We start from the raw sequence: 105,087 nt of genomic DNA, 5'->3' as shown, positions 1-105,087 counted from the left end.
TCCTGCCTCAGCCTCCAGAGTTGCTAGGATTATAGAAGCGTGCCACTGTACCCAGCTGGTCAACTGATTTGGGAGGGTACTGGGGACAAACTAACCAGGTTAGCCGTTGAGCCTCACTCCAGTTTGTTTGTTTTGTCTTTTATTTAGAGACAGGGTCTGGCTGAGCTGCTTAGGTCCTCATCAAGTTGCTGAGGCTGGCTTTGAACCTGTGATCCTCCTGCCTCAGCCTCTAGAGCTGCTGGGATTAGAGGAGAGTGCCACCATGCCCAAATGGTCAGTCACAGTCACAAGCTAGGAGAAACAAAGTCTTCCCCACAGACTTTTCAAGAACAACTGGAGAGGGGCTTGGATTGTAGCTCAGTTAACGAGTATTTGCCTCACATGTGTGAGGCACTGGGTTCAATCCTCAGGACTACAGAAAAAATAGATAAAATGAAGTTATTGTGTCCATCTACACACACACACACACACACACACACACACACACCACAAATGGACAGCCCTATAGACATCAACCTCAACCCTAAACTCACACCACAAATATTACTCAGGGATGGGGACGGGGCTCAGCGGCAGAGCGCCAGCCTAGCATGCAGAGCCCTGGATTCCGGCGCCAGCACTGCAAACAAAAACTGAAACATAACGTGAACTCAAAGTAAATCATAGGCCAATCTAAGCCACAAGGGGTTGTGATGTCTTGAATGTCCCCCACAGTGCAATGTTGGGAAGAATCCCCAAGTTCCTACATTGATGCATGGGGCCCTTTGGGGAGTAATTAGGATTAGATGGGGTCATGATGGGGCCCCTGCCTTGGCTTTGTTAGAAAGAGACCAGAGTTGGCATGTCTGCTGCCTCATCATGCAATGTCCAGCGCCAGTTACCAGACAAGGGGCCCTTGCCAGATGCCAGCAGCATGCTTTTGGACTCCCCAGCCTCCAGAACTGAGAGCTAAACCTCCCTGCTTTATAAAGGTTCTTGTCTCAGGTATGCAGTTTTAGCAACAGCAAATGGACTGAGACTGATATTTAGAAAACAAATCTAAGGGCTGGGGTGTGGCTAGAGATAGAACACTTGCCTAGCATGTGCAAGGCCCGCAGTTACACACACACACACACACACACACTCACACACACCCCAAAGGAAAAAAAACAAATGTGGAAAATCTTGCAAACTTGGGCTCAGCAAACACTGCCTGCACAGGAAGCACAAGAAAAACCAAACTGAAAAACTGAACTTCATTGTAATTTTAAACATCTGCTTTTTGGGAGATATAATTTAAAAGTGAGCCACGAGTGATGAAAGAAGTCACAATCCCTTCTGTGACAAAGGACTTGTCCCCAGAATATACAAAAGTGGTCAAAGAACAGGGAGCCGAGTACTGAGGCTTCTCCAGCACACGGTCAGCACTTGGGAATGACAGCAGTGACGGTCACATACGACCAGCTGGAAGGTCACCCAACCATCTAGGATCAGCTGCCCAGCCAGTGCCTGAGAGCTGGGCATTGGCCAGGTCAGTGAGAATGAGAAAGGCAGGGCGTTCCGATTGAGGGAACTGCAGCCACGCCTCCAGGGAAGGCCCCTTCCAGGGGACAGAGACACCAAAGGGGACTGACACTAGAAAGGAGGCACAGGCTCAAGCCACCTGTGGCTTTCTACCCCCGATAGCCATTCCGATGGCAGAAACGGCCTGGAAATAAGGCACAGATTCAGATCCTGTGGGGACAGGTGTACATGATACCTGTGGAGGTCTACTTTTGGGGACTTCCTCATTCCTGGAGGCAGGATGGAGCAGCAGGAAGAGCCAATGAGCTGTGATGCCCGATGCTGGCTCTTCCCATGCAGGCTATCATGATGGGCAACTCACAGGAGGCATTTCCAGTCCCAGGTGGTGGGGAGAGTCCAGTGGGATTGGAGGTAGCTCCTGCCCAGGGCCCTGCACAGTCCGGCATTGCTGGCTAGTCACCCTCACCAATCTCCCAACACGCTGGCCTGATCCTGCCCCAGGGCCTTTGCACCCATTGTGCTGCCACATGGTCAGGGTTGTTGGCTAGCTGCACAAGCACACCCCTGTGGCCACTGAGGTCTCAGTGCACAGCACTACCTGGGAGAGGCCTTCCTGGATCCCCAGCCACACCCCTGGACCCCCACTCAGGTGTTCACACCCTTCTCCTGGGTCCCATCTTTTTTTTCCGTACTGGGAATGAAATCCAGGGCAAGTACTCTCACACCCCAGCTGCTCATCCAGCTCCTCGGAGGCCAGGAACCTGGTGCCTGTGACACATCACTGAAGCAAGGGGTGATCCTCCAGGCTCGCGTCAGGGCCTGCTGGGGTCCCTGACCCTCAATGAGAACAAAGGTTCATGAGGCCGGGTGACAGGTAGAGCTGGGCAGGCGGTTCCCCTGCTACGTCGCCCCACTTCTCCAGGCTGTTCTTCCCTCTGTAAAGCAGGTCTTTGGCCCTAAGGGGAGGCCCCAACTCTAGCCTGCCCCGCTAGCCCACAGTGCTGCGTGACCCTGGAGGAACCCCAGCCCAAGTGGCAATGAAAGAGGCTCTGGAGGCCGCAGCGCGGGTGGAGGCTTTATTTCACTGTGGGGGAGCCTGGACAGAGGGCGGCAGGCAGGGCAGGAAGGGCTGGCGGTCAGGTGGGAACTGGGCGGGGTGGGCTGCCCCAGGCCTACTGAGGAGGGGAAACCGAGGCCGGCCACGGGGGACCGAACCCCACGGACAGGGGTGGGGAAGCGGAGCTGGGTCTGCAGGGACAAGGCCCTCCCTCTGGGCTGCCCCTCACTGCCTCCTGTGGGGTCTCAGTCCCTCTTGCTCTCTGGGCTTTGCGACCCCCGATCCTTGCTTCCCCGACCCAGAGGAGGGGGCCAGGCCACAGAGGACAGAGGACAGGGAGCCAGGGAGTGAGGAGTGCAGGGTGGGTCCACGGTGTGCAGAGGGGTGGCAGCCACCTGGGCCATCAGTTCCTGGCAGCGATGACCACAGAGAGCGCCACGCCCCCCAGAGCCACGGCAGTCGCCCCAAACAGCCACTTCCACGGGATGGACTGTGAATAAAGGGGAGAAGGTGACCAAGATGGCAGAGGGCAGCCACGACTGGCTTCCTGGGCCTCTGCTCCCACCGTGCTTCAAACAGGCCTCCTGGCAAATCCCTGCTGGCCAAGCCTTTCCTCACTCACAGAAACCCAAACTCTAAGCTCCCTCCCCAGGTCACCACCTTGTTCCCAAAGAGCCCCACCCCCACCCAGGTCCCTCAGCGCCAATCCAGGGACTCAGCGCTGGTCTGCGTAGGGCTGGGCCTCTGCGTCCCCAGCTTCCCCGGCACAGCCGGTGACAGAGGACTCCGGCAGGTGCGGGATGAGAAGCGTCCCACTCTCTACCTGCGGGCCCTGGACCTCAGGGTCCTGTGCCCACGGCACTGCTCACCCAGGCGCCCTTGCCGGGACACTTGGCCGGCAGCCGACTGGGGTTGCCCAACATCTTCCGGTAGAGGGCCGTCTCCGTGCTGCGCTGCGCCGCGTGCTTCTTCACCAGCTTGGACAGCTCCGCGTGGATCGTCTGTGGGAGGGGGCCGTGGGCAGGGCGGGCACAGGCCGCGGCGGCCACCCCGTCAAGTTGGCTGCTCTGCCGGCTGCTGTGGGCCAGGACCACTGGGACCTGGGGCTTCGGTCTGCCCACTCTGTGCTTCACCAAAGAGGGGACTGCTGTCCCCGTTGCCCAAAGGAATGGGGTAGACGGTGCAGAGCACAAGACAGCCAGGGAGGGGAAGGTCCCAGAGGGAAGGCCAAGGACACAGGCCCTGGCCAGGAAGGTGGTGCCCTCAGCCCCGGGAGGGCTGGCAGCGTGAGTCCAGCCTGTCCATGTGGGGTCACGGGGACTTAGCAAGCTGGCCAGGGGCCTTTAGCTGCCCGTCCCCTGCCCACTGGGAACACCAGAGAGCCACACGAAGAAAAACTTACGGCAGACTGCAGGCAAGACTTCCCAGATAGCCCCACAAAGCAAGTCCTTGGGACACCCCTGTCCTACTCACCTTGTTGGACGGTTCCAGCTTCAGGGCTGCCCTCAGGATGGGGATGGCCTCACTGTACTCGCCTTGCTGAGCCAGCACCTGTGGGGAAAGGGCGCCATCCTGGGGACCACGGCAGGCTTGCTCTCCTTCAAGAGGCCCAGCCCTGTGCTCCTGGCCCCCTGACCAGTCCCCACCGTCTCCAGCAGGAGCCCAGGTTCCAGGCCCCTCTGTATGCGCCCATGCCCTTGGCTTCCGAGTGCTACAGCTGGCACAGCACTGTCCCCTCTCCCTGTGTGTCTGGCTTAGCCTGAGCTGGACGCCTGGGTGCCCCCTTCCTTGCCTCCTTCCCTTATGGCCTCGAGGAACTTCCCATGAGGGAAGTTCAGGCCACAGTGAATGACTTGAGGCCAGGCATGTGACCCAAGGAGGTCAGTGAGATCCAGCCTGAAAGGGGCAGTACCACTGGGAAGCCGGTGGCTAAGGAAAAGAATAAAATTCTGGAGCTTTGGGGAGCTTTTTGGAGCTGGGGTGAAGGTGAGGGGTGAGGGTTAAGGAGCCTGAGGGAAGTCCACGGCACAAAGGCACAGCATCCCCACGTCACTGGGAATGCCTGGATCTCACCGTGCCTGAAGCTAGCTACCCTGGACAGGAGAGTTTCATGAACCAACAATCTCTCCTTTTTGCTTGAACCTGTTCAAGTGGGTTTCTTTCACTTTCAAACAGTAGATGCTACTGCCACCCCAAATTAGAAACCAGCTGACAACAGCCAGACATGGTGGCACATGCCTATAATCCCAGCGACTCAGAAGGCTGAGGTAAGAAAATTGCAAGTTCGAGGCCAGCGTCAGCAACTTAGTGAGGCCCTAAGCAATTCAGCAAGTGCCCTGGATCCACTGCCTGGAGTGCAGATAGACAGCAAGACACCTCCATGTGCTATCTATCAGAAGGTGACATAGCAAAAATGAAGAGATGACAGGGCAGGGGAGGAGGCAGGTGGGGAGGGCCTCCTGAAGTGGTGACATCAGAGCAAAATCCTGAATAGGAGCTGGCGGTGCAGCTCAGGGTAGAGTGCTTGCCCGGCACATGTGAGGCCCTGGGTTCTGCCCCCAGCACCACGCACAGCAAAAAGGAAAAGCAAAACCTGAACCAGATCTAAGAGACCCAGGCAGGTCCTGGGGTACAGCGACCTGAGGCACAGGGCACAGCCTGACCAAGGTCCTGGGGCAGGAGGTGAGAGAGCAGAGGAACTGGAGGAAGGGGACAACCAGATGACTCAGGGCCCCAAGGGCCCAGACCAGGACTCGGCTTGTGCTCTGAAGGAGAAGGAGACAGAGTCACAGAGGATGAAACACAAGGGAGAGCGGCCCTGGGACAGAAGCAAGGGGCCGGAGAAGCGGGGATTTAGGTCTAGCCTCAGCCAACCAGTCAGCGGGACCCAGGCTACACCCCTGTACCTCTGTAGGCCTGTTTCCCACCTGCACCCCAGAAAGCTCAGCTGGCTGACGCCTGTCTTTCCCGGTCACGGGGCTGGGGACTCGGCTGGGCGGCCCACCTTGCCCTTGCGGAAGAGCGCCTTGATGTTGTCGGGCTGGTGCTCGAGCACCAGGCTGCAGGAGCGCAGGGCGGCGCGGTAGTGGTCCAGCTTCAGCTGCGAGGCGGCCAGGTTGTTCAGACACTTCACCTTCAACTGCAGGAGCTGCTCCTCCTCCTCAAAAGTCATGTCCACTGTGGAGGACAGTGGTCACTGCACCACCAGCCCCCAGGACGGCGCCTGTGAGGCGCGCCGGCTGCCATCCACCAGGGTCGGGGAGCTCGGTCCTCCCGTCTCTACGAGGCCAGGCCACACCTTCCCCAGGCTCCAGCGTCTGATTCTTGGCACCTCACGGAGGGAGTGTTGGAGGGGCACAGGGACTGATGCCACCTGCCATGGCCCATCGTTCACCCGCCTTCCGCGACATTCCCACTGGCCTCGGGTACATCAAGGCTGGAGGGGCCCCGTCTGGAGGGTTTAGTGTTCCGAGCCCAGGACCCTGGGGCTGGGGGCTTCTAAGCTGAGCTGGAGGAACACCTCTGTGGGGTGGTGGTGGGGATCTGACCCAGAGCCAGTCGGTCACCTTTGGCGCTGGACGTGATGGCCTTAATGGCAAGGTCGTAGGAGTTGGCGGCCAGCACGAAGTCCGCTCGCTGGTAGTGGGCGTTGCCACACTCCCGCTTCCGGTTGGCCAGGGCCACCCTCTCCTGCCCTGTCAGCATCTCCAGGTCAGGCCCATCCACGGCCGTCTTCAGGGTGACCTCCAGGCACAGGGCCGCGTGCGGGGGGATGTAGGGGCTCCTGCTGGGGAGGTGGGGCAGGCGGGCGCACTCAGACCCGGCGGCACTGGCCCTCGCCCAGGCTCGCTGGGTTGACTCTGGGGCAGGAGGGAAGGGCCTCAAGTTCCAGCTGTGCCCATCGCCACCCCTCCTCGGTGAAACAGGGAAGTCACCTTGCCACCCCTGAGCTGCGTGACTTGGCTAGCAGGTGTTCTTCCCTAAGTCTCAGTCGCCTCTTCTATAAAGTGAGCAGGCAGACAGGGAGGGCCAGGGGACACCCCACCAGCGTCCCCCACTTGGCTGGGACCATGTGGTGGCGCTCACCTGCCCTGGGGGCCGTAGCAGTACTTGGAGTCAGCAGTAACCATGGCCGTCTCACCCACGTCCATGAGGGGGACACTAAGGTCCAGGGCCTGGGGTGGACAGGGCCAGAGGGACTCAGGTACGGCCCAACCTGGCAAGGTGCCCATCCTGCCCCCACCCACCTCCTCCCTCTCCAACCTGGATGACGTCGCAGTCGCCCAAGGTGAACACCAGCTCTGGCTCCTCCTGTACCCGTGTGCCATTCTCCAGCGACATCTGCAGCTGCACGGTGACCACTTGCCCCTTAGCAGGTCGGCTTGAGCCAGGTGGGCCCGGAACCAGTGTCTTCTTTCTCAACAGCCCATTCCCTGCCAGGAAGCAGGGACACGAACCTGTCATTGGGTGGCCCTATGTCCCCAAGCTCCCGCCAAGCTCTGCTGGCTGCAGAGGGTGCAAGCTAAACACATGATGACCACCCTGCCACTGCCAGGCCAGCTGACCCAAGGAGGCTGGACAGTGGGCATGGCAGATCTGTTTTCTGCTGCTGGGGATGGAACCCTGGGCCTTGCTGGGCAAGTGCACTGCCACTGAGGCACTTCCCCAGCTCCAACAGGACAGATTTAGGGGTGAAGATGCTGGTGCTAGGAACTGGCTCAGTGACCAACAGCTGTTCCAGACAGAGAGGTCCAGAAGAGACACTGGAGTAGACCCCTCCTCCGGCTTCAAATCCCAGCCCTGGGATGTCTGGGCCTCAGTTTACCCAGCCATGAAATGGATCAGTCACAGGGCCTCCCAGGGGCACCCAGCAAGCCCTTGCTTGGTTTGTAACCACTGCTGTGCTGCGAGTACGTCTCTACGGAAGTACGACGTGCACCGAGTTTAAATATTAAACAGAGTCAAAGGGCTTGTGAGCAAAAGTAGCTCCTGATGCCGCCGGGATTTCAGAGGAGACCACTGTCCACACTCGCAGCCACTCCAGCTGCTGTCTCTCCCATGCCCCAGGCCATCCCAGGAACCACCAAACAGCCAACGCCAATGCCAGCTGAGCAGGAACAAGGCTCAGCACCCCTGCAAAGGCACTCAGGAGCCTGCCACCCACGGCAGCTGCTGGGATGACTGCTTCCAGCACCCACGTTAGACGGCAGACAACAGAGTAGAGAGAGGGCAGGTGACCTGAGCTGGGCCTTCCTCAGAGCTCCCCCAGGTTTCCTCCAAACAGAGCCCCAGGGCAGCGAGGGCAAAGACTGCTGTGCAAGAGGGCAGCCATGGTCTGTGGCCAGGCGCTCAGTTCCCACGCTGGCCTACACCCTGCCACTTTCTGATGCTCTAGAATACTTTGCAAGTCTGAGTGGATTCTAATCTAAAGATTAGAGACACTGATGAAGCCACCCTTATTCTGAAATATTCTAGAAAATTCTAAATGTCTGTGCTACACCCCTACTTGTACACACCTAGCATTCAGTCTGAGACCCAGTGATCTGACAGACCCCTGGGTCATAAGGTTTGTGGGCTCTGATGACGGACAGGCTGGAAGTCACAGTCACGGCCAGGCCCTGCCTCCTCCCCTAGGGTGGACTCCGGGCAAACCACATCCCCTCAAGGGCTGATTCTCTGTCTGGAAAATGAAAACCCCAAATCTTTTTTTTTTTTTTTTTCCGGTTTTCTGAGATGCTGGGAGTGAAACCCAGGGCTTCCCACATGCTAGGCAAGTGCTCTCCCAAGGTGCTACACAGTCCCTGCCTGGAGGCCCCAACTCTGACCTCAGAAAGAGGCTGCACAAATACAGTGTCACATTAGTGCTCCAAGGGGGAGCTCGCAGCTCTCACACTTAACACCCTTGGGAAACAACTTGCCCAACTCTACTACACCTAGGGAGGCTGGGTGACCTTGGGCAAGTGTCTTGGCCTCATGGAGCCCATTCTCCATTAACGGGGATGGAATCGGAAAGGGCTGCTGGAAGGATCCAGTGACATGCCAGCCAGGACTCAGGAACACCAGCCAGAACACCAGGACCTGGTGTTGGGGAGGGAGTAAATTCTTTCCCCCTGTACTGGGGATTGAACCCAGAGTGCTTTACCACTCACCCACACCCGTAGCCCACTGGTATTATCAACAGTGGTGATGATGGATCATTTATCATAAGAGCAATAATCATTTAGTATGTCGGATATCAGGATTAGTGGCAACTTATTTTCTACAGAATATTAACATTTGTCTTGTTTTCAGAATTCTGAAATAGCACAAGGAAGAGGAGGAAATGTGAGTGTCTTTCTTTGCAGGACTTCTTTGAACATTTAGAATGATAATGAGGCCCCCTCCCCCAGGCCCCAAGCTCAGGAGGGGCTGGGCAGGAGCTCAGTGGTAGAGCACTTGCACATTCAAGGCCTTGGGTTCCATCCCCAGAACTGCAGCAAAAAATAAAAATAAAAAAATCCTCCCCCAAATATAACAATAATTGCTAATGGTACTTTACAGATATAAAGCATTTAAGAACAGTAAGGAAGTCAGACAGGGTGGGACACTCCAAAGCCAGCCTTAGGCAACAGCCTTAGGCTCTTTTATTTTGTTTTGTCTCAAAACAAAATAAAAGGGCTATGGGTGCAATTCAGTGGTACAGAGCTTGCCTAGCAGGTGTGAGGCCCTGGGTTCAATCCCCGGCACCAGGGGGAGAAAAAGAATAGTAATGAGTACTGTAAACCAGCCAGAGGGATGAACAGGACATTCTTCAGATCTATTTGACCTCAGGGTGCATTTTTCAGGGATTGGCACGTGTCAGACAATTGCCCAGAAAAGATGCAGTAGGGGTTAGGAGTCGCTGGCAATCAGCACACTAGCTGTGTGGCTCTGGGCAGGTGACTCAGCCTCTCTGGGCCGCTGCTAACAGTTCTGGGAAAAAGAGACACAGCACATGGGGTGTGTGTGTGTGTGTGTGTGTGTGAGAGAGAGAGAGAGAGAGAGAGAGACAGACAGACAGAGAATGAATGGAGTTCATGAACATGAAGCATCTCAAGCAGTTGTCACTGGCTGACAATCACCATAGTTACCAGGTTACTTTCAACCCTCACAGCAGAGATGAGAAACAAGGCTCAGGGGATGAGAAGGCCTGGTCCAAGGTCACTCTGCACCCTGAGCTGTCTGGGCTGTGGCTCAACCCAAACCACCCCTGCTCCTTACCCAGGATGTCCAGCCACTCTTCTGGAGCCGGGGCTGGGGCAGGCTCTGGCTCCATGGCGGCCAGGAACTCTCGGGCCAGGGCCCCAGGCTGCTCAGCCTCCTCCAGAGTGGACTGTCCCATGTCCTCCAGAGGTGGCAGCTCACTCAGGTCATCATCATCCTCTTCCTCCTCTTCCTCCTCACCCTCTGCATCCTCAACCCCATCCAGCACCTCGAAGTCTTCAAGTGGTGGGACAGAAGGCGGTGGGGCAGTGGGCTCTGAGGGCTCCGCACAGGATGCCATACTGCTGGGGGGACGGGAACTGGCCCTGAGAAGGGTTACAGATGGGAGTAAGAATCCCACCTAGCCTCTCAAATTATCCGCACCACCCATTCCCTGCAAGCTGATCGCCTGCTGTGTGACTCAGGGATTGTGGCCCTCAGTTTCCTCATCTATATAGTGGGTATAACAACAAACCCAGGCTTGTTGAAAAAAATTAACAACCCACACATCAAGCCCTGAGCATCAGTGTTAATTATTATTAGAACGAATTATTATTTAATCTTTATAAACACCTCAGGAAGTAGGGAACTCCACCCCCAACTGCAGAAAAGGAAATTGAGGCCCAGTGGGGCATAGCCATTTGCCCGAAGTCCCAGAGCAAGCCAAGTGCAGGGGCAGAATTGAAACATGGGGTTCCAATCCCTGGGGCTTTATCTGATTAAATGCCAATAAAGAGTCACTGGGTTTTTTTCATTTGTTTGTTTTTTTGGTTGGGAACAGCCCCTGAGGCCTTGGGGAAGCCATTTTTATAGCCTCTGAGCCACTTGTGAAGTTGAATCATTACCAGGGCTTTCTACTCCCAATTGTCCCATCTCCCAAAGAGATCCCCCTCCCCACCAGCACTAGCCCAAATCACCTAGAACCCCCATGCTCCCACACCCTGAAGCTAATGACCCCAGCCTCAATCTCCCCCTACCCGCCCTCCCGCCAAGGGAGACCTTTCTCTAGCCATCCAGCCTCCTACCCAACCTCTCAAAGCAGCCTTCAGAGTAGGAGAGACACCCCCCCACCCCCAAGGCATTCCACAGCTTTTTCCTTGCCCCAGGCCTGTCTCCCTTGCCCAAGGCCTATAGGAGCCCCCACCCCTGGCTGTCCTATCACCAATCCGAGCTAGGCCCCCTCCCCCAGGCCCCAAGCTCAGGAGACCAGCCATCACTCACCCACAGCATCCCCTCCTCTATAATCCTCACCTGCCAGGCTCCTTCCGGGATCGGAGCCCCATTCTGAGACCCTCCCAGCGCCCACCCCCACAATCCCCTGCGCCCACACAAATGGGCCTCCCCCACCACCACCCCCAGTCAGGGCCAGCCCCCCCACAGCCGCGCTGTCGCCCCGTAAACACCCGGGTGTCCCCAGACGTCTCGCTCCCAATCCCATAACGCCCTACGCTCTCCGGACGCCCCCTACCTGGGTCTGGCCCTCCGTCAACCACCCACCCCAGCCCCCAACGCCCCAGGCCGGTCTGACGCCACTAATCTGGGGCCCCGACCCCGCACCCCTTGGGCGCCCCCAGCCCAGCACGTCCGCGTCTACAGCCGCCAGACCGGCTCTCCTCCGCGCCCCGCGGCCCCTACCCCCTGCCGCCAGCGCCTGGCTGCGCCCCCTAGGACACTGCCGACCCCCGCGCCCCCAGCTCGCCTCCCCCACGGCCCCTTCGCCCCGCCCATCGGCTACGGCCCCCGCCGCGCCGGCCTCCGGACCAGCCCAGGCCAGGGCAGCGCCCAGGGCCGGCGCAACCCCGCCAGCGCCCCGGGACACGTGCCTCCGGCTCCGGGACCCCCACCTGGGGTCCTGCGCCCCCCTCCCCGCCCCCAGCCGCGGCCGCCGCGCCTCGGGAACCAGGTTCGGGCGCCCGGCCCCGCCTCCGCCGCGACCATTGGCCGCCACCGCCGCGACTGCCGCGTCCACTGGTTCTCACACACGTCCGTCCCGGGCGCAGGCTCCGCCTCCTTCCTGCTTTGCTCCGCGGGACGTTCTTAAAGGGACAGAAGCTTCTGGGCCATTTGGGGCGGGGGCGAGTGGGCCAAGGGTTAGAATCTTAACGCCCGTGATTACCGCGCAGCCCAGTGCTGTGCCTGGCTCCCATCAGAATTTCACGCTGCGCATCTGTAAAATGGGGATAAACACCCTTCTCCATGCACTCTCACCTTGGCGGCTGTTGGGAAAACAGTACTAAATGTTTCCTGAAGTAGAGGGCTTGGGGGTCCGGGCACCTATGAGACTGCTGGATGACCACCCCGAAGCCCTAGTTACAGAAGTAGACCTAAGGCCCGAAAGGGGAAGCACGTGCCCAAGGGCACGCAGAACACCCCCCACCTATCACGTTCTGCTTCCCGAAGGTTTCCTGGTGCATACAGGAGGCGCTCAATAACAGCCAGGTGGGCGACAGAGTGGGCAAGACCACTACAAGTTCTTCCTCCATGCACCTCTGCCAGAGGGTGATAAGGTGCCCAGGGAGAAGGTTTCTGTGGATCTTATTTTGAAACAGGGCACTATACCTTACCAGCTCTTGTTTAATTTGCTCCCAGCAGGTAATCCTGCTAGAATGGTGTCCTCCTTTGGCTTTGCTCTCCACCCCACCCACCCACCTCACTTTCCCATATCCCGACAGGAATTTTCACCAGTTTTGTGCCCAGCACCTCCTTGAACAATGCCTGACTACCCATGGGACCTCAATAAATGAATAAATAAATGGATGGGGTCAGAGGCTGGGTTTTGGAGGTAGCCCTCACTGGAGGCAGTAACTGATTTTTGAAGATCAGAGCTCTGAGGTTGCCGCCTGCAGGAAGTCCTCCCTGACCTCCTCAAGGCAAAGCCTGGTAAACCCCCCCCCCGCCCCCTCCCCAGCTGTCCTCCAGGCTTTATGAAGCTCTACTTCATAACTGGCTTACTTGTGTGAGTGTCATTTGATTCACCTCTGCCATGCCCAAAACACTGGAGGACACCACCGCCAGCAGCCAGGGAAGCTCTGTTGTTTCTCATTGTTGTAGTCCTGACACCTGCTCAGTGTTTGGCAGAAAAGCCAGAGTGGGGCCAGTGGTTGCTCAGAAATCACAGCACAAGGCAGCCAGGATATGAGAAGTCCCCAGTAAGGGGTCAGGCTTAGTTCTGAGGAACTTGGATTATTTACCATCATATATAAACTTCAGTGTTGTTGTTTTTGATTAAAAAAAATTTTTTTTTTTTAGTTGTCAATGAACCTTCATTTTATTTATTTATATGCAGTGCTGAGAATTGAATCCAGGGCCTCACACATGCTAGGCAAGTGCTCTACCACTGAGCTGTGAGCCACAACCCCAACCCCTAATCCTTTCTTTCTTTTTTCTTTCTTTCTTTTTCTTTTTTTTCTTGGTGCTGGGGATTGAACACGGGGCCTTGTGCATGTGAGGCAAGCACTCTACCAACTGAACTACACCCTAGCCCCCCAATCCTTTTTTTCAGTTTTTTTTTTAAATATTTTTTAGTTACAGGTGGACTATATATATATATATATATATATATATATATATATATATATATATATATATATATTAATATGGTGCTGAGGATCGAGCCCAGTGCCTCATGCATGCTAGGCGAACACTCTCTCTCTGAGCCATAACCTCAGCCCCCCTGATCCTTTCTTATGAGATGAATATTCTGATATTTGGAAGTCACAGGACTAACTGCATACAGAGTTGCAATGGTCATGTCCTCCCAATGAACTTTCATTTCCATGACATTCCCCTCTTTATCTCTGTTTCTGGCCTTAGAGTGGACTTTGACTAATAGGATTGCACTCATTCTCCTTTGATCATGTATTCAATGTTCCATGCTCTTCACCATGTTGCCTTCCATTTTTCTGTATTCTTATACATATGTCTCTTGGAAGCAATATAGACTTGAGTTTCGATTTTTTATTTATTTATTTATTTTGCTACGGGGGATTGAATCTAGAGGCACTTTAACTTTACCACTGAGATACATCCTCAGTCCTTCTTATTTTATTATTATTTTTTAAATTTTGAGACAGGGTTTCTCTGTGTTGACCAGAATGGTCTCAAACTTGTCTTCTGCCTCAGCCTCCCAAATAGCTGGAATTATAAGTGTGCACCACCATGTCCAGCTGAATTTTGCTTTTTGATCTATTCTTCCCATCTTTGTCTTTTAGCTGGGTTATTTGGCCTATTTATATTTAATATAATTATTAACATTTTGGGACATAAATATGCCTTGTTATGTTTTTATTTCTGTCCCACCTGCTGTATGTTCCTTTTTTCTTCCATTTTTACCTTCCTTAAGATTGGATGGGTATATTTGGTAAGACCCTTGTCATTCTTTTTTTTTTTAAATTTTTTTAATTTTTTGAGACAAGGTCCCACTATATTGCTCAGGCTTGTCTTGAACCTGTGGGCTCAAGTGATCTACCCACCTCAGCCACTTGAACAACCAAGCCTGTGCCACATCACCTTATACATGAGGAAATGTTCATCTTACAGATAAGGAAACTGAAGCCCAGAGAGGTTGACTACTTTGTTCAAGGTCACAGTGGTGAAAGGCAAGATGGAGCAGGTCCCTTCCCCCACTGGGTTTCTCTTCCAGCAGGGGATCTGGATATTGCATAAACAATGATGCAGATAAGCATTTAATTGCAGCTGTGATCACTTCTATGTAGGAAATGAAACTGAAAAAAATTGCAAAGAAAAATTTCTAATCCTGAAATGCAGGCCTCCTCTGGCCCCAAAGTCCATGTCACTGGACCGGCTGAGCGTCCCTATCACTTCCTATTTTTTCCTTTGAACACAACATTTTCTTGTCTCTAGTCCACTGTGTAAAAAACATTTTGGGCTAATCAACTCCCCTTTGGTCTTGATGTGCAGCCCCCCACTTCTTCCACTTCAGCACCCAGCAGCACCCAAGGGACCCACTGAAAAGCTTGGTTTCTTCAGTCTGGGCCTTGTCTCCTGCAAGGGACAAGGTGCATCAGGATTCTGCTTTTTCCAGCACCCCCCACCCAGGCTTCCCTCTCTCAGCACTGGCTGCTGCCCAGCTCACTGACATCCCGGAGTCTTCTGAGGATCACGTCCACAATGTGCACTTTCCCATCAATTTGCCCTTTCTCCTGTGATTCTCTGTCCTAAATGATTATCTGCACCCAGCAAACTCCTAACCTTCCCTCAAAACCCCAGTGCAGATGTACTGCTTCCTGGCAACCTTCTCCGCCTCCAGAATGAGCCCTCTCACCCTACCTCTCAGATTCCTCCAGGTTGGACATCCTTCCCACCTTCCAATCACCAGTGCCCAGAGACTGGGAGAGTCTGTTCCTAAATTCACCTCTATTCCTACTCCAAGGCCAGGGACAGGGTACTCTGGATCCCCAGAATCTGAGCAACACCCAGAATGGAGGGGAACAAATTGAAGCCAGGGGTGCCTTACCACTAAGCTCTCCAGCTCCCCCACTTTTTGAGACAGGGTCTCACTACTTTGCGGAGGCTGGCCTCAAACTTCTGATCCTTGTGCCTCAGTCTCCCAGTCGCTGGGATTTCAGGCCCATACCACTGTACCTGAATAGAGTAAAAAAATGTTTAATTGTCAAACATAAGAATCCCCGTTGGCATTGTTCATTTTTCTTCTTCCTCCTCTTCATCTTTTGGTACAGGGCATTATACCCAGGGGCCCTCTACTACTGAGTTACACCCAGTCTTTTTTATTTTGTGGCAGGGTCTCCCTGAGTCTCCCAGGCTGATCTGGACCTTGTGATCCTCCTGTTTCAGCCTCCTGAGTCACCGGGATTAGAGGCCTGTGCCACCATGACTGGCCAATCATTGACTTTTCAATGAATGAATGTGGCAAAACGTGGGAACATTACCTGCAGTTTACTGAGGGCTCATCTCGTGGCTTAACCTTGTTGTAAGGATTTCACTGCATGATTTATAAGGTAAAGCCACTTGCTAAAGGCCATGCAGCTAGGATGTGATAGACCTGGAATTAGAATGCAGATAAGTTTAATTCCAGGACTTTTAAACAGTCTTTCGTGTGCCTGAGAACATTTTTTTTTTTTTCAGTACTGTTCAGTACTGGGAATTCAACTGAGGAGCACTATGCCACTGAGCTACATCTCCAGGCCTTCTAATATTTTTTAGTCCTTGATGGACCTTTTATTCACTTATATATGGTGGTGCTATGAATCGAATTCAGTGCCTCATGCATGCTAGGCAAGCACTCCACCACTGAGCCACAACCCCAGCCCAGGCCTTTTTATTTTCGAGACAAGCTCTCACTAAATTGCCCAAGGTATCCTTGAACTTGGGATCCTCCTGCCTCAGTCTTCCAAAAACCTGGGGTTACAGGTGTGCACCACCATGTCCAGCTGCAGTAGTTTTTATTCTACACAGTTGGCCCTCCACATCTGGTGGTTCTGTATCCTCGGATTCAAGCAACCTTGGAATAAAAATATTCTTTCTTTGCAGAGGGCAGGGGTACTTCTGGGGATCCAGCCCAGTTGCACTCTACCACTGAGCTACATTCCCAGTCCTATTTATTTATTAATTTATTTTTGAGACAAGGTCTTGCTAAATTGTCCAGGCTGACCTTGAATTTAGGATACTCCTACCACAGCCTTCTGAGTCACTGAGATTACAGGCATGATCAGGAGGCTGAAACAGGAGGATCTACAAGGTCTGGACCAGCCTGGGAGACTTAGGGAGACCCTGCCACTGTGCCCAGCTGGAACAAAAATATTCTAGAAGAAACTGCATCTGTACTAAACATGTGCAGACTCTTTTGTTATTAGTCCCTAAATCACAACAACTATATGTACACAGCACTTACAGTGTATTAGGATTCTAAATCACCTAGATATTATATAAACTCTGCAGGAGGATGTGCAAGGTTCTATGCAAAACTCTCCCATTTTCTATAAAGGACTTGAGGATCCTAGAATTTTGGTATTCATGGTTCTAAAACCAATCCCTCACAGATACTGAGGGATGACTGTACACATTCAGATACAAAAGTAAATATGTGTGTATTGGTTAGTAGATATTCAAGTACATTTTCTAGCTCTGCCTGCTAGTAGGGTCTAGAGGTATTGACAATACAATACAATTGCAATGAGCACACCAAGCACCTAGATCTTTGTTTCTAAATACCCCCTTCAGGCAAAGAAACCAAGCTCCTTGGAGAAAGGGTTGATTCTAGGGTTGTTTTCACTGCATGGAATATTTTGTGGTACCCATAGTAAAGAAGCACTCATAAACGATACAGACTTGGGCTGGGGATGTGGCTCACGCGGTAGCGTGCTTGCCAGGCATGCGTGCGGCCCGGGTTCGATCCTCAGCACCACATACAAAGATGTTGTGTCTGCCAAAAACTAAAAAATAAAAAAAATATTAAAATTCTGTCTCTCTAAAAAAAAAAAGTAAAGGTATTGTGCCCATCTACAACTTAAAAAGTCTGTATCTATCTATTTATTTATTTATTTTTGTACTAGGGATTGAACCCAGGGGGGCTTAACCACTGAGCCACATCCCCAGCCATTTTTTAAAAAATATATATTTTATTTAGAGACAGGGTCTCCTTAAGTTGCTGAGTCTGGCTTTGAACTCATGATCCTCCTATCTCTGCCTCCTGAGCTGCTGGGATTACAGGAATGTGTCACAACCCCCAGCTGATGGGGATGTATTAAAAGAACACAGGAAAGAACTTAAAGGGGCAGCAAAATAAACAATACTTGATTGATGGTAATCCACAAAATAAAGTACCCGTGAGTTCAGTCATATTAATACTTGAATAAATACATAATCAGAGAAAAATAGACAGCTTCGCTTACGGAATTCCAATTCGTAATCAAGTTAATAAATAGAAAACCACTATGAGGCAAACACCACTACAAGTAAATGTTGCCAGCAAGAACCACAGATGGATGTTAAAATTAGTAGATAGGAAAAAAAAAAAAGACAAAAAGCCTTCCAAAACAACAAAAATAAAACCCACAGGGCATTTTGCATGGTCTCTATTTTCCTTTCCTTTCCTTTCCCCCCCCCCTCCCCTCCCTCTCCTCCCTCTCCTCCTGGCATGGTCTCTTAAGATACTAATTGCAAAGGAGAAATCAGCAACTTTACAGAAGAGAAAGTGGCAGACACTGTCTCAAGCAAATAATCAAGTTCAATATCACCAGCAATGAAACACATCCACATCCTGCGCCTCCAAAATACAGTCTGTCCAATCACGAGGAAATATCGGACAAACACAGAGATGGACGTTCTGGAAACCAGTACTCTTCAGAAATAATACGGTGAGGAAAGACAAGGAAAGACTGAGAACTGTCACACATTAAGGGAGACTAAGAAGACGTGACTGGATTCAACGCAGAATCCTGGATGGAACTCCGGACCAGTCACCAAAAGCGGAGCAGAGATTTATGAACCCGGATGAGGCCGATTTCCAGCCTTGGGAAGCAGAACACCTGGGTCTGATTCGGCTACAGCTCACTTAAGACCTTGGGGGTACTTTCTACAGTTCTTGGGCCTCAGCCTTGCCATCTATATAATGGGACGTCTCTCAGGTTTCCCCTTTTGGGGCTGCTTTCGATCTCAGACTTTGAACAACTGAGCAGGCGCGACAGGAACTGTTTGATTGGCTATTTACTGTGACGCACCAGCGAACAGAAATTACGTATCAGCCCCACCACTTCCTGCCGCGCCTCCACGCACGCATGTCGGTCCCAGAATACGGCGCCGCCACGCGCGCTCGCACGCACGGTGCGTGGTGACGTCGAGGCGGCGAGGGCGCCATCCCGGAAGCGCGAGCAAGGCTGCCAGATGTGCAGGTGCCGCCGCCACCGACGCCGGGGCTGAGTCTGGGGTGGGGGCTGGGGACACCGGGGCCGCGGGGGAGCCGGGCCGGGTCGGGCGCAGCATCCAGGCTGCCGTGGGGTGGGGCGCGCCGCTGGCCACATCTGGGCACTCCTGCTGCGCACAGGCCTCAGTTTCCCCAGCTGCGCAGTGGATGCGCGGGGCAGTGCCACGGGCCGGAGCTGGATTCGGAACCCGGGCGCGGGATTTAGGGCCTGCGCCCACATTGTGCGGTGTCATCTGGAGCCGCTCGTTGCTCTGCTCCTACCTCCACTGTCCCCAGTTTGCCGGGGGCGGGGAGTGAGTGCAGAGTGGAGCCCCGCCCCACTTGGGGTAATTTTGTGAGCTTGGGAGGCGAGTTAAAAGTTTGGGTTGGAACCGCGGCGTGTCTCTGCTGAGCTTGTGACCTTGGGCCACTGAGTCCGCCCCTGTGAGCGTAAGCTTCTCTCCGAGAGGATAGTATCTGCCTCATAGTGGTGATTTAGAAAAATTCATTGAAGTGTTTTATCATATGAAGAATCAAATATAAGTGATCGTTCCTGTGGAAGCTCCTGGGAGGCTCTTGTTAAACTGATGATTCCCGGGACTTCACATTCCAGCTGGAGGAAATAGCCTGCTCAGAGATTTGTTTTTTCCCCCTTGCTTTTTGTTTTGTTTTGTTTAAAGAAATGGGATCTCCTTGTTGCCCAGGCTGGCCCCGGAACTCCTGCGCTCAAGCAGTCCTCCAGTCTCGGCCTCTGGAGTAGCAGCCACTACAGGTGTACGCATTGGCGACCTGCTGGAGCTCTCTTTTTATCACACTGAGAGATCTTGAGTCTATTCTCATTTTCTGAGACTCAGGTGGAACAACACAGCCTCCTTCTGTTCGTGGCGGCTCCATCATCCCATAATGTATTTGGAGCAGAGCAGATCCCTTGCTGGATCCATCCTGCTTTGTAGTAGCGGTCGGGGAAGGCTTCCTGAGGCAGCTGTGGGTGAGGGGGAGGTTGCCGCAAACCCCTCACTCTCACTTCTGGGAGCCAGAAAGACAGGGGGGATAAAAACGCTGCATTTCTTTCTTTGTGGTACTGGGGATTGAACCACCGGGGCCGTTCTACCCTTGAACTACATCCCCAGCGCTCTTTATTTTGAGAGTGGTTTAAGTTACCCAGGCTGGCCTGGAACTTGCTATCCTTCTGCCTCAGCCTCCCAAGTATGTGGGATCGCAGGCATGTGCTGTGGCGCCCAGTTAGAGCCCCGCTTTGAAGCAGAACCATCTCTCTGGAGGTCTAAATCCTGTGCTCGACAGGGGCTAGATGTGGTTCTCTCCCCTACGAGTGCTCTTTTAAATCTGTTCTTTATATATGATCATGTTTCTGGAAATGTGGCAGCTGTGGTGACCTTGCCTGACACATAATAAAAGCCCAGTGAACAGTTGGGAGGAAGCTTACACCTGATGTGGCAGCTTATTATTATTATTTTAAAAATTTATTTATTTTGCAGTATTGAGGAATGGAGCCCAGGTCCTTGGACATATTAGGCAAGCATCCTACCACTGAGCTGTATCTCCAGCCCCAGCAGCTTATTTCTAGAAGAAAAGCAGGGGCTACAAACTGCTAGCCAGAATCAAAGCACAAATAAATATTCTTGGCCTCCATGATGGTTTTTTTTTTTTTTTTTTTAAGTATTTGTTGGTAACATTTGGAATTGAGGAAATTTCACAGAGGAAAAAAGAAGACCCTATTAACATTTTTTCCCATAAAAATATCTGAAGTCAGGCCAAAATCAGCTGCTGCTTTAAGAGGCAGCCCCAGAACCACATAAAAACAAAGTAATTTCTTTTTCTTTTTTCTTTCTTTGTTTTTTTTTTTTTTTTAAGAGGCAGCCTTTTTGTAGCAGGTAGATACTGACCTCCTGTTCAGATTCCCACCTTTGTGGAACCTGCAGACTGTGCATTTGAGTTAGGACTCAGGTTCACTGGCTGTGTGACCATGGCCCAGTTCCTTAGTCTCTCTGAGCCTCAGTTTTCTCATCTGTAAATAAAGATGATAATAGTTCCAAGTATTTGAGCTTGGTGCCTTAGGATATAGTAACTGCTCAGTAAAATGGAAGGTAGCCAGAAATGGTGGCTTAGCCTGTGATCCCAGTGACTCTGGAGGCTGAGACGGGAGGATCACAAGTTTGAGGTCAACCTGGGCAATTTAGTGAGATCCTGTTTCAAAATAAAAAGCTGAGCTGTAGCTCAGTGGTAGAGGATTTCCCTACCATGTATAAGGACCTGTTTTCAGTCTCCAGCACCACAAATAAATAATGAAATGGGAAGGTAGATTAAATGGATTCAAACATTTTGCTGATCCTGTGTAAATTTTTTCCCCCTTTTTTGAGATTCTGGGGATAGAGCCTAGAGCCTTCTGTGTGCTAGGCAAGCACTCTATCATTGAGCCAAATCCACAGCTCCTATGTGTGACAATTAACCAATCAGAAGTAAGCCTTCTGTTGTTCTTTATTATTATTATTATTATTTTTTATTTATTGGTACTGAGGATTGAACCCAGGGGCACTACAACTGAGCTACATCCATAGAACATAGAACTCCCAGACTGAGGGTGGTCAGAAGCAGATACTGGCCCTTCTGGCCCCATGGAGTCAGGGACAGAGGAACTTTTTTTTTTTTTTCCCAGTGGACACAACATCTTTATTTTTATGTGGTGCTGAGGATCGAACCCAGCGCCCCACGCATGCCAGGCGAGCGGGCTACCACATCCCCAGCCCAGGAACATATTTTTTGAGAAAGGGTTTCACCAAGTTCCCAAAACTTGTCTTGCCTCAGCCTCCACAGTAATGGCTGTTACAGGCATGCACCACCACGCCTGGCTGTGTTGGTCTTCAAATGTGTGGTCCAAAAAGCCAAGCTATCTCAAGGTTCTAGATTTTTCCCAAGTCTCTCAGAAGGGTCAGTTCCGTGTCCCCCTCCTACGTGGCCTGGAAAGCCCCCTCCCTCTGGGTAGGGAAGGTCCGCGCATGTCAGGCGATCTGGGAGCTGCAGAGCCATCTGGGTTGCTGTGGCCACTGCCGGGCTGTGAATGCCTGAAATTCTTGGCTTTCATTTGCTCATAAAAGTCTAGTGTCAGAGCTGAGTTTCCAAAATTCTGTTTGCCTGTCCAAAACAAAGCTCTGACAATCCCTTGCCAGGTTCTGGGCCTGGGTGACACAGACAGCTCTCTCTTGGAGCTAACATTGGTATAGAGGGAGCCGTAGGCAAATGGGTCAGCTGGGAACTCGGGTAATTTCAGGAAGGGTAATTCCACTGAAGCAGTGAAATATAAGAGTGACCCCAGCTGGGTGTGGTAGCACAACTAATGCCAGTGACCTGGGAGGCTGAGGCAGGAGGATTGCAAAATTGAGGACGGGCTGGGCAACTTAGTAAGGACTGTTTCAAAATCAAAACAGGGATGTAGCTCAGTGGCAGAGCACTTGCCTGGCATGTGCAAGGCGCTGGGTTCCATCTCTAATACGGCAAGAAAAGAAAGAAAAGAGTGACCCAAGTGGGGTTGTCAGCAAAGACCTCGGAAAAGAGACACTGGAGGTGGTGATGTGACGAGGCAGCCATGGTGTTCTGCCAGTGGGGACAGGAAGGAGTCTGGCAGATCCAAAAGGGGCTGGGCCTTGGACAAATGAACAGCAGGTGCCCTGAAAGTTGGGGAGTGGGGGATTCCAAGGTGCTTGTGTGCTATTCACAAATAGGACCCCTTTTGATTCCTAACACTCCAAGTTCTGGGATAATAACCCTGAGGCTCAGTTGGCATGGCTGAGTCACAACGCTCATCCCGACTCGGGGGCAATGGTTGAGTCAGAACCCAACCCATGAGGTTCCCAGTCCCACCTTAGGGCCCACGCCCCTGGTGCCTGGCATAGACCGCAGATTGTGGTTTCCTACCTGTGCCAGGCCGTGGAGGAGGAGGAAGAGATGGACCCCCCGGACTCGGCCTCGAGGGTCTTCTGCAGCAGAATCCTGAGCATGGTGAACACGGATGACGTCAATGCCATCATCCTGGCCCAGAAGAACATGTGAGTGTTGGCCACAGGGCCCCAGGTGGGGAAGGAATCCACTCCTGGCCAGTCCCCACTCCAGGCCCACACTGGTGATAAAATGAAGGAAATGAGCAAATCTGCCTGCTGGCTCCAGAGTCTGTCCCTCTGTGGCCTGGAGGCGAGGCCTTGGCACAGGAAGCAGGACGTTCAGAAGGTCTTGCAGCTGTGACTGGCTTGGCAGGGGTTGGAGAACTGGAGGGATTTTTTTTTCCTTTTAGTAACTGGGGATTGAACCCAGGGACACTCTACCACTGAGCTACATCCCCAACCCTTTTATTTTTATTTTTTTTAAGATAGGGTTTAATTAAATTGGTTAGAGCCTTGCTAAGTTGCTGAGGCTGGCCTTGAACTTGCGATCCTCCTACCTAGGCATGGTATTTCAGGCATGTACCACTGAACTGGCTGTGGCTTCTTTTGCTCCTTAACCCAAAGGCTTTCCCACACTGCATTGATGACCCAGCACAGACCTCATTTCCTGCCATTTCTCACTCTGTACCTGGGCTCCTGGGTGAAGAATCTCAGCAATACCCATCTCAACTTCTAGTTCTTGAGGGCAAATTCACACCTGACCTTTGGGAACTCCTGGACTGAGGGTGGTCAGAAGCAGATATGGAGTCAGGGCCAGAGGAACAACTTGGGGCTGCGGGAGTCTAAGGGGAGTGGGGAGTCTGCTTAAGGGAGAGATGAGAAAGTCTTAGCTTTCCGTCACTGTGACAAAATACCTGAGATGAACAACTCAGAGGAGGAAGGTTTATTTTTGATCACATGTTTTAGTGCATGGGTCCCTGGCCTATGGCAGCACAGTATATCATTGTGGAAAAGCACAGGAGAGTAGGCCTGTTGACTTCATTGTGGCCAAGTAGCAGGAAGGTGCCAGGGTCCTGAAAGCCCTTTGAGGGCATTCCCCCGGTGACCTGACTTCCTTCATGAGGCTCTGCCTTCTAAACATTCCATCACTTCCAGCAGCACCACAGTCTGGTGATCAGGCCTTTAGCACATGCCCTTTCAGGGACATTTAGGATCCAAACCCTAACAGAAGGGTACACTTCAGTAGGCTTTTAAAGGTTGAACAGCAGTTTTAACTGGGCAGGCCAAAGAAACAGCACATGCCCTGGTCGTGAAGCAAGTAAGGCCTTGGCGTGGTCAGGCAGCAAGGGCCCTGGAGGCGGGGCATAGAGCTTGTGCCCTTTCTCTGCATCAGGCTGGACCGTTTTGAGAAGACCAATGAGATGCTGCTGAATTTCAACAACCTGTCCAGCGCCCGCCTGCAGCAGATGAGCGAGCGCTTCCTGCACCACACAAGGACGCTGGTGGAAATGAAGCGGGACCTGGACAGCATCTTCCGCAGGATCAGGTGTGTGCTTGACCCCTCTGTGGAATGGTCCTTTCGAACCCAGGAACTGGGAGGTTCTGCTGTTTTAATTGTTGTTGCTGTTTGGTGCTGGAGACTGAACCTGGGTGCTCTCCTACTGCGCTCTACACCCAGCCCTTTTTGAGACAGGGCTTCACTAAGTTGCTGAGGTTGGCCTCAGCCTCCTGAGTCACTGGGATTACAGGCATGAGCCACTGGGCCCAGCCCCAGCTCTTTTTGTTTTGTTTGGGTTCCAAGGATTGAACCCAGAGGCGCTCAACCACTGAGCCACATCCCAGCCCTTTTTTATTTAGAGACAGGGTCTCACTGAGTTGCTTAGTGCCTTGCTTTTTTTGAGGTTGATCTTTGAACTCACAATCCTTCTGCCTCAGGTTCCTGAGCCGCTGGGATTACTGGTGTGCACCGCCAGCCCCAGCCCTTTTTAATCTTGTTTTGACACTGTGTCTTGTAAACTGCCCTGGCTGGCCTCTAATTTGCCACCCTCTGGCTCCAGTTTCCCAGGTAGATGGGATTACAGGCGGGTGTCTTCCTGCTAGTGCTAGTTCATTTCAAGAGGCTTTGTTGTACTCTTTTTTTTTTAAAGGAATTTTTTTTTTTTTAAAGAGACAGAGAGAGAGAGTGAATTTTAATATTTATTTTTTAGTTTTTGGCGGACACAACATCTTTGTTTGTATGTGGTGCTGAGGATCAAACCCAGGGTCTCACACATGCCAGGCAAGTGCTGTACCACTGAGCTGTAACTCCAGCCCCACATTTCTTTTAATTTTCTTTTCTTTTTTTCTTTTTAGTTGTTGATGGACTTTATTGTCTTTATTTTTATGTGGTGCTGAAGATCGAACCCAGTGCCTCATGCATGCTAGGCGAGCACACTACCACTGAGCCACAAACCCAGCCCCTCTACATGTTTTTTAAATATTTATTTTTTTTTTTATGTTGTGCTGAGGATCGAACCCAGGGCCTGGCACATGCTAGGCAAACACTCTATTGCTGAGCCACAACCCCGGCCCTGGAAAAACATTTTTTTTTAATATTTATTTTTTAGTTATAGGTAGACACAGTATCTTAATTCTTTATTTTTATGTGGTGCTGAGGATTGAACCCAGTGTCTCATGCATGATAGGCCAGTGCTCTACCTCTGAGCTCCAGCCCCAGCCCCTGGAAAACACATTTTATTGAGCAGACTCTAGGTCAAAATCATGAGGTAGGCTGGTTAAGTCCCCCTCCTTTTTTTCTGAGTCGGGGTCTCACTATGTTGCCCAGGCTGACCTTGAACTCCTGGACACAAGTGATCCTCCTGCTTTGGCTTCCTGAGTAGCTGGGACTATCAGTGCCTAAGATGGCGCCTGACTCCTTATAATTTATAACAGCACATGTTTTCTGAGGCTTCATATCAGGTTTACTGCCCAGATGGTTTGGGGTGGGGGGAGCAGGGATCTTGAGGGTTGATAACCACAGCTACGTGTCCCCGTCACCCAAGAAGGAGAAGAGGGGTTGCCACCTGGCCTGGAACCATCAACAGTAGTGGTACTTATAAGGCCACAAAGATAACCACCTGCTTTGAGAACCTCCTTTCCATTCTCTGCAAACACAGCTGGAGTACTTTAGGAAAAAGAAGAACCAGCTAGGGGCTGGGGATATAGCTCAGTTGGTAGAGGGCTTGCCTCACGTGCACTAAGGCCCTGGGTTCAATCCCCAACCCCCAAACAAACCAACCCACCCACCAAACCAGCAGTTAAAAAAAGAAGAAAATTCTCTAAGCTTCATTTTGTCTAAAGGTAGAGGAGGCTAACATAAGGGGGCACTGCAGGGAGAGGGCCCCTCTGCCTGGGCTCAGGGACTACACCCCAGGGTGCACGTCTGCCCAGGTGTTCCCAGGCTTGTTGGGCTGAGTGTGGGGCAGAGAGAGGGAGGCTTGGTGAATGGTGAGGGCCAGGTTCCTGCTGCCCACCCAGCAGGGGCTCCCTAGCCAGTGCCAGGCCCAGCCCATCTGATCAGCAGGTTCAGCCCCTGTGCCTTCCCTTCCCTGCAGGACCCTGAAGGGGAAACTGGCCAGGCAGCACCCGGAGGCCTTCAGCCGTAAGTGTTACCCAGGCTAGTGAGCCCGAGCATGCCAGCTTCCTCCACTCAGAGCTGGCTTCCCGAAGGTCGCCTTGGGCTGACATGCAGCCCAGGCCCTGGTGGGTGGAGGGTCCAGAGAGATGGGGGTGGGGGGCAAGGGCAGGGTGCTGGTGGGATGCAGTCTCCTTGTCCTGGGGTGTACCCATGTAGTACCATGAGCCAAACTCCGCCCACAACCACCTGTGACGGGGGACTATGAATATCCCGATTTCAGAGGGGGAAACTGTCGCCCAGAGAAGCACGATTGTGGGAGGAAGTGCAGCTGAAAAGGGAGGGGGAAGGAATCAAGTTCACATCTGTCTAGTGACAGCCCTAGTGGCTCTGGGCCACCATTCTGTGTCGCCAGCACCTCAGAGGGTTCCCTGTTGCTGAGCCTTGGTTTACTCCATCTGCTTAATGGGCCAATAGCTAGCTCTTCATCCCAAAGCTGCCGACTACCATGGGCATAAATTCCGAGTTTACAGAGCAGGCGGACAGGAGGGGTGCCTGGGCCAGGTGACGTAGTGGGGGTGAGGAAGGACAGAGCCAGCTCACCCAGCCTAACCTAGGAGGCTGAGGCAGCATCCCAACATCGCTTCGTGTGGAAGGGATTCCTCTTACCTGCTGGGCCTTGGTTTCTTCCTCTTCCTCAGTAAAATGGGCTAAGTCATGTACCCACGGGGCAGGGAACCTGTCAGGTCACACACACAAAGTCCCCCATCTGAGTGTTTGAGAAGGCAGCAGAGCAACTCCTGGGCCTCCTTCCCCAGACATCCCAGAGGCCTCCCTCCTGGAGGATGAAGACGAGGACCCCATCCCGCCCAGTGTCACCACCACCATTGCCACCTCGGAGCAGAGCACAGGCTCATGCGACACCAGCCCTGATACTGTCTCGCCCTCCCTCAGCCCTGGCTTCGAAGACCTGTCCCACATGCGGCCTGGCTCTCCCACTATCAACGGCCACAGCCAGACGGATGACGAGGGGAGGCCAGGAGAGTAGTCCTGCTCCAGGCACCCAGAGGTCTTGGGCACCAGTAGCCATCCCCAGGTGTCTGAGGTGGCAGTGGGTAACCCCGCCTCACCATCTTCACCTTTGCCACCCTGTTCTGTCATCCAGGGCTCCCTCCTGGGGCTGTGGAATTCCTGGGGTCTCCAATTTCCTGCTCCTTCTCCTGGGAACATAACCTCATGCCAGGGCACAGCCATCCCAGCTGGAGTGGTGAGGCTGGGCACAGGGATGTTTTCAGAGCCAGGCCTCAGGTGTGCTCTGAACAACTGTTAAGAGGTGACCAGAGCCAGATGCCCCCTATCCCCTGGCTAGGACCTCCTGGAGGTGGACAAGATCGTCACATCATCCTCTCACCCTGCACCCATTAATTCTGGTTTCCCTGCCCCTTCCTCAGACTGAAGTACTGAGTACTTTCTCCAGTTAGTGTCTCCAGGATGTTTCTGACACAGAGAAGGAAGTTAGAGATGGAGGCTGGATGGCCACTCAGCCCTGGGCCTGTGAGGCCTGTGTTTGAACAGAGGTGTGGACCTCAGAGGCCCTATAGGCATCTCCTGGGTTTCCTGGAGCAAGCCACGCCACCTTGGAAAACAGAGTTTAGTGGAATATTTTTGTACCCGATGTTTACAGATGCTGTTGGGAAGTTATCAATAAAAAGACTCTGTTGCTAAAAAGGGAAGAGCACATCTCCCTGGCTTCTTTCCATCCTTGGGTCTAGCAGCTGAGAAAGTGGACACGTGCTGGATGGAGGACATGGAGTCCTTTTGTCAGGGCCTGCAGACAAGCACACACCACTGACCTGGAAAGAGATGGGACTGACCACCAGGCTGCGTGGCTGTGCCTGCAATTCCAGCAACTTGGAAGGCTGAGGCAAGAGGATCGCAGGTTCCAGGCCAGCCTCAGCAACTTAGTAGGATTTGTCTTAAAAAGGGGGGGGGGGAGCTGTAGCTGGCGGCAGAGCTCTCCCCGGTTAAATCCCTAGTACCATACACACACACACACACACACACACACAAGAAAGATGGGGCTGTTCTTCGTGGAAGACCCTGTGGTGGCAGTCCTAACAACCCAGGTTCGCACTTCCCAGGTCCTCACACCTTCTGTTGGCACTGCTACCAACACTTCCCTTTCCCCCTTGAATGACACCTTTAGGTTGCAGTGTGTGTGCGTGAGGGTGGGGTGCTCAGGCAGCCATACGGGACCCCATTTCCCGTTAGACTCTCCCAAAGTCGCCTCACCTTCGGAGCTCTTAGAATTTATGTTAAAGGAATCTGCTGGGTGCGGTAGAGGCTGAGGCAGGAGGATGGCTTGAGCCCACGAGTTTGAGATCAATCTGGGCAGCAAACAACAACACATTGTCCCCAAGAAGAGGCACTTTCCCAGGCATGAAAGCTTCTCTGCCTCTGCGTGACACGCAGTAGACACTAGAAATGTTCCCAGGAATAACGAAGCACGTTGACAAACTCACACGTAACTTCTCAGTCCTCCCTTTTCCCTGGTCCGGTGCCATCCACAAGTTTCGGTCCCAGTCCAGAACACGCAGGGTCCCACCGGACACTTTTCGCCAGACCCTACTACCTTTTCCTGGAGAAGGCACTAGTCTCACCGGCTTTCCCTGCTCCCATAGACTCTGCCCTCAAGTCCGTCGGTGCACAGCGGCCAAAGCTTTCCAGCAACAGGTTCCGGGTGTAGAGTGTCCACGGTGGCTTCCATGGGTCTCCTGTGACTTCTACATTTTCCATTTCAACCCCTGCACCCTGCACCCTCTCTGCGTGACGCCTTTGCTTTAGCAGAAAAGTCTCTCCTCTGCTCTATTCAACAAGCATTCCCGAAGCATCAGCCAAGTGCCAGGTAACGTCGGGGACCCATAGACCATGCGCTAAAACACCTGGAGGGGCGCGACCATCGTCACGTGACTCGACGGGCGCCGCCCACACTCGGAAGAGGGTGAGCGACGCTGGCCCACGTGCGCCGCGGCTTCGTTCGCCAGTACTCGACATGGTGCCGGGGCGGGGCCTGGGGCGGCACCCGATGCAAGACGCGGATTGTGACGCAGACGCGCGGCGTGCTCGGTGCGCAGGCGCTCTCGGCGGCGAATCGGCGGTTTCCGGTTCCGCCGCCCTCTTTTTCTTCAACGAGGCTCCAGAGCGGGTCGGTGGCCGAGGTCGTGCTGGTTGGCGCGGGGCGGCTTGCGGGCGGTGGGCGAGGTCTCGGGAGGCGAAGAGGGAGACCCCGAGCTCGCTCGGGCGGGGCAGCCTCGGGGGTGGCGAACGGGCGCGTGAGCCCAGGCACCCAGCTGGGACGGGGCTCCCCGAGGCGGACGCGGCTCCGGGGAGGAGCCCTAGCGATCCCTCGAGGCGGGAATGGAGCCTCCTGGACGGCCGCGGGTGGATAGGGAAGGGGCAGTAGGCGGTGGTGCTGCCGTGTTGTGCGCCGGGCCTTTGGAAAGGATTGGATTTCTCAGGTTGGGTGCTCGTACCTCACTCTACGTCAATAGACGTTAATTTTCTAGACTGTTTTCTAAATCTCCTTTTAAAGTGAAGGATTATCTAAACATATCTGGCACGTGTTTGGCAGATAATAAGTGGTAGCTTTTGTTGTGTTTTTGGTGCTACTGGGGATGGAACCCAGGGCCTCGCACTTGTTAGGCAAGCCATGTGCTGCTGAACTCCATCCGCAGTCCTCCTCATTATTGCTTATGGGTTGGAGCAAAGGCAGTAAGTGGGATCTGGGGAATTTAGGTCTGAGAAGGAAGCCAAGAGTGTTGGACATCTCATCTTTATGTTAAGAAAAAGAAGAAGTGGTGTGTGGCATGTTGGAGAGATGGCTACTGGGATGGCATTCCCGTGTAGGTAGTAAGGGAAACCTGTAGGACAGTCCAGGAACTTGTCGAAACAGGGGTTGATGGCACCATCCTCAGGGAAGATATGCCTGGCAAAGAGAATGCCTCGGGGTACTTGTCATGCATATCAGCAAACACTGAAGGGGATACCTCCTCTGCCCAACTTGAAGGACACTCCTGGCAGGCTTGTGGTTATAGCTTAGTGATAGAGCACTTTCCCAGCATGTGCAAAGCCTGGATAACATCCCCAGTACCTGGGGTTGTGGGGGAGGGCATGGCATCCAGGAGTAGGGCAGAGGAATTGGTCCCTTGGTACAGGACAGGTTTAGGCTAAAAACCAGAGTGTGTGAGAAGACAAGCCCAGAAAGGCCAGGGTAGATGGAAGACAAGTGCAAGGCACAGGCCTGAAATTGTGGTCAGTGCAGGTACAGGAGGGCTGTCAGGCCTGCTTTGCTCACCACTCCATCCTGCCTTCCAGCAGACGCAGAGATGCAGATCTTTGTGAAGACCCTGACGGGCAAGACCATCACCCTCGAGGTCGAGCCCAGTGACACCATTGAGAATGTCAAAGCCAAAATTCAAGACAAGGAGGGTGAGTTGGGCTGGGTCAGTGGGGGCTCTGTCCTGTGAGCTAGGTGCTGGATTTGGACAGACCCCAAGTAAAGTGTTGGATAATTTAAGTAATTGAGCTTCCTTCTTTTTCCAGGTATCCCACCTGATCAGCAGCGTCTGATATTTGCAGGCAAACAGCTGGAGGATGGCCGCACTCTCTCAGATTACAACATCCAGAAAGGTACTAGGGTGGGGCTGCTAGAAAACAGGCTCCATGAGCCCTCAGTCCCTGGACAGAGCATTAGTGGACTCGGTGGCACTACAGAGGGAGGCAGTTCTTAAGACGAGGGGTCAGTACAGTGCCAGGTACTCCAGAGGCTGAGGCAGAAGTGTTGATGCTCTAAGTTAGCCTGGGCAAGTAAAAGCCCTATCTCAAAATTATTATGTTAGAAAAGGGTGGAGGGTTAGGGTTGTAGCTCAGTGGTAGAGTGCTCCTGGATTTCATCACTAAAAATGAAAAAGGGGGGGAAAAAAGAAAAATTGAGCACCGGAACTGGGATTGTGTGGTAGATAGCATACAGGAGTGCAGGAGGCCCTGGATTCTGTCCCCAGCACCCCCACCCCCAAAAAAAGTAATTAAGGAAATTTTTATTACTATTATAAAGAAAATTAGTGTCTTGGGCTGGGATTGTGGCTCAGTGGTAGAGCACTTGTCTAGCATGTGTGAGGCCCTGGGTTCCATCCTCAGCACCACATAAAAAATAACTAAACATAGGTATTGTGTCCAACTTCTTCTAAAAAAATAAATATTAAAAAAAAAAGAAGGGGCTGGGGTTGTGGCTCAGAGGTAGAGCGTTCGCCTGGCATGCACGAGGCCCTGGGTTCCATCCTCAACACCACATAAAAATATTAAAAAAAGAAGAAGAAATTTAATGCCTCTTCACTGTGGTAGTTATAATGTTTAAACATCAGAGTTGCCGGATGATTCTCCATGGAGTGTCTGTGGGCAGGTCGGGCCAGCCCTTTGTGTCCATCTGCACATAGACCACTTGGGATCCTGCTTGGAGTTCTCATTACATAGATATATGAGAAGCACCAGTCTACCGGGTGACAGAAAGCCTTGCTTAGTGACTGAGGTGCTAGGACTGGGCTGATGTCCTCTGTCTCCTGCAGAGTCCACCCTGCACTTGGTACTTCGCCTCCGAGGTGGCATCATTGAGCCTTCTCTGCGCCAGCTTGCCCAGAAGTACAACTGTGACAAGATGATCTGTCGCAAGTATGTGTGCTCAGATGCTTGGGTGGGGTGGCAGGAATAAGGGGTAGGGTGGGCCCTCATTAGCCGCTCCTATCCCTTACACAGGTGTTATGCCCGCCTGCACCCCCGTGCTGTGAACTGCCGCAAGAAGAAGTGTGGCCACACCAACAACCTTCGCCCCAAGAAGAAGGTCAAATAAAGCTCCTCCACTGGCTCCTTTCCCCAAGGAGTGGCCTCCTGCCCAAGCCCCATGTATGGCCTTGGGACCTCAATAAAATTTCCCTTACATTGACTGGAGCAGTAACTGGTGTCCATGTGACTGTTTTGTCCAGGGAGGTGGCTGAAGAGTGGCCCATCTCCTTTGACTCTCTGTTGCCTTTGGATCCTCTTATCCTTCTGGAGACTAAAAGAATTGGTGGTTCCTGTCCCGCACATACAGCAGGTTTTGTCAAAAGCACAAGCAGGTTTCAATTAGGGCTCTGCCAAACGAGTGCTTTGTCATCTAATATGGAAATTAGGACCTGGTGGGGACCAAGGTCTGCTGTGTTATTGCCTGGGATCTAGTTGACATTTGGAGGTGTCCAGGTGTGGATGAGTAGACAGGTAGGTAGACCATTTACTGACAGTAAATGCTTCTTAGTTTTGAGTGAAAATTATTAGCACATGTGAGACCAGTCATTCCTCAAGGTTGGTTTTGCTCGGGGTGGACAGGGCCTCATGTGCACTAGACAAGTGCTTTGCCACTGAGCTGCACCCACACAGCCTACCTAAATTTTGATTGGGACTCAATGTAGGTTATGTCAGACATGCCAATGACTCCCTCTCCTGCAATGCCATCTAAGGGCTACAGTATTAGTCACCCCATTCTTCAGCTAGTCCAGTTGCCACCTTGTTGACTGCCCCTCCCTGGTCTAGGTCATCACCATCTGCAATGGCCCATCCTCCAGAGTCCCAGACCTATTATTTTGAGCCAGAGTCCTCACTAAGTCGCTGAGGCTAACCTCAAATTTGTGATACTCCTGTCTGCCTCTAGAGTTAGTGGGATCCCAGGTGTGGGTTGCCACACTTGGCCCATTTCTCCTTGGAAAGTTCCAAAACCACCTCAGCACCTAAAATGCTTTGCTATCCCTGTTCTTGCCTGAGGCTCCCACCTCAGGGCCTTTGCATAGGATCCCTAATTCAGCTCACTTTTTGGACGCTTACACAGTACCTGCCAGTAAATCATCTCAGTGGGCCCGGATGTTATTGGACAAGAAAGGTGTATGCAAAAACCTGAGCTAATATCCTTACAGTATTTAGAGTACCGGATTCCAGTAAGGACAAACCAGGTGGGCGCCAGGCAGGAACTAATGAAGGATGGGATCTGCTGTCTGCGGCCTGGCCCGTCGCAGAATCGGAGTCCCTTGACCTCCGGACCTGCAGGGGGCGCCAGGCACAGTGGAGCGGCCTGTCTTGGCGTGGCCCCGACTGCGCCGTCATGATCACTACTGGGGCCGCAGCGGAGAACGCCGTTCCCGCGGTGCTTGACGTTGCGGATGCCACCGGAGATGGGGCACTCGCGGAGCCGGTGTGGCCCTGGGTGAGTCGCGGCTCGAGCGAGGACGGGCGTGGGGCGGGCGGTGCAGGTCCAGGGCGCCGGCTTCATGCCCCAAACTTGCCCCCCACGCCCCGCAGAAAGATGCCCCGATCCGGACGCTGGTGCAGCGAATCCACCAGCTGCAGGATGAGCGCGCGCAGGGCTTCCGCAAACTGGAGGAGTGAGTGCGGGCGTGGGGCCGCGCCGGGCGCGGTTCAGTCCCGGGCCCAGTTCGGGTATGGGTATGTCAGTGGCGGGAGTGTCCGGAGGCAGAGCTGGGTCCCCACGAGGCTGCCCTATTAGAAGTGGGACGGAGTCTGAAGAGGAATCAGTTCGTAACTAACTCTTAAGGACCCGGAGAGCGGTCCCCTCTTCCCTTGCTAGAGTCAGAAGCGTCTTTACAGTCGGTCGTCCAGTCTCTGGGGTGCGGGTACGCCCCCTGCGGGTTGGTGCGGGTGCCTGGCCAGGGAGCGCATCCTCACCTCAGCATCCTCACCTGCTTCAGAGGCCACCGCCAGTACCTGCGGAGCGGCCCGCACTACGACTTCCCTGGCTACCGGAAAACAGTGCACGAAGTGACCCAGGCCTTCGCTGCCGCCTCGCGGGAGGTGCTGGCGGTGGAGGCAGAGCTGGCTGGACCTCGCGCGCAGCCACTGCTCGCGGGCCACGTGCGCAGCCTGCAACAGCTGGAGCAGACGCGCCTGGCCACGGTGAGACCACGACCTCTTACCTACGCTGTGTCTGTCACTGGCCTGATGTGCTCATTACCGCCCCTTAGGGAAGGGCCTCAGTCCCTGTCCCACACTCATTTCTGGGAGTCCCAGGCCCCACCCTTCCTGCCACACCTCAAAACTCCCTAAGTCTTCACCGAGAGATTCTGATTCTCCGTTGCCTCTTACCCAACCCCAGTTTTATTCCAGGTTTTGTTCTTAGTTCAGGACGTGCTCACTTTACTCCAGCCCCGCCTAAACGCAGTTCCTAGAAGTGTGGACACTGCCTCACGACTGCTTCCGCTCTGGCTTTTTCATTGCCTGAGGTCCCACCCTCAACTACTTCCCTGGAGAGCTGGGATTCCCAGGCCACACCCATCCCAGTGTTCCTATCTCTACCTACTAATTTTCAGGCCCCGCCTACACTTCTCCTGCAGCCAATCCTGGCCGAGAGGGCTACATCCATGTGTAGCCACGCCCATATTGCACAAGAAATTTCTCCTCCGGCACCCCAGTATTTTCGACCTACTCCCACCCATGGATCATAACCCCCACCCTGCTTTTGGGACTATGATGCCCCGCCCGCCACACCCCTACCACCAATCTGGTTGAACTTCAAGGTTGTTCTCAAGCCACACCCACACATGACCACGTCCATTTCAATTGCGGACTCCAGAGAAACGCCGGACTCTTCACACACAAAGCTCCGCCCCTCATGGCCCTACCCTGAGCTTTTTTGGGGGAGGGGGTACCAGGATTGAACCCAGAGGTGCTTACCACTGAGCCCCAGCCCCCCCCCCCCCCTTTTTTTTAAATTTAGAGACAGGGTTTCCCTGAGTTGTTTAGGGCCTCGCTAATTTGCCGAGGCAGTCTTTGAACTCGTGATCCTCCTGCCTCAGCCTCCAAGGTGCTGGAATTACAGGCGTGTGCCACCGCACCCGGCTGCTGTGTCTTTAATACCTAATCTTTATTTTTAAGTAGCAGGGGAGGACAGAGTGGTTTCTGCTTTCTGTGACACCCTCCCCACTGCCCATTCTCCCTCCAGGTGGCTCTGCTGCAGCTGATGGGGACACCAGAACTGACTGGGCAGGAGGACACTGAACGGATGCAGCAGCTGAAGATGAAGTGAGCTTTGCTGCCCACTGGGCTGGCCATGCCAGTTTTGCTGGCACCCTCAGGCCCCGCCCTAGCCTGCTGTTTCCTCAGGCTGGCCCAGTCACATCTGGCCAGTTGAGCAGCCCCTCTGGACCCGTATACAACCTTTGGTATTTATACCAGTGTCCTAACCTGGTGGCCCCAGATGTACACATTCCACGGAATACATACCCCTGTGACTTCACATCAGAGGCACCCTGAGCATTGCCAAGACACAGCCGCCTGTCTCAGCACACGCCGACCTGCTCTAGAGCTTGGACTAGGCCCCCATGTCCACCGGCACATGCCTGCACGCTCCTTTTATCTTTTTTTGGTGGGGGATGGGGTGGCACTAGGGAACAACCCTAGGGAGCCTTACCACTGCTCTACACCCACTGTCCTGTCTATTTTTTTTTTTTTTTTAATGTTTTGAGATAGGCTCTCCTAAATTGCCAAGGCTGGACTTGAACTTTTGATCTTCCCGCCTTAGCTTCCCTACTTGCTGGGAATAAGGACATGTGCCACTGTGCCCTGCACGTCTGCACATTGTCCCCGACCTCCAAACACATCCTCTCATGCACACATGCTAGACATTTGCCAAGCTGTCACTCTGTAACCTCTTGACGGCACGTACGCCTCTCTCCCAAGACGGCCCACTCTGACCCAAGGAGCCATCCCTCTTCAGGCCCCCTTCCAGGCTAGTGCTGCCTGGAAGTTTGGCGGCGGGCAGGAGGGCCCAGGGCTTGCCACAGCCCCCTCCGAGCTAGTTGCGCGGTGCCGGCTAATCCGCCCCATCTGGGTCTTATTTATAGTTTCCATCCGTTCTTGTAGGGTAATTAAAACCATGGAGGCCATCAGTGAGGTTCTCCAGGACCTCAGGTTTGATGCGGAATCTGCCGAGTGACGGTGGCTCTCCAGAGATGTTCAGAGGAGATGGGAAAGGAGACCAATGGCGTCCAACCCAACCCTGACCACCTGGCTGAGGTCATGCCCCTCTGGAGCTGCGGACCCTGCTCCAGTTCAGTGTACCTCACAATAAAGAGTCCTTCCTCTGCCATCTCTGTGTCCTGCAGTACTGGGGTCCCTGTCTGGGGAAGGGGTTCCCCAGGCCAGAGAGGGCTGGGGGAAAACTCTCACCCTGCCCCAGAACTGGTGTTTTGTTTTTTGAGATGTGGTCTTGCTGGTCTTGAGCTGGTCAGTTTAAGCAATCCTCCTGCCTCAGCCTTCTGAGTAACTGGGACTCTAGTCCCCACACCCCACTTGAAACTGGTGTTTTGAATCACACCCTTGAGGAGTTCAGAACCAGAGATTGTGGATCCTAGAGAAAGTGTCTGAAATTCTGGGAGGTGGGGCTTCTAGTAGAGGAGGCTTCTAGTGACCATAGGGTCATTAGGATGCCTCACAGATCTCCCCAAAACCCACAGCCCCCACTCCCAGGCTTCAAACTCACCTTCACAATCAGAGCACCTAAATAGCTCATTTATTTTAAAATATTCTTTTGGAGGGTTACTGGGGGGCAAAGTAATGACTTCTCTTTACTCCCAGCCCTGTAGGGGTTCTGGGTAGCTCAACCAGCTCATGTCCCAACATAACACCGGAGGTGCACCCAAGGGTGGCCTGACGTGGGGGCCAGAGCTGTCGGAGCTCAGAGCACCTGCCCCAGCTCCTGCTGATGGTGCTCAGGTGCCCTAAGGTGAGAGTACAAAGGTGGCCCCAGTTTGAGTTCAGCCTCTGAGTCTCCACTTAGCCAGGAAGGTAGCCCCATCCCTAGAGTTTATCTGGCAGGACCTGCAGGCAAAAGGGAAGCCAGGTTAGACAGGCAGCTTGGGCAGGGTCAGCCTTCAGGTCCTGTCCCCTCCCACTAGCTGTGTGTCCTTGGGCAGGATATTGCACCTCTCTGTTCCTGTTTCCCCATCAGAGAAGTGAAACTGATCATCCTCTGGGCTATCCTGCCAGTAAAACCCTTGGCAGGGCCCGGCATGAAGTAGAAGCTCATTCGTGTTAACTAGGGTGAGTATGTTCATTCCTGAGGATGAGATCCACCTGCAACATTACCCGCCAGGCACACAGTAAATGCTAAGTAAATGCAGATGAGTAAGAGGAGGAGGAAGGATTCCATTTGGGCCACTCAGGTTGAGTGTGCTGGGCAAGGCTCACAGTCACCCCAAATACTCCCACCCACCAGGGCCCACCTTACCTCTCGCCGCGCCCCGTCTGCCCGAGGGCAGGATCCCCTCGTCCTGTGCTTGGAAAGAAGACAGCAGTGTCGTGGGGGGTGCTGCAGACCTGGCCCCCAGCCCGCTCCCTCTCCTTCCGCCTTCCTCTCTGGCCGGTCCTCGCAGCTCCCAGCCTCCACCCTCCGCCCTCCTCCCGCCCACCCTCCGTGTCCGCTGGTCCCTCCTTCCTACCTGGTTGCGGGTCTTGTGCGACTTCTGCATCCAGGCTCGCCACTGGTCGTAGAGGCGGAAGCTAAGGTTCGAGCAGTACGCGTGCTTCTTGAGCCAACCCAGGAACTGCTTGAGCTCGCGCCGCACCGGCCCCGAGCTCGGCTCGCCACCCCGCGGCTCGCACGCGCCGCCGCCGGGGCCCGGGCGCTCTAATGGGAACGAAGCATCAGGGCCGTGGCGCGGCCGGCAGGGGGCGTGCGCGGACCGGAGAGGGAGGGCCCGGCGCGCGGGACCGCGTGCCCCTCGAAACCCTCGGCTCCCCGGACCGCGTCCTCCCCGCCGCCCTGCACAGCAGCCCAGCTGCGCCCCTGGCCCAGCTGCACCCCTGGGGAGGCAGGGGGCAAGGAAGGGAGTCCTCCTCCACGTCTCCTCCAGGGACCCCATTCCTGTGGCCAGAGCCAGGTGTAAAGGGCCGGAGTGGGGGAGGAGAGGGGGCCCAGGAGATGCCGAGCAGGCGGCGGGGGAAAAAAGGGCGAGAAGCCGAGGAGACAGGGGGGTGGAGAGGCAGAAAGAGTGCGAGACGGGGACAGAGGCGGAGATCCAGGGAGGGCGACATTTGGACTCCGATGGAAGAAAGCACAGGATGGGGACAGACTCTAGGGACACTGCCCAGGAAAGAATTCTCAAGGCACAGCAAAAATTAAAAGAGGGAAAAAAGGAGAGAAGGAGAAAAAGAAAAGACACAGGGCAACAGCGACAAAAAGATGGAGGGAGGCAGAATGCAAGAGGATCCCAAGGGGACAGTCCCCAGGATGAGCCTGGGAGCATGAGCTAGTGCGGCAGGGAGTGGGCCAGAAGGCCAGGTGGGAGGCGCTCCTGTGGGTCCAGCCGCCGGCCGCAGCCAGCCCCAAGCAGGCCGGCGGATAAGGACATCGGCCTCACGTCATAAATAAAGCCGGGGACCCGCTGACAGGCCCTGGCACGGCCCCGGCCCAGGCCGCCCCTGCTGGCCTCCCCCGGCCTCCCCAGCCTCCCAGGCGGACTCAGCCGCCTGCTGGCTCCCGTGCAAGAATCGCAGGTGCTGGGCACGAGCAGGGGCCAAGGCTCAGCCCCTCCCAGCTGTGCTTGCTCCCTCCCATCCCAGAACCTGGAGGGGCCCCGGGCTGGGGGCTGGGGAACTAGCTGGAGCGTGGTTCTGCCCCTCCCTGAGTCGGGACGCTCTATGTGTCTGGACCTCAGTTTCCCCACCATCCCACCAATGTGGGCCTGGAACTGAGTCTAGATCCCTATGTTCTCTTTTGGGGACTCAGTGCCCTCACCTGAATAAAGGGGGCCTCCCTCGGGGTGAAATCAGGAGGGAGTGTGGGGGATGGGAGCTTCCTTACCTACTGGCAACAAATACTAAAGTGGCAACTACCACCATGTGGGCACTTGTCATGAATTATGTCACCTAAATTTTGCAACAGCTTGAGGCAGGTGTGGCTCTCAACCCCATTTTGCAGATAGGAATGCTGAGGCCAGACATTCCAAGTAACTGATTTTTATCCATTTCGAAAGGAGAGAATACAGGCTCAGAGAAACTCCCAATGACACTGGATGTCAGACCCTAATCTCTCCAACACCCTCCTCAATTATTGATTAGAAGGGGACACCGAGGTCATTGGCCTCACAAGCAGGGATCTCAAACTCACTTGCTCTCAGGGCTGAAGATGGGGCAAATGCTGAGGGGCCGTGAAGGGGTGACCACTGCTGTGGGGGCCACTCAGCAATACGGGCTGTCGGGTTGCATTTTCTACAGAATTTCTTTTTTTAGGCAATCTAGGGTATTTGCGTAAAAACTTCCTGTTGGGTCAAACTTCCAGGTGGGTCAAAGTCCCCCGCCCCCAAATGCCAGACCAAATAGGTTCAGGGGCCACCTTGGGTCCTGAGGGCCGACAGTTGGAGACCTCTGCTATCTTGGAGAAAATGAGGAAACAGAGACCCAGATGCGGGCTGGTTGGGAGCAGCCCAAGGAGCACCCGGCCCTGGGAGGGTGCTCACCGCTGCGGGGAGTGGAGGCGGCTGTGGGGTGGCTCCATTCACTCCATATCCCCGCCTTCTTGGAGCCATAGATGCCAAAGGGGTTGCAGCGCACTTGCACGAAGTACACGGTGCCTGGCTTCAGCCCCGCCAGGCGGCACGAGGTCTGATTGCTCACATCATCTACCACCTGGACAGTGAGGGTCAGGTCAGAGGGAGGGCCTGGGGCCCAGGGGCAGGGCTGGGGAAGGGACGGGCACCTTCCAGTCCACGCTGTCCTCCACGCGGTAGCGGATCTGGTACTTGGCTTGGAAGAGAAAATCCTTGAGAGCTGGCGGTGAGACCCAGCGCACACTCAGCTGGTCCTCCAGGCCCCCAACTCGGCTCACATGCACGTCGGGTGGGGGGTCCGTGGTCACTGCGGGAAGGAGCAGGGTCTGGTCTTCTTGGTTGGTCCCATGAGAGCCTGGGCATGTCTGGGGGTCCAATCCCCCAGGAGTGTAGTCCAGGACACGTGGCTTAGGTGGCACCTGCCTCAGGCCCCCCTCTTTCTCCCACTGCCAGGATGGATGGATTACATGATATAATATGCCAGAAACACTCAGCACCTAGGAAGGCTCAATTAATGTCAACTGTTATCACTTTTTTTTTTTTTTTGGCACTGGGAATTGAACCCAGAAATACTTAGCCACTGAGCCCCATCCCCAGGCCTTTTTGTTTTTATTTTGAGACAGGGTCTCACTAAGATGCTTAGGGCCTTGCTAAATTGCTGAGGCTGGCCTCAAACTTGCAATCCTCCCACCTCAGCCTCCCAAGTAACTGGGATGACAGGCATGCACCACAAAGCCCAGTTTGTTATCATCATTAGTATCTGATGGGGGGGAAAAACATAATCCTGTCCTCAAAGGGCTAGATAACAGCAGACTCTTTGGGGCTGGAGGTGTAGCTCGGTGCTAGAGTTTGCCTAGCAGGTGTGGAAGCCCCAGGTTCCATTCCCAGCACACCCCAGGGGAAAAAATTAGACACTGCCTGGCTAATGATATTATCATTTTCAGATCCAGGGGGCTGGTGCCCAGACAGACCCCTGGGACCCTCCTCCACCCACCTCCAGTTCCTTCCCATTTCAAGCTTGCTGGGTGCACAGGGAAAACTGAGGTAGAACTTGCTCACTGGAGTTTAGGGTGTGAGGAAGGGGACATAGGCTTGGGGGTGGGGCCACCAGCCAGGGGGTGCCCAGGACTACTTCTGCGGGCCCCGTGGGCAGTAGGCCAGGCTGGTGTCTCCCACTGAGGCCTGGGTGAGGGACAGAAAGGGTTAAAGCCCAGGCCTGCTTGGGGCTGAGAAACACCCTAATTAGATTAGGCCCAATTTTGCTGCAGATCATCCACTTCCTGCCTCCCACCCGCGCCCCCCAGCTCCAGGCCTTGGCTTCCTGGGGCGCCTCCAGACCTGGGCGCCCCCTCCCCTCTCCCCGGGGGGCCCTCTCCTGCACACCTGGGCTGCCGAAGGTGGGGGCGACCAAGCCAGGTGTTCTCTGCAGAGCAGGGACATCCTGGCTGAATGAGCAGACTTTGAAATAAGAAGTGGATGCCCCGCTGCGCCCCCAGCCAGCAGGGAGAGATCTAGAATTGGAACCACAGCTGTGGGGGGGGTTCAGGCGGGACCTCAGGAGTGGGGACAGAGGCCACAGCTGTGGCATGCCTGGGGGCTCACCCACGTCCAGGATGTCCAGCGTGAGCACATCAGAGCGCGCTGAGCCCAGGCGATTGGTGGCCTCCACCCAGATCTCATAGGGTGTAAAGAGAGCCAGGTCCTTGGGGATGTGGCAGGAGTGAGGGCCCACTGTGTGGTACTCCTCACACGTGTTGTCCTGCCCGTACCACCTGCAGGGGCAGGAGGGGAGCCAGGACACATGAGGGCCCCTTCTGGTCCCCAGACCTCACCAGGGGAGCCCCAGGGTATAGATAGGGACATAGGGGCTCAGAGAAGGCAAGCATTATTCCAGAGTCACACAGCTAGTCGGGCACAGGCCCCCGGTGGGCCATCACCAACCTCAGCTTGTACTTGAGGGAGTAGTTGGTGTGAAGGAAAGTTTCCCCGTGGGCCCCTGGAGTCCAGCGGCACGTGAGGTCCTTCATGTTCTTGGACCAGCAGCTGATGTTGAAGGGCTTCTCTGGGGGCACTGGGGAAAAGGAAGGGTGCAGAAGGCTGAGGGTCTGAGCTAGCTGTGCAGGTGGCAGGGTCCTGATGGCTTGCTGGGCCCCTACCCTGAAGTGGAAAAAGGACAAGGAAGGCAATCTCAGCCCTGCTGCCAGAGACGTGAATGACCACGCGCATGGGCCCTCCCTCCCTCCCTCCTCTCTCATTCTAGAGATGGAACCCAGGACCTTGCATTCGCCTTGCATATTCTCTACCACTGCTGCACCCCCAGCCCCATGGGACCTGGAGAATGAGGGGTGGGGCTCCAAGTTCTCCTCCCACCTGAGACATGCGCTTCTGAACCCACCCACTTCCCAGCCCAAGCCAGAGGACCCAGGATTCGTGCTCCCCTTCTCCAGAGGGTGATGGTGCTCCTAGATCTGCCCCTGGGTGTCCTGGGGACCCACTTACAGCCAACATAGAGGCAGGAGCCAGCTAGGATGCTGCCGTCGTGGGCGTGGCACACAAGGTTGTCCCCAGACTGCTGTCTGGACCCGTTGAGGTTGGCCAGAACAAGGGCCAGGGTGGAGGCATTAAGCACCCGGGAGAGCTCAGGGGGCAGGCGACGCCCGTTGAGGGTCCAGTAGAGACCCTCGACCGTGGTCCCAGGAGGGTCCCCGTGCAGCGAGCACGTGGCTTGCAGGGAGGAGCCGATGAGGAGCGTGGGGTCCTGAGGGCTGATCACTGCGGTGTCTGGGATCAAAGAGGAGTGTTTGTCAGCCGTGGGGAAAAGCCAACACGAATCCTCCACCAGGCCAGGACTTCCAGGGCCCGTGGGAGTCCTGAGACGTTGTTCACCCCCATACCCACACTCACACATTTTACAGATAAGGAAACTGAGGAGTGATTAGGTCAAGTGCCCAGTCCAAGGTTGGTGGGAAAGCCAAGATTAACCCCCATCTGTCTGACTCCACAACTCAGGTCCTTGCAAGTCACATCATCACTGACTTGCTCAAGACTCTCTGAGCAGTGAAAAAAAGTCAGAGCTGGGCACAGTGGCGCATGCCTGTAATGCCAGCAATTCTGGAGGCTGAGGCAGGAGGATCGAAAGTTTGAGGCCAGTCTCAGCAAATCAGTGAGGCCCTAAGTAACTTAGTGACATGCTTATTCAAAATAAAAAATAAAATGGGTTAGGGATGTGATTTAATGGTAAAGCGCCTCTGAGTTCAATCCTCAGTACCAAAAAAGCAAGTCAGACATAAAAGCCCCACAGATCCAAGTGATTCTTGCTTTGCACATAGTCTGATAAACTTTCTTTTTCCTATTTTCTTCTTCTCCTTCTGCTCTTCTTCTTTCCCTCCCTCCCTCCCTCTCTCTCTTTTGCAACTAGAAACAAAATTTGTGAGTTCTTTCTTTGACCTCCCAGAGCCTCACACATAGTAGGTATTTCTGTGGAGGGAAGGCACTTTTAAAAAGAGAGCCCTGTTCCTACTAGATGAACCATTAAGGGCACCATTTATTGAGCACTGTTGACTTTTAAATACTGGGTGGGTCTGTAATCCCAGCTGACTTGGGAGACCAAGGCAGGAGGATCACAAGTTTGAGGCCAGCCTCAGCAACTTAGCAAAACCCTATCTCAAAATATAAAATAAAAAGGAGGGGCTGGGGCTGTAGCTCAGTGGTAGAGCCCTTGCCTGGCACGTGTGAGGCACTGGGTTGGATCCTCAGCACCACATAAAAATAAATAAATAAAATATAGGTATTGTGTCCATCTGCAACTAAAACAAATAAATACATAAAACAAAAAGGACTAGGAGGCGGTAGCTCAGTAGCAAAGTGTCCTCCACTTCTACATAACACATGCGTGCAGGCATGCACACCGGGCCAGGACTTTCCCTGCATTTTCTCATCAAATCCTGCTCATCTTAAGCAGAGGCTCTGAAAGTTCTTTTGCCCTAGTTCATCAACTGATGGAGGGATATACTAGTTAAACCCAGACTTGTCGGTCTCCAAAGTCCTGCTCTGCAGTCACTGGAGATGAAGGTGGCAGTGGCAAGCTCTAGGCCCCGACTCCCATCCAAAGGGACTTTACACTGTTGCTCTTTCCCTCGCCTCAGTTTCCCTAATCTGCAAAGGAGAAGGGAGAAAGGTCTGGGTCATTGTGAAGGTCAGGTGGGAAGGGAGGCCCTCAGCTGGGTTGTGAGAGTTGGGGGCTGGGCAGGGGTGCCTCTTTTCCTATCACACTAGGGCAGCTAGCAGTTTCCCTTTCTGGTGATCAGAACCTAAAAGGAACCTATTAGCCAATGGGAAACCAAGGCTCAGAGAAGGGAGAGGGGATGGGCAGGCCAAGCCCCTGACGCCTCTCTGAGTCTCAGTTTCTCCTTGTGGAAGTTCGTCCTGGTATCAACCCCAGGGTGTTGTTTGAGAGAGCGAGAATACTGTCTGAGGGGACATCCCTGTGCCAGGCTGAGTGGGGCTTGAATGCTCCTAGCTCCTGAGAACCTCTGACTTGGTGGCTTTACTTCTCTGAGCCTCTGAGAAAGGGCTTCTTAGCAACTATGAGGGCCCGGGCGTCCAACTCACTGATTCATCCGTCATCCATTTACAGAGAACCTCCAGTGGTCTAGGAGCTGGAGACACCCTGGGGACTAAGATACAAAATTCCTGCCCTTGTGGGCCTTACATTCAAGAAAGCAGCAGGGGGGGAAGAAAGAACAGGAGGATGAGGAGGAAGAGGAAAAGGAGGAGGACCAAGAAATATCTAAGAGAAAGAAAAAGGGACAAGTTAAGCAGGGCCCACAGGGAGTCAAGTCAGTGAGGGCAGTTTGGATAGGCCAGGAGTCCGGTCTGGGGAGGAGACATTTGAGCTGAGACCAGAATAAAGAAAGGGAGGTAGATGTGAAACCCTCTAGGAGACAGTGCCCTACAGGTGAGTGCAAAGGCCCTGGGGCAGGGGTGTGGGAAATGAGGTTTGGCAGGTGAGCAGGGATACCGACCTGAGGGAAGGAAGGAAGTTATTCCAGGATTGGAAGCAGGGAGCGGTGCTGATCCATTTATATTTTAAAAGGACTCCCCAGGGGGCTGTGAGGAGGGCTTGAAGGGGCACAGGGGCAGTCCAGCTTCTCAGAGATGGCCGCCAAGGACAGGGTGATCCAGGCCCCTAGGGAGGCCCCTTGAATGCCAGTATCTGCCGGCCCTCTCCCTCACCCTCACCGCCCCAGATGGGCGAGGTGGGACGAACACGGTTCTCTGGCCTGGCCCTGACAATTTTCCGGGGCAAACTTGGCTCGAGGGCCCGGTCTTGCTGGAGCCTGGGATCGCAGTTGCGTTTGGGGCTTGGCCCAGGGCTCGCCGGAGGTCTCGGCGTCCGTGCGAAGGAGCCGGCAGAGCAGGCCAGAGCCGGGGAGGCGGGGGCGGCCAGGGGGCGGGGGGCCAGGGGGCCGCCCCGGAGGTCCCAGGCAGCCAGCCGCCCGCTAATTCGGAATTCCTTCGGCATGAACTCGGGCGTGCCAGCGTCTCTGCCCCGGCCCACCCACCGCTTCCTGCCTGGGCCCCCCCAGCAGGGTGGGAGGCGCGGCCGGGCCTGCCCGGACCCCAGGCCCACTCTTAGCCCTCCCCGGTGGGTCCGCCCTCCTGCTCCCCCACCCGCAGTCCTGGTCTGGCCAGAAAGGGGCTCTCTGGGGGGTCTTGGCTGGGGGGCACTGCCCCTCTGCCACACCCGCCTGGCCTGGCCTGGCGTGGCCCCTTTGCCAGCAGCTGCAGCTGCCCTCCCAGGGCTGAGGGAGGGATGGAGGGGGGAACAAGGCTAGGCTGGCCGGACGGACGCGCCAGCTCCCCACCCCCTCCACCCCTGCAGGAAAGGTCAGGGGATGCTTCCCCTCCCAGCCCCTGAGTACCTGCGCACCTGGCTTCCCGCTCCCGGTTCGCAGTCTTCTCCTCCATATAATGGGGAGGAAAGCATTCTACCTGCTGGTGCACACTCACGGTGTCAAGAGGACCTGGCGCCCTTAGCACGGCAGGACCACAGGGTTACAGCCCCTTCCAGCTCCGGGGTCCAGGCGGGATTGGCACTCTCTCCAGGCCTCAGCAAACAATGGGCCAAGGCGATGTGGGACTGGGACGTGCACACTCCAGGCCAGGCAGAGGAGCCGCTGGGATCAGCCCACTGAGCCTGGCAGAGGGGCTTGGCCTGGTTTGGGGGACCTCCTAGAGGAACCCCCTAAAGCAGATACCTAGCTTGGGCGTTTGGACAGCCCCCCTCCCCTACTTTCCTGCCGAGCTGGGGCCTTTACAAGTTTTTTCTCTTCCCCCTTCCCAATCTGGAGCCACTGCCGTTATTAAAAAGGAACACCATGTGTTTTAAAAGGGAAAAGTGTGAGATTCTCTGAAAGCCTAGCGGGAGGGTGGCCTCTGTCCCAGGGTCCCCACGGGGGTCCCCATCTCCAGTCCCGCTGGTACCTGCAGACACTTTATGACCCACCCGCCTGCTGATCAGGTGCTAAGACACACCGTAAGTAGAAACATATTGCCGAGGTGTGAGAATCTTTTATTTAATTTCTTCCCCCTTAAAGGAAAAAACACACACACAACACTCCCACCCCCCACCTTCGCCTGTTGCTCTAGGGGCTGGGAAACAAAGCTTGAAGCTATTGGTGGCACTCACAGGCTCTATCCTTGGCCTGGCAGAGTCATTAAGACCCCAAGAGGGCCCTGGGTAGCCCCCCACCTGCTCAGGTGCCTTGAGCAGGCTAAGCTTTCAGCGAGTGTCCCCAGGGGGTGCCCGGACCCTACCCTTTTTGGAGGAACACCACGGGAAAGAGTATGGGAGACTGGGAGCAGTATGTGTCCAGTCCTTGGCCTGTACCCCTGGATGGGGCTCATGGATGATTGTGAACGTCTGGGGAAGACTTTCCGAGTGTGCCCCTGTTGCCTCCCCTGTGGAATGAATGTATGACCACGAATGTGTGTGTGTCAGGGATGGAATGTGTGTGCGCGCCACGATGGTGTGCGAATGTGCATCTGGGATGCAGTGTGCGCGCGTCTGAGGGCGAGGGTGACGGGACACAAGCCAGTGTGAGTCTTTGTGTGTCTCTGGGTGTGTCCCAGAGCGGGTCTGGATGTGGAGTCGGTATCCTGGCGGGGGTGTGCATTGGGTGAGGGGGGCCGGAGAATGCCTGAGGCCAGGAGCTCTCTATAGAAAGAGGGTTTCTCGGATTGCGGGTTCCCAGTGGACCCCCCCGAAAATATGGGCCGGCGGTGCCCGGACTCACTGGCTCCCGCTCCCTCTAGCTCTCACCCACACGCTCACAAAGATTTCTCTCGCTGGAGGCTCTCAGCCCAGAGCAGCCCGAGTGAGAAGAGTTCTGAGAGCCGCCGGTGACAGAGACTTCGAGGACTCCAGTGTGCGGGGTCCCGTAGGGGGAGGGCGGCGGCGCCGGCCCGCAGAGAGGCACGTCCCTGGGGACCCCGGGCCGCGCGCCAGGCGGTCAGAGCGGGCCCCCTCCCGCCCCTCCCTCCCCGCGGGGCTCATCCCTCCGCCCGAAGGGGCCCACTCCCGGCCCCCACCCAGTGCGCCAACCGCGTGCGCCCCCGCCGGGGAGCGGTGCCCCGCGATCCAGTGGCTCCGCGACCGCGGACGCAAACGCGTGCGCTCGCTGCGTTCCAGTGTGCAGAGGGTCCAGGGCCGCGGTTCCTCGGCCCCTGGGGGCCTGGCTAAACGCCCTTGGCCTAGCGGCCCAGGTAAGAAGGCCTCGGGACCAGAGGCCGGACCCTCGGGCCGGAGGACTGCGGAGCGGTGCGTCCCGCAGGTGAGGGCGCCCCGAGGGCGGCGCCGGGGGCGCCTTCCTTTGTTCCCGGGGCCGTCCAGGTGGCGCCCGCGCCCCCTCCCCCCGCGGCTGCCCCCTGGGCGCCCGCTCTCGGCTCCGGCGCGAGGTGGGGAGCAGGACGCCGGTACTCACGGGCTCCTGATCCAGCTCGCGGCGCCCCGAGGACGCAGAGCAGCAGCAGGGGCAGCAGCGGCGGCGGCCGCCGCGCGGATTGGGCGGCGGGGCCCGGGCGGCCGGCGGGCATGGGGCCGGCGCTGCCTGGGGAGAGCGGCGGGCGGTGGCTGCGGCGGCGGCGGCGCGGGGCGCGAGGAGTGGACCGGGCGCGGGAGGGCGCGGGTCGGGCAGCCCGCACGTCGCTGGGCGCGGACGCCGAGGCCGGAGCAAGTCTGAGCAGCCGAATTGACAAGGCGCTAATGCGCCGCTGGCCCCGCCCGGCCCCGCCCCCGGCCCGGCCCGGCCCCGGGGGGGCTACGGGCCCCGCACCGGCCTCCCCGCCACCCGCCCGCCCGCCCGCGGGCACCGCGCGTCCCGCCCGTCCGGCCTCCGCCCCGCAGCGAACCGTGTGCGCCGGGTCCCGCCGCCCAGAGCCCCCCACCCATTCCTTACCCGCCAGGGACCTCCCTCTCCAACCCCGCCAGCGCCAGGCTCCCCACCCCCAGTCTGGGACCCAGCGCCCGGAATTCCGTTTCCATACCTCTGTCCACTTTCCCGCACCCTGCCTGTGGCCCAGTGCCCTTTCAGTGTCCCCTGCGGCCCCCAACCATGCCCCGTTCTTCGCTAACCCCCTTCCCCAGTCCTCCCTCTGGGCCCCCACCCCAGTTCTGGCCCCGCCCCCCCACCGAGCGGTCCCTGAGCCCCGCCTACCCCAACTTCCAGCCCCTCTTCCTCCCTAGGGGCTTGAAAGTCGTCCCCAGCCCCACGCCTTCGGCGCGCGGGTCCCACCGGTCTGGGCCCTCCCACTTCATCCCGCCTCTCTTCGTTCCTCGGTGCGCAGCCTCCTCGGCCGGCCCTGGGCTTGGGCTGGAGGAAAGGAGCAAAAGCAGGAAGGCAGAGTCCCCGGCCCTCGCGCTGGCTGAGCTGTCCCACTTGCGCGGAATGGTTTTGGGGTTGCTCGAGAGGCGTTCCGGAGCCTCAGGAGGGGGCTACTACTTGGGCAGACGGGGAAACGTGGGCCCCCGTGGGAGCGGGAACCGGGTCCCGCACTCGGGATAGGAGGGATTCCCATGAACAGAGCGTAAGGAGGACTTCTCCTGGGACACATTCACATCCCCCCCCACGGAAAAATCCACTCAGCGGCCCGCGGGTGGGGTGCGCCACGCGGTGAGTAATCGCTCCGGCGGCCTCCGCCCGCCAACTCCAGGTATCGCCGGCTGCCTGGAGCGACGCATAGTTTATCTTCCTTTTTTGCGCTAAGATCCTTCTCCGTGTTATTATTTTTGGCCGCTGCTCGGGTTTCGGGACCCCTCCCGGCTCCGGCGTCTTATCCCCCTCCTCTTCATCCCCATCCGATCCGGGCGCCCACGAAAAAAGGTTACCGGCCTCCAAGGCCACCGCGAAGGGGGCGCCTGAAAAGAGAGTTACGGGGTGGTCCCAGCCCTAAGGGTGGGTCACAGCCCCGCCCCCAGCTGCAGCCAGGAGAGGGAGAGGGCTGTAACTCTCCCTTCCAGGGGTTTCTTGAAGAGGTATGGACCCTCCCTCCATGTCCCCAACAGGACGGGCCGCGGACTGAGGAGGACTCAGGCTTCCCCACCTTGTCTGCTCATGACTGCCCCTCACCCTCTCCTTGGATCCCCAGCTCAGACTTCAGAATGTCAGAAAAGATTAATGGAGGAGGACTTGGGATGCAGGGCATCCCCCTCATCTGGACTCTCGATGGGGCTTTTGGGGGAGGAGGTGGGGGGGGAGTAACCAAGAATGAATACTGTTGTTTCCTGCAACAAACCAGGCCTCTTTTGCCTCAGTTTCTTCTTCTGAAGTGGACAACTGGGGCCAACCTACAGATTGCCAGAGGAAAATGCAATGGAGCAGAAGTCCCCAAAACCTAAGCCCTTAGGTTTTAGGTAGCCAAGGCATATTCCCTGGAGCAGAGGTGGCCCCCAGGTCTATTTATCTCCTCTGAAAAATGGGGCTATAGTGCTGCTGCCAGACCCAGAGAGTTAAGTGGAAGGGGCAATTCTTGACTGTGTTTCCAAGATACCCACCACCCCTCCCCCATTGCCTCTGCCTTGCACATGTTCCCAGTGGGGGTAGTGATGTCTGACCCCTTCCTGGGAGGACTTGGGACTTCTGGAGCAGCATCTTTATTTTTTCCCCATCTCTGCTCCTCCCCCAGTCATGGGGGGAATCAGCTAGCTCTCCCTTCCACCCAGGTGCTCAGGCCAGAGACCTGGAAGCGTGCGTGACAACTCTCTCCTTCGCTCTTCCCACACGTCCAATCCATCAGCAAATCCTCTTGGCTCTGATTCCAAAACACATCCCATTCTGAGATTCTGATCCCTTCTCCCTACCTCATCCTCGTCCAGGTCCCCTTTGGGATGGGCCCAGCCTCCTCTGGGGCTTCTCCCCCTAATCCTCCTTCATTTGTCTGAATACAGAATTTTTAAAAGAAGCAAAACTAACTTCTCCGCCCCGCCACCCTCTCCCCTTTCTCCCCCCACTCCTTCGCTTGCACCAGCCGCTGCAGCCCCCTTCCCCCAAACATGCCAGGCTCTTTAGTATTGAAGGATCTTTGCACATGGGCTCTTGCTTGCACCAAGATGCTGTTCCCCAAATCTTCCCCTATATTAGCACCTTCTCTTGTGTGAGGTCCCAAGTTCTCAGAGAGCACCCCCTCCATCCTTCCCTGGTACTCTCCATCCCTGTCACTTTTATTGTCTATATATCACAGTTCTTTAAACAACTGATTTCCTTTCCCACTTATTTTCTTAAGACCCTGAGTACCCTGAGTGTTCTAAGGACCCCATGCTGAGCCCAGAGAGGGCCAATAAAGAGCTCAATAAATATTTGCAATATGAAGGATCAAGGAGAGTTTCAACTAGCAAGAAAACTCTTTTCCAGCAAGCCATGCTGCCTCAGGTCCCAGAATGGCCCCTGACTTGCTGTGTGATCCAAACTAGTAGACGTCCTTCTCTGGTCCTTACCCATAGAAAGGTATGAACCATTTCCCTAGTCTGTCCATCTCCATCCTGGAATGTAATCTTTGGGTGAACTTTACCCCATACCTTTGACTTATAACCCCAAGACGCACCCTTCCCTGTCCTGGGTACCCCAGCAACTTAACCCCTTCTTCCACCTTTTTTTTTTTTTTTGGTCAGGAAAAGGAACCAGGGATGAAGAAACTTCTGGCAAATATTGACCCAAGTCCTTGAAGGTGGCTGGGAATGTACTGAGGGGAAGATGAAGGGAGGGTCCCTCCATGGGGTGGGGGAAGGGCTCTTCCTAGGTCCTCCAACCAAAAGTCACTTCTGGGTCAGGATGGGGGTGTTTCAAGTCCCAGCACCTGGTGATGCCAGGGCACTGAGGAGGCATCAGGGTAGGGCAGTTGCAAAAGGCACTTTCAGGGTCCTGTGGGACCCCTAAGCAGGTAGGAGTGCAGATAGCAGAGAGTTGCCTCTCCCAATCTGCTACCACCCATCCCCATGGCTGCTTTGAAGTGGAGGCTGGTTGTCCTGGGATAAGGGTCTGGTTGTGGGTTTCAGGCCTGTGTGTGCCCTGGGCTGTGTAATTTCCACCCTGGAGGCTGAGCTTGGGGAGTCCCTATTCCTGGGTCTCAGAGTTAGGTGCTCTGAACTTCAGGCTCTGGAGGGGAGGCTTGGGGAATACCAGAGCTGAGCGGGGTCCTGGGCTGGGCTGGTGTGCCTCAGGGCAGGGGAGGCCTACGTGCCCTGCCCCTCTGCACCCTGAAGAAACTCCAAAGACTGGAGGGGCACCGCTGGCCGGAGAGCGGCTGCACCCCTCTTTCCCCTCCAGCCGTCAGCAAACCGCGGCGCCACGGTGCCTTGCCTCCTCCCCAGCTTGGACCCGGCTTGGGGGTGGGGGTCAACAGGGTCGTGGTGAGGGCGGAAAGGGACAAAGGGCGCTTGTCCGCCGTCCGCCCTGACCTCGGCTGCCGCTTCCCGGAGGCCTGGCGGGCCGCTGATTCACGCCGGGGCCGGCCGCAGTGCCCCCCGCCCGCCGCCCCCGCCGGGCCGCCCCGGGGGGTAGGAAGTGAGGGGGGGGGCGAGGGGCGGCGCCGAGTCAACTTTCCCTCTTAAGCCCCGAAGGAATGTCGGCGGATTTCCTGAAACCCGACCCCGGCCGCCCGCCGGCCCGCCCGCCCCTCACCTGGACCGGCTCCCTCGGGAACTGCAGGAGGGGCGCGGGGGCTCACCTGGGGGGCCGGGGTCAAGTCCTCTTCCTCTCCCCTCCAGCGGCCTCCTGGCGCGGAAAGGCGGAGGAGTGGGCGGCCAACTCTCTTCCTTTGCCCGCGGGCAACCTGGGCCAAAGGTCGAATCCCTCCAGCCTCAGTTTCCCCTTATGCAAAAGGGTGCGAGGGGTCCCTCCTTCCTTTTGCGCTTTAAACAACGCTTCTTATGTCTAAAGTCCCCCCATCACACACCCTACGAGGTTTCGTAGGGCTCTGCCGGGCTCTGTTCTCTGACTTGTCACCTGAGCCACCCACTGGGTTCCAATTTCCTAATTTGGAAATAGGACAAAGCCACTACTACCTATCTTAGAGGGCTGTTGCGAGAAGTGTTTTGTTTGAAATGAATGAAGGACAGGGATTGTGAAAGGGTTAAACGCTCGGGACTCTGAACTGGCATGTGTGGACTTGAATCCTGGCTCTGCCCAAGAGTCTGGGAGTCTAAGTCTCCCACCTGTGAAATGGGGGACAATACTGGTCATAGTACACTGGGAAGCTTCTGGAGGCGTGGGCCTGGCGCAACGGTGGGTTAGCTGCCGGGTTCCCGGGCTCGATTCTCCAGCAAACGCAGGGCAGGAGGCCTTCACCGCTGGGTCCGGGCGGCCTAGCCTGGGAGGGGCGGGGCGGGGCGGGGGAGGGGCCGCGCCGGGATCCAGATGTTCGGGGTCCGCCAGGCACAGCCGCGCCTGATTAAGCCACTTGGGGGCCGGCTGGGGCCGCGGAGATGAAAGCGAGACGGCCGGCCGGGGAAGGGGGCGCGCCAGCCCGCCCCCCAGTCTCCTCCTTCCCAGCCGGAACCTGCGGCGCCCTCTGACCCGCCGACCCTGCAAGGCAGCCGCCCCGTCTGCGGGGGCGGAGCGTCGATAGGGACTTGCGGGCCTCGGCTCAGCGCGACCTCTGCAAGCACCTGCGTCAGGCACGCCAGCGAGACCTGGGACAACTTCTCAGAGGACCAAGGTTTAGAGGCAGCGCCCCCTTTTCATGCCTAAAGGAGAGGAAGCTGAGTGGACCGCCTAACCCGATATTCTTCTCTTGGAGATCCAATCTGTCACTATGGGGTGTGGCAGCTATGAAAGCCAGAACTGTCCCTGATTGCCCCCCCCCCAAGTTTTCCCACGAGAATTAGACATTGCAATAGTTCTGTGTACATCTCTGTGTTCCTTCCCACTGAGTCCTAGGGCGAGTGGCTCCCAATCTAGGGGACAGGGACCGGTTTCCCCAAGTTTGAATCCAGACTGGGCCATCCGAGGCGAAGCTAGTGGTGGGAGGGGCTAGTGGAGAGGCAAAAAGGGCTTCCTGGAGGAGGCGCGCCGCCCACAAGGCACCACCCTCTGAACTGGCGTAGAACATGCCAAAGGAGAAGATGCCAGCTTTCGCCGACCAGGTCCTGCGGCTCTCACCTTTCGATTCCCCTCTCTGGCTCGGCTTCAGCCCTGCGATCCTCCTACCTTCCCTTCTTTCAATGAGCTCTTCCCTGCCCCAGGGTCCTGGCTCTTCCCTCTGCCTGAATTGCCCTTCTACGTCCCGCCGGCTCAAATGTCGCCTTCTAGGCGAGGCTCTCCTTGACATCCCTGGAGAATTGACCCCCGGCTCATCACATCACCCTATTTGTTGTCTTTTGTCCCCTAGGGCTGGCAGAGATGCCCCCACTCGTGGGACCCTCAAGGTGGCACAGACGTTGGTGGCCGAGATCCACCTGCCCCACCCCGCCCGCCCCCGACGGTGCCGCAGCGCCGCTCTCCGCACGGGTTCTCCGCATCCTCCACCCCCCCTTCCCAGGCTGCCTCGCTCGGGTGACGTCAGCGTCCCGGTCCCCGCCGCCGCTGCATCCTCGGCTCCCGCCCCGGAGCCCGAGTCTCCCGCGCCCCCAGCGCATCCCCTTGCCATGGCTGCGGTGGCGCTGATGCCGGCGCTGCTGGTGCTACTCCTGCTGGCATCGCCGCCCGCCGCCTCCGCGCCGCCCGCTCGCGACCCCTTCGCCCCACAGCTCGGGGACACACAGAACTGCCAGCAGCGGTGTCGCGAGCGCGACCCCGGCCCACGGCCCTTGCAGGTGAATCGCTTGCGGCGCCAACTGGGGGGACCCTGAATCTCTCCGATGGGGGAGGGGCTGGGGAAGCGGTTCTCTGGGACCAGAGCGAGAGGGGAGGAGTCGAGAATGGAGGGGTCCCAACGGTGGGGGAGAGGCTGAGGGTCCCTCCGACGGGGATAGGGGTATTTCTACGCGAGGAGGGGGCTACGGGAGTCCCTCTAGTAGGGGCTTTGGCGATGCAGATCCCTCGGATGAGGGCCGTGTATGCCTGTGTATGTGTGCGGGGGGGTCCTTCCTAGCGGGGGTAGGGAGTGGTAGGGAGGATGGGACGGAGGCCACCTCCCGGGATCCCATCGCACTATGCTGCGCAAGGGCTGTTGACAGGCCAGTCCTTGCTTTCGTCAGGCCTGATGGTCCTCCCCACCCGACTCCTACATCCTTACCCCTACCTCCCCCTCTGACTTACCAGCCCCCACTCATCATCGACCCCCAAACCTGATGCAAAGGGTGACAAATTTCCGTCTCTGAGTGCCCTTCCTGAGACTCCTCAATCCTCCTCCTCCCTGGGATCCCGAGAGGGGCCCACTCAGCTCCCCCAGATCTTCCATTGTGCTTCTCTAGCCAACCCCCCCCCCCCCCGTCTCCCGCTTCCTTTCCTCAGAGCTAAGAGACTGTTCCCCCAAATCCTTAGCCTTCTCGAACCTCACCTCAAACTCCCTAGATTGGGGGAGGGGCCAAACCTTCTTCTCCCCCAACCCCCATGCCTGCATCTCCTACCCCCCCTTACCCCCCCCCCGCTGGCCTGAACCGGTGTCACCCCTCCCCCAGGCGGGGCTTCCGAGCCCCTCAGAGTCCCCGTATGACAAGGCGGTGCTGATCAGCGCTTGTGAGCGTGGCTGCCGTCTCTTCTCCATCTGCCGATTCGTGGCCAAGAGCTCCAAGCCCAACGCCACCCAGACTGAATGCGAAGCAGGTGAGGGTCGGCGGGGCTGGCCAGCTGGGCCAGGGTGGGGAGAGGTGGCCTGGGAATGGCCGCTCGGGTCACGCCTCCCACCCCTGCAGCCTGTGTGGAAGCCTACGTGAAGGAGACGGAGCAGCGGGCCTGCCGCGAGGGCTGCTGGAGCCAGTCCCCTGAGCCGGAGCAGGATCTTCAGCTGGAGCAGAAGGTGGGCTCCCTCCCAGTCTGGCTCCTGGGCGCACCCGGTCATCTGAACCTACATCCGGGTTCCATTCTAGGCCTACTAGGTGACCTCAACTGAGCCCTGTCATGTCTCCAACCTCAGTTGTAAACTCTGTGACACGGAACTTATCGCCCCTCCTCCTCTGCTCCCCCCCCCCACCTTCCTAGGAGTAAGTGGCTGTAAGTGGCAGACAATAGTCACCGTTCATCAAATATTTATATAGCTCCAGGCCTACTGTAGCCTGTCCCAAATTCCTCAAGCCACTCAGAAGCAGCAGACTGTCACCCTCATTTGATGGCCCAAGGAGCAACTGCCCAGGTCACACAGTTAGGACTGTGCAAAAGTCAAGATTGATGCCACCACGGCTTGTGGCTGCCACCAGGCTACCAAAGTTACCTGGTGCTGGTCGAAGCAGTTTTCCTGTGACAAAAAGGTAGCCATTGTCATTTAGAGGGGCTTAGAGCTGAGGTTCAGGGAGGCCTGCGCTCCCAAGCACACGCACAACTGGGGACGGTAAAAACTCTCCTAGGTGCGGCTCGGGAGGCTGAGGCAGAAGGATCATGAGTTCAAAGCCAGCCTCAGCAAAAGTGAGGCACCTAAGCAACTCAGTGAGACCCTGTCTCTAAATAAAATACAAAATAGGACTGGGGATGTTGAGTGCCCCTGAGTTCAATCCAGTACCCCTTCCCTCCCAAAAAAAAACCTGTCCTAGTCTTTCAATAAGGCGATGCATCACCCCATCCGGGGAAACTGAGGCTCGAGAAGACATGTGACACAGCCAGAGACTCGCAGACTAGAACTCCCCAGAAAGTCTCCCCCTTCACCCACATTGCTCTCCCCCTCCAGATTTCTACTGTTCAGAAAAGAAAACTGCAATGTCCCCTACCCATTCAGGACTCCTTGACACTATCCACATTTGAATAATTATGGAATGGGGGCGTGGCTCAGTGGCAGAGCACTTGCCTAGCAGGGAGAGGCCCCTGGGGTCCATCCCCAGCACCAAAACAGTAGTAGTAATAATACTAATGATGATAATAACAGGGATGAGATTTTTAGTAATAGTGGCTACTCTTCCTTAGGAGCTTGTGCTATGCCAGGTGCTTGGCAGACATCCTAATGGAACTCTTGTGGCCATCCCATGAGGGAAGAGAATCATCCCCATTTTAAGGGTCAGAGAGGGCGATCCAGTCCCCCTGGGGCACACTGCAAGCCAAATGCTGAGCAAAGTCTACATTTATTAGATGGAGTCTTTGTTGCCCCAAACCACTCAGCCACATCTGAATACAGAGAATTCCTCTAGCCCTCTTCCCAAGGGCTAATGCCCTTCTTTGTTGACATTTCCATGTTTGGGTCTCCCTTCACCAGAGAAAGGTCCTGGAAACTCCTAGTGGGGCCTTATCCCTCCTGGACTTATTTTCCACCCTCTGCAATGACCTTGTCAACTCGGCCCAGGGTTTCGTCTCCTCCACTTGGACATACTACCTGCAGACTGACAATGGGAAGGTGGTGGTGTTCCAGGTGAGAGCTCTAGAAGCGGCCACGAGTGCTAGGTGGGTGGTCAGGGTGAAAGGTGGGATGTACTGACTCTTGGCTCATGCAAAGTCGAAGGTGAGAAAAGCTTCAGGCACAGTTGGATCCAGGAGCTCAGTGTTTTACTCCACCCTTGACTCAGCTTTCCTCTGTAGTGGCTTCATTTCCAGGCATGCCTTTCCCTCCTGACCACAGGGAGGGTGCTGGAGGCTCTAGACTACAACCCCTCTAGGGTTTTTACTGAGCTGGGATTTATTATGATTGGTCCTGGCGGGGTCATTTGACCATACCAGCCAGTTTGTTATTCTGTTGGCTTGTCCTGAGTCACCTTGCTATTTCATGAACTGAAGGATGGTGCTTAGGCAGGTGGAGGGGTCCAAGAAAGCAGGGAGTAGCATCAACCCCCTGCCCGTGGGGTGGGATCCTCCCTACCTTCCCCCTAATGGAACTAGGTATCAGCCTGGCAGGAGACATTGTAGCCAAGTGGGACCCAGCGAGGTGCCTGCAGGGCTCACGGTGCCCTTGAAGCAACCTCTCTGTGCTGTCTTATTCTCGACCCAGACCCAGCCTGTAGTCGAGAGCCTTGGGTTCCAGGGGGGCCATCTGCAGCGAGTGGAGGTGACCTGGAGGGGATCTCACCCTGAGGCTTTGGAGGTGCACGTGGGTAAGTGGGTAAGGCTCAACTGCACCAGTGCTTTGTCCCCCACTGTCACAGGATTCCAATTGGCAAGAGAGCCTTATAGGATCGGGATTCCCATCCTCAGTTCCTGGGTTTCACAGTCCCTCTCCCAGGGTCTCAGGGTCCATCTCCATGGTTCCTTGTATCTCCAGGGTTCCTTCATCCATCCCTCAGGGTTCCATGGTCCATTTCCCAGGGTCCATCATCAGCCTTCCTTGGTCCATCTCCCAGGGTTCCATGGTCTACCCCCCAGGGTCCCATGGTTCTTCTCCCAGGGTCCATCTCCAGGGTTCCTTGGTCCACTTCCAAGGATTCCTTGATTCATCTCCAGGCCTCCTTGGTCCATCCTTCCGGTTCTATGGCCCATCTCCAGGGTTCTGATCTCCATTCCAGAACTCCATGTCCTACTGCCCCAGGCACTGGCCTCCCTTCTTCACTCATGATCTCTTGGTGGAGGCCTGGGGGTCCCTGAGAAATGACCTCTCTCTCAGACCCGGTGGGCCCCCTGGACAAGGTGAGAAAGGCCAAGATACGCGTCAAGACCAGCAGCAAGGTCAAGGTGGAGTCTGAAGAGCCGCAGGACAACGATTTCCTCAGTTGCATGTCCCGGTGGGTGGCAGGACCCTGGGGGTGGGCTGGAGGTGGGAGCGGAGGAGAGGTTCTCCCTGAGCCCTGCAGCCACCTCTGAGCGGTGCCTGTGGGGTGGGACAGGCGCTCGGGGCTGCCTCGCTGGATCCTGGCCTGCTGCCTCTTCCTGTCTGTGCTGGTGATGCTGTGGCTGAGTTGCTCCACCCTGGTGACCGCACCAGGCCAGCACCTCAAGTTCCAGGTGGGCGGGGCCAGGGGCAGGAGGGTGGCAGAGGGACTGTTCCCTGGTTCTAGATTGGGCCATCCTCTCCTGGCGGCGAGGCCCTGGCTAGCTGGGGCACTCAGGAGCCCTTCTTGCCTTAGCCCCTGACCCTGGAGCAGCACAAGGGCTTCATGGTGGAGCCAGACTGGCCCCTCTACCCTCCGCCATCACACACCTGTGAGGACAGCCCCCCGCCCTACAAGCTGAAGCTGGACCTGACCAAGCTGTAGGCCTCGGTTGGCCCGAGCATTGCCACGTTCAGAGGCCCTTCTGGCCTCGCTTGCCCTGCGCCTGGGAGTCCAAGGTCAGCGTGGGACCGTCCTTGGGCTTCCCTCCCCCAGTCCCATCCCTCTCTCCACCAGGTCCTGGGGCACGATGCCTGGCGGGGTGGGGTGGCCTGGCCCTGTTCCTCCATCCTGCTTCTTTGGGGTCTGCTCTTCTTGTCCTTCATCGTGTGGCTTTCTGAGTATTTGAACCCGTTTTGTGTCACCTTTCTTCTTTCTCTCTCCCCTCTCTGGGGGGCTGAGGGCTAAGGGGAGCCACTTCCTATCAGGGCTTCTCCCTTCTTCCCCTCCCTAGAGACCCAGCCCCCCAGGAGAGGGAGGGAGGACGTGGAGAGGGCTGACTGGGGCTGGAGAGGAATAAACCATGTATATAAAGGACCTTGGACTGAGCCTGCTTCTGTCTGTCTGTGTGCTCTGGGAGAAGTGGCCTGAGCGTGGCCGTGTCCCCTGCCCGCTGTGCCCTTTCTGACACAAGAAAAGTCCCTGGAAGTTTTCACGGGCAAGAGGGCCACAAACCAGCTGCCTTCTCCTGCTGCCTGGTGCAGATTGCGCTCCCAGTGAAGGCATGGCCCTGAGAAAGTGGCTCCAGTCACCTGCCTGGTCTGGGTAGACCAGCGCCCCTTCCTAGGCCCCAGGGTCCCTGTGAGACATCTTGAAGAGGCTGCCTGGTGATGTGACCATCTGGCTTCCATGCCCCTTTCTTGGAGGGACAGAGTTCCTGTCCACTGGGGAGAGTCTCAGGGCACTGTCTATGCCCTTCCCTGAGGACACCCAATGTGGCCTTTTCCCTCTGCACGTTGCACCCGGGAGGACTCATGAAGGGTAGGGGTGTCTTCACCTTGGTATGGGCACATCCTGCTTAAAACCCAAAGATACAGGGCTGGGCTGGGCTGGGGCTCAGTGGTACAGCACTTGCCCAGCATGCGTGAGGCCCTGGGTTCGATCCTCAGCACCACATAAAGATAAAATAATAAAATAAAGATGTTGTGTCCATCTACAACTAAAATAGAGAGAACCAAAATACAATCAACCAAAAAAAAAAAATCTGCATATTTCCCCAGATCCTTCCAGATGACCCCTGTAGCTTCAGTGGACTGGCGTTGGTCTCTGTTGAGATTCCTGGCTGGTGCTGGCCCTAGCCCCTAACAAGGTGTGGGATAAAGGACCCAGTCCTGGCTCACAGGCAGTGGTGGGGGAGGTTTCCAGGGCCCCAGGTTGACTGATGGACCGTGGGGGATGGTGGGAGAGCAATGGCAGCCAGAAAGCAAGTCAGAAGGAGCCCAGGACTGGGTGTCAGCTCCCCTTCCCTTCATCCGGCCCTGTGTCCTAGAAGGTAGATTCACTTGGGTCCTCTGCCTTCCCTTGCTGGTGGGGGATGAGGAGAGAACAGGTGGTGTCCCTCCTGGCATCCCCAGATCCCAGACTACAGCTCTGGCTGGGAGTAGTGGTGCAGATCTGTAATCCCAGCTCCTCAGGAGGCTGAGGCAGGAGGATCACAAGTTGGAGGCCAGCTTGGGCAACTTAGTAAGACTATCTCAAAACTAAATTAAATTAATAAATTAAAGAAAATCACAGCTTGGCTGGGCAGCCCACTTTCTAGTCTGTGTCTGGGGGTCTTCAGCCTGGGCATGGGGACAGCTCCTGTTCCCGCTCACCCTGCATGCCACACATTCCCAGTAGTTACCCAGGCTGTGGCCTTTATCATAACTCTTCTGAATCATCTTTCTGTCTGTTCTGAGCGTTGCTTGCTGTGGGGCCCTGGCTGGTACGTGAATATCAATTCAACATGGGCCCCGGTTGTCATTTGGGGCCCCATATGAGATTTTAGCAGTCCAAGGAAAGTCACCCAGGAAATGACACCTGGGCACAGTTGAGAAGGAAGCCGGCCCAGTACCACTTGGTAGAACTTTCTTTGATGATGGAAATGTTAGGAACCCATCACCTACAACTGCCTGGGTATGTGATTGGTAGAAGTGAGATTTTTCTCTGTGTGTGGTACTGTGTATTAAGCCCAGGTGTGCTCTACCACTGAGCCACATCCCCAGCCTTTTCTATTTCTAATTGAGACAGGATCTCACTAGGTTGCCTCACTAAGCTGCTGAGGCTGGTCTTGAACTTGCCATCCACCTGCCTCAGCCTCCCAAGATGCTGGGATCACGGGCATGCACCACTGTGCCAATTTCAATTTGTTCTTTGTTTTGGGGAGCGGGGTACTGGGATTGAACTCAGGGACACTCGACCACTGAGTCACATCCCCAGCCCTCTTTTGTATTTATTTTGAATTTTATTTATTTATATACAGGGTCAAGGTCTCACTGAGTTGCTTAGCACCTTGCTTTTGCTGAGGCTGGCTTTGCGCTCATGATCCTCCTGCCTCAGCCTCCCAAGCCACTGGGATTCCACTGCTTGGCTCAATTTGTTCTTTTTTTAAAAAAAATATGTATTTTTTTAGTTGTAGATGGACAAATACCTTTATTTTGTTTACTTATTTTTATGTGGTGCTGAGGATCCAACTCAGGGTCCTGCTCGTGCTAGGCAAGCGCCCTACCACTGAGCCACAACCTCAGCCCCTCAATTTGTTCTTAATTGGTGTGTGGACAACCAACCATGAGTTACTGATAGATGTTGCTGTTGTAATACTGTCTTAACAGTTTATAGCTTTCTTCTTCTTCTTCTCCTTCTCCTTCTTCTTCAATTCTGATAATTGAATCCAGGAGTGTTCTACCCCTGAGTCACAACCCCAGCCCTTTTTAAATTGATTTTGAGACAGGATCTTACCAAGTTGCCCAGGCTAACCTCAAACTTGGGATCCTCCTGCCTTAGCCTTTTAAGTTGCTGACATGACAGGTGTACACCACTGTGCCTGGTGCCTCTTTTTTTTTTTTTTAAAGAGAGAGAGAGAATTTTAATATTTATTTTTTTAAAATTTTTTTAGCGGACACAACATCTTTATTTGTATGTGGTGCTGAGGATCAAACCCGGGCCGCATGTATGCCAGGCGAGCACGCTACTGCTTGAGCCACATCCCCAGCCCCGTATTTTTTTAAATTGTGGTAAAATACACAGTCATTCCTCTAGCTCTATATATTCTAAATCCATGGATTCAACCAACTGTGGATCAAAAATCTTTGTAAAAAAATTGTCTCTGCTGGGGTTATAGCTCAGTGGTAGAGTGCTTGCCTAGCATGTGTCCATCTATAACTAAAAATTGATTTTACAAATTTGCATTTGTGGGGCTGGGGTGGTGGCTCAGTGGTAGCGCGCTCGCCTAGCATGCATGAGGCCCTGGGTTCGATCCTCGGCACCACATAAAAACAAAACTAATGAATCCACCTAAAACTAAAGATACATGAATAAATAAATATTTTGAAAAATTTGCATTTGGGGGCTGGATTTGTGGCTCACTAGTCGAGCACTTGCCTTGCGTGTGTGAGGTACTGGGTTCAATTCTTGGTACCGCTTATAAATAAACGAAGGTCCATCAAAACTGAAAAAAAAGTTTTTGTTTTTGCTTTTTTTTTTTTAAATTGGCACCCGTATTGAACATATATAGACTTTCCACTTATCCTTATTCCCTAAACAATATAGTCTAACATCTATGTACACAGCATTCACATTCTATTAGTATTCTAAGGCACCTAGAGATGATCTAAAGTCTACTGGAGAAGCCAGGTGCAGTGGCGCAGGCCTGTAAGTGCAGCGACTCAGGAGACTGAGGCAGGAGGATTGCAAGTCTGAGGCCAGCCTCAGCAACTTAGTGAGACCCTGTCTAAATAGATAGATAGATAGATAGACAGACAGACAGACAGATAGATAGATAGAAAAGGGCTGGGAGTATAGCTCAGTGGTAGCATCCTCCTGGGTTCCATTCCTAGTATCACACAAAAATAAAATAAAGTGTGCAGGAAGATGTGGAGAGGCTCTATGCAAACACTGTACGGTTTTCTATCAGGGATTGGAGCATCTGTGAATTTCGGTATCCATGGGGGGTCTGGGGACCAGTGCCTGACTGATATTTTGGGATGATTATATAACATGACAATTTGCCATTTGGGTGATTTATTTATTCGTTGTGCAGCGCTGGGGATGGAATCCAGGGCCTCACATGTGCTAGGCAGGAGCTGACTTCAAACCAGACTGAAAAACCGAGACTTAGGAGTTTTAAATATACAGCTCAGTGGCCTGAAGTTCGTCCCCAGGGGCTGGAGGCAGTTCAGTGGGGGGTGCTCAGCACCGAAAAATAACAGAAAAACAGAAGCAGCACCTCCACAATGTCGGGCAGCTGTCCCGGCCATCGGCTTCGGTGGCTTCGGGGGTGGGGGGTGGTCAGCTCAGCTCTGAGGGGCCCTGCATGTCCCGTCCTGCCTTCCACCTCCCACCCTCGTGGTCCTGGACGCCTGAGCAGCATCTTGATGCCCTTTGGTCCTCCCCCCCTCTCCCTCCATCACCAAGGACTGTCCCAGCACCCGGCCTCCAAAGCATCCCTCCAGCCCACGCGCGTCTTGTTGTTCCCATGGCAACCGCGCAGGCCCAAGCTGTCATCCCTTTCTGCCCAACAGTTGCACCTGCCTCCTCTCCAGGCCCCCTGCCCGCCTCCAGCGGGCTGCCGGGTCCACCTGCTCCAAGCCAGGACCCACCGGAGGGGTCACACTACAGGTCCCCGAACCCAGGGGCACTGAACCACTGAGCTGCAATTTGATAAGGCCCATGTCCCTCCTCTGTGACCGTCCCCCCCCCCATGCATGACTCCCTGTTGCCTCAAAGGCCACCTGATTTCTTTTGTTTCTGGTACCAGGGATTGAACCCAGGGGTGCTTAACCACGGAGCCACACCCCCAGCCCTATCTTATATTTTATTTAGAGACAGGGCCTCGTTTTTGCGGAGGCTGGCTTTGAACTTGGGATCCTCCTGCTTCAGCCTCCCAAGCTGCTAGGATTACGGGTGTGCGCCCCCGCCCCCGGCTCAGACACCACCTAATTTCTTAGCTGCTAAAGGGCTTTCAGTCCTTGATGATGGGGTGACTATGTCTCCTGTTGCATCCCTCCCATCAGTTAGTCTTGAAGGCAAAAATGGGCTCATTGTCCCCGTTCCTGATGGCACGGTCCAGCCATTGGGCCTTTGCCATCGCTTCCCTTCTGCTTGGGTTTAATGCTGTCATGAACTTGGGACGTCCTCGCCACATTGTTGCCCTCTTCCTCCTTCCTAACAGATGTCTGGTTTGGTCTGATTGTTGGCCTGTGTGTCTCAGGGGATGTCAAACAGCATGACCTAAGTCTCCTCAGGTGTGGGATTCATAGGGAGAAAAGATATGTCCTGTAGATTAGTGTTGCTGAATTGGGAATATGTAAACCTGGAGCAACTGAGGGCCACTTGTCACTGCAATGACAATGCCTGTCAGAGGAATGAAGAGAAACAATGACCTCAGGTCATGAGTGGAAGTCCTAGATCAAGCTGTGCCTGAAGCCCACATTTTTCCTCAATTTTTGGCTAATGTCAGTTTGTGTTAGCCTTCTTGAAACTGAAACATTTAATCCCTTTCTCTCTTGTCTCTCCTGTTCCTCGAGACTGAGCTCTCCTTCCAAGAGTATTTTGTATATATGTATGTATTTACTGACACTGGGATTCAACCTAGGGGTGTTTTGCCACTAAGCCACATTCCCAGTCCTTTTTCTTTTATATTTTGAGACAGGGTCTTGTTAAGTTGCCCAGGTTGGTTTCAAACTTGTGGTCCTCCTGCCTCAGCCTCCTGAGTTGCTGGAACTACAGGTGAACACCACCACAACTGGACTACAGATATTTAAAAATTCATTTTGTATTCTGTGTCCGGACCATCGATTCTTTTATTTATTTTTGTATTTGGTGGCACTGAGGATTAAACTCAGCCTTGCACGAGCTGGATAAGTGCTCTACCACTAAGCTGCATTTGCAGCCGGAGGGGATTAGTTCTCCAATCTCCAGTGACCAGGTGGGAGCTTGACCCCGACAGATGCTTCATGAGTGGAGAATGAGTAACTCCAGGCAGGGTTCAAACCATGAGTTCTGTCTCCTGCAGTGTTGGAACCTCCCAACAGAAAGTGAGCATTGGCTGCCTGGAAGAGGTGGCGGGGAGGGGGGTTCTGAGGGATGGGTAGAATTTGGGAGGAAGAGAGGGTGTCCCAGTGGATCTAAAAAGGAGGGTGGGTGGCTAAATGCAGTGGGGCACACCTGTCATCCCAGCAGCTCAGGAGGCTGAGCAGGAGGATCGTGAGCTCAAAGCCGGCCTCAGCAACTTATCGAGGCCCTAAGCAACTCAGTGAGACCCTGTCTCTAAATAAGATATAAAAAAGGGCTGGGGATGTGGCTCAGTGGTTGAGTGCCCCTGAGTTCAATCTCAGGAACCAAAAACAAACAAACAAACAAACAAACAAAAACCCCAGAGGGTGTGTACATGTGCTCTGCCCAGCTGCCCGGGGACCAGGGTGGAGGGGTCCTGGGTACGCCTGTGCTGTCCTGGAGCAGTGTGTTGGAGGTTGTGTGTGACCCCCCCCTTCTCCCTCCTCCCTCCATTTGCACTTCCCTGGCCACACCCCAGGCCCCCCAGGGCCCTGCAGGGACTCTGCCTGGAACGCATCCTCCTTAGGAGCCTAGTTGGGCTCCTTGATGAACTTTGCCGGTCTCAGGTTGCCTTGGGGCCGGTCCCTCCCTCCTGGCCTCCTCTCCCTCTGGTGGCTCCATTACTCCCCTGCTTCTCCCTGGTCCAGCCCACGTGCCCTGCAGAGCTGGGTCTGCTGTGGTCCCAGCACCCACAGATGCAGACCACAGGGACCTCTGGGATGCTGGCGAAGGGCCCTACTGGTTCAGGGAGACCCCGGGCTGCTTTGCCCAGGCTCCCGTCCAGGGCCCGTGCTGGGGTCCCAGGGGAGAGAGTGCCCCTTAAATGTGTGGCCAAGGACCCGCCTGAAGCAGTCTCTGAGCCTCAGTTTACTATCTGCTCCCAGGGCTCTGCCCCTCCCTCCACTTTCCTCCCACGTCACACACTAGACCTGGTGGTGACGGGTGGGTGGCTGGTGTCATGACAACTGGAAGGAGCACCCATGCGTCCGGGTAGCACAGGGTTGCCAAGGCAACAGACCATTCTGTTCCTTGGCAACAGGGACAGAGATCTGGCTGGGGGTGGTGATCTGCTGGGGGAGGGCGGGAGCGGGAATGTCCCTGGCCTCCAGCAGGCACTTAAGTGACACTCCAAACACTTGGAGGAAGGATGGGGACTTGTGTCTGTCTCTTCCGAGGATTTGGGGAGTTCAGGCCAAGGCCCACCTGAGGCCGCCCAGGTACTTCCTGGCGTCCTTCCCCTCCTCCTGTCCCCACAAGTCCCTGTGCCTGAAGCCCATTCCCTCTGCCATCCTCTGGCTTTGGCTTGAATGTCCTTGTGTGACCTCCCTGCTCAGTCCAGCCCCCTCCCCCAGTCACAATGCCCCAACTCAAGCTTTTATCATGTTGACAATTTAGTGGCTGCTTGTTTGCTTGTGTGATGATTGGTTTAATAAATGGTCCCTCTGCCAGATGCGACAAGCGTCTCGGCCACAGCTGGGTCCCACACACCGAGGAAGCCGCTCTCCATACATCTCTGTCGACACTCCGCCGCCTTCCTCTGCCTTGTCCCGCTTCCCCTGAGCCAATCCGACAAGGTCTCTGGCCTCTGTCCCTTCTGGGGTTGGAGTAGGGCCGCCCACATGATGTCTACCTGGAATGCTTGGGAGCATTGTGGACTTCTCCACCATGTTCTGGAATGTTCTGGAACATTCTAAAACATCTTCTGCTCTTACTGAAGAGGGGATGTCACCTCCTTAAAGAGCCTCTCCTTGACCTCCTGGATGAACCAGTCCCTCCTCCCTGGGTCTCAGCCACCTGCCTTCATGGCAGTTATCACCCCCAGGAAGAGCCTTGGTCGTTGTTTGATGGGCACGTCTCAGATTCTTCTTTCCTTGTTAGGATACGCACTCTAGAATATTCTGCAGCATGCGGGCAGGGTTCTTGTCTGGTGGGATTATAATCAAATCCCAGTTGTTCAGTACCCCATTCCCTGGTGCTCTGTCCTGCCTGCTCCCCACTGGTCACCCCCTAGAGGTCACCCCAGCCCTGATCTTTATCATGTTCAGTCCATTGAAATAAATCACCTTAGCTGGGCACAGTGGCATATGCCTGTAACCCTAGCTAGTGGGGAGGCTGAGGCAGGAGGATCACAAATCCCAGGCCAGCAGGGCCACATAGTGAGACCCTATCCCAAAATAAAATAAAAAAGAGCTGGGGATGTGCAGGGGTAGAACACTTGCCTAGCATGTGTGAGGCCCGGGATATGATCTCCAACATGGCAAAAAATAAAGAATGATAAATAATAAGTAAATAAATAAAATAAATCAGTTTTCACAAGATGCAATGTATATCTAATAATGCCACCATCTCAATTGTCAATCCTCCACTCTGTTAATCTGTTTCAGGTAGCCCCTGTCTCAAGCTCTATGACCATATGACGTTTATGAACGTCACATCAAGAGGATCACACAGCATGTCTTCATATGTCTACCTGCTTCACTCACTGTTGGAGAGATCCACTCATGGGAGATATGAGCAGTGATGTCTTCATTTTCCTTGCTGCATAGTATTCCACAATGTGACTATTAAATCACCTTTTGATGGTCCTTTGATCTGTTTCCAGTTTGGGGCAGTTAGTATTCATATCTTCTGGTGAAAATATGTCATCTTTTCTTTGAATAAATATATGTAATGGGTTGAGAGGTGCCTCACCCCGTCCCCAAATTTTATGTCTATATGGTACCCCATAGAATATGGCCTTACTTGGAAACAGGATATTTGCTGGCATAATTAAGGTAAAGATCCAGATGAGCTGAACGTGGAGGAGGGTGGACCCTTGACTAATGCCTGTCTTGAGAAGAGATAGAAATGTAAGAAACAAGGAGATAGCCGTGTGACCATGGGGACAGGAATTGGAGTGTGATGGCCACAGCTAAGGAACTCCAAGGATTGCTTCTGTCACCACAAGTCAGGAGACAGGCGTGGGACGGATTCCCCTTCAGGTCCGCATGGGGATAAGGACCAACCTGGTGGACACCTAGATTTTGGACTCCGGCCTCCAATACTGTGGGAGAACACATTTCTGGTTTTTTTATTGCCACCCAGTTTGTGGTCATTTGTTACAGTAGACACAGTTCCTCATCCGATGCCCAAGAATAGGACGACAGGGCCCCAGAGTGGGTGGATACCTCCCTACAAGGGTGACTTGGAGGACTGGCCCAGGAGCCCCCTGGGGATACTCAGGTCCCCTCTGTAAAATGGCCGGGTAGTTGCATGTGACCTACCAGGGCACGTTCTTCCCTGGAGCTGTTTCATTTCTATCTGTTGAGGTGCGGGTGGGGGAGCCAGGCCTGGTGCCTGCTTGGCAAGTGCTCTCTCGCTGAGCTCCTCCCCCAGTCCTCTCCGGAGACTTTAAATCATCTCTGAATGACTTATGACACCTAACACAATGTCAGTGCTGTGTAAATAGCTGTTATACTCTATTGTTTAGGGAGTAATGACAAGACTAAACGTCTGTACATGTTGGGTGCAGACGCGACTTATTTTTTGAATATTTTCCATCTGCACTTGTTGGAATCCATGGCTGCAGAACCCTTGGAGGCAGAGGACTGGTGGTGTTGCCAAACACCAAATGGCATTCCCCCGAGTGGTCGCACCAAAGGACACTCCCATTGGCTGAGTGTGAGGCCGGCCTTGGAGTCAGGACCAGTTCCTCTGTAAAACAGAGAAAGAAGGGGCTGGGACTGTCACTAGGTGGTAGAGTGAAGTTACCACGCATGAAGGCCTGGGTTCCATCCCCAGCACCCCTAAAACGTGGGGACAGTAAGAACTCCGCCCCCACTCCCGGGTGTGGTTGAGAATACACCAGATGCACGATTCTGGGCATTGAAAACACTCCCTGTATTAGACCATTTTGTGTTCTTAAAATGACATGCCTGAGACGGGTTGGCTTTATAAAGAAGTTTGTTTTATTATTTATTTATTTTTTTAAATATTTATTTTTTAGTTATAGGTGGACACAATGTCTTTATTTTATATTTATGTGGTACTGAGGATCGAACCCAGTGCCTCACGCATGCTAGGTGAGCGCTCTACCTCTGAGCCACAATCCCAGCCCCCTTATTTTTTATTTTTTAAAAAAACATTTTTATTAGTTGTTGATGGACCTTTAGTTTATTTACTTATTTATATGCGGTGCTGAGAATCGAACCCAGTGCCTCACACATGTTAGGCAAGTGCTCTACCACTGAGCCACAAACCCAGCCCTGAAAGGGGGTTTATTTCACCCTCAGGGTTTGGTTTGGTTTGCTTTGGTGCTTGGGATGGAATCCACGACTTTGCCCAGGTGCTTGATTGCTGAGCTGCACCCCAAGCCTCAGTCACAGTTTCTGAGGCTGAAAGTCCAAAGAGCATGGAGCAGGCTCTGGTGAGGGCCCCTCCTTTAAAAAGGCTGCATCACCTCATGGTGGATGGCAATGGAAGGGGAGGGTGTGGAAGTAAGGAATTCCATCTCTGCACAGGAAGTCAGAGAGAGACTGGGGGACCACAATCCCTGCCCAGGACAACATGGTCCCAATGATCTAATGGCCTCTCCCTGGGCCCAAGTCTGTGTCTGTCTGTCTGTCTGTCTCTCTCTCTCTCTTTGGTGGTGCTGGGATTGAACCCAGGGGTGCTCTACTACTGAACTACATCCCCAGCCCTTTTATTTTTTTTTATTTTGAGACAAGGTCTCACTAAACTGCCGAGGCTGGCCTAAATCTAGCAATCCTCCTGCCTCAGCCTTCTGAGTTGCTGGGGTTACAGGAGTGTACCACAGACCAGCTGCAAAAACCCTTTTCTAATAAAGACTATATTTCATGGTTCCAGGGGGGAATAACTTTTGGGGGAAGCCATGGAACCCAGTACCTGTTGTGAGCATGTGAGCATCTAGAATGTATCAGCCATCGCATTTATATATATTATTCTTATGTGGTGCTGAGGATTGAACTCAGGGCCTTGCACATGCGAGGTGAGCACTCTACTGCTGAGCCACAACCCCAGCCCTCAGCCATTGCATTATTAATACTAACAAAGAAAGGCTGGAGATGTGGCTCAATGGTAGAGCACTTGCCTAGCATGCATGAGTCGAGTCCCCGGGTTTGACACCCAGCACCACAAAACAAAAGGGAATCTGAGATGGCTCCCTTCCACCAAAGTCCACTGGGAATCAATCTCTCTGGTTTGTTTTGCCACTAAGTGAAGATATTCAGGTTGTACTATGCTTTGGGGATGGTTTAAGTGTGTCCCTCCCTCAAGAATTTATATATTGGGTTGGGGTTGTGGGCTCAGTGGTAGAGGACTTGTCTAGCACATCACGGCCCTGGGTTTGATCCTCAGCATCACATAAAAATAAATAAATAAAATAAAGGTATTGTGTCCAACTATATCTAAGAAAAATAAATATTAAAAAAAGAATTAATATATTAAGCTGGACATGGTGATGCATGTGCATGATCACAGCAACTCAGGAGGCTGAGACAGGAGGATTACAAGTTGGAGGCCAGCCTCAGCAACTTAGAGAGGTCCTAAGCAACTTAACTGGACCCTGTCTCAAAATTTAAAGATAAATAGGGGCTGGGGTTGTGGCTCAGTGGTAGAGTGCTCACCTAGCATGGGTGAGGCCCTGGGTTCCATCCTCAGTACCACATAAAAATAAATAAATAAAAATAGAGGCATTGTGTCCACCTACAACTAAAAAAAAATTTTTTTTTTAAATTTAAAAATAAATAAAAAGGGCTGGGGATATAGCTTAGTGGTTAAAACGCCCCTGGGTTCAATTCCCAGTATAGTAGTAGTAGTAGTAGTAGTAGTGGTTATTATTGAGAGCTTGGGCCCAGGCACTGAAAGGTGGTGAGATCCTTAAGAGGTGGAGCCCAGTGGGAGTTTGGAAGACGGCTCCTCCCTCTTACTCTGGTTTCCTGTTTGGCCATTTGACCACCCCCCTGCATATACTCCCACCATTACTCAGAGCCAGCCTGATGCCTGAATGATGCCCTTGAACCTCCAGAACTGTGAGTGAATAGACCTCTTTTCTTTGTAGTTAGCCTGCCTCAGGTATTTCATTATAGTAACAAAAACCGGACTGATACAGGTTGGCTCAACTTTATAGAGCAGTCCTGGCCATTCCTGGATGTGGACCTGTCCCTCCCCTTGGCACCCTAACTAAGGCAGGGGTCCCCAAGAACTGACTCTGACTCAGCTTCCCTGAGAGTCCAGAGCTTATAGCTTGTGCTGTATGACTAGGAGTCCCTCGCCCTCTCTGTGCTTGATCCCAGCCCTTGAGTGGCTCTGGAAGACAGAAGTACAGAACTACATTCTTTGATATACATGGTAGACATCAAGAATTTATATATTGGGCTGGAGTTGTGGGCTCTGGGTGTTTTAGTAGAAAGGGTGACTAATTCTTAGTATGTGTGTGTGTGTATGTGTGTGTGTGTTGGTGTTTTATTTTGATTTTTGTTGTTTTTTGAGACAGGGTCTCATTAGATGGCCCCTGCTGGCCTTGAATTTGTAGTTGTCTGGGCTCAGCCTCCTGAGCAGCTGGGATTACAGGTATGTGCCACAACCTGGCTCCTGGTGCTGGGGATTGAACCCAGGGCCCCACATGTGTTAGGCACGCACTCTAGTACTGAGCTGCTCCCCCAGGCTGGGGGGACACGTTCTTGCAAAGGGAAGAATTGAGTTCACTGGTTCCCACTTCCCATGCATGGAAACTGAGACCACCCAGCGAATCCAAGAGCTATTGCCCAAGAGCCTCAGTGATTCATCCGAGCCCCACGTGCTCACCTAACGTGCTTGGTGCTGTCCAGCAGCGAAGCAGCCAGGAAGAAAACAGCATCCATTCCTTGGGGAGCTGACATTTCAGTGGGGGTGGACGATAAGCAAAAAGAAAGAAAAAAAAAAAAGGAAAATGTCTGACAATTCCTCAAAAATTTGAACATAGAACCACCCGATGAGCCAGAAATTCCGCTCCTAGGTATCCGCCCAAGAGAACTGAAAACAGGGAGTCAACAAATCCTCATACTCAAAAGTTCACAGCAGCTGAAAAGTGGAAACAACCCAAATGCTCATCAACAGATGAATGAATGAACAAAATATGGCCCAATCACACGGTGGAACATTACTCAGCCATCAAAAGGAGCAAAGTACTGACGCAGGCTGCCACATGGATGAACCTCGAAAACATGATGCTGAGTGAAAGAAGCCAGGCCAGAGGCCGCAGGGTGTGGAAGCACATGGACAGGGAATGTTCAGCACAGGCAACCACAGAAGGCAGAAAGTGGATTAGGAGTTTCCAAGAGCTAGGAGGAGAGCAGGGCGTGATTTTATGAGAACTAGATTTCCTTTCGAGGGTGTTGAAATGATCTGCCTCACATTAGGGGAGGTGGTTTCATGGCATTCTGAATGTACTAAACCCTTATGGGCCAGCGGCCCAGGAGGCTGAGGTAGGAGGATCATGAGTTCAAAGCCAGCCTCAGCAACTTAGCAAGGCCCTAAGCAATTCAGCAAGACCCTATCTCTAAATAAAATATTTAAAAAAGGGCTGGTGATGTGGTTCAGTGGTTGAGCACCCCTGGGTTCAATCCCCAGTACCATAAAAAACAAAAAACACACAAACAAAAAAACACACAAAACAAACCCTGTGGGACCCCAGCAAGCACAGGTCCCTGGCTTCAATCCCTAGTTCTGGGAAAGTGAGAAATAAACGAATAAAACATAAAAGAAGGCCTGAGGTTGTGGCTCTGTGGTAGAGCGCTTGCCTAGCATGCGTGAGGCCCTGGGTTCGATCCTCAGGGCTGCATATTAGTAAGTAAAATAAAGCCCATTTAAAACATTTCCTTAGTTGTCAATGGACAGCTAAGAAAATATTTAAAAAATAAAATAAAAATTATTTTAAAAACACAGAATCATACAGTTTTAATGAATTTTATCATGGGGATTTCATCTCAATTAAAAAAAAAAGTAAAATATAGACTAGGGAAGAAAATTCAGACTAGGCTGGGGACAGAGAATGGGCCTAGGGGCTGGAAAACAGTCACACTGACAGGGACAGCAGGTGAGGACTCGTCCTGAGCCCTGCCCCCCAGGCACAGCGGGGGGGAGTGACCTGCCTGAGGCCTCAGAGCCCAAAACCACTGAGCGCAGAATGCGGGCGATAGCTGGAGTTTTTGTTCGATGTTGACCTGTGTATTTTATAGAGAAGCAAAAAGGGCCATTGGGTGTTTCATGGCTTGTTCCGAAACCGTTTGGTGGTGACAGCCTAACGGGTGGTCACTGGCCCCCGCATGAGGCTGTGGGAAACCGGGCCTCCCCTGAGGCTTCATTCCCTCCTCTAACACCCGGGGGTGTGAGGAGGCCGCCAAGCTTCGACCTGGGCCGCTGAGCCCCACAGCTGGTCGGAAGCAGGGGAGCAGGTGAGATCCCTGCCTCTGGGGCAGCTGTGCCAGCTGCAGGCCAGATGGTGGCCGGGCCTGTGGAATTGCCTGCTGTGTCCCTGCTTCAGCCTTTGCTAGGCTCTAGGTCATCGTTATTGGGTGCAGCGTGTGCAGTAACCCATGTGGGCCGTCACGGCACCCCCTGGACCCTGCTTCATCCAGAGAAGGCAACCTCTACAGTTTGGGCCAAGAACCCTGCAGAGAGTCCTGGCTTTGCTCTGCCTCACCCCCAAATCTCACCTGTCCTATTAGCTACACCTGCAAAGTGCATTCCAGCCAACACTACCCGGTCACCACCCTGGGACCAACACCATCAATTTTAGCCTGAATTGTTTGCCTCCTAATAAATGTCCCCAAATGTCAAAGGAGTTTGTTAAAGTCAGTGTTAATTAAGTCCCCTCTACTGAGATGGCCCCTCTCATTTCACACATAAGGATGTCTCCACAGGGACACCTAAGACCCTCAGTGACACAGAGAATGCCTTCCACCCAGTCTCCCACCTCTTCCCTCTCCCTTGTTTTTGCTTGATAGGTAACTCTCCAGGCATGCTGATGCCTCAGGACCTTTGCACTTGCTGTCTCATGGCACATGGTCTTCGAGCACCCAGGGTGTCCAAAGGGCTGCAGGTCTACAGCACGCTCCGAGTGTGCACGCAGCCAGGAGTCCAGCAAACCTCTTCTTACTTATCAGTGACTGTGGCTGTGTTCCTGACATGTGGGTCAAATCTGGATGTTATGAAGTGTGCGTGCATATGGACAGCATTGACTTCAACTCTAGTGTGGCGGGGGTGTGAGCTGGAGTTCTCTGCTGAGTGGGGTTTGCTGCCTGCATGTAGTTCATCTGGAACAAAGGCTGCATGGTGGACCAACCTTGGGCGGACGAGGGCGTGTCTGCAGAGCTTGCCGGAACGTGAGCGGCTCATGCATGCATGCGTTCAGCATTATTCAGTGATGACTGTGCTGGAGAGGTCAGCAGCACCCAGTTTCTTTCAACTCCCACAGTGTAATCTCCTGGGCATTTTACACAGTGTTTGAGCACATCTGTGTACCTGGACCTCTGCAAGAGATGGATCAGTACTTGGACCCGGTCCTCCTTGCAGGAGCCCACTCAAGCAAGCCCCTTACGCCCTCCTCCAGAGTCTCCAGCCCTGTACACCCTCTTCTCCTAGTGCTGACTCAGGGAGAGCTTTGAGCCCCATCTGGACTCCTGGTCCCCATCCGAGCGAGGTTGCATAAAGAAGCTCTGACTCAGAGAGCAAAAGTGAATCTGCTCAAGGCTGGAGAAAGGATCCTGGGAGCTTGGACCCTTCCAAGGCAGTGATTCTAGGCTTTCAAAGAGTTTAGGGATGGAAGGTGTCCTTGAGAGCTCTGGATGCTTTCTAGGAGGGTGTATGGGGGGGGGTTAAGTGTTGGATTTGGCTCCACAGGGTGCACAGCAGGGAGGGATGAAAGAAGGGAGAGGAGGAGAGGAAGGAAAACAGGAACAAAGACAAAAAAAGGAAAGACACATATGACACTGAGCCCTGGCTGAAGACTGAGGTATCTGGGGTCTGGAGCTTTCCCAGGGCGCTGGGCCTGATGGAATGAACTCAGATGGTGTGAGTTTGAAGAACCTATAGGCAGGGATTTGGGGGAGTAGGAAGGGGATTTGAGTAGAGGATGGGGAGATAATCTGATTGGGGAGACTGAGGTATAAAAAACCACAATTAAAGAATGAAGAAAGTATGGTGGATCTGAGGCAGGAGACTGGCATCTGAGGGTGGAAGTTCTGGGTCTTTTAGAGAATAGTTGGGATCCAATAGTGTTGAAAGTCTGAGACCTGGCAGGGCATGAGTTTCCAAGTTTCTGAGGGAGGCCCGCGGAAGGGGTAAGGCTGGGAGTGGGGTGTGCGTGGTGGGGAGAGGGTGAGGTTGTCAGAGTTTAGGGACCAGTTTCTGCACGCCTTAGCGCATCCTCTCCCGCGCCCCTACCCTTGCCTCCTCCCGGCTCTCAGCTCCTCGGTGTCTCACCACACCCAGCCCCACCCCAGACACGCCCCACCCTCGTCCCAGGCTCCGCCCACTCACACCTCGCCCTCCCGGAGCTCCGCAGACCTGGCCTTCCCTTCTTCAGGACGGACCCCCCCTCACCCTCTCCAGGAGTCACTGTGCCTTGGCCCGCCCCTCCGCACTCGGTCCAGCCCCCCTTGGCCACGCCCCTCCTCCGCGACTCGGACCCTCCCTGGTCCGGCCCCACTTGGGACCAGACCACGCCCTTCTCTGGTCCGACCGGCCCCAGCTCTGCCTTTGGCCTTCTGATAATCCGCTCCGACCCTCTTCAGACCTGGTCCCTCCCTTCATCTTGGGCCCCTCCACTCATCATACCTGGCCCCGCCCCTCTCCCTGCCCCTACCCTAACCCTTCTCCGGGTCCTGACACAGGCCCCGCCTTCAAATAGGCCCCGCCCCTCCCAGCCCGCACGCGCCCCCCTCCCCCCCTCCTCAGTCTTGGCTCTGCCTCAATCCCTCACCTTTCACTTTGGCCTGGTTTTGACCCCGCCCCCCGAATAGGAGGCCCCTCCCATAATGCCCCGCCCCCTCAGCATGCTGAGCTCCGATCCGTCCATCAGACCACGCCCCCTCGTTTGGCCCCGCCCCGATATCTCGTCTAGGCCCCGCCCCTCCTCAGGCCCGGCCCCTCTTCGCTCCCGGCTTCTCGGTCTACCCGGTCGGCGCGCGCGGCTCCCGTCACTCGAACGCGCGCGGCGGGAAGATGGCGGAGTCCGGTGGCAGCGGCGGTGGGGCTGGCGGCGGTGGCGGCTTCGGCGCAGGCCCGGGCCCCGAGCGCCCGAACAGGTGAGTTCCGGCCTGCAGGGTGGTCGCGCCTCTGTCCCGGAGCCCCGGGGATCTGTAGGAGTCCTGGGTCCTGGGGACGGTTTATGAGGTCGTCGGGTACTGTGTGGACCGAGGGCCTCTGATGGGGCAGCTGGAGGCAGGCTGGGCAGTCCAGGATCTGCACTGGGCCCTAGGCTCCTGGGGATGGCCCCGACCGTAACGGGGTTGTGGGGGAACTGGGGATGCCACCGAGTCTAGGAAGCAGAGATGGGTCCGAGTGGGGGCCACAGGCAATCTGGAGGGTGTTGAGGAGATCTTGGGGATCTGAGGAGGAGGTTGAGGCTCAGAGCTTCCTGGGGTGCTGAAAGACCCAAGGTAGCTAAAGGGGGTCCTGGGAAGGATGAGGCTCTGGGAGGCTGTGAATGGAGGATTCTGGTGAACCTGAGGGCCTAACCCAGGACTAAGGGGCCTGGAAAACCTGGAGAGGAGAGTCACTGGGAATCTGGGGTCCCAGTAGGTCCTGATAGCTAGGAAGGAGTCTGTGGGGACATAGTGGTTCAAGGGATCCTGAGGGATGCAGGTGGGTGTTGGGGAGCAGAAGATTGTTAAAGAGCCCGGAGGGTCTGCAGAAAACAGGGTTCTTCCTTGGAGCTCCTTCCCCCCATCTCTGGGTTTCAAATCCCTCCTCCTCTCGGGCTAAAGGACTTGATGCAGGGTCTTACCCCTAGACGAGGGGGCCAATTTCACCCCTTTGATCAGAAGGAGGCTCCTTTCTCCATGGCTTGAGATGGGTTACTTGAACCCCAGAATTTGCACAAAAATTATAGGTGTTTATATTCTTCTTTGTGTTGTTCCACATCTCTGAGGGGAATACCTGCCTTAGGGAGCACCACTTCCCTCTTATCCTATTGGGCAAGGCCAGCATGGCTCAAGACACGTCCACCCCAGCCCCCTAGGACAGCCCACCACCCTTGGCTGGCCGAGGAGGAAATTCAGGCTCTTCATTGCCAGGAAGCTTGAAGGAGCCAAAATTTTCAGTCAGTGTGATGAATGATGAAGTTGGTCCCAACTTGGGTGCTATAAAGTTGGTCCTCCTTGCAGGGCTCTGGGCTGGTGCTAGCAGGAATGGCCTGATGGCCTGGGGGCATTACTCAGCTTTGGAGACTGGCATGGAATGGTCCATCTAGGGCACAGAGGAGGCAGAGGCTCTGACTGTTCCTAAGGGTGCTGAGTGGCACCTTAAGGCTTAAGTGTGTGGACACAGCAAGAAGGCAAGGGACTGAATCTGATCTGCCAGTGCCTGGAAGTCAGGGACATCTGTGACTAGAGGAGTAACCAGACTTCCAATGTGGGAAAGGGGCTGGGGCAAAACTGGACACCTGCAGAAGGGATCAAGGAGACATTAGAGGATTTGGGGAGATATTCAGAGAGTAGAGCACTTTGGGCTTGGTGATCAGGCATGAGGTGGCAACTAAGGGACAGACTGAAGGGGTTTGTGCACCACAAACCTCAGGTTTCTGTCTTGGGCCCTGAGATGAGATTACCTGGGACAGGGCTTTTTAATTCTAATTCATTTATTTATTTTTGTGTGTGTGTGTGTGATACTGGGATTTAAACTCTGAGCTACATCTACAGCCCTTTTTATTTTGGGGATAGGATCTTGTTAAATTGTCAAGGCTGACCTCAAAATTGTAATCCTCTTGTTTCAGCCTCCCTGGTAGCTGGGATTACAGGTGTGTGCTACTGTGCCCCACTCCGGCTGTTTTTTTTTTTTTAATTTTTAATATTTATTTTTAGTTTTCGGCGGACACAACATCTTTGTTTGTACGTGGTGCTGAGGATCGAACCCGGGCCGCACGCATGCCAGGCGAGCGCGCTACCGCTTGAGCCACATCCCCAGCCCCCCGGCTGTTTTTAAACAGCTTTATTGAGGTATAATTAATTGCAGACCATACAACTCACTTATTTAAAAAATATTTTTTTTTAGTTGTTGATGGACATAGTCCCTTTATTTATTTATATGTGGTGCTGAGAATCGAACCCAGTGCCTCACATGTGCAAGGCAAGTGCTCTACCACTGAGCCACAACCCCAGACCCCAGTTACACATTTTAACGAACAGTTCATTGAATTTTAATATTTGTTGAACTGTATATCTGTCACCACGATCCAGTTATTTATTATTATTGTTTTTTGTGGTGTTGGGGATGGAACCCAGGGCCTCATGCAGGCTAGGCAAGCATTCTACCACTTAGCCACATCCCCAGCCCAACTCCATGTTTTAGAATAGTTCCATCACCCCAAAGAGTTCCCCAAAGCTGTTTGCAGTGCACCCTGCTCCCACCCCCAGCCCCAGGGACATCCTGACTTGCTTTTGCCCTCTATAGTTTTACCTTTTCTAGAAATTTCATATGAATGCAATATTTGTCCCCTCCCCTTTCCCCTGCCACCTTTTGTGGCATCAGGGATCTAACTCAGCACCTCACACATCCTAGGCAAGTGATCTACCACTGAGTGACACCCTCAGCCCCGGGATTGTACATGTGGCCGTTGTGGAGCAGCCTTCTTTCCTTAACATGTTTTTGAAATTCATCAGTGTTGTTGTATCAGAAGTTTATTCTTTATCGCTGCTGAACGAATTGTCCCTCCATGCAGTGGTGTATGGGTGGACAGTGTTTATCTATTTTTGGATCGATGGACTGTTGTGTTGTTTCCACTTTGAACAATTGTAAATAAAGTTGCTGTGAATGTCTGGGTATGTGTCTTTGTGTGGACGCAACACATTCATCCTCTCAGGTGGATACCTGAGTGGAATGACTAGGTCATATGGTACATGTATGTTTAACTTTTTAAGAAACAGCCAAGATTTTTTTTTTTTTTTTCCAGAATGGCTGCACCCTTTTGCATCCCTTCCAGCAATGCACCAGAGTTCCAGTTGCTTCTCATTCTCACCAGCACTTGATATGGCCTGTTCTTACTATTAGCCATCCGTTTTTTATCCCCGATCCCAGGGCCTTGTGCATGCTAGGCAAGCACTCTACCAGCGAGTTACATCCCAGCTCTTCTTAAAATTTTATTTTGATACAGAGTCTCATTAAGTTGCTGAGGCTGGTCTCAAATTTGTGATCCTCCTGCTTCAGCTTCCCAAGTATCTGGGATTACAGGCATGCGCCACAGCGCTCAGCTTGAGTTTTTAATCTATTCTGGATACCAGTCCTTCATTGGATAGATGATTTGCAAATAATTTTTTCCAAGTCTCTGTCTTTTTGTTTTCTTAAATATATCTTTCATAGAGCAAAAGATTATCATTTTGATGAGATTCCATTTGGCAATATTTTTCTTTTATGAATCATACTTTTGGTGTTATATTTAAGAAATCTTTGCCTAAATGGAGGCACTTTCTTAAAAGATGTCTCCACTACCTCTGAAATGCCCATCTGTTCCCTTTCCACTATCCTAGTGAAAATCACTTTTTTTCTGGAGCAGATGATAGATATGTCTTATCCCTTGGGTTCTCATGCGGGCAGAGAGGCAAAACCCTAAGGTGGCACACAGATGGCACCCACAGAAGGAGGATCGGGTTTAATTTTTATTTTTTTATTTTTTAACTTTGAGGCAGGGTCTCGCTAAATTGCTAAGGCTGGCCTTGAATTTGGGATCCTCCTGTCTTAGCCTCCCAAGTCATTGGAATTACAGGTGTGCACCACTGCAACTGGCAGCAGGATTGGGTTTTGAGGGAAATTTGTACAAGATCTTCTTCCAAAGATCCAAATGAGATGTTAAGGCCTCTGTAGTATTGAGTTCCTAAATGTATTCCCAAGGGACCAGCCTGATCTGATACATGACCGCCCCTCCTTGCCTCAACTGGCCCATGCCTCCTTGTCCCCCTTCATCCTTAGACACCCCTAAGTTTTGGGCCCTCAGACTCACCTGTCTGATCACCTGAGCCTCAAGTAGCCACAGAGCATTTTTTTTCTGGTCACCTTGTGGGGTAAAATTTACATAACCTAAAATGGACCCATTTCAAATGAACAATTCAGAGGCATCTAGTACATTCACAGAATTGTGCAACCTTGACCTCTATCTCGTTCCAAAATGTCCTCATCATTCTAAAATGAAATCCATACCTATTACCAGCCACTCCCCATCCCCTTCCCTCAGCCCTGCAACCACTAGTTTGCTTTCTGTGTCTGTGAATTCACCTGTTCTGGGTACTCCATATCAGTGGAATCTCACAACATGTGATCTCTTGTCTCTGGCTTCTCAGCGTCATGTTCTTGTCCTAGCAGGTGTTGGTGCTTCATTTTCATGGCTAAGAATATTCTGTGGTGTGGCTGAACCACATTTGGTTTATCCATTCACCACCTGATGAATGTCTTAACTGGTTTCCTGTTGCTGAAGAATACCTGAATGACAGGCATGGTGGTGCATGCCGGTAATCCCTCCCAGCGACTCAGGAGGCTGAGACAGGAGGATTGAAAGTTTGAGACCAGCCTCAGCAACTTAGTAAGGATCTAAGCAACTTAGCAGGACTCTGTCTCAAAGTAAAAAGTAGGCAGGCCTGGGGATGTAGCTAGTTGTTAAGCACCCCTGGGTTCAATCCCTGCTACCAAAACAAACAAACAAACAGTGACTCAGAAGGCAACTTAGTGAGACCCTATTTCAAAAAGTAAAAAGGAGTCTGGGGTTGTGGCTCAGTGGTAGAGCGCTTGCCTTGCAAGTGTGAGGCACTGGGTTGGATCCTCAGCACCCCGTAAAAAGAAATAAATAAAAATAAAGATATTGTTTTCATCTATAACTAAAAAAATTTAAAAAAAAAAGTAAAAAGGGCTGGGGATGCACAATACCCAGCATCTCTCTCTCTCTCTCTCTCACTCACATACACACACGTAAAGAAAAAAAGGATACCGACACTATGAATAAGGAGAAGAGTCTGTTGAGCTCACAGTGGTGGAAGTCGAGGAGCATGGTGCTGGCATCGTCTCCACTTCCTGTGAGGGCTGCATGTGGCTTCAACTCACGGTGGGGCAAGTGGACGTGTGTGGAAGAGGAGGGGACAAAGGGAGCCAGATGCTCTAAAGCAAAGCTCTTGGAGAACTAATCCAGTTTGGAGAAAGACATTAATCTTTCCTGCAGTCCCTGCTCCCAATGCTGCTGCACTGCTAACCAAGTTTCAACATTATTTTGGTGGGGACAAACCACATCCAGCCACGGGCAGTGGGCATTCTGTCGGGTTCCACCTCTTGGCTATTATGAATCATGCTGTCGTGACATGTGTCTGTTACATTTTTGTGTGAACACCTGTGCCCAGTTCTTCACTGTATATATCTAGGAGCAAAATGCTGGGTCATGGTGCTGGGGTGGTGGCTCAGCGGTAGAGCACTTGCCTTGCGTGTGTGAGGCACTGGGTTTGATTCTTAGCCCCACATGTAAATAAATGAACAAAATAAAGGCCCATCAACGTCCAAAAAAAAAAAAAAATTGCTGGGTCAGGGGGCTGGGGCTGTAGCTCAGGGGTAAAGTGCTTGCCACGCATGTGTGAGGCTCTGGGTTCAATCCTCAGCACCACATGAAAAAAAATAAAGATACTATGTGTTCATCTACAGTGAAATAAATATTAAAAAAAGAATTGCTGGGTTAGTGGGCATGGTGGGGACACCTGTCATCCCAGCAACTCCAGAGGCTGAGTCAGGAGGATCGAAAGTTTGAGACCAGCCTGGACAACTCAGCAAGACCCCAACTTGGAATAAAAAGGTCTGGGGCTGTAGCTTAGAGGTCGAGAGCTCTTGGGTTTGACCCTTAGTAGCACTGAAACAAACAAACAAACAGAATTGCTGGACCCTGTGGACGACTTAGGTCCTTGATCTCACCAGTCACCACCTGACATTATTCAGTGAGGCCCTTGGTGTAAGGGCCTGGTGGGGGGAGCGTGTGTCACGCTGTCTTGGGTGTTTGGAAAGTAGGTGGCACAGAGATACTGAATGTCCAGGAAATAAGACTGGCAGGGAGGAGGGCTGGCCGTGGGGGCGTGGAAACAGTTCCCGTTCTCCCTGGTTTGCAGCCTGACAGGTAGACGCCTCCTCTATGGGGTCAGGTCTTTGTGGGGAGGGCTTGGGGGGGCAGGGGAGGCTGGCCTTGTCAGTGACAATGACTTTCTAGTCTGCCAGGCAGAGTGCCTGCATTAGCCTTTTTGTCCCCTGGAAGGTTTGTCATTTGGCCAGAGATGGGGGCGGCTGCTGCCTTCCCCTGGCCCTTCCCGTGGTACCACAACTCAAGACATGGCTCAGGAGGGACTGCGCTCCCCCACCCCACCGCCCCCAGCCTTACATAACTTGTTTGTTCCAACTTCTCTCTTCTGCAACAGAGGGGGGAAAAGAAAGAGCAAAGCATATTCTCCTTCCTTCCCATCTCGAGGGATCAACAAAACCTCGTTGCCTAGTAGAGACGGTCGTTAATGACTGAGCTGAACCTCGGGGATGGACGGAGTGTGGCTGCGGCTGGGCTGCGGGGCTGGTGGAGGGGCGGCCGGCCTGGCCCCGGCTCACGGGAACAAAAGGCACTTGTTCTGCAGCGGCCTCCTCCAGGCCTGGCCTCCTCCAGGCGCAGGCTGTGGGCCCTCAGCAGGATCTAGGCTCCTTGGAGGGAGAAGAGTTTGTCCACTTGGGGTGCCGCAGGTGGGGAGGAGGAGCCCTCCAGGAGTTGAGTTCCCCCGGCTGATCTCCGTCACTGGGAGCTACCAGCCTGCAGAGACCTTCAGGAACGTTCTGCCTCGCCACGCAGGCTCAGTGGCTGGGCCTTTGGCATCCTGCTCCTCAGCCTGTGCTCCCTAAAGGTGCCAGGTGGAGCCCAGTGTTGCTGGCTCATGATGCTTCTGGGGCTGAGGAGGGGGCATGGCAGTGAGGGATGCTCTGACTGCAGGTGTTTTTCCCTGGGAAATCACGGTCGTGGGCCTGTCACGGTTCAGCCTGGTTCAGTGGCCTTTGTCAACAGCCTTCTCTGATGGTCCCTTGGATTATCTCCCAGTAAGCCCCGACACCTCCGAGGAGCCCAGCCTCTCAAGCCCTGTCAAGAAGATGGGTGGGGCCATTTGGCCTTCCAAGGAGGTCTCATTCCATTGGCCTTATCCTCCTTTCCAAGGGAGGAAAAGGCAGAATCGGGTTGAGGTTGTGGCTCAGAGGTAGAGCGCTTGCCTAGCATGGGTGAGGCTCTGGGTTCGATTCTCAACACCGCATATTAATTATTAAATAAATAAAGGTCCATCAACAACTAAAAAAAAAAAATGAAAAAAAAAAGATAGAAAGAAAGAAAAGGCAGAATCTTGACCCTTCCGAGCCAGGACTCAGCTCCCCCTGGGAAAGTCAGGGAGATCTGGCAGCATCAGGTGCCACATCCGGTGACAGCTGTCTGTGGGTTGGTTCCTCCCTCCAGCCCATAGCTGCATCAAATTCCTCATCTGGGAGGTGGGGTCCAGCCCCCTGGGTATCACTGGGGGAGTTCTGTGTTTGTGCTGCATTGGTGACATTGCTCTGCAGTGGTGACACTGCCAGCGTCCTGCCCATTGTCCCTGCATGGGAAGCATGGGGTCCTGGCAGGCTTGTCAGCTGACTCGGTGTGTCAGGTGGAGCAAAGGGAAAGCTGGCCTGAGCTGCTGGGAGGGTGGAGGTGCCCTTCCTAGGTGGCTGTGAGGTGCAGGCACAAGGCCAGCAGGGGAGCAGCACATGGAGAGTCTGAGCCATCTTGGTGACACAGAGAGGGAGCAGAGGGAGCTGGCGCCCAGGAGCAGAGCTCTCCCAGTGCGTTTCGAGGGGGCCTGGGGGGTGCAGCTGAGGCTGGGAGAGCTGGGGGCACTCAGCTGAGCCAGGCCTGTAGGGGTCACTTGGCCGGCCCCAGGGAGCGAGGCCACCCTTTCCTCACCTACTTGCCAGCAGGGTCCCCAGAGCTGCTGACAGGAGATGGCTCTGCAACTGCACGCTTTGCCCTGAGCTGCGCACGCGACTGTCTCACAGCTGGACTGCTTTCACCCGGTAGCTGCGACCCCCCAGGGACAATCTTCTTGTCGTCGGCCATACTTATGGGGAAGAAAGGTTTTTATTAGTCTCCACCATAATCACGCCATTGCCAGGGAGCTGGGAGGCACGTCATCCACCTTCCCCAGGTGGCTGTTTTATTGCCCCGGATCTCCCCCAGACACTTTAAAAGGGAGGTGTTTCCCTCACTCTCGCTCATTGTTTTTTGTTGGTTTCAGGGTTTTAAGTTGTGACCTGTCCCTTGGCTTTTCTATTCCTTTCCCTCCCTCTCCCTCCCTCCCTCCCTCTCTTTTTCTTCCCGGTGCTGGGGTTGGAATCCAGGGTCTCTTGGCTGCCAGGTAAGTGCCTCACCACTAGCCTCACCCCCAGCCCCGCCTCTTGAGTTTTTTGGTTTTGTTTTGGTTCCACGGATTGAACCCAGGGTTGCTTAACTGCTGAGCCACAGCCCAGTCCTTTTTAAATTTTTTATTTAGAGACAGGGTCTCACTGAGTTGCTTAGAGCCTCCCTAAGTTGCTGAGGCTGGCTTTGAACTCCTGATCCTCCTGCCTCAGCCTCCGGAGCTGCTGGGATTGCAGGCGTGTGCCACCACTCCTGGCCAGGCTCTTGATTTTCAGGCTGCTTTAGACCTGGCATTGCGGCCCTGTAAGAGGTGGGAGAGGGGGAGACACAAACAGAAACAGTTATGTGACTTGGGGGCTTTGGGTCTGGAAGGAAGGGTGGGATTTGCTGAGGGTGTTAGGTGAGGTCAGGGGACACGTACCTCTGCACTCCGGCTTCCTGCTCTTGTGGATGGGATTAGACAGCCATTTTTGCCCTCTGGTGGGTGTCACAGGTCTCCTGTGTGCCTGCCATTGTGCTTGGTGCTGGTTGTGTGGGTCCACAGGACAGATGGGCCTTGCCTCACCAAGCACCACATGCCATAGGAGTTAAGTGAGGCAGTTTCCCAAATGATCCCAAGGCTGAGTTAGAGGTTCCCACCTCCTCTGGAAGGTTCCAGAGTCTTCACAAATGAGGTTGAGCACAGGGAGAGGTCATGCATACGACTGATGAAGGTGGGGAATGAGTGCAGGGTTTTGGGGAGGGTCACTTTGGTCAGATTCCTGTTTTGGAAAGATTGCTCTGGTGACAGACAAGGGAGTCTGGGCGATGAGAGGCCAGCACAGGCTTTGGGGCCATTAGAGGTTGAACTTGTGCAACCAGCAGTGGCTGCTGGGAGGCTCTTAGGTTTCTGCTATGCACTGAGGGCGGGTGCTGGGTGACCCATCAGGTGAGTGGGAAGGGAGGCCCCACCTTGGCCTTGAGTTGCTGCTGCTTGTGAGCATCCAGCGGCTCAGAGAGGTGAGGACCTGGCCTGGAGGGCCTGCAGCCCTGCCTCTGTTCCAGAGCAGTCCTTGTGCCTCTTCCTGTTCCAGGCCTGAACCAGGTCAGGGTCCCACCCTCCTTGAGGGCTTCAGGTCCTCCAGCCAGCAGGTCCCAGGCCGAGGCTGTCCCTGCTCCTGAGAGAAGGCTGCAGCCACCTCCAGGCAGAGCCCTATTTTGTACATCTTGTTGATTTCACCTCGGGTCACAGCCTGGGTCCAGCCCCTCTTCCGGCTCTCCCATTCCAGCCAGCAGGACCTTCCTAAGATATCACACCACATCACCGACACCTGCCAGGGGCTCCCTGTCTCTCAGAACAGCATCCACTTCTCCATGGACCCGCCCGGCCCCCTGAGCATTCGCAACCCCGCCAGCCCTGCTGGTCTCCAAAGCACGCTCAGCTGGAATGTCCTGTCCCTGCAATTTGCACGCCTCAAGTGTTGCCTTGGGGCCCGGCCATTCTGTCCACCCTGGCACCACTTCCCACCCCTGCATCCCGTGTTCTGCTCTGTCCTCTGTGAGGACCTGTGTCCCCCTTGGATGTGCGCTCCTTGAGGGCAGGACTGTATCCGTTCACAGTGTCCGGTGGGGTGGACGCTCTGAGCGTGGATCTGGCCAGGGCTCCGCAGAGTCTGTAATGGATTTTCCAGGGAAGCTACCCTGGCCGGAGGCTTCTGGAACAGCCGTCCATGCCTCTGCCCATTGAGAGTCACCCTCCTCCTTCTCCCTTTATTGACGGGGCAGGGTCTGGGAAAAGCAGCAGAAATTCTCAGCCCCATGTCAATAAACCCACCCCATTGTAGAGAAGCCAGCGCACCGCGCCATTTTGCACGGGCTTCGTTTGGTTCAGGAGCAGAACCTCTCAGCGCTGTGTGTGAAAGCTAAAGGCGGCCAACGCAGCCGCCCTCCCCGTCCAGCTGCCTGAAGTGGGAAGTGGGGGCTGAGCCCGCTGGGTCCTCACTGGCGGCCGACCCACCCTCCTCCTCTGGTAGCCGCTCCGCAGCTGTGCGGACGAGCTCTCTTAACACTTGTTAACCCCGCGCCTCCCGGCCCTTCCTGCTCCCCGCCCTCCCCGCGCTCTCCAGAGAGGCCCCGGCTCCGACGGCCGAGCCAGCATCTCGCTAGCGTTTCTGCTGCGGAGCGAGTCTTGGTGCGCATCCAGCGCTTGCCGACCCTCGCCTGCCGAGCAGCCCTGCGCCGAGCGCTCTGCACCTCCGCGGCGCACACTCGCAAATATTGTGATCCAGGAGGAAGTAACCGGCCCCCTGGGGGACTCGCAGACCTTTCCTGCGAGGGCAAGGGCTTCCGGAATTGAACACGCTCTGCCTGCGGGGCTGGACCTTCGGGCTTTTTAAAGGCCTTGAGGGGGGGGTCACCCGAGGATCGAGGCTGAAGATGTTTTCTGACGCCACCACCGTGAAATTCCACAGGGGTCAAAGACGGGATCGGGCGGGAGCAGTCTGGGCTGGATATCCGGAGAGTTCTGTTCTCCACGGGATGTTAGAATTCGAGGCAATCTGCCGAGGCCGGAGCAGAGGCATGTGATCACCCGGAATCTACTGTTACCTTACTGCAGCTCAGAATGGGGGGTTTTCCTGTGGTGGGGCACAAGGGGTGGCGAGGTGGCTGTGAGGCAACAGGCACGCAGGGGAACCCACTGAGCCCCCCAGGCAGCCTTTCCGTCCACATCAGCTAGTCGCCCTTCATGTGGACCGTCTCCAGGCCGGATTTCAAGTTGTACCATGTGTTCTAGCTGGAAGACTCTGCCCAGTCCCTAGAGGGCCGTCCTGCTCTCCCTGTCTGCTCTTCTTTCCAGGTTTGTGGGCCTTTGTCGCGTGAGGCAGGGCAATCCGGGGGTGCACAAACGTTTATGCTCCACGTGAGTCACTTGTACAAATGATGGGCAGTGTTTTCCTAGCCGAGGCTGATGGCATCGGGCCCCTCTGCTCCTCTGACCTCAGTCATGCCTGTAGCATGTTAGCATTTAGAGTCGTTGAACTTTTGCGTTGGTCGGGAGTGCGGGCAGCTCGCTGACCTTTCTTGGGGAGTCACGGAGAGCAGAGTGGAGCCATCTGTCTTGTCACAGACAGGCGGGACTCAGGCTAGGGACAGCTGCTGCCCACTTGCCTCAGACTCACCCTCGGTGCGGCTTCCTCACCCCCTGGCCCTGTAAGAAGCTCGTGCGCAGAGTCTGGAGAGGCGGCAGCTGGAGAGGCGTTAAGTCCATGGCAGTTTTTCCAGAAGCTTGTCTGGAATGCCGTGGACGGGTCTAAACTTCTGCCATTGAAGGCTCTACTTGGTTACAAGAGCCAGAAAATGGACTCACTGTCTTCAGTTAGAAACTCAAAGGTCAGCCTGGCGTGGTGGCGCACGCCTGTCACCCAGTGGCTCAGAAGCTGACGCAGGAGGATTGCAAGTTCGAAGTCAGCCTCAGCAACTTAGTGAGATCCTGTCTCAAAAAAATAAAAAGACCTGGGGATGTGTCCCAGTGGTTAAGTGCTGCTGGGTTCACTCCTGAGCACCAGACAGGGAGAGTTCCAGTTTTAGATCCCCTGGGGTTCAAGGCTGGAAGGCCTCCCCCAGAATCTGTCACTCCCCATCTTTCAGCTCTTGCCTTCCCTTTCCTGGCCACTGCCTACCTGGTGGAAAGGCCATCTCACTTTGCAGCCTAGCAACCCGATGAACCCCAGGGGTGACAAATCTCCATCTGGAAGCTGCAGCTAGAAGTCTAGGGAGGCTCTGATGGTGTCAGGTGGACCCCCCAACCCCGGGCATCCTGGGACCCATCCCCATGGCCAGGGGTCTGGGAGGCTGTGGTTGACCAGGCAGGGTCACATGCCTCCTTTTTCAGCCCAGGTATGGGGTCTGACTGATCCCTGCTGATGCCTGGGGGCAGAGAGTAGGAGGGTGCCTGGGGAAAACCATTTAGGCACCCCTAAAATGGGTAACAGACTCCTTCTGACACTGAAGTTTGTGTCGTCATCAGAAGGCTGAGCCCCAGGGGATGCCTGCCTGTGGCCCAGCTCCACTGGGGATGGGCACATGCCTTTTGGCAGCCCCGTCCCTTCTGGGGCCTCAGTGCCTGTGCTGCCAGGGGAGCAGCAGGCTGGGCTGCCTCATGCAGCTTTGTGCCCAGGTCGCTGGAGTTCGGCAGTGGCAGGGTCTCTGTGGAGCAGAGCAGTCATGCACCTACCTGCCTCCTCTGTGGAGCCAAGGGGTGTGCTCATTCAGGTGGCCCCGTCCCCCAGCCCAGCACAGCTGGGATGCAGTGGGGGGATGGGATCAGCCTCACATCAGTGGGACAAGACAGACGAGATGCCTCAGCCTGAGGCCTGCCCACTAGTTTGCCCCTGGCAGGGGACCCAGCTGGACTGTGGGGGTGAAGGTTGTGGGGGGACCCTGGCTGGGCTGTGATGACAAGGGAGGCCATGGCAGAGACTCTGTACTTTCAGAGAAGGCTCAGAGGTGGTGGGGGAGGTCCTAAGCATGGAGGAGCTGGTAGACTTGGGAGTGGTGTAGGGAGGAGGGCCTGGCCACTGGACACAGAACAGCAGGAGCAAGGGTGGGAAGGTCAGATGACCTGGAGAGAGCCTGCTGAGTGCTTCCTGGTTGTTCTCAGGAAGAGGACAACAGACCCAGCTCTAGGACTTGGGGCAGGAGGATTCATGGAGGGGGGTGAGCTGTTAGCATAGGTAGGAGTTGGCCCCAGCCTGGGGTTACCACCTAGGAGCCGTCTCCCTGCCACTCCACCCATCTGTCCACCCACTTACCATCCACCCACCAATCTGCTTGTCCATCCATCTATGTGTCCACCAGTCTGTCCATCCGTTCATCCATCTATGCATATGTCAGCCCATCCCCCATTAACCATCTTCCTACACACCCAGTTATCTACCTCTGTTCATCCATCTGCCAACTTACCCCCCCATCTATTCATTCCTTCTTCTACCCACCTGCCCACCCACCCACCTGTTCACCTATCTTCCCCCTCCCCCCTACACGCTCATCTAGGTGACAGGCATGGCTGCGCTGCCGTCACATGCTGGGCATGGTGGTGAGTACCAGGACATGGCAGGACACAGAAGCCTCCCTGCCTGATCCTTGGAGGCTCCCATGTCATCCACGGGGACAGGTTGGGAACAGATGGATGATGAGCCAAGTGGAGCAATGAGCTGGTCAAGAAATCCAGAAGGTGGGTCAGCCAACAAATAGTGGCCTGGGTCTCTTGCACTGTGACCTGCAGATTGGGGCTTCTTTCCTGTGGGGTGGCTAGAGGTTTAGGGGTAGTCCACACCCTGCGTTGGGCCAGCACTGAAGAGCCACCATCCTATTCTCCCCGCTGCTGAGCTTCGTGTCCATCCTCCCAACGGATGGTCTCAGCTCTCCGAGCCTCGGATTCTCCATCTGCATCTCAGTGACAACCTTGGGGCCCAGCCATCTGGGCTGTAGAGAGGTGGGTCAGTTCCTGTGTGCCGGGGCTGGGCCTGTGTCCTGCCCATTGTTCACTGTGTGGTGCTAGGAAAATGCCCAAACCTCTCTGTGCCTCAGCTTCCCCACCTATAAAATGGGTGTGAAGAAGTGCCTCTTTTCAAGGCTACTGGCTGCGAGGTGAATGGGGAGCCAGGTCTGCACTGCCCTGCATGGAGTGGATACTCACTCAGTTGGTGGGGGCTTTTCTGATATGGACAGCCCAACATTGTGGCTGGCCATGAGCCAGGGTGAGAGGGTACAGTGGATGCATAGAGCTTGCTACTGGCCGGGGGGCAGGGCCCGAGCACCCTTTCCCTTCTGGGCCTCTTTCCGGATTTAGAATCTGCTGCCCTTGAGAAGTGGTCACAGTCGGGCAAGTCAGGGTTGGGGGGGCGGGCGCTGCCCACAGGTCCTCCCATCCATTAGCAGCAGCGAGAGACTCACACATCCTGGACTCCTCGGGCCATTGATTAGATGCTGGGGTGGGGGCAGGAGGTCATGGGCCAGCCTACGGGTCCCCAGGCTCATGGTGACCCACGAGGACTGGGTGCCCACCCTCCTCCTTTTTCTTCCTCCGGAGCCCTCTGCCCACTCCTGGGACCACAGCTTGCACACTGCTGCTCCTCTGACCTCCCCCGTCCCTATTCTGTTTTCTAGAAGTACCAGTGAGGCTTGAGGAAGGGGAGACCTTGGGGCTCACCCCGGCCTTAGGGTAGGGCTGGTGACAGACAGGGTGGGACAGGGTGGATGGGCCTGGCCTTCTGTACACCTGGGATGTCTCGCCTGACTGTTCCTTAGGGGCACTGGGGATGGTGCTTTCAAGGTGAACATGGGTTCTAGGGCCTACTCTCCCCCATGCCCAGTGTGCTGTGGGCCCCCTGCCCTCCACAGCGTCACGTGGGGCTGTGTGGATGTGCCAGCCCTGGGTGTGGGCAGGTTGCTTGATTACCTCCTGCTGGGCACTTCCAGATGCCTCCTCCCCTCTCATCCTGTCTCCGACCTTTGGGTAGAGTCAAGCTGGAGCCACGGACATGCGCAGGGATTGGCTTTGGGTGGCGATTCCCGGGAAGGTGAAGCTGACTCTCCCATGGGCCAGGGGACATCTGCGTAGCCAGGCCAGTCTGTGCTCCCAGGGCCAGTCACAGTGGGCCTCTCTGCCTCCAGCCTTGGGCTCTTGGGAGAAGGGAGGCTGGCTGGGGGCTAGGAGGGGAGGTTTGCTTGGCTTGCCCAGCCCACCTGCCTCCTGGTACCCACCCGGGTCCATCAGGCGGTGCAGACCAGCCTTGGCACGAGGGTCCTGCTCTACCTTGTTGGTGGCCGTGTAGGAGCATCAGCGACCCCGCCAGGAGGAAGAGATAAACAGCTCTGACGCCCCAGGCTTCCATGCAGCTGCAGGCGCCTGGCGGGTCCCTGGCTAGAATGTTTATTTTTGCGGAGCTGGGGATGGAACCCAGGGTCTCATGCCTGCTGGGCAAGTGCCCTACCACTGAGCTACCCCCAGCTCTCTGGCCACGGTTTTCTGCTCACTGTGTCTTTTTCTGTTTCTCTGTCCCCATCCCTCACATCTCTGTCAGCGGTCTGGGGTCCTGGCCTGTAGGGACATGCAGCTGTAGGGACCTTTTCTAGCTCCTGGGCTCCGTGTTTGTGCATCCAGAAGCCCTGCTCTTTCCCCAGCTCCCCCGGGAGCTCAGCGAACCAGAGGACTGGAGCGTCTTGGAAGGAGCTGCCCGATGAGGAGGGATAACTCGGACAGGGGCCCGCAGCTGCCTGGGGGAGGCGGGTGGGGGAGCACCGAGCGGTCCCAGGAGGAGGCTCGCTGACGTGAGCGTGGGGGCTGTGGCCGGCCTGAGCCTTGGCGGGCCAGTGTGAGGTGCCAGAACACAGTGACTTTCTGCTGTGGCTGGGAGCTCAGAACCCAGAGCTGTGAAATATTGTGGTAACCATGGCAACAGTGACTGCAGGCAGTCCCTGTGTGGGACGTGTTGGACCCCGTCTTTCTGCACCTTCACCCTCAGAGGCTGGTGAGCCTCAGAGAAGCCGGCAGGTTGTGTGGGGCAGGGTGGAGCCACTGGCCAGGCGCCTGCTGGGCCTCGGCTTCCCCATCTTGAAGGATGTATTCGCTGAACAGACGTCCTGGACCAGTAGGGGAGTCACCAGGTCCTGCGTGAAGTGTGACCCCTGCACCACCAGTGGGGGGCTTGGCGAAGGGTGTAGGTGGGTGGCAGGGGCCGGGAGAGAGGCTTCCAGCGTGGCTGCAGAGTATGTGTGTGTGCACTTGCACACTCAGGCAAAGAATTTAAGCTCCTCCTGTCCTCCATCTGTGGCTCCTGCCTCTCCGCTCTCTGTCCCCCTCTCCACGGGTCTCTGTCCTTCTCTGTGGATGTCTCTCTGGGCCCCTGTTCCTCTCTTGAGGTGTCTTTCCCTCTGGGTGTGCGTCTCCCCTTCTCTCCTTTTTGCTGTCTCTGGGGCTCGGGCTTCCTCTGTTCCTTCCTGGGTCTTGCACTAGGCTCTCCGAGGATGCTCTTGGAGGTGCTCCAGTCGCCTGCCTGGGGATGGCTGGGCAGTGGCTGGGGTGGGCAGAGTCCCCTCAGCCACACCGACATCCCCCTGCCCCGCTGCCCCCTGAAGCGCAGCGTCCCCCCATGCACCGTGGACCCCGGGGTGGGGCGTCGTGCTGGGCTGGGGCGCGAGCCAACCAGCTGCGCCGCGCCGCTGTGCTCCTCGGAGCCACATGGACAATAAAACCAGAATTGGCTTTGGAAGTGGAAGCGCTCTCGGCTCAAGGGGAAGCGAGGGGCTCCACGCGTCAGTGGCCTGCGAAGGGCAAAGCCGGCCTGAGCCTCCTGCTCTGTGTGGGGGTGGGAAGGGATTTTACAAAACCCCAAAGAAATGTTTCCATGAAATTCTTTCTTGTTCTTGCCTCTTTTGTTTGTTTTTGGAGATTCCAATGAAAAGAAGCCGGTCACAGGGACCAGGCCAGCAGCAGGGTGGGGACTGGAGGGGGCCGCCCACCTGGCAGGTGCTCAGCCCCTCTCCTGAGGCTCGCACAAGCAGCCCCCGCCTCTGCCAGCTCCCAATCTCCCCACCAGGCTCCAGTGTCCAGGGCGCCCAGCCTTAGCTGGTATGGCCCTGAGCTTTCATGACTTCCGGCCAGGCTGCCTGGCCTCCTTGGCGCCCCAAGAGCAGACCCCAAGATGAGGATTCAAGGGCTCCATGAAGGAAGGACTCCAGAGGGAAGAAACCTAGGCAGGAGACGTCGACACCTAGGAAGTTTCTGGAACCTGAGACCGGTGGTCCACCCGGGGCATTGACCCTGCCCAGCACACAGCAGGCCTCTGTGCCAGGGAGATTCTGAAGGCTGCATGGTGGTGCCTCCAGGGCAGGCCTGGTGCTCCTGTGTCCATCACAGGCCTGAGCCTTCATGGGGGTGCCCAGTGACGGTGCTAGGGGACATAGTGGTAGGGATTTGTCAGAATGGCCTTAGTCCAGGCCAGGCCTGAGGCGGGGGTGTGTGGCCACTCAGGAGCCAGATCCAGGCTGAGGGTGCAACTGGGGCGGGTGGTGAGTAGCCTCCAGAGACGTCCTGACCGGGGCTGCTGACGCATTGCCTCCGATGACTCACGTGTGGGTGACCGTGACTTGAGTGGCCGTCTGGAGACTAGGCCCAGTTCAGGGCTGCTGCCGCCTTCCTGGGGGCCTGTGGCCCCGACATGCTGGCCGCCCCCTGTCTGGGGCTGGCCTGAGTAATGGGTCCTTCCCCTCCTCCTGGTGCCGGCTAGAGAGGACCTTAGTCATCAGCCCTGGGCACCAGCCCTCCCTCCGCCTCCTGGCCACCTCTGCCGGGACCTTGCCTTGCCCCTCTGTCTTGGCATGGGGGCTCCAGCCTCCCTGAGCCCACCAGAGGCAGCACAGCTTGGTGTATGGAAGGAGAATGGGGACTTCAGGGACATTTGTCTTATCTGTAGGACAGGAAGAAGAAAGAAAACATCCATGTGAGACACCCACTGCCAGGGACATGGAGAAGGACAGGAGGGGACGAAGCTGCTTTCTCCCCTCTTTGGTGCACCTTGTACCCCACACCTGGTAGCAGCAGTGAGATGAGCTGGCCCCATTTTCTGGACCAGGATTGTCATCAGAGCTGATGTGGCTCAGGCTGCTGGCTGCAGAGACCCTGGCCTGGCCCCTGATGCCCCCTCTGGAAGGTCCTGCTGGCCACCTGTGCTGTCCCTGCCTTCTGGGTCCCAAGCAGCCCTTTTACTTGTTGGGGAACCCAGATATCCTTTGCCCAGGGGAGTTCCTGGCCAGCTCTCTGGTTCCCCATTTTTCAATAAAGCCAACAGCAGGGGAGGCATCTGTGCCCTGTCGCCCCGGGCAGCGTCTCGGTCCTATAGTGTGTTCCCACACAAACAGCTTTGAGCACAAGCTCAGCTGCTGTGTCATCTGCACCTCCCTCCTCTCGAGGCTGCAGGTGGCGTCCCCGGTTACACATCAGGAGCAGCCTCCTTGCCCAGCCGGGGGCCGCCCTTCACCAGAAGTACTGCTGCGAGCATTTAGCTTGTTTCTGGTCTCCTGCCCCCAGATGTGATGCAGTCTGTCTTGCCCTCCGTGTCGTCAGGTTCTGCATCCTTAGATTCAAACAGCTGCAGATCGACGACCATTAAAAAAACAAAAATGTGCAGGTATTTTTTCTTGTCGTTATTTCCTACAAAATACCTGGTAACAACCGTTGACGTAGTGCTTCCACTGAATTAGCTGTGCTCCAGAGAGGACTTAGGGCCTACAGGAGGATGAGTGTAAGTTCTAGGCAAATACGACGTCATTGTGTGAAAGGGACTTGAGCATACTAAGATTTTGGCATCCATAAGAGTCCTGGAACCAATTTCTCACAGGAATCCAGGGATAAGTCTCGGAAGTTGAGTTGCTGGGTCAAGGACACAAGTCTAGAGTGTTGCTATGCCTGCCAAATCGCCTTCCTGAGTTTTTTTTTTTTTTTAGTTGTCAATGGATTATTTATTTATTTTTATGTGGTGCTGAGGATCGAACCCAGAGCCTCATACATGCGAGGCAAGTGCTCTACCCCTGAGCCATGACTCCTGCCCTCCCTGGGTGTGAACTGCCTCCTGTTCTACCAGAGTAGATTGAGCATTTGCTGCCTGATAACCCAGTGTCTCTGAGGCCTGGTGAGGTGTGAGCGAGGCTTGCTCTTAGATCTTTTTTTTTTTTAAATATTTATTTCTTTTAGTTGTACACTATGCCTTTATTTTTATTTATTTAATTTTTTTTTTAAAGAGAGAGGTGAGAGAGACAGAGAGAGAGAGACAGAGATAATTTTTAATATTTATTTTTTAGCTTTTGGAGGATACAACATCTTTGTTTGTATGTGGTGCTGAGGATCGAACCCGGGCCGCACGCATGCCAGGCGAGCACACTACCGCTTGAGCCACATCTCCAGCCCTATTTATTTAATTTTATGTGGTGCTGAGAATCGAACCCAGGGCCTTGCACGTACCAGGCGAGCACTCTACCGCTGAGCCACAACACTAGCCCCACTCTTAGATCTTTTCTTTTTTTTTATTTGCACGGGCATTGAACCCATGGGTGCTCTATCACTGAGCCACATCCTCAGTCCTTTTTTTTTTTTTTGAGACAGAGTCCTGCTAAGTCCTTAGGGCCTTGCTAAATTGCTGAGGCTGGCCTCAAACTTGCAATCCTCTTGCCTTAATCTGAATCGCTGGGATTACAGGCATGTGCCATCATGCCTGGCTCTCCTAGGTCTCTTCTAACCAGCTCTTATTCCTTTTCTGCAAGCTTTTAGCTCATATTTTTGTGCATCTTTCATTGAGATTTCTGGCTTTGTGTTGATTTCTTGGTGCTCTTTATATATGGAGGAGTGTAGTAACTATGTGCCTAAGGATTGAGTGGCCCCATGATGAAAGTGCCCCTGGAATGAGATCTTTCTTCTGATGAAAATGTACATGTGCACACCTGACCCAAGGGGCAGGTGAAATCCTCCCACACCACCCCAATATCTTGAACTTGTAAGGAAAAATCTGCCGACCGAAAGCAAAATGGCAAAGGCTGCAGGGCCTGTGCACAGCACCTCTGAGCCTCCCCCCACTCTCCAGCTCAAAGGGAAGCTGGGGAAGTTGGTGTCTGTGGGAAGGGGCCAGGGGGTTGCCCAGAAACCCTGGGACATCTGCACAACTGAGAAAACAGACCCAGAGAATCAAGGAGTATGCCTGAGCACACCGCTTGCCGGAATCCTGCTTGCACCCCTTACCCCCTCTGGGTGCCCTCCCCTCCCCAGCCGCCGCGCCCCCATGGATCTTTCTTCCATGCATCTCTCAGAGGCTGGCCCCGCACTGATCTGGGCTGCAGGAAGGACGGCTGCTCATGGCCTTTACCCAGGGGGCATCCCGGCCTCCTGGTGTATTGCACACATTCAGTGGGATTGTGGGAAGGGCACTTGGAATCCTGGTCTCCCACCTGGTCACCTCACTGGGTCTTTGCCTGGCTTTTCCTCCTCTGTCTCGGGCCATCTCCTAATCAGCTCCCCCTCACAGCAGCTCCTGAGCACTTGGTTGTTTACCTCATGTCTGTCCCTTCCCCTCCTGGAGCCTGTAGCGCCATTGGTGGCTGGATCCCATTACAGGGTGCTGGCTGAATGAATGGCAGTGAACTCATGGCTGAGGTGAGGACCCTGGGGTGGAGAGCCCTGAGGTGTGGCCCCCTGGTTTATTGGCCCAGTGTCCTCTGACCCTGGCCTGGGTGTCCTAGGGAGGCGCTGAGACATAGATCTGCCCCCAGGAGGCCCAGAGTACAGTGGGAGGGGTGGCCAGGCCTCCAGAGCCCTGGGACTCCAAGGCTACGGAGCAGCCAGGACAGGCTCCCTGGAGCAGGGTCACAGGCAGGTTCATCTCAGCCTTTGGCCCCCAGATACTCCGCACAGGGTCAGCCTTCAGGTTTGGTGACTTTCTAGTGGCTGCTGATAATGAAGGCAGTGTGCCTGTACCCCCAGCCCCACTCTACACAGCAGGGTCTGTGTAGCAGGGATGTCACCATTGCCGGGCCCCCCAGATGCATTAATCCTCTCTTTGTTTTAAGCCAGTTCTGGCAATTCATTCACAAGGTCAAGTTTGATAACAATTCTCCGGTTCTGGGAGGGAGGCTCTGAATGGTCACACCAGCTGTTCATGGTGCTATGGTGGCATTTGGACCTGGCCATTCGTCTGGAACTCCCACCCTGACCCCTGGCCTCCGTGCTGCACAGAGAAGGTGCAGTGCTGGTTGCTGGGCAGAGTCCAGGTAGGGGGTCCCTGGGGTGGGCTGTGGTGGCCAGAGCCATGGGCAGGACAGGTGCAGGGCGGGCAGGTGGAGCAGCTGACCCAGGGATGTGCACACTTTGGCCCGGGAGGGGCTTTGGGCAGACGGATTTGGAGCTGCAGTCCAGCCCAGGAGGAGGCTGGGCCGTCCACCTTAAGCGCCATCACCTAGCTGTTGTGGGAAGAGACGCTGAGACACCCCTTCCATCCTCCACATCTCTGCTCCTGGCCCCGCTCCCTCAGACACTCAGGGCCTGATGGCACAACCCTGGCTGCAGCTGTGACATAAAGCTGACTCTGGATGCTTTGACTGCTTCCGGTCCCCCTGCTCCAGGCCTTGGGAAGCTTCAAGGACTGACACAGGCTCACAGCAGCAGTCACGTCCACCAGACAGGGGAGCTGGATGCGAGGGAGGAGAGGAAGGGCGGGCTGAGGGGAGGACCCTTCTCCTAGCAGAGGACAGGCCATGGGGACAAGCTGGAGTCCTGGTGTCCACCTGGGCCCTTTTTCTCCCTCTCCCCAGCACCCCAGTGTTGCTCACCAGCCCAGCTGACCGCAGCACTGGGCTCCGAGTTCTTGTGTATTCCCGCCTCCACCCCGCGCAGGCTGCATCCCCAGCACCATGTCCCCTGGCCTGGGTCCCCTGTCTCCTGGGACCCTGAGCACCTGCAGGCAAGGCTGAACACTGGCTTCTTGCTCTGCCCCGCATGCCCCTCCCCTGGCCATGGTCAGCCCTGGGCCCTGCAGCCCCTCCCCCGGCCACGGTCAGCCCTGGGCCCTGCAGCCCCTCTGTCCACCTTTTCCTGGGGTCTCTGAAGGGCAGCTGAGGCGGGCAGCCCACGAGGGGTCAGGGAGCTCTGAGCCCAGTGACCACTGTGAGCGAGTGCCAGCTGTGCCTGCCTCTGTTGCCAGGTCCTGGACCCTCGGGCTTGTTTGGGGACTGCGGACAGTGGGCCGGGGAGCCTTCCCGCTCCTCCCGCTTTCCTGGAAGGACCAGTGCCCGCGTTCCTGGCTCTCTGTGGGCAGCGCAGTCCAGGGAGAGGGCGGGCAAGTCCCAAAGGGCCTGGAGCCTGGGGGAGACCCGAGTGCAGGGAGGGGGAGTGGGGTGTGCTGGGGGTCCAGGGGGTCCTGGGAGTGGTTCTTTTGTGTGTGTGTGTGTGTATGTGTGTGTGTGCTGGGGATCGAGCCCTGGGGCACTTTACCACTGAGTAACACCCCAGCCGTTTTTATTTTTTATTTTGAGACGGGGTCTCACAAAGTTGCTGAGGCTAATCTTGAACTTGAGATCCTCCTGCCTCAGTCTTCCGAGTGTCTGGGATTACAGGCATGTGCCAGGCCCCGAGCCCCACCTGGGAGGTGTTCTTGACAGCAGTGTCCCCCTCCTGTGGTGTTCTGAGGATGAAATGCTGTGTTCAGAAGCTCTTCGTTCATGACCCGCTGAGTAAAAGCTTCCCAAAATGCAGGCTGGGGGTGGAGCTCAGTGGTCGAGAGCTGGCCTGGCCCTGGCGTGTGCGAGGCTCTGGGCTCCATCCCTGGCCCTGGAAGATAATTCCTCAAATGGAACAGCAAAGGGGTCAGCGGGAGGCTGGAGAGGAGAGGGTGGGGACGGGTGAGGTGATGGCCGGCCTGTGGCTGGCCTGGTGTGCTCTGAGGGCTGGGGCTGGGGCAGGGTTTTCGCAGGACCCGAGAAGATCCCATGCCCTTTTCTCTTTGATTGAGGTGCAATTCACATAACACAAAAATGATGATTTTTTTCCCATGCCTGTGATGGAACCCAGGGCTCCACACGTGCTGGGCGAGTGCTCTGCCACTGAGCCCCACCCAGCCCCAGACTGGGGTAGCGTGGACACCTCACTGGCATTGGGCCTCCATCTCATTCCAGAATATCTCATCACCAGGTGGAGACACCTCTAAGCCCTGAGCATTGGTGTCTCCTTTCCACCCCTTCGGCTCCCAGTCTGCTTTCCGTCTCTGTGCTCGGCGCTTCCTGGTGGTGGAATCATGGCTTCACAATCTGTGGCCTTCTGTGTCTGGCGCCTTTGACTTGGCGTCGTGTTTTCAAGGTCCTTTTGTGTGTACCAGGACTTCAAGGCCCGTGAGCCACGTCACCCCCCTCTCTGTTCTCCCCCCAGCATGGCTGATAAGAACGGGGCCCTCAAGTGCACCTTCTCGGCACCCGGCCACAGCACCAGCCTCCTGCAGGGCCTGGCCACCCTCCGTGCCCAGGGCCAGCTCCTGGACGTGGTCTTGACCATCAACAGAGAGGTCTTTCATGCGCACAAGGTGGTCCTGGCTGCCTGCAGCGATTACTTTAGGTGAGTGCGGGCCCCGGGAACTTGGAGGGGGGACAGGTTGACAGCAGCCACCTTCTAAGAAGGGGCCCATCTTAGCACCAGCCAGAAATGGCTGTGAGGGAGAATGGCTGGTGTTGGCTTGGAGAGAAGCCCCCTGCCTACTAACCCTGCCCGCTTCTCCTTGACTCTCATTCTTCTGGGGCATAGCATGCTTGGGAGTCTGGGGCACCTGCTTCAAGGTTCAGCCAGGCTTGTTTTCTTGTTTCTATCCTGGGATTGAACCCAGAGGTGCTTAACCACTGAGCCACGTCCCCAGTCCTATTTTTAAAATATTTTATTTAGAGATGGGTCTCTCTGACTTGCTTAGGGCCTCACTGAGTTGCCGAGGCTGGCTTAGAACTCACCCTCCTCCTGCCTCAGCCTCCCAAGCTGCTAGGATTACAGGCGTGCGCCACTGTGCCCCACTAGGCCAGGCTTTCATTCCAAGTCTTCATTGGACAATTGCCCTATGCCAGGTGCTGATCTAGGCCTCGCGGATCTAGCAGGTACGAAATGGGCCCAGGTCCCTGCCTCCATGACACTCCCACTCACACCTAAAGCAGAAGAGCTGGGGGACTGGAGGGGCACCAGCAGCCCTCATGTCTTGCTGACCCCATGTGTTGGGCCCCGTCTGAGGCTGGGTGAGGCTCTTCTGTGCCCTGTGTGGTGGGTGCTTCCTCCGTGCAGTAGCCAAAACCTTGGTGGGCATGTGGCTCTGTCCTTCCCTATGCCGTGGCTGGGCCAGAAGAGAGAGCCCCTTGGAGCTACATGGGCAGGGAGATTCCTCTTCCCTATTGGGGGCTGTCATGGGGCTAGAGATGGTCTCCCCATTCCCTTGGGGAGAAGCGGGTGAGCCTCCTAGCTGCCAGACTGAGCTGGGCGGCCCTGGGAGCCACTCCTGGGCTCACTTCAGCCCAGGTGTGTCTGGGGCCACACATCCCCGCGCCCCGCCGCCCGCCCAGTGGCTCAGCAAGGCCATTGTGGGGAGCCACAGCCGCCAAGCCAACTGGGGCGCCGTTTCTATTTTTACTCTGGATTTGGGGACGGGTGGGCCAGCCCAGCCAGCAATGCCCTTTAAAGGCGCCCCCGCGCTGGCACTGCAGCCGCAAGACCTTAAAAGGCAAAACTCCTTCCCGTCGCCTGCGACAGCCTCAGTCTTCCTCATGATGCCCCAGGGCTGGCGGGGACTCCAGGGGACAGGCCTGGGAGCTGGCGCTCACTGCTCCTAAGAAGCCTTGGGTGCTGGGCAGCTTGCTGGGCAGTGGTTAGCTGGTGGCACCTCACAGCTGTCCTCTTGCCGTGGTCCCAAGCCTGGCCCACACAGGTGTCACTAGGGCACAAACATCTAAGGGGCAGAGAAGAGCAGAGTTCCCCTCTCCTCAGGGCCCATCGGGGACAGTGCCCTGGTGTGGAATGCCAGCCTGCCCCGAGGGACCTGCCCACATACTGAGCAAGCCCTGGGTGGGCACTGGGGTGGGGGAGGCTTTGAGCCCCAGGCTTCCCCAGTGTCCTCCTGCCTGGGCCTGTGTCCCTTTACCAGCTGTCATGTTGGCTCCAGCCTCTCAGAGCAGAGCAGTGGGGACACAGAGCTGGGGTCCCTAGCTTGGAGTCTCACATTGGGCTGGGGACTCTGGACTCTGCTTGGAGCAGGGAGGTGCTTCCGTGTTCCTGGGCTCTCTCTGGAGACAGCAGCAGCCCCCTGCATGGCCTCCAGTAGTTGTCCCATTCCAGGGGACCCTTGTTGGTGGTTGCCCGGGCCCAGGCTGGGGAGCTGGAGCTGCTCGCGGAGGCAGTGAGCAGCCAGGGACTGGGCTTTGCAGACCGTGGCAGGACACCTGTGCCTCGCTTGTGTCCTGAGCTTAGGTGGCTTTTCCCTTGGAGCCTTTGCTCCTCTGAGTCAGCTGGGCTCCAGCAAGTGGCTTGTTGGGTGAGGCTGACCTGGGCCGGCTGCTCCTGCAGCTCTGAGCGAGGGCTGCCATCTAAACTAAGGGCTCAGGCAGTGCCCCCTGCAGGGGCCGCTGGGAGTCACTGTTTCTGGAAGGAGGCACCACTGGGGTGGACTCAAACTCTTTTTTTTTTTTTTTTTTTGGTACCAGGGATTGAGTTCAGGGGCACTGGACCACTCAGCCACATCCCCAGCCCTGTTTTGTATTTTATTTAGAGATGGGGTCTCGCTGAGTTGCTTAGGGTCTCATGTTTGCTGAGGCTGGCTTTGAACTTGCCATCCTCCTGCCTCAGCCTCCCAAGCTGCTGGGATTACAGGCGTGTGCCACGGTGCCCGGCTCAAACCCTTTCTTTCCTTCCTTGTTCTTCCTGAGAGTCCAGCCCCACGGTCTTCCTGCTGGCTGCGCCCTGCGTTCCTGTCCCTCTGCCAGACTGTTGCTGGTGGAGAGGACTCCCCTCGGTCACCCCCAGCCCATACTGTGTTTCCATCCCTCAGGGCTATGTTCACGGGAGGCATGAGGGAGGCCAGCCAGGATGTCATTGAGCTGAAAGGCGTGTCTGCCCGCGGCCTGCGGCACATCATCGACTTCGCCTACAGCGCCGAGGTGACCCTGGACCTGGACTGCGTGCAGGACGTGCTGGGCGCCGCGGTGTTCCTGCAGATGCTGCCGGTGGTGGAGCTGTGCGAGGAGTTCCTCAAGGCCGCCATGAGCGTGGAGACCTGCCTCAACATCGGCCAGATGGCCACCACCTTCAGCCTGGCCTCGCTCAGGGAGTCGGTGGACGCCTTCACCTTCCGCCACTTCCTGCAGATCGCCGAGGAGGAAGACTTCCTGCGCCTGCCCCTGGAGCGCCTGGTCTTCTTCCTGCAGAGCAACAGGCTGCAGAGCTGCTCCGAGATCGACCTGTTCCGAGCCGCCGTCCGCTGGCTGCAGCATGACCCGGCCCGGCGGCCGCGCACCAGCCACGTGCTGTGCCACATCCGCTTCCCGCTCATGCAGTCGTCGGAGCTGGTGGACAGCGTGCAGACGCTGGACATCATGGTGGAGGACGTGCTCTGCCGCCAGTACCTGCTGGAGGCCTTCAACTACCAGGTGCTGCCCTTCCGGCAGCACGAGATGCAGTCTCCACGCACCGCCGTGCGCTCCGACGTCCCCTCCCTGGTCACCTTCGGTGGCACCCCCTACACTGACAGTGACCGGTCCGTCAGCAGCAAGGTGTACCAGCTGCCCGAGCCAGGCGCCCGGCACTTCCGCGAGCTCACGGAGATGGAGGTGGGCTGCAGCCACACGTGCGTGGCCGTGCTGGACAACTTCGTGTACGTGGCCGGGGGCCAGCACCTGCAGTACCGCAGCGGCGAGGGCGCGGTGGACGCCTGCTACCGCTACGACCCGCACCTGAACCGCTGGCTGCGCCTGCAGGCCATGCAGGAGAGCCGCATCCAGTTCCAGCTCAACGTGCTGTGCGGCATGGTGTACGCCACCGGCGGCCGCAACCGCGCCGGCAGCCTGGCCTCGGTGGAGAGGTACTGCCCCCGGCGCAACGAGTGGGGCTACGCCTGCTCGCTCAAGCGCCGCACCTGGGGCCACGCCGGGGCCTCTTCCGGGGGCCGCCTCTACATCTCAGGGGGCTACGGCATCTCGGTGGAGGACAAGAAGGCGCTGCACTGCTACGATCCCGTGGCCGACCAGTGGGAGTTCAAGGCGCCCATGAGCGAGCCCCGGGTGCTCCACGCCATGGTGGGCGCTGGTGGCCGCATCTATGCCCTTGGTGGCCGCATGGACCACGTGGATCGCTGCTTCGATGTGCTGGCTGTGGAGTACTACGTGCCCGAGACGGACCAGTGGACCAGCGTGACCCCCATGCGGGCTGGCCAGTCGGAGGCCGGCTGCTGCCTGCTGGAGAGGAAGATCTATATCGTGGGGGGCTACAACTGGCGCCTCAACAACGTGACGGGCATCGTGCAGGTGTACAACACGGAGACGGACCAGTGGGAGCGGGACCTGCACTTCCCAGAGTCCTTTGCGGGCATCGCCTGCGCCCCTGTCCTGCTGCCGCGTGCCGGGGGCAGGAGGTAGTTCCTTGGACTCCTGGGATCCTGGCCCAGCTGCATGTGGTCTCCCAGCCCGCCCGGCAGGCACCCCCGGCGCTGGCCTCCAGGGGCCTGCTGAGCTGAGGAGCTGGGCACCCTCCTGAGGCAGATCCTGGCTCTGAGTACAGCCCAGGGGTCCAGCCCCAAAGGCCACCACATCATGGCAACAAGCTCATGCCCCAGGTGGTTCCCTCACCCAGCCTGCAAGTCCTGCTACGGGGGACAGCTGGGCTCCTCGTGCTGTCATTGTGTGGCTCTGCTTCCCTTCCCTCCCGTCCCCACCCAGCTCTGCCTGCCTGTGGTTCAGAGCCCATGAACACTGAATGCCAGGCCCCTGGGATGCACCTCCCCGCCCTCCTGAGTCGCCCAAAGCCTCCCTAACATGGGGGCTCTCAGGGCAGGAGAGGCAGCTCCAGAGCCCCTGGGTTGGGCTGATGGATGGGGAGGGCCTCTCTGTTTCCCTAGATGTGCTTGCCCAACCCTTTCAGCCTGAGCTGCCTCGAGGCCTCTGCCTGCGTCCCCCTGCCTGTCCTGGGCCCCTGCACCTTAAGGGCCCCTGCTCCTCTGCTTGCAGGAGAAACCACAGCTGACTCCCGGAGGCAGCCCTGAGGGCGCTGGGCCCTCCATTTGGCGCTGAGCATCACCCAGGGCCTGAATGAGGGTGGCCGGCCAAGATGCCCCATCTGCCGCCTTGGCTCTGGGTGGCCAGGCTGTCCCTTCCCACGGTGGAGGGGACACCAGCCCAGGCTCCAGAGTGCTTCTGCATCCCGCAGGGCTGTGGACAATTTTGATTCCCCTCCCTCAGCCCAGCCCAGCCCTGGTTTTAGGTCAACACACCACCAAGCCTGAGGCCACCCTTGGGCGGGCAGGCGCTGGGGCTGCTCCTTCAAGGGCTTTGTGGCCACATTTGTTTTGGTGTCTAACCCTCTAAACGTCTTCTTTTTGTTTTACTGTTCTTCTTTTTTTTTTTTTTTTAGAAGCCAGCACTGCTGTCTTCTAAGTGAGGTTCATACTCTAGGGGCAACTTAAAGTGTCTCTTCTGCTGCTAACAGAGGATGGATGTCGTGTTTTGTGACCCGCTCACGGTGTAAAGGATTAACCTCATACCTCAGCCGCCGTCCTTCCCTAATGTCTCCCTTTATTTAATAAAAATGTTATGGTGAAAAGATGGAGCGGCCCCGAGCTGAGCCCGTGCAGCTTGGGCCTGATTGGTCACAGATTCTGCTGCGTGTGTCCTCCGTGTGTTTGGGGCTCCTCTCCCCTGCCCCAGCCTTTTCCCTCATTGCCAGGAGCTGGGGGCGGGGGGGGGGGGGCTGGGTCTTGGTTCAGGAGGACAGGGACAGTGGGAAGTTCTCTTAGGACATCCACCTGGGCCCAGGGTGGGGCAGCCTTGGAGGGAAGCTCCAAGGAGAGTCTTTCCAGTTTCCTGGCCCCTGCCACCAGGCAGCCCCAGCCCCCTCCCCGCAGGTCCCTTCTTCCCATCTGCGTAGTCTCAGGGACCAAGGCAGATCAGGCGGCCTGGGAGCCTCTCTCCCCAGGGGACGTGCTAGGGGAGACACAGGCA

General features: G+C 55.3%; 7 protein-coding genes across 16 annotated transcripts; 5 read left to right on the top strand and 2 right to left on the bottom strand.

Annotated features, from left to right (window-relative positions):
* Positions 1-2,564: 2,564 nt before the first annotated feature.
* On the bottom strand, positions 2,565-11,746 carry Fkbp8 (FKBP prolyl isomerase 8). Of its 3 annotated transcripts, none has more exons than XM_046436487.2 (9): positions 11,626-11,746; positions 9,800-10,107; positions 6,824-6,993; positions 6,647-6,735; positions 6,127-6,347; positions 5,565-5,737; positions 4,034-4,111; positions 3,430-3,561; positions 2,565-3,050 (listed from the first exon to the last, which is right to left on the bottom strand). In XM_046436487.2, the coding sequence occupies exons 2-9, from the start codon at positions 10,080-10,082 to the stop codon at positions 2,964-2,966; spliced, it is 1,233 nt and encodes a 410-aa protein (XP_046292443.1). In that variant the 5' UTR covers positions 10,083-10,107; positions 11,626-11,746; the 3' UTR covers positions 2,565-2,963. The 3 variants fall into 3 exon arrangements, with proteins under 3 accessions (XP_046292443.1, XP_046292442.1, XP_046292441.1); XM_046436486.2 differs by having other exon boundaries at positions 11,605-11,731; XM_046436485.2 differs by lacking the exon at positions 11,626-11,746 and having other exon boundaries at positions 6,127-6,344.
* A 6,761-nt stretch (positions 11,747-18,507) lies between these two features.
* Kxd1 (KxDL motif containing 1) lies at positions 18,508-27,901 on the top strand. 2 transcript variants are annotated; one of them, XM_046436493.2, is made up of 5 exons: positions 18,508-18,651; positions 22,602-22,723; positions 23,949-24,101; positions 26,149-26,195; positions 26,987-27,901. In XM_046436493.2, exons 2-5 carry the CDS (start codon positions 22,623-22,625, stop codon positions 27,214-27,216), a joined length of 531 nt encoding a protein of 176 aa, XP_046292449.1. In that variant the 5' UTR covers positions 18,508-18,651; positions 22,602-22,622; the 3' UTR covers positions 27,217-27,901. The 2 variants fall into 2 exon arrangements, with proteins under 2 accessions (XP_046292449.1, XP_046292450.1); XM_046436494.2 differs by lacking the exon at positions 18,508-18,651 and adding an exon at positions 19,087-19,436.
* Positions 27,902-29,238: 1,337 nt separating this feature from the next.
* Uba52 (ubiquitin A-52 residue ribosomal protein fusion product 1) lies at positions 29,239-32,175 on the top strand. Of its 4 annotated transcripts, none has more exons than XM_046436490.2 (5): positions 29,239-29,373; positions 30,543-30,656; positions 30,771-30,857; positions 31,790-31,892; positions 31,977-32,175. In XM_046436490.2, the coding sequence occupies exons 2-5, from the start codon at positions 30,554-30,556 to the stop codon at positions 32,068-32,070; spliced, it is 387 nt and encodes a 128-aa protein (XP_046292446.1). In that variant the 5' UTR covers positions 29,239-29,373; positions 30,543-30,553; the 3' UTR covers positions 32,071-32,175. The 4 variants fall into 4 exon arrangements, with proteins under 4 accessions (XP_046292446.1, XP_046292447.1, XP_046292445.1 ...); XM_046436491.1 differs by having other exon boundaries at positions 29,262-29,373; positions 30,546-30,656; XM_046436489.2 differs by having other exon boundaries at positions 29,269-29,386; positions 30,546-30,656.
* A 1,115-nt stretch (positions 32,176-33,290) lies between these two features.
* Rex1bd (required for excision 1-B domain containing) lies at positions 33,291-36,348 on the top strand. The gene is made up of 5 exons (XM_046436492.2): positions 33,291-33,450; positions 33,546-33,628; positions 33,953-34,157; positions 35,203-35,282; positions 36,123-36,348. The coding sequence occupies exons 1-5, from the start codon at positions 33,349-33,351 to the stop codon at positions 36,193-36,195; spliced, it is 543 nt and encodes a 180-aa protein (XP_046292448.1). The 5' UTR covers positions 33,291-33,348; the 3' UTR covers positions 36,196-36,348.
* Positions 36,349-36,754: 406 nt separating this feature from the next.
* Crlf1 (cytokine receptor like factor 1) lies at positions 36,755-47,905 on the bottom strand. Of its 4 annotated transcripts, none has more exons than XM_046437528.1 (9): positions 47,794-47,905; positions 42,308-42,589; positions 41,750-41,879; positions 41,411-41,580; positions 39,958-40,115; positions 39,719-39,887; positions 37,700-37,887; positions 37,489-37,536; positions 36,755-37,079 (listed from the first exon to the last, which is right to left on the bottom strand). In XM_046437528.1, the coding sequence occupies exons 1-9, from the start codon at positions 47,903-47,905 to the stop codon at positions 37,059-37,061; spliced, it is 1,278 nt and encodes a 425-aa protein (XP_046293484.1). In that variant the 3' UTR covers positions 36,755-37,058. The 4 variants fall into 4 exon arrangements, with proteins under 4 accessions (XP_046293484.1, XP_046293485.1, XP_046293481.1 ...); XM_046437529.1 differs by having other exon boundaries at positions 37,489-37,531; XM_046437525.2 differs by lacking the exon at positions 47,794-47,905 and having other exon boundaries at positions 42,308-43,158.
* A 5,974-nt stretch (positions 47,906-53,879) lies between these two features.
* On the top strand, positions 53,880-58,997 carry Tmem59l (transmembrane protein 59 like). The gene is made up of 8 exons (XM_046437523.2): positions 53,880-54,116; positions 54,924-55,068; positions 55,158-55,261; positions 56,642-56,794; positions 57,368-57,470; positions 57,977-58,094; positions 58,197-58,314; positions 58,437-58,997. The coding sequence occupies exons 1-8, from the start codon at positions 53,949-53,951 to the stop codon at positions 58,563-58,565; spliced, it is 1,038 nt and encodes a 345-aa protein (XP_046293479.2). The 5' UTR covers positions 53,880-53,948; the 3' UTR covers positions 58,566-58,997.
* Positions 58,998-75,886: 16,889 nt separating this feature from the next.
* Positions 75,887-104,818, top strand: Klhl26 (kelch like family member 26). The gene is made up of 3 exons (XM_046437532.2): positions 75,887-75,997; positions 99,287-99,469; positions 101,928-104,818. Exons 1-3 carry the CDS (start codon positions 75,915-75,917, stop codon positions 103,507-103,509), a joined length of 1,848 nt encoding a protein of 615 aa, XP_046293488.1. The 5' UTR covers positions 75,887-75,914; the 3' UTR covers positions 103,510-104,818.
* The last annotated feature ends 269 nt before the right edge of the window (positions 104,819-105,087 follow it).

The sequence above is a fragment of the Marmota monax genome, unplaced genomic scaffold (assembly GCF_021218885.2).
Source record: "Marmota monax isolate L192 unplaced genomic scaffold, Marmota_monax_Labrador192_F-V1.1 WCK01_AAM20220418_F8-fsc00021, whole genome shotgun sequence".
NCBI classification, from domain to species: domain Eukaryota; kingdom Metazoa; phylum Chordata; class Mammalia; order Rodentia; family Sciuridae; genus Marmota; species Marmota monax.
The sequence above is the reverse complement of the archived record's forward strand: the minus strand, read 5'-3'. Positions and strand labels throughout refer to the sequence as shown.

What these genes read in the sequence shown, in the direction of transcription:
- Tmem59l (XM_046437523.2), top strand. Translation starts at nt 53,949, where the DNA reads ATGGCTGCGGTGGCGCTGATGCCGGCGCTGCTGGTGCTACTCCTGCTG. An exon ending in ATCTTCAGCTGGAGCAGAAG is followed by an intron (nt 55,262 to 56,641) that starts GTGGGCTCCCTC and finishes TCCCTTCACCAG; the next exon opens with AGAAAGGTCCTGGAAACTCC. An exon ending in TTCCTCAGTTGCATGTCCCG is followed by an intron (nt 58,095 to 58,196) that starts GTGGGTGGCAGG and finishes GGGGTGGGACAG; the next exon opens with GCGCTCGGGGCTGCCTCGCT.
- Crlf1 (XM_046437525.2), bottom strand. Translation starts at nt 42,716, where the DNA reads ATGTGTGAGTGTGGGTATGGGGGTGAACAACGTCTCAGGACTCCCACG. An exon ending in CTCCTGCCTCTATGTTGGCT is followed by an intron (nt 41,880 to 42,307) that starts GTAAGTGGGTCC and finishes CCTTTTCCCCAG; the next exon opens with TGCCCCCAGAGAAGCCCTTC. An exon ending in AGGACAGCGTGGACTGGAAG is followed by an intron (nt 39,888 to 39,957) that starts GTGCCCGTCCCT and finishes CTCACTGTCCAG; the next exon opens with GTGGTAGATGATGTGAGCAA.
- Uba52 (XM_046436490.2), top strand. Translation starts at nt 30,554, where the DNA reads ATGCAGATCTTTGTGAAGACCCTGACGGGCAAGACCATCACCCTCGAG. An exon ending in AGATTACAACATCCAGAAAG is followed by an intron (nt 30,858 to 31,789) that starts GTACTAGGGTGG and finishes TGTCTCCTGCAG; the next exon opens with AGTCCACCCTGCACTTGGTA. An exon ending in GACAAGATGATCTGTCGCAA is followed by an intron (nt 31,893 to 31,976) that starts GTATGTGTGCTC and finishes TCCCTTACACAG; the next exon opens with GTGTTATGCCCGCCTGCACC.
- Klhl26 (XM_046437532.2), top strand. Translation starts at nt 75,915, where the DNA reads ATGGCGGAGTCCGGTGGCAGCGGCGGTGGGGCTGGCGGCGGTGGCGGC. An exon ending in GGCCCCGAGCGCCCGAACAG is followed by an intron (nt 75,998 to 99,286) that starts GTGAGTTCCGGC and finishes TTCTCCCCCCAG; the next exon opens with CATGGCTGATAAGAACGGGG. An exon ending in GCCTGCAGCGATTACTTTAG is followed by an intron (nt 99,470 to 101,927) that starts GTGAGTGCGGGC and finishes TCCATCCCTCAG; the next exon opens with GGCTATGTTCACGGGAGGCA.
- Rex1bd (XM_046436492.2), top strand. Translation starts at nt 33,349, where the DNA reads ATGATCACTACTGGGGCCGCAGCGGAGAACGCCGTTCCCGCGGTGCTT. An exon ending in CGGAGCCGGTGTGGCCCTGG is followed by an intron (nt 33,451 to 33,545) that starts GTGAGTCGCGGC and finishes CACGCCCCGCAG; the next exon opens with AAAGATGCCCCGATCCGGAC. An exon ending in ATGCAGCAGCTGAAGATGAA is followed by an intron (nt 35,283 to 36,122) that starts GTGAGCTTTGCT and finishes CCGTTCTTGTAG; the next exon opens with GGTAATTAAAACCATGGAGG.
- Fkbp8 (XM_046436487.2), bottom strand. Translation starts at nt 10,082, where the DNA reads ATGGCATCCTGTGCGGAGCCCTCAGAGCCCACTGCCCCACCGCCTTCT. An exon ending in CGCTCTTCCGCAAGGGCAAG is followed by an intron (nt 4,112 to 5,564) that starts GTGGGCCGCCCA and finishes CTTTCCCCACAG; the next exon opens with GTGCTGGCTCAGCAAGGCGA. An exon ending in GTCCCGGCAAGGGCGCCTGG is followed by an intron (nt 3,051 to 3,429) that starts GTGAGCAGTGCC and finishes CTTTATTCACAG; the next exon opens with TCCATCCCGTGGAAGTGGCT.
- Kxd1 (XM_046436493.2), top strand. Translation starts at nt 22,623, where the DNA reads ATGGACCCCCCGGACTCGGCCTCGAGGGTCTTCTGCAGCAGAATCCTG. An exon ending in AGCATCTTCCGCAGGATCAG is followed by an intron (nt 24,102 to 26,148) that starts GTGTGTGCTTGA and finishes CCTTCCCTGCAG; the next exon opens with GACCCTGAAGGGGAAACTGG. An exon ending in GCACCCGGAGGCCTTCAGCC is followed by an intron (nt 26,196 to 26,986) that starts GTAAGTGTTACC and finishes CTCCTTCCCCAG; the next exon opens with ACATCCCAGAGGCCTCCCTC.